The sequence below is a fragment of the Chlorocebus sabaeus genome, chromosome 20 (assembly GCF_047675955.1).
Source record: "Chlorocebus sabaeus isolate Y175 chromosome 20, mChlSab1.0.hap1, whole genome shotgun sequence".
Classification (NCBI taxonomy): domain Eukaryota; kingdom Metazoa; phylum Chordata; class Mammalia; order Primates; family Cercopithecidae; genus Chlorocebus; species Chlorocebus sabaeus.
In genome coordinates this window covers 51,958,080-52,102,258 of record NC_132923.1, presented here as the reverse complement: position 1 = coordinate 52,102,258, position 144,179 = coordinate 51,958,080, and the positions used below count along the sequence as shown (strand labels likewise).

The window sequence follows — 144,179 nt, the reverse complement described above, 5'->3', positions numbered from 1 at the left end:
CCCTTGGCCCCTTGAATTAGTTTCCTATGCTGCTGTAACAAACTTCCATACACTGAGTGGCTTAAAACAAAGCACAATTATTCTCTCAGAGTTCTGGAGGTCAGAAGTCCAAAATGGGTCTCATTTGGCTAAAATCAAGGTTGTTGGCAGGGTTTCGTCCATTCGGGAGGCTCTAAGAGACAACTCATTACCTTGACTTTTCCAGCTCCTAGACACCGCCGACATTCCTTGGCTCATGGCTCCTTCCTCCATCTTCAAAGTCAGTCATGTAGCATCTTCAAACCTCTCTCTGACCTTCCTGCCTCCCTTTTGCTTTTATAAAGACCCCTGTGATTACACTGAGCCCACCGGGACAATTTCTGTATCTTAAAATCCTCAATCGCATCAGTAAAGCCCCTTCTGTCACATAAGGTAACATATTCACCGGATCCAGGGTTTAGGACATGGACGTCTTTGGGGGCCATGATTCTGCCCACCACATCTTCCTACAGTCTCAGCAGCCAGGGTGTCAGAAGCATTAGGCTGTCCCAGGGCTGGAGCTCCACAGCCACAGTGAAGGTGAGTCAGATGGGACCAGGGATGGCATGGCTGGCATTTCTTTACCAGATGGATGGTGTGGCTGGCATTTACTTGAGCTTGCCACTTCATCCACTGATCCCGTCTGCCTCAAATACTGCAACTCCTGAGACAGCCTCACGCTTCTGCCACCTTCTAGATGGACAGTTCACCAGGAGTGTAGACCCCTCTGCACATACCCATGAGTTAGGGCCCCCAAGGCATAACACTTCCCGGCTGTGCCTCAAGTTGGCCTTCTCCCTAGGGCTTGGCAGATGTAGAGAGTTAATAAACTATTTCCCCTGTCCTCTCTTCCTCATCCACTTGCTAGAAGCAGTCCTTGAATCACTGTGACACAAGGCGTGCTTGAGTCCTGGCATACCCTGTCAGAAATTAAAATACACTTTCCAGCAAAAACAGCATTAATAATCACAAAGAGAAATCACTAAAATTGTACTGTGCTCAAGGTCCATTATATGCTAGGTTTGTTGGGTGGTTGAGACATGCCCTTCACCTTCACCTTCATTTCTGCGGCAAAAGTGGTGCTGAACGGCAGACATGCATCAGCTGGCCTTGTCTGAATGGTGGTTTTCCAGTGACTGTGATGAACTTACTATTTCACTGCATCGCCTGGCCCACATTCATCCCTCTATTATTGCTCTGCTAAATCATTCCCTTCCTAGGGATTTTATTATTTCAATGGTCGCTTCAGTTACCTCACTATGCTATAGAGACATGGAACGTGCCTCTTTGCCTTATAGAAAGAATTTACAACATTGGGACCTCAATCTAAGGTTAATGGAAAGAGCAGGGAAGTACAATTAATGGGCAAGCTGTTAAACTTGATGTAGCCTTGTACAGCAGATGAGAAAAGTATATGGTGGTGATTGAATCTGGGCTCAGGTCAGACTTCCATGAAGGGTAATCCTAATTCTGCCATTTTCAAGTATGTGACTTGGGGAAATAGAAATAGAACCTCTCCATGTCTCAGCCTCCTTGTCTGTAAAAGGGAGATAACAATATAAACGCAGCAGAAGGCGAGTGGTTGCCTACCCAGCAGCTGTGCCCAAAGCCTCTTCCTTGCCTTGAATGCAGCAGACACACACTCTTTGGCGTGTCTTCTCCCTTGCAGCTAGGGGTAGCCATGCCACCCAGTTCTACCAATGGGCTGAAAGTGGACATCTGCTGGGGACCCTGGGGAAACATTTTCCTCCATAATCAGAGGCATAGGAGGAGATTCCTCTTTCTCTTACTTTTCTCTCTCCCACTTTGGAGGGTGTCAAGAGAGAATGTCATATTTGGGGCTTCCATAACCATGTCACCATGAAGACAAAGCCAAGAGAATGTAGAGATGCCCAACTCGTGTCCTGGCTGCTAAACTACCCTGGAACTGCTCACCTCTTTGTTAGGGGAGAAGATTAAATGACTCTACTATTTAGGTCACTATTGCCTGAGTGTTCAGATTCTTGAGTCTTAATGCATTCTAACCAATACAAATTCTGATCTCAGGAGAAAGAAGAACTCAGATCGTGCATATCAAGTGCCTGGTACAAAGCTATTATTTCAATAAACAATAACCTATAATTCTTATTATTAATACCTGGGGAAAATTAAGATATACTGTTCTTTGCTTTTTTTCTTTTGAGACAGGTCTTGTTCTGTCACCCAAGTTGGAGTGCAGTGGCACAATATAGTTCACTGAAGCCTTGACCTCCCAGGCTCATAATTGTCTATTTTATTTTATTTTACCTTTTTTGTTGTTTTTTGTTTTTAAACAGAGTCTCACTCTGTCACCTAGGCTGGAGTGCAGTGGTGTGATCTCCTCTCACTGTAACCTCTGCCTCCCAAGTTCAAGCAATTCTCTGCCTCAGCCTCCCTAGCAGCTGGGATTACAGGTGCCAGCCACCATGTCCAGCTATTTTTTTGTATTTTTAGTAAAGACGGGATTTCAGCATCTTGGCAAGGTTGGTCTTGAACTCCTGACCTCGTGATCCACCCACCTCAGCCTCCCAAAGTGTTGGGATTACAGGCTTGAGCCACTGCGCCTGGCCTATTTTATTTTTTAGAGACAGGGTTTTTGCTCTGTCACCCAGGCTGGAGTATAGTAGTGAGATCAAAGCTCACTACGGCCTTGAACTCTTGGGCTCAAGTGATCCTCCCTCCTCAGTCTCCTGAGTAGCTGGGACCACAGGCATGCTTCACCACACCCAGCTATTGTATTTTTTTGTAGAGGTGGAGTCTCACTATGTTGCTCAGGCTGGTCTGGAACTCCTGGGCTCAAGTGATTCTCCTGTCTCAGCCTCCCAAAGTGCTGGGATTATAGTATTATTTGCTGGTTAACGTCCTACTTTTCAACCTCACTAGCTCATCAATTTATGCTTGTGCTGAAAAATGAGGTGAAGTCTCATAGGTTCAACTGCACTTGCTGAATAGTCATATCCTTGTTTGGGTTTACGGAACAGGAATTTCTCAAGACCAGACGCTGAGTCTTATGCATCAATGAACTCTGTGCCTAGCTCATAGAGTGCCCTCCATTGGTGTTCTGGGGGTGATTGGGTGAATGGATGAATGGGTGGGACAGACAGACAAGTGAACTAACCCCAGAGCCACTGCAGAATCCCTTCTTACCTAGTGTCAGGCCTGGTAGCCTCTTGCCCTATATAACACACACACATGATGAAAAGCAAAGTCAGACTTTTATGGGAATCTGGTACTTCTGACCTTGAAACCCTAACCAATGATGTTTTATAGGCTATCCAGGGAGATTCCTATCTGGGCAAAGAATACAATCCAGTGTTCTCCCAGCCCAGCATGAGCCAGTTGTCTATTATTTTGATGAAATGTCTAAATATGCTGTAAGTCTTTTATATAATGTGACTTTCTTTTTCCAAGAGGAAGCAGATGACTTGCACGGAGGAGCTTTAAGAAAATTGCTTACTGCAAAGAAAAAGTGATGATGTTTTCATTATACTATCAGGGCCACACACACACAAAATTGTTGCCAATAACCAACTTCTGTTGAGGTTTCTGCTGGATGAGATAATCCAATTTCCGAGTGACTATAGTTATTCTCTCATTTGCAAAAGAAATTGCTAAATTCGGAGATAGATGTTGAATCAAGGATTGAGGATCAACGCAAATACTCATAACATGCTTTCAAGCTATTGATCAATTAGCTCAGGCAATAGCACTTGTTTTTTTCCTGTGTAGCCTGATATCCCTCATCTTTGCAAATGAGCCATGGTGTGTGTGTGTGTGCATATGTGTGTATATGTGTGTGTCTGTGTGTGTATGCGTGTATGTGTGTGCATGTGTGTGTATATTTGTGTGTGTGTATATGTGTATGTGTGTATGTGTGTGTGTGTGTGTGTATGTATGTGTATGTGTGGGTGTGTGAATGTGTATGTGTGGGTGTGTGTGTGTGTATGTGTATGTGTGGGTGTGGGTGTGTGTATGTGTATGTGTATGTGTATGTGTGTATGTGTGTGTGTTTTCAGTCCATTCTTACCTCCAAGGTTTCTTTCTTCCTTATGCATAGAAATTTTGCAGTTCAAGATAAAGAGATTTACACTGTGATGATCAGGGTCAGTCATCAATTCACTCTGTCATATCTTTCCATACTCCTGTATCAGTTAGGAATTTCTATTGGCTGCTAATAACAGATTGAAAAAATGTGTAGTAAGTGTATAGCGTGGAGGTAGATAGCGTAGGTTTGGCAGTTCTGCAGTGTCATCAGGAACTCAAGTGCTTCGATCTCTCTCTTTTAGCATATGATTTCCATTCTCAAGCCAGCCTCATGTCTCAAATATGGCTACAATAACTCCAGTCATTAAACCTACCTTACACATACGGAGCAAAAAAACAGGGGGAGGGGAAGGAAGAGAAAAAGATCATATTTTAACTATTTTTCCCTCTTTAAAGAGCCTTCCTGGAAGTCCCACTCAACAACATCCATTTATATTTCATTGGCCCAAATTTAGTCTATGAGAACTATATGCAAGGGAAGGTAGGAGACATAGTATCTCTGCTGGGTGTGGCGTCACCATGCATAACTGTAGCTCATTACTAAGGAAGCCGGGGAGAATAAATATTACATAGAAACAACAGGCATATGCTTACCCCATCTTTACTCTGCTTGCCCTGTTTCACCACCAAGACCCATCTAAGTTGTGACTTTTGATCTGTTTGGGTTTGAGTTCTTCCTTAAATCAGTGTTTTGCTTTTAATGTTTATTATTTATTCTCTGCATGGATTGGCCATTTGTGGCATTGTTAGTGATGCTCTTCAACCAGACAGACTGAACAACTCCACCCAATGAGGCTGTACTCTTAACTTAAACAGAAGTCTAACGCCTCCAGGGTCACCTGCTGTTAATTTGCCAACACCATCAAAGATGCTAACAAGAAAGAGGCAAACAACCTGTTAACTGAGCCTTTATTGTGCCTTGTTTAATCCTTCCAACCAACATCTCTATGAGGTGCCGTTATTAATCCCCTTTTTATAGGTGAGGAAACCAAAGATCAGAGAGGTTAAGTAAGTTGCCCAAGATCATAGCTGAGAGTGAAACTTAAACTTTGGTATGTTTTATTCTAGGGTTTTCTCTATTATCCTGTATTTAAACCATCTCTGAAAAATTGGAGCCCACAAGATGGGAGCTATGCCCAGAACATACCAGCTCTGGCCTGGTTGGAGTCACTAATTTCAGAGGCTACTCTTGGCCCTTTGCCAATCTGCAAGATGGAAGCAGGAGGGAGAGTGGATAGTTTTCTGTCATCTGGTTCTCAGCTTTGGTGCTGTTCAACTTCTTTCCCATTGTGGCATATGTTAAAAGTGATAATATTCATGCAGCATGGGGGTAGCGGAGGCTGGCTGACCTGGGCTCCCTCCTGCCAGAGGCTGAAGGGTCCATATCCTGACTCCATGGTCTTTTTCTCTTGCTATCCCCTCCCCCAGAAAAATGAATGTCTTTTTCTCCCCCAAGGTCTAAACCAGGATCCCACACCGCATTTTCTTGTCATATGTCCTGTCTTCTTCAATCTGTGACATCCTCAATCTTTCCTAGTCTTTTATGACATTGACACTTTTGAAGAGTACTGTTCAGGCATTTTTGTAGAATGTCTCTCAAATTGGGTTTGTCTGATGTTTTCTCATGATTAGATTGAGATCATGCATTCTTGGCAGGAATGCCATGAAAGTGATGCACTCTTGTCAGCTCATCGTGGCAGGGGTACATGAGGGCAATATGTCTTATTACGGTGATGCTGACCCTGAGCAGTGGGTCAACAGCAGACCCAGTCTGCTGGTTTTCCCACTATAAAGTCATTACTTTTTCCTTTTGTAATTAGTAAGTGTCTTGGGGAGATACTTTGAGGCTATTCAAATATTCTATTTCCCTTCAAACTTCTGCCCACTAATATTAGCATCCATCTGTGGATCTTGCTTATGGTATTCTAAAGTTGATTTTATGTTTCTCATTCCTTGTTTTTTAATTGTAATTCTTCAGAAAGGAAGATTTGTCTTTCCTCTGCTGTTTATTTTATTCTATTATTTATTTATATAATTATTGATTCATAGATATTAATTTTACTCTATAAATTATAATCCAATGCTATAGTTATTTATTTTGCTGCATGAATTGTTCCTGTTCTGGCCACTTGAAGCTCTTTCAGGTAAGTTCCCATGCTCATCTGAGATGTCATCATCCTTTTTGGGGTACTTCCTTACTTTCTGGTATCACCACAGTCTCCAGGCTCATCTTGGATATTTTCTGTCTCAGTCTTTATCCAAAGGAGCCCTGGTTTCTTCTATTGAAGAATATATTAGAAAATAAGATCTGGGTACTATGTGGCATTATTTATCATTACAAGATAATTTGGAATCAAAATATATTTCAGTTTTAGGATGAAAATTGTGGAGATTAGTGAGGGTACCCGACTGCCCAACATTACACAACTCAGAACTGACAGACAAAAAGCTCAAACCAGGGCAGATTCAAACCAGGGCAGATTCCGTACTCTTAACCTCTCCACTAGTGTAAATGCCTCATTTATTATAAATATGAATTACTATTTGGCAGAAAACGTGCAAATGTGCCGGATAAAAGTGATTTCTGGTTGATGGAGTGTCCGATAAAGTAGACTTGTCTATGAAAACAAACTTGGCATCCAATAAATATTTTTAGATAGATTTTGTTGAAAAAATCATCATTATCCTTAGACATTTCTTGGTCTTTATGAAATTTCTGTAGAGTCCAGTTGTACTTAATTCCTTTATGGAACATGGTAGAACATATATAAAATAATAACAAATATAGAAAAACGAAATAGAATGAAAATAACTGCAGGTTCACTTTTTGGATCCCCATGGCCTTTGGCTGGAACTTGATGGTGGAGTTCACCCTCTCTTTGCCTGTTGCTTTAGTAAACCAAAGAACCAAGGCTTAGGGACATGAGCAACTTGCATTTGGCCAGTGGTGGGCAGAGTGGAGCTGGAATCAAGATTTCCTGGCCGGATTCCCAACCTTTTTTGACCCTCATGATCTGACCAAGTAAATCTCAGGGTAGGACAACAGCATCCCCAGAGACTAAGCCCAGATGGACAGGGCCATAGGAGGATTCTCTGTACCTTGTGGCCCATGCCTGTGTGTCATCTGAGAGGCCCTGTCCACACTGCTGGGAAGTAGTCCTGGCAACTTTGCTCCCTTTCTGCGTTTAATTCTCAACACCAAACCCAACTCCTGCTTCAGTTGCAGTTAAGAATCCAAGACAAATATGCCTCAAGAGGGGAAAATCTGGTGGCTTGATGGAATGAGATTGGAAGGAGGAGACTGGTTTCTAGTCTTGGCTAAAGTACTAGAGTTTTGCACTTAACCAGTTGTTTACACCAGGCAAGATCTTTCATCTCTCTGAGCTCTACTTTCCTGACTTTAAAATGATAGGGTTGGACTAGATGACCTCTAAGGCCCTATGCTGCTTTGAAATCCTTGGAAGCTTCAAATTCCTTTGCAGAGGGCCTTGGACCAGCCAGTCTCACCGGTAGAGCTCTTGCGCCACCTAGTGGTGAACTCAGAGGCCTTTTTCTCCCTTTTGAGTTCAGGCCCCACCTCAGCTGGAGCAAGAGAACAAAGCCATTTCAGCCCTTTGCAGGACTGTGGCAAACTGCCAGAGCTGGGAGGAACACATGTTTAATTCATGTCCTAGAAAGATATGCTATGTGAACACACTGCCATTCCTTATGGCAAAGGCCTTAGTGCGGTGGGCATGTGGTTACAAAGCCAGGTTCCTGATGTCAAGAACACCCAGCAAGGTGCCCTGATAAATGCCACCCAGAAGAGATGTGTTTGGGTTACTCTCTGTACGCTGATCTGTTGCACACTGATCCTTAATGCTTTCAGCTGCTCCCTGGTTAACAGTCATTAGGCATGCACGCAGCACTTTCATCCTGGGCCTCAGCCCTGCTGTCAGAACCCTCCTCCAGCTATCTGAAGCGAAAAGAGGCAGGGGACCCCTTGGGTGTCCTGCTGATCTGAAGAAATCCTTCATCTGATGGAAGGTCTTTCTAGGTTCCTCCCCTGACACTCCTATCTAAATAAAAACCACTTCTGAAGCCTGCATGACCCTCAGAGTTGGAATCATCTGAGCTGTGGAGTACTTACCCCACATGCTGGAATTTATCAAAAGTTGCCAGTGATCCCAGAATTGCAGCTGACTACCTAATAGTGGATATCACGTCACTCCGCTCATGGGAAGACTACTGTTAATCTGGATCTGGAAGTTCCACGTCATTTGCTTTTGGTTTCTGTGTCCTGGTGAGGCAAACACAGGCAGGATGGTTGATGCCCATTGTCCAGGCAAGAAAACCAAGGTTCGAAAACAGGTTCAGTGACTCTCCAGATAACCAAAGGGAGTGGTGGAGTTACAATAACATGAGGGAACTCTGACTCTCTTGTTCAATCACGCAGTGTTTGGGCATTTGTTTTTATGGTCTCAATGAGGGACCTTTGGTTCATAGTTCATTAATTTTCATCACAAACACTATTGAAAACCATTAATTGCCTGTACTTTAAATAGCAGTATGGAGTTTTTTCCTTGCCTAGCAAGACAATGGGTGTCAGTGGGTGGAAGGAGCACTGGGCTGGGGACCAAAAACCCTGAGCTCTTGTTTGACGAGGTCACCACCAAACTGAGGGGCCTGGGAAGTCACAACCACTGAGGCCTCCCCCCTCCTCATCTAGGAAGTGAAGGGGGCAGGAGTAAGGTACGTTTCCTCCCAGAACTCCGTATGTGAAAGAAAGGGCATTTCTGATTTAGGGTGTGTTTCACTTTGTCTAACCTTGGATCTGTCCAAGTAAAATGATTAAGCGAGGATATCTGTCTTTGCCAAAGTATGACTTACCTGTTCAGTCCAGGTTGTTCAGGTGGGCTTATTGCTTTCTTGATTTGTAACCTTTTGTTTTCCAGTGACCTGGACTGTTTTTGGTATAGAATTTCATTCCCAGGTGATGAATTCCTTTAGGGAAGTGATAGCAAATAGGTTTAATCTTGAAGATCTTGAAGGCCTTTCAAATCAGTGAGCAGTGGCTGTCGGGAGCTCTGTGTTAATGTCTCTGAGGCCATGCTTTAAGGCATCATGGGAACATGATTGATTAGCCATGTCTGCCATGGGCAGAGGCTGGGGAATGCAGAGGGCAAGGGCTGTATCTGGGATAGCACTGTGGAATTGGAGCAAGGGAAGCCATGCCAAATGAAAAGGCACAGATCTGCTTAGCGGCAGAGCAGGGATAGGAATCCACACCTCCTCCTTTCAAGTTCAGCGGCCTCCCACTCAAGTCTTCCTCTTTATTTGGTGTGATGGGCAATCAGGTGCTTTGAAGATGCTTTCTGATGATGAGGATGAAACTGATGGGCTGGCAGCAGCTTTCTGCCTGCTCTCGCGGCAACATGTATACCCACACATATGTTTCTCCCTTTCTGAGACACAGAAAGGCTCAACCTTTGACAAGAGATTGAGCAGGAAACATCAGTAAACACACCAGACGCCTACATACCCATTAAAACATGCCTATCTTCTGGGCAGTTCCAAGAGAGATTTCTAAGAGGTCTGCCTTGCACAACTGACAGGTAGCAGCAGGAGGAGAGGTGCATCCCAGGCTGTGGGTGGGAGGTCGCAGGGAATGGAACAATGGACCAGCCTCCTTGGCCTCACAGGGGGCGTCTGAATGAACGATGATGGCTCTTGGCCTTCCAAACAGCAAAGGCACATTCCCGGAGAGGCCGGCTGTGGAGGGCTCCTGCCCAGCTGGACTCGCTGTACTTTGAAGGAACATCCTGTGTTCCCTGACTGGCAGCGGCTGCCCAGCCCATCAGCTTCCCTTGACTGCACACCAAGGGCCCTGACGGCTTTCTCATGGGGCACCCTGGGGCTTCTGCCCCGAGCAGATGCTGGGCTTTACGTTCCCACAGAGAAGGCTTGCCCGCGGCAGTCCATCCATCTTCCTCTCCATCTGAGAGGCAGTGTGGCCTGCCCTGAGGGTCTGCAGGGAGCGTTCTCACCAGGCCTGGGAGGATGCTGCCAGGGAGGAGATGGCCCTGGAGCCTGAATGCCTCTTTTGTTTACAATGAAATAAAATCTGCCCTTTTAAAAAGCATCCACACTGCCAAAATCCCAGGTAAAGGGGGTGCGGTTGACTTGCTGCTAGGGAGGAATTCCTTAAGCTCTGCAGGCGGGCTATAAACCCTCCACAGGAAAGGGCTGGGCCTGGCTCTTGGTGATGATGGGATTTCTCCATCAACACACGCACCTCCCCTGCCTGGCAGGCAACTCAGGAGTGAGGAATGACCTAAGCCAAGTTTCACAGCAGTGGAGGAGCATGCGGTTCACCTTCTAGTCAGTGCCTCAGGGCAAGCCCTTTCCATCCTCTGCATAGCGCCACCTCTCAGCGGGAGAAATGCTTGGTTCACACAAGGGTCCACCCGGCTCCCATCTGGCTCTTTGAGTTAACGAAGTATCACCCTCTACAGGTCCTGATTCTGATGCACCAAGATGTCTGATAATAAAAAGAACCCAGTAGTTACACTCCAAGTTGCCTGGGCTTTCTTCTGGGAGGTTGCTCCTTTCTTTGCTGCCATCACCACACATTCCTTTAGTAAGGAAACCCTAAGAGGCCGGACGTCTGCAGCACATGAGCTGTGTGTATTTCCACACCATGATTATTGCCAAGAGGTTAGAAACTGAACATGATTTGGGTCCTGAGGGGCCTTAAATCACTGTCAAATGGGAACTTGCTATAAACCAGCTGAGACCAGGGACTAAGTTTCTGTTTCCAAGGGCTCCATGAAGGACCCTGCAAGAGAAGAAAGCACATTCCACTGTTTAGGCTAAGCTGAATCCCAGCTACTCAAGGCATCCTGGCCTTTGGGATTGGATAAGGTAATTTTTGTAAGGATTCCTGACCCAAGCTGTCAGGTCAAGCTTCTTTACCCATCTGGCCACATTTCATGTTCAGATCCATCATGCAGTTCTCTGCATTTTATTGACAAGGCAGAGGCTGTTTCCTGTGCATAACTCCTTACCACCCTCAAGAGGAAGGTCCTCAGACAAATACATGAATGTTCATTCATTCAACAAGCATTTATTCAGTATCTACTGTACTCCCGGCACTGTGCGAGACTCAGTGTCTCCTGTGGATCCTCAAGCGGCCTTCAGATATGAAAAGAAAAGTACAAAATGATGCAGGTGCTATGGTAGACTTAAGTATTAGGCTCCATGGGAGCACAGAGTAGGAAGAAGTCATTTTCTACACGGGCAGAGAGTTGAACTGAGGGAGAGGGGCCAGGGAAGCCGCCCAACACCTAACATCTGGAGTTGTTTTGGGGGTAAAAGTTAACACGCAGTTCTTTTGTGTACTCTTAGATCTGCGTGCCAGGCGTTGTGTTGTCTGCCTGCCCATCTGGTTGGACCAGCATCTGTGGGGTGGGTCAAGTTATCCAAGCTCCCAGGAGATGGGTAGGACAAGAGATTGTCAGTACCTTACTTGTCCACAATGGGAGCTATATTTGTGCATGGGAGGGTATAACCGCCTGGACAGAGGCCACTCCTTCTGGGGCACAACCCTGCCCAGGAAACCCCAAATAGAGGTTTGCTTCAATAAGAGCTATGTTTATCTAGGAAACACTCCAAGTTGGGGAGAAAAAAGGAGAATAAAAGAAAAGGAAGAAACCATCCATCCACAGCCAGAGACCTGAATATTGCCCAGGAAATCTTGCTAGGTTTGTCTAGTGAGACCACAGACGTGTGATTTTACGTGGGATGGCTAAGGGAAAACGCTTTTACTGCACATTGGCAGGCCTACCCCGCCACGCCATCATGGCAATTGTGGTTCTCTCTACGCCCAAATGCATGATTCAGGTTTTATAGCTCTTAATAATTGCATCCTTTCATGAGCCTTTTCCAGCAGAGTTACTGCCAGAGTTACCTTTTATATATCTCATATATTAACATGGAAATGACATGGCATTGCTGCCTAGGATTCCTACAGCATAGATACTAATTGACAGCCGAGGACCAAAGGCAGTTCAGCTTGCCTTGCTGATTTCATTGCTCATGGTAGATAAAGAGAAACAAACTTCTAACTTGAATTATGGCAATTGCTGGGCCATGCCAGAGGTCATAGAACATGCTTTCTTTCCTTTCTGCTATTTGTTATTTTATGTATTTTTATCTCTTGCTCAATTTCTCTGATCTGTGAGGGCTTTGGGAAGCCACATATGTGCCTATTGCAACCTCTGAAAGTACTTGCAATATCCAAGGCTTCCATTTTGGAGAAACTCCATGCCCTTCAGAAGGGCCTGTAAATCCATCTCCACTGGTGGCACTCAGGTGCTTATGCTGCAGCTCAAACCAAACTCTTTATTTTCTTCGCCCTTGATCTGGATCTTAATGGAGTGTGTGAGACCAGGAGCTTTGGCAGGGCAGTGCCAGGGTGTTTAGCACTCACCGACCCTCAGTTACTCTGGCCTTCACCAGGCAGCAGCAGTAGAGAGGCAGCTGTTTGTCCATGGAGCTGCCTCGTCTCCATCTACTAGGTGCCGTCCATGGGGCTGTGACATGTGAGCACAGGCTGGTGCACCTCCACAATGGCAGCCAGGTAGGGCCAGGGGCAAATCTCACTTTTGCTTTGTCTTATTGAAAATCATAAGATAAGCTATGTGGTGCATTTAAAAATAATTTCCAAAGCCAGGTGTGGTGGCTCACAACTGTAACCCCAGCACTTTGGGAGGCTGAGGCGGGTAGATCACTTGAGGTCAGGAGTTTAAGACCAGCCTAGCCAACATGGTGAAACCCCACATCTACTAAAAATATAAATTAAAAAAATTAGTTGGGCGTGGTAGTGGGTGCCTGTAATCCCAGCTACTTGGGAGGCTGAGGCAGGAGAATCACTTGAACCCAGGAGGCAGAGGTTGCAGTGAGCCAAGATTGCGCCACTGCGTCTAGCCTGGGTGACAGAGCGAGACTCCATCTCAAATAATAATAATAATAATAATAATAATAATTTCCAAGTTTAAAAGCTGTAAACTATCCGCTGTCACAGGTTAGTTTTAAGACCTGCTTTTTGTCCTTGAGAAAGGGGCATTACCTAATAAGGAATCTTGGAGGGAGGGTGAAGAGGCAAAGTCTGGGAAGCACACAGGGTGGGGAGCACCTGCGTGTATTCACTTCAGCCTATAACTTTCCTAACAAAGAAAACTGCTGAGCCATTTCAGATCCCTTCCAGCCTGATGCAGTGATTGCTTTGCCCTTTGGGGCTGTAGGGCTTATGGAGCACAGCTCAGTACCAAGTGACCAAGCCACCTTGGTCACTACGCTGGTGGCTCTGAAGCCCAAGGCCTTCCCAGATCTGCAAGAGCTTCTGTAACTGATGAACAGTTTTACACTGTGCCATTGTAGGGACTCACAATCTATATAGGAGGGATGCCAAGTATTCACATGTGTTCAATAATGATTTACTTGGCTCCTCTAGGCCAGACACTTGTCTTAGTCACCAAGGATCCAGTAGTGAACACAACATAGTTGCTATCATTATGGGGCTAATGTTCTAGGGCAGGGATCCCTGACCCCTGTGCCATGGACCATTGCTGGCCCATGGCCTGTTAGGAACCAGGCCACATACCAGGAGGTGAGTGGTGGGTGAGCAAGCAAACCTTCATGTGTGTTTATAGCTGTTCCTCATTGCTCGCGTTACCACCTGAGCTCCATCTCCTGTCAGATCAGTGATAGCATTAGATTCTCATAGAAGCGCAAACCTTACTGTGATCTGCGCCTGCGAGCAATCTAGGTTGTGCACTCCTTATGAGAATCTAATGCCTGATGATCTGTCACTCTCTCCCAACACCCCCACATGGAACCATCCAGTTGCAGGAATAAAAACTCAGGGGTCCCACTGATTCTACATTATGGTGAGTTGTATAATTATTTCATTATATATTACAATGTAATAATAATAGAAATAAAGTGCACGATAAGTGTAATTTGTTTGAATCATCCTCAAACCATTCCTCCCCAACCCCACTGGGTCCATAGAAAAATTGTCTGCCACAAAACCAGCCACTGGTGCCAAAAAGAATGGTGACTGCTGTTCTAGGGTCAGGAGATAGACAATAAATAAACACAGCAATCTACAGCACAGCTTCCCATAGTGAGAGACGCCAACATGCAGAGTGGGGTAGAAGGATGGGAGCTGCTCTGGGTCAGGCGGTCAGGGGCAGTCTCTGGAGAGCCAACCTTTGAGCAGAGAGTCCTGACTTTAGAGGGTGCAAGCTTTGGGGCTGCCTGGGGCAGAGCATCTCAGAGGGAGCCGCTGGTCCAGTGCTTAGCAGAAAGAAGAATCTGGCAGGGAGCACTATGGGGTCTAAAAAGCAGCTGCTATCTATTAAGTGCTTACTATGTGTCAAGCACTTTGCACGCCTCTTACGCTCCATACAAACATGGTCTCATTTAACTATTACAACAGTCCTGTGACATAAATCCAACAGTTCCCATTTTATAGATGATGAAACAGAGGCTGAAAGATAACCTAGTCTGCCTCAGAGCAAGTTTGTCTAACTAGCAGCCCAGGACGATTTTGAACGCAGCCCAACACAAATTCGTAAATTTTAAGACATTATGAGATTATTTTGCGATTTTGTTTTTTTAACTCATCAGCTATCGTTAGTATATGTTATGTGTGGCCCTAAACAATTCTTCTTCTTCCAAGGTGGCCCAGGGAAGCCAAAGGATTGGACACCCCTGTCACAGAGTTAGGAAATGGCAGAGCTGAGACTTGAGCCTGCATCTAGTCTGTGTCCAAAACCCCCTGTTCCCAACCTCCTCCAAGACCTACTGCTCCCCTCCGCTGTAGTGGGAGAGCGCTCACAGGCCCACAGCACTTCGTGTGGAGGAAAGGATACTTTTAAGACCTAGTTTGCCTGGAAGAAGCTTTGCTGATCATGAAAACCCACTTTCTTTTGTGACTGCTTTCCCTCTCTTGCTTGGAAACATTGTCCAGCCAAAGCTGCTCCTCTGGGTGGCTTCCTGAGTCTTTGTGGCTTCATTGTTTTATGTGGTGAATGCTGTTGCCACCAGGATGCCCACAAAGTCTACTTGGGTCCCCAGCTTTATTTCAGGGCTTCCTGGGGCTGCCAAAAAGTTGTGCAATTCTTTCAAGGCCCTGGCACTGGGAACTCACACTTGTAAGGCTGCTTCATTCTATGTCAGCTCTGAGACCAGAAAGGACTCTCCAAGGGTAGCCATCTCGGTGCCTGCTTCATCCCCAGAACCACATGGGCACAGTGTGGTGCAGAAGAAAGAACAGCAGTTTGGAATCAGTCAGTTTACACATTTGCAGAGTCCGGTAAAAAAACAAAACAAAAACAAGACAAAGTAACCAAACTGCACAATCCTGAGCAAATAAGTCAGCAGTCCGCCAAGCCTCAGGGTCCTCACTGTAACAATAGGAGCAGTCTCGCTAACCTCCGTCCACTGTTTTCAGCGGCGATGACACCCCCCATGAGAATATGCTTCTTGCAAAGGAGCATATTCTCCCTAGAAGAGAGGAGGAAACAAGATGAACTGCATCGTGCAAAGCCCAGTGCCTATCTGCTGGATGTGAAATGCCTGCATGCTGTAAAATCACTCTGGGATTTACCAATGCTCTAACAGTGGTTGTGTATGTTGACTATTCTCTGTCCTCAGCCAGCCTACCGGAGGCAAAGTACAGTGATTGGAGGGCATCTCTGCAGGCAGAAGCAGCACTGAAGGCACGTGGAATGAAGATGAGTGGGAAACATCTCAGTAAACACAGCACTATTCATGATAGCCAAGATGTGGAAACAACCTAAGTGCCCACTGATGAATGAATGGATAAATAAATTGTGATATATATTTATGTACATATGTATGTATTACAATATACCTACAATGGAATACTATTCAGCCTTTAAAAAGGACATTCTGCTATTTGCTACAACATGAATGAACCTGGAGTGCTTTACGCTAAAAAGTAAGCCAGATACAGAAAGAAAATAACTGCATGATCTCACTTGTATGTGGAATCTAACAAAAAGTCTAATACATAGAAACAGAGGAGAACAGTGGTTACCAAGGATGGGGAGGGGAAAGAAATGGGGAGTTTGTCAAAAGGTACAAAGCTATGTGGGAAGGATAAATCTAAAAATCCAACATACAGCAGGAGGACTATAATTAATAACACCATGTTGTATATTGAAAAGTTGTGAAGAGACTAGAATTTAGGTGCTCTTACTAAAAACGGGGGGAAGGTGATGAATATGTTAATTTGCTTACCTGTAATAATCGTTTCACTATGTATATCAAAATACCATGTTGTATACCTTAAATATATACAATAGAAAATAAATAATAAAATAAACACAGATTAAAAAATAAAAACAACTCAAGATACAAATGTACATATGTGTAGCTGTAGATGTAAATCACTGGCTAAGGCATGGATTCTGAGCCAATCCCTTTGAGTTCAGATCGTGGCTCTGCCACTTTCTCACTGTATGATCTTTAGTGACAGCATCTTTTTTCATGGCTTAGGAATTTTTTAAAGTCCCAAATTAGGTAGTTTTAGCTGGTAGATCCTCGGATATGTCTTGTTCCTCTTCTTCACTCTTTGTAAACTGGGGATAATAATACCACCTACCCCAGGGTTATTGTGAGATTTAATAATATAGACACACAGAGAGAGGGAAAGAGAGACAGAGCAGTTGGAACAGTCCCTGACAAGCAACATTAAAGTGTTGACTATTATTGTTATTAGGGAAGGGCCAGGTAAATGCTAGTGCTTGACACTTGCTTCCTTTAAAAAGAGAAAAGAAAAGAAGACATACCCAACATCTCCCAGCTTAAACCACCTAATTTAGGGTAAAAAAAAATTCCAGACGATGAAAAAGAGGCTGCCACTTAATTATTCAGGGAATGGCTTTTCTCTAGGCAAGGCAATCTGAAATGTGTCCTGGCAAATCGACTCCTTGGCTAAAGACACATAGTGGCTCTTGGTTGGGCGTGAATTAAACCGCAGCTCCTCCCGCTCTCCAAACTCAGAAAGGAGGAGGAATGTTAAGTGTGGCTGCATTGTCATTAATTAATTTCTCAAGGGTTGCAGTAATCAGGAAGCTCATTAATGTGTTTTAGCTTGCCTTTCATTTAGAGAATGAGTAGGAAATGTAAATGGAGTGCACTTAGAAACCTCAAAAATCGTTCAGTGCTGTAGTGGGAGGGGAGAAACCATGGTATGTCTCTAAGGAAAAGAAAAAACCCACAAGGGCTTCTTTAATCACATGAAAGAGAAGCAATTCTAACTGAACAGCAGCAGAGGCTCCCTGTGGCGTTTCAAAATATTATCATTTGGACTTGGTTGTTCCTGTACTCTTGTGCCATGTTTAAAGATGCCATGCTCCATCCATATTTATACTTCTCCCAGCAGGGAGCATAATCCTGAATGGCAAATTCCAGGGGCGACGGCTCGGCGGGGCCATTCCACAGGGGCCTGCCGGGAGCTCCCTGGAGTATACAGGAGCAAAGGCCGCATAGAGGCAATCAGATCTCCACGGCTCCCCCTAGCGGAGGCTCTGCTGTTGGGCCAGGTTGGGGGCGGGGCACTAGCGACTTCTCTAATTCTTTAAGGCCAACCTAGGGCCATACCTGTTCTCCTTCACTCTGCTCTTGACCGCCCCCGAGGAGGTGCCTGAAATTGAGCTCATTCCTTCTCCTCTGTGAAGTCAGCATGTTTCAGAGGCCTCCTTTCATAGACGTGGACCAATTCTTCCCTTGCAATTCCTGTTAAATGTATACATAAAGCACTTAGAACAGGAGGCAGTGTTCTATCATTCTCCATTGTGATTGTTAGTGCTAGCTACTGGCAGATAGTGGGCCACCCGGTTTTGGGGGGTGTTTACCTCTCCAGTTTTCACACGGGGCTTCCTGACAATGATCACTAACCAATTCGTCACACGACCAGCCATAGCATCTTGGGTTGTGACTCAAACTTCCCTTTGTCCTATGTCCACATCCTTATCTTTGGTAGACGCAGGTCTCACTTTTACTCTCCCCTCGATGTGGGAGGGAGGGGCTGGGCCTGAGTCCACATACACCCTCTCCAGTAGGACATGTCTCTGGTGGGCATGGACATGAGCCCACAGGAAGCCAAGTTTCTTCTGACCAGAAAAGGGAAGCCAGGTAATCTGTGTCTCTCCCTCCTCCCCAGGGAACAAACACTTAAGTCACTTAACACTTATCCTGCCCCATCTTACCCCACCCCCACCTCTCCCAGGGGACCTTGCATACATGACCCTCTCCTATGACCCCAACCAAACTTTCCTCTTCAGCTCAGTTCAACAAACGTCTATTGAACACCTACTATGTGCCAAGCCCTATGCCAGGTGCTGGGGATCCAAAAGGAAAAAGACATGTTTCCACTCTTAAGGAGCAGACTAGGGAGTAAGTCACACCCAGAGGCATTATTCCAACAAATGGAAGTACAGAGGGGGCTGGAACTCAGCCTAAGCTTCCTGGAAAGGAAGGAAGCCTGAGGTTGGCCTTGGCAGACATGTGGCAGGTTCCCCAGGACTGGAGAGTGGTGGGCATGGGACACCGTGGCACGAGCCTCCAAGGTGAGCATAATGCTTGGCACACAGTGGGTGGTCAGCACACACACTGAGCTGATGGATGGAGCAGGTAGCCAGCAGTCAGTGCTACTAGTGCGCGAATGCTGGCCTGTGGGGGTTGATGGCACTGAAGAGGGTCTGAAGCCCGAAGCTGAGGAGGGCCTTGAGTGCCAGGCTCTTAATTTATAAGACCTTACCCTACAAGAGTTTGAAGCAAAAGAGTGACATAGTCAGCTTCACATCTTCTTTGCTCATTATTCCACTACCCTAAGGAAGCCTCCTGAGAACTCTGAAGAGTTGCCCTCTAAGATCACAGTCTCATACCAGCCATATTATAACCATGGTGCTCCTTCAGCCAACAAATGGGCTAACTAGACAGCTAATCTTGAGATACTTGGTCGACAGTTTACAGGGTGAAATGTTCAGTCTCTACCTTAGTTCCTAATCTATAAACAGACCTTTTGAATTCTATTGAAAAGCTTTCTCCACAAACCTTGCCTACAAACAAGAGTTTATTCCCACCTCCTGCCCTTAACTGCTACAGTGCACTCTTACCATCATGAACACACCTCTGCATATCCCAGTACCCAGTCCTATTTGTACACTTATGGACCAGTATCATAATATGACATCCTAGATCAACTTCTGAAATGCAGTAAGCAACATGTTACGGCACAAGAAAGAATCAACTTCAGGCTTGGGCACAAAGTAGGCCAAGGCTGACATTCAAAAGAGGGGTGTCTATTGTAATGTCTAGTTTTAAACCCGGATCATGCCTCACTCTTTGAGATTTCTGCTACGTTTTTCTGAAGATTGAATAAAATAATGAGTGAAGTGCTTAAAAGTGCCCTAGCTATATAGTAAGTTCTCAATAATATTGTCTATGTTCATTATGATTAACAGGATAGTTCTGCCAAAGATTCAGGTCATTTATGCCTCTGAGGATAGAGAGAAATTTATCTACTGTGAGAAATGAATTTGGCAGTTTTTAATGTTAATTCTTTCATGTTTTGCATTTGTATCTTGGCCCCCTAATTAGACTGTTAGGACTTTGAAGGCAGGGATCTTGTTAGATTTGTATTTTTATATCCTTCAAAGAATCCAGCACTATTTCTAGTATGTCATAGATATTCAATAAACAGATCTAGATTGACTCAATGTTAGAAGGGCTCTATAAGTATTAAAGTGTTAATCACCACAATACTCGGCAAGTGATAATCTGCCCCACAGTCCTTTTCTTTGCCACCACATCAGGAAAATGGGCAGGACATAGGTTCATGAGGTGGGTAATGAGCCCAAAGGACTGTAGACTACGCTGTCTGACTGGTTCACACGCCCCAGCTAATCACTGGATCTCTGCTTCCCACTATACACTGGCCCAGGAAACCTCATGAACTTCTCTGACCTACAGGCTCCAGGGTTCCAGATGCAGCACCGGTTCCCCGGGCATTTATTGTGCTAAGGTGCATATGACTCTTCCAAAGGTCAGGAGAGGCCCTGGAGAGCCGGCCCCCTTCTTGGGTATCACTTGCAACAAGTTGGGGCAGACTACATTGGCTTCTTCCTCACGGTCAAATAATAGGCCATTCAGTCTTGGGGAGAGAAATGAATCAGCAACCCCAGGGCCATTCCAGTGGCCCTGAAAGCTGCCAGCTGGACAGCCCATTTCAAACAACCAATTAGTATGAGCACCACAAGTTGATTCGAGCAAATCCAGGCACCTCTCTGCAAGTACGAGACGGGCCTGCATGTCTGCATGGAAAATGAAGTTGTTTCACCTTCCATGGCATTGTTCCACTCCAAGGAACAAGCTTTATTTATCTCAAAACTTGGCTTCTGTTGACTTGCCAGATGAAAAATGATGTGAAGTTACTGAGATCATCTGCTAAGGGAAATGAATCCAAGCACGGCGAAAGATGTTTGCTGCTTTTTCAAAGCACATCAGTCAGCTTGTCTTACAAGCAAAATAGAATTTTGCTACCAGGTAAAGACAATAATTATTTCAATTAGCAACTGAATTAGATGTAGAAAGTAATGAGGAATAAAGATGCTGAACTAAGTTCAATAACTCACCACATATGCTTCTCTTTCTTGTTCTAGCTAAAGTAGCAGTAAACAGAGTGAATTCAGCTATGGGATGATAAGAGCCTTTCCCCGCCGGTGGACTGAGTCTCAATTCATCATTCACTGCCTGATGAAGAGGCAGCATAGCAAACATGAGATGCCAACCGTATTCAGCCTATGCTCAGTTCAGCACCACCCTTGGTGCACAGTGACCCTTGTGGAAAATGGGAAATTATGAAGTTCTATGGTAATTAGTGAAACAATAATTTAAAGATATTTTCAGCTCCACTGCTGAAATAAAATAAGGAAATTCCAAGGATCTAGAGTATTTTTATTCAGCATCTTCTGAGACCATTCTTTTGATTTCACTCATATGCATTTCTGGAACGGGAAGAAGGAAAAGAGAAGGGGAGAGAGTGCAAGAACTGGGGCTTCCTTATTCTGGGAAGACTTTGACCAAACTAGCCTAATATGGCAGAAAGAAACTGACACAGCTGATGGTCTTTTTGCACGTTTAGCACACCTGAAGTTTCTGCTTTGATTAGCGCCTCTCCATGTTATCTGAAAAGTCTATCACTAAGCAAAAACTGACAGTACTTCAAGTAGTAATTGATAAATTTGTGATCAGAGCGGGAGCTTTAACTTGTCTTTCTTAGTAATTGATAGATTGAGCAGCCAAAAAATTCAGTAAAGTTATAAAGATTTAAACAAGATGATTAACAAGTTTGATATAAAAGACTTATGTAGAGCACTGCACTCAACCACTGAGGAATAAACATTCTTTTGAAAAATCACATGTTACCTTTACAAAAACTAATTGTGAATTAGGGCATAAAGCAAATATCAAATCTCAACAAATTCACAGAAAAAGTATCATAAGACCACAACACAATTAAGTTAGAAACAAGTTAAAATTATAATAAAAAATCTTCGTACATTTAGAAATTTAAAACACATCACTTAAAAATCCAGAGAGACAGAAAGCAGACTGGTGGTTACAAGGGGCTGGGAGGAGAGGGGAATTACTGCTTAATGAGTAGAGGGTTTTCTTTTGGCGTGATGAAAATGTGTTAGAACTGGATAGAAGTGGTAGTTACATAACACTGTGAATGTACTAAATGCCACTAAAGTGTGAATTGTATATTTTAATACGGTTAGCTTTATGCTATGTACTATGATACTGGATTTCTCCCTTATACCACTTATAAAATAAAGTCCAGGTAAAATGAAGACTTAAATGTAAATTTCACCTCAACAAAAACAAAAGTGCTCATATCTCTGTGTTTAAACTCTTTTTTTTTTTTAAGATGGAGTCTCTCTCTGTCACCCAGGCTGGAGTGCAGTAGCATGATCTCAGCTCACTGCAACCTCCGCCTCCTGGGTTCAAGCGATTCTCCTGCCTCAGCCTCCTGAGTAGCTGGGATTACAAGTGTGCACCACCATGTCCGGCTAACTTTTGTATTTTTAGTAGGGACGTGGTTCACCATGTTAGCCAGGCTGGTCTCCAACTTCTGACTTCGTGATCCACCCACTTCGGTCTCCCAAAGTGCTGGGATTACAGGCATGAGCCACCGTGCCCGACCTCTGTGTTTAAATTCTAATGTGTGGATACACAGGTGTGTATAGTTTATAAAAGTTTTTCAAACTATTCACTTATAACATGTACACTTTTCTTTATTAAATGTGTATATTTACATTTTCTATATTATGCTTCAAATAGAGAGTTTTAAAATTAAAAGAAAACATATTACTTAACTCACGGATCAAAAAGAAGTTGTACAGCAAAATATAAAAAACTAAGAACTGTATGACAACTACACTAAAAATGTGCAGTTTACAGTGCATTTATTCAGACCAAGGATGCAGGTGAGAAATCAGCTGTGGTAGAGGACAGCAATGGGTTCTCTTAAGTGTGTATAAATACAAATGTATAGGTTTGAGTGTTTATTTGGGAAAAAATGCTACTTTAAACTTAAAATTAATAAGCTAAGCATCAAGCATAAGAAAGTAGAAAGAAAACAGAAAATTCCCAAATAAAATAAAAAGAAGGAATACCTTAAATTAGATAACAGATTCAAAAAGGACAATCAACAAAGCCAAAAATTAACACTTTGAAGAGACTAACTTCTGGAAAGACTGTATAAGGAAACTAAAAACATATGTAAAGAGATAAGGCACAAATAATATTAGCAGGGAAAGTAGAATACAAATGATCAAAAAGATAATAGAAATATAAAATGAAAAACCTTATCCAATAAGTTTGAAAATGTTCATTAAATGGACAAATTCCTAGAAAAATATAATTTGCCGAAACTGACCAAAAAAGAAATAGAAAGCCTGCATAATCAGTGGTAAAAATCTTCCTACAAAATAAATCCTAAGCTTAGAGAGTTTTATTTGTGAGTTTTACAAGGCATTTCAATTACTGAAGATTATACCAATATGTTAAAGAAGCAGGATTCATGGGATATAATCCAGAAAGTTATTAGTTTTATCTCCTACGGCCCCTTGAAATCTTCTCATTGAAGGCAATCCTTCCCCTGCCATTGGATGAAAACTCAGACAAGCCCTATATAAAATAACTATAAAATATTCACTTTTATAGTTGTTATTGAGTAATGGAAATGCCTTTATTCACTTTCAAACACAAACCCAGACTTAAATTAGTAACGACATAAAAAGACAGGCTTTCTTTCTCTCTCTCTTTTTTTAAAAATTATACTTTAAGTTCTGGGATATATGTGCAGAACATGCAGCTGGTTTGCTGCACCCATCAACCTGTCATCTGCATTAGGTATTTCTCCTAAGGCAATCCCTCCCCTAGCCCCCCACCCCCCAACAGGCCCCAGTGTGTGATGTTCCCCTTCCTGTGTCCATGTGTTCTCATTGTTCAACTCCCAAAAAGCCAGGCTTTCAATTTAAAAGTTAAGACTTCTCTTCACGCTACCTTCTTTTCCCCCAGCTAAGGGCTGTGGCAGGGAGGCCACCTGTTTGGGGGAAAGACATAAAATACACATCTTCCATTTTTCTCTCTCACCTTGTCAATCACCCTCCCCTATACTAGTCAGGGGACAGAAAACACACCAGTTATTTGAGAAAAAATTTAATATAAAGAATTATTAACTAGATGTAAAGCTACTAAACAGGTAATACAAGAGAGAAGAAGAGAATGCTAAGGTGTCATAAGCAATCATTTGAGGAAATGACTATCATTCCCAGGGTTGAAGAAATAAAAGGAAGAGATTGGAATTCTTGAAATCTAAAAGCTGAGACCAAGGATCCTGGTGAGCTGAAACCCTGACCCTGAGGAAGGGGTGATGACTGACTGTCTCAACTCAGAAGAGCAGCCTGGGGAGGCTGGGGCCTGGACTCTGAAGAGGAGGCACTGTCCAGCACATAGTCATGTCTCAGGTTAAAGGGGTGAATGTGACAAGTCTGGTCCTGCAAGTTTGATAGAAACGGCAAACTGGATCAGCTGCTGCTATGGAAGGAACTACCACCAATGCAGTGAAGGTGCAGTGCTGGAGTGACACTCACAAGAACTATGAGCAGAAAGGAAGTCCACAGGAAGCAACCAGGAGGAGCACATTCCTTCTGCTCCTCCAGCCTTTGAGTTTCCCTCTAGCACCCCAATTGGCAGAGACCAACAGAGAATAGCTGGCAAAGCAGAAAAATGATTTCCAGGGTTCCTGCCTGAGCACCAAAAAGCAGGGAATAAAAGGGTGGAGTGAGCTGAAAGACAATTAATAACTCATACATCCCCATCCATTTACTGCTGTTTCTGATCCTCTTCAGGTTTGGGAGATGGGGAAGGAAGAGAGGCAGAAAGTCCTCACTTAACTGATACTGGTATAAGAGTGCCTTGCTCTCTCTGGATCAGCAAGGTATTTGAAGCTGATTCTTTCTCTCATGGAATGCTTTCATGTGTACTTTGGGTAACCTATTTTCTTACCCTATCACTGCTGATTTTCTTTGATCTGAATGAATGCACTGTGTTCTGGAAGTTGCTTACTTACTACCCCTTACTGCCAAGGAAAGCAGTATCCAGCTCTAGCTCATGCTGTAATGAAACCCGTTCACCTCTCCAACTGACCTGACTCTGAGTTCATCTATGATGACCCAATTCCCGGCTTTTTGTGCACATCTAGCCACATATGAGCCAAGGAAACCATCGTACTGCTTTGTCCAGGCAAATTTGGGGATTACAAGCTGATTCAAGCCCAGCAACATCTTTCTTTCAATCCATCACCAAACCAACTAGCCCATCCTTTTCTTGCCTTCTGTGTTCTAGATGGGAGCCGGACACAAGTCCGCTGACCTGCCTAGGTGGAGAGGACACATGTGGAGCTTTCCATGGGGAAAAATTGAATCCCTTCTTAGTTGGCTCAGTTAATACTAGCAATGCTTTCCAAAGAAATCCTCTTCAAATCTCCATTAAACTCAACTTTATAGACATTAATTTGCTTGAGAGGGCAAGAAGTTGTTAGTGTGAAGGAATGATTCCTGGATATTTCCTTTGGAAGGCAATCTTGGTCTAACATTTCACTTTGGAAGTTTATATTTTTTGAATCTTGGTGCTTCGATTGAAACTTAATTTAACATCCTTTTACATCATTCTTAAATTCTTCCTTTTCATCCTGAGATCAGTATAACATTATCTTAAAATCAAATTAAATAGTACTAGGAAGGAAAATTATTGGCCAATCTTATTCATAGGCAAAGTTGCCAAAATTCTAAGCAAACTATTATCAACCAAATACAGCAGGGTATGAAAAAAAAAAAAATCCATCACACTAAGTTGGGTTTATCCCAGGAATGCAAAGCTGGGTTAACATTATAAAATTAATTAATGCAATTCCTTATATTAACAGATTAGAGAAGGAAGACAATTTTATCATTTCTTTTTTTTTTTTTTTTTAGTCAGTCTGTCTCTGTTACCCAGGCTGGAGTGCAGTCACATGATCTCTGCTCACTGCAACCTCTGCGTCCTGGCCTCAAGTGATTCTCCTGCGTCAGCCTCCTGAGTAGCTGGGATTACAGAGGTGCACCATCACATCAAGCTAATTTTTGTATTTTTAGTAGAGACAGTATTTCACCATGTTGACCAGGCTTGTCTCAGATTCCTGACCTCAGGTGATCTGCCAGCCTCAGCCTCCCAAAATGCTGGGATTACAGGTGTGAACCACCACACCCAGCTGACAATTTTATCATTTTAATATATGGCAAAAAGCATTTGAGAAAAAGCAACCTAATTTGTGATACAAACACTGAAAATTATAATTAAGAAGGTAACTCCTTTAACAGGATAAAGGTCAAAACCAAAAATTTATGGCAGACAGTCATTCTTAATAATAACACCTACAATGATTTCCTTTAAAATCAGAAACAAGTTTAGGATGCTCAATACTATCATTCTATTTAACATTATTCTACTGATTCTTATCAGTAAAATTTTGAAAAGGAAAATAAAAAGGTATACAAATTGGAAAGAAAAAATAAAATAATCATTATTAGCAGATAATACGATTGCCCATGGAGTATATTTTTTAAAATCTATAGTTAAATTATTAGAGTTAAAAAGATAATTTAAGTGTTGCAAGGTTGCTGGGTATACAAAAACCAATTGCACTTCCACAAAGCAGCCATAAAAATTGTAGTAATATAATTTTTTAAAATACCATTACAATAGAAACAACACTATAATAAAATAAAAGCAAGACCTTTATGGAGAAAAATGTTATTGAAAAACATTAAAGAAGACCTAAACTAATGGAGAGATATACTGTTCCTAGGTAGACAGATCCAATTTCATAAATATGCCAATTCTCCCTAAATACAATGCAATTCCATTCAATATCTCAGTTGTTTATCATGAACCTTATTATCTGATTCTGAAATTTACATGGAAGAGTAAAAGCCTATAAATAGTCAAGATGCTTTTGAGGAATAACAACAAGGTATGTGTGTGTGCGTGTGTATGTGTATGTGTGTGTGTGTGAGAGAGAGAGAGAGAGAGAGATGGGGTAGAGGTAGGGGTTAACCTGCAATTTGTGGGAAATCTATGTAATTCATGTGAGTCATGATAAATATATGTAAATAAGATAATGTGGTATTGGAAGAGGGATAAACAAATAGACCAGAGGAAAGAATAGTGACCCCCAAAATGAATCCATGAATATATGAAGACTTATCTAGAGGCATTGCATAGTGGCTGAGGTGTGGGACTGGGGTAGAAAGTGTGATAGAGAATGAACTGTTCAATACATAGTAGGGGAAAAAGAGTTTATCCATATTGGAAAAAATGATACTGGATTTCTCCCTTATACCATTTATAAAATGAAGTCCAGGTAAAATGAAGACTTAAATGTAAAAGGAAAAACTTTAACATGTTTAAATGTCAATATAGAAGAATATTTTTGTGACTTTGGCTAAGAGAGTATTTTCTAAACAACACTCAGAAAATACAAACCATAAAAGAAAATATTGATAAATTAAAGAAATTCAAATAAAAGATTTCTAATTTTTATCTAAAGACACCATAAAGAAAGTAAAAGACCAGCCAAAAATCTAGAGGGCATATTTTCCATGCATATAATTAATGAAAGATTAGTATTGAGAATCCATAAAGAATTCCTAAAAATTAGTAAGAAAAAAATACAAACAACCCAATAGAAAATGGCCAATAGGAATGAAAAGATTTTTCACAGCAAAGAAAACATAAATGACAAATCAATATACAAAATGTATCTTAATTTAATAAGTAACCAAGAAAAAGAAAAATGAAACCACAGTGAGAGATAGTTTTATGCCCACCAGATTGGTACAAATTAAAAACCTGACAGTTTTAAGTGTTGGCAAGTTTGTGGTACAACAAGGGCTCCTAAACAGTGATAATGGGTGATGCAATCACTTTGCAAAACAATTTGACATGAGCTAGTATAGCTGAGACTGCGTGTCTCCTATGACTCCTAGGCATATGCCCTAGGAAAACTCTTGCACATGAGTACCAGGTAACAAGTTGGAGGCAGCACCATATTAACAATAAACTGAACACAACCCAAGTGTTCACCAACTAGAGAATGGACAAATCAGTGTGATTCTTCATAAAACAGCTATAGCAGTGAAAATAAATGAGTCAGCAGTGAAATGGAATGTGGAATGTCAGATATAAAATGTTGAGAGGAAAATTCATGAAATATTATATTTTAATAAGCTTGGAAAACAAGCAAGGAATACAATAGTGTGTTTATTGACACATATAAATGTGTAAGACTATCAACAACAGCAAAGGAATGGTAAAGCCAACTTTAGGGTAATGGTTGTCTGTCAGGAAGGAACCACTGGGCTGTGACTTGTGAGGGTCTCACAGGTAATGTTGCCTGATAATATACAGGAGGCCCAGGTAAACTTTGAATTTAAACAATGAATACATTTTTTAGTATAAGTATGTCCAGATATTGCATGGAGCATACTTATACTAAACAATTATGCATTGTTTATCTGAAATTCAAAGTTAGTTGGGCTTCTTTTCTCACTGTTGTTGTTTGTTTTTGGCTAAATCTGGCAACCCGACTCAGAGAGAGCTTCAGTAATATTTATAATATTCTATTTCTTATGTTGGGTGGTAGGTTCATGGCTGCTCATTGTATTATTTTATTTAAAAAAAAAAAATTAAAGCAAATCTCATAGTTTATAATTCCACTTGGTGGATCCAAAGCTTTTGCTGAAAAAGTAAGCAGTAGCTGTAGATTAGACTGGAGTGTCAGTAGTTGATCATCCCTGGCCATGTGGGGATATGTCAAATGGTTTGTAGCTGGGCTTTCTTCTCTCTCTCTGTGCTGTGTTGGCGATCAGCTCACCCCACTCTAATACTCAGGAGCTGCTGATGGAATACGCCCGGTCAGATACCCACCATCTACCTTTCACAGTGTCTGCAAGTGTGGGGTGTTATTCATTGTGGGATCCAGTTTAAGCTTGCATTCCAAGCCATAAAAGACATTTTAACCACAAAAGTCCCTCCTACCTGCCCAGCTCACATCCCTCAGAGAAAACATCAGAAAAGAAAACATGAACACCCAGGTGAAAGAGGCAATTAGTTGCAAAATCACTTGCCAGCCCCATGGGAAGGAGCTCCCTGGAGGGAGAAAAGCCTTTCTCAAAATTTACTTGATGTCAAGGCTCAAGACCTAAAGAATCTTCTTGAAGCAAGTACACAAGCAAAGGATAAAGACTTTGCCAAGGATATAAGGACCCAGCAACAACAGCAAGACATTCTAGCAGAGCACAAACAGCTAGCAGGGAGGGTATGGTCTGCTCAGTACATGCAGAAGAAGTTCAGACCAGGTCTGTCTTTAAGCAAGCCCGAGGAGAGTGAACAGGCCTGTTGAGCTCACTGCGGTATTCCAGGTCTTAACCCAGTGACTGGCATAGGATTGTCCTCAATAAATCTTTGTGGGTAGAATGTATGAAGCCATAGTGAATGAGAGAAAGAGCAAATGCAGCATTGAATGTTATTATCATTATCTGATCCTTCAAACGATGGAACCAAAAAGTCATATCAGGATCTGCCGATTATTGAATATTTTCCATTATCTATAGGTATGTACATTGTTTATTGTTCTTAACACAAGGTATGGGTTTATAAAGCCCCAGATTTAAGGAACCCTGGGTGAAATCCACATAACTTTTTCTTTTCTTTTCTTTTCTTTCTCTTTTGAGATGGAGTCTTCCTCTGTTGTCCAGGTTGGAGTGCAATGGGGCGATCTCACCTCACTGCAACCTCTTCCCTCCAGGTTCAAGTGAGCCTCCTGAGTAGCTGGGATTACAGGCATGCACCATCACGCCCAGCTAATTTTTGTATTTTGAGTAGAGACAGGGTTTCACCATGTCGGCCAGGCTGGTTGCGAACTCCTGACCTCAAGTGATCTGCCTGTCTCGGCCTCCCAAAGTGCTGGGCTTACAGGTGTGAGCCACTGCACTTGGCCGAAATCCGCATATTTATTATCTATTCCAGTCAAGTATCTGGTGCCCAGAGTGGGTAGAACCAAGAAGCAGCCTCTAGCAGACACACCCTTAAAGAGGCCAGCTTCTGCCTGGGTTTGCTCTGTCATCCTGGAAGGTCTGTTTTCTACATGTTTGGTAGACCTTGAGGGATGATAACTTTGGACACTTTTTCTTTTGACATGAGGTGTTGATGTACTGGCCTTCTGCATCAATCCTTGCATTTAATCATTTATCCAATTAATATTTATAAAGTATGTGCCAGGTACTGTGTGAAGTCCTGGAGATTTAAAGGTAGCATTTAATGAGCACTTACTTACTAAATGTCAGGCACAGTGTTAAGCTCATGACTTAAAGTGTCTAATTTGTAGCCCTAAGCATTAGGCACTATTATTATCCTATTTTGCAGATGAGAAAACTCAGAGATGAATAAGACATGGTCAGTGGCTTCAAAGCCTCTCCTAATGAAGAGAGCTTCATTTGCAGTGCTATAGCTGTTTTATGAAGAATCACAATTGATTTGTCCATTCTCCAGTTGGTGAACACTTGGGTTGTGTTCAGTTTGTTGTTAATAAAATGCTGCCTCCAATTTGTTACCTGGTACCATGTGCAAGAGTGTTCCTAGGGCATATTTCTAGGAGTCACAGGAGACGAGCAGTCTCACCTGTACTAGCTCTTGTCAAATTGTTTTGCAAAGTGATAGCATCACCCATTATGAGTGTTTAGGAGATTCCATTGTACCACAGCATTGCCATTTGCAACACACAATTCTGAGGGTTTTCCAAGGTACCTTAGGAACATAGTGTATGTTGCCAAAATATTAATACGTATTAATTAGATAATTAAGTATTAATTATCTATTGCTACATAACAACTTAATCAGCAGCTTAAAAGAACATGCATTTATTTCCTCACAGTTTCAGTGGGTTAGGAGTCCAGGTATGTTTAGCTGGGTCCTGTGTGTCGGGATCTCACCAGCAAGCTGCAATCAAGTGCCAGTCATGGCTGGGTTCTCATTCCTCAGCTTGCCTGGGGAAGAATATGCTTCCAAGCTCACGTGGTTGTTGACAGCATTCAGCACCTTGTGGCCTCAGATTCTTCCTGGCTGTCAGCTGTTGGCTGCTCTCAATTCCTTGCCACCTTTCCTCTCTGTGCTCACAATATGGCACGGGGTCTCCCAGCAAGGTGAACATTTAAGTTCTGTAACCTTCTGTCTTGGGTAATACAACCCAGAACGGACATCCTATCACGTTTGGCGTATTGTATTAGTTGAAATTAAAGTCACAGACTGGCCACATACAAGGGAGAAAGGGCCTGACGAATCGACCAACATGGGAGCAAATGGAGATTTTAGGACCAGCAACCACACAGAAGGAAACCAAGGATACAGACAGCAATAAATGGGAACTAAAGTACTAAAGCCAGAAATGGCTACCATTTCAAAATAATCATTCTGTGGTTATCTCTGTAGGAACAGAGTTGGTTCCTCAACTGAACAGAAGAAACAGAAAATCAGATGTTTGCCTGGATGCCACACTCACCGTACTATCTTCGGGAGGAGAGGTAGGGATGAGCAGAAGTCAAGCTTTGATGGAATTCACGTTATCTGTTCAGTCACTACAAGCCTTTGGACCTGATGTTCCTTCATGTGCCAAGGAACACTTTGACTCAAAAAAAAGGCACTCACCACAAAGTTCATGGCCGTCTGCTGTTCTAACCACAGCATAGATCACCTTCACACCATCTGGACAGTGCCTCATCTCTCCTGACCACCTCCCTTGGCCCTGTTCCTGAACGATGGAATAATTAGAAAGTTTCTTTTATGATGCTTCTATTCAATATGAGCTTTTTTGGTGCCCTCGAGTGGTTTTGAGGGCAGAAAATACCATTCAGAGGTTAATGTTGCTTTTTAAAAGTTAATATTAAATTTATTAAAGTTACAGATTAAGAAGCCCTATTTTTCCTAAAGCTTTTATGTTCTGCATAAAATCTTATTGTTTCTTGTATATTGTATATGGTCTGTCACATTTTCAAGAACTGTGTTAAGGGCCTTTGAATAATATGTGATCCTATTTATAAGCTTAGCGAATTTAATATCCTCAAGCATTTTAAACTGAATTTATAAATCAATATATTCCATTTCTTTTAAAATTACTTCAATTTTCAGATTAAACTAACATAATCTTTCTGAGTACTTAACAGAATACCTATCCATCAAACTCATGAATAGGGTTAACTTTAAGTTCCTTTAAATATTTCAATGATCTATATAAACTTAGTAAAATTATAACTTTAAATCTAAATCAGTTATTCACACATTATAAATTGGAATCTAAAATCTGTTCATTTTAATATTAGGCCAAATGTCTTAAACATCACATGCATGTGAGATACCAAATATGTGCTTCTACCTCACATAAAGTATTAATATACAACAGGTTAATTTTAAGGAAATTACACATCCATACTTGAACTGAAATCAGCCTAGGGTTGAGTGATACTTACCCACTGTACTGTATTAGTTTCTCTGGGCTGCTGTAACAAATCATCATAAACCAGGTGGCTTCAAACAACAGAAATTTATTCGCTCACCGTTTTGGAGGCTGGGAGTCCGAAATCAAGGTGTCAGCAGGGCCATGACCCTCAGGAGTCTCTAGAGGGGAATCCCTCCCTGCCTCTTCCAGCTTTTGGTGGCTGTTGGCATTCCCGGGCTTCCTTGGCTTGTGGCCACATCACTGCTATCTCTAGCTTCATGTTCACAGCACCTTTGCCTCCACGAGTCTCCACTTTTCTTATAAGGACAGTTGTCATTGGATTTAGGGCCCAGTCAGGTATTCCAGGATAATCTTATATTAAGATTCTTAACTTCATTACATCTGCAAAGATCAATTTTCCAAATAAAGTAACATGCACAAGTTCCAGGGATTTGGAGGTAAATTTTTTAGAGGCCACCGTTCAACCCACTGCACCCACAAAAGAGCTAACTGTCATTCCCATGAGTCATGGTAACGCCCAGAGGTGGTTTCTGGGAAGCTGACTGCCTTCCTGCGAGCAATGCTGCTGGAACATGCTTAGTTCTATTTATAGCGGCGCTATCAATGCCCTTCAGATGGTGTGTCTCACAGTCCATGTCCCCAAGTTCACATTCTACTTTACCGAGTTTCTTCATCTCTTCACAGAAGCCTGCAGCACCCCCACCTCACTCCCCGGACTACATATTTCACCCAATTAGGTTTTGCAGATAGATAGATAGATAGATAGATAGATAGATAGATAGATAGATAGATGTATATTTGTGTATATAGGTATACATATATATATATGCGTGTGTATATATATATGTATATTTTTTTCTGGTTCTCTCCAAAGACATTTGAACTTGATAGATAGAATCCTGCGTTCTTTGAATCTGTTAGGATAACTAATTCTTAGGGTTATTAAAATGACATCCAGTTGAATTCTGGCAGTTCTCTTATGGCTTTGCCTGACTCGTTGGTCACACTTCTGAGGTCTTTCCACTGTTTCAAACAGCTGGGTAAGAATTCTTTTAGGGCTTTGGGCAACTGTTGGAAAAGGAATACCAAAGAACCAATCCTGACAATAGGTCTTTACTTAAAGGAGGCAGAATTATAGAGTGATAAAGAAACTCAATCACGGCACTTCGAGAGGCCAAGACAAGAGGTTCGCTTAAGATTAGAAGTTTGAGACCAGCCTGAATAACACAGCAAGACCCCCATTTCTTAAAAAAAAAAAAAAGATTAGCCATGGTGGCCCATGCCTGTAGTCCTACCTCCTCAGGAGGCTAAGGCAGGAGGATGGCTTAAGCCCAAGAGTTCAAGGCTGCAGTGAGCTATGATCACACCACTGCACTCCAGCCTGGGTGATACAGTGAGACAGAAAGAAAGGGAGGTAGGGAGGGAGGGAGGAAAGAAGGAAGGAAGGAAATAGCAAGACTCCCATTTCTGAAAAAAAAAAAATAAAAGGTTAGTCAGGCATGGTGGCCCGCATCTGTAGTCCTACCTTCTCAGGAGGCTAAGGCAGGAAGATGACTGGAGCCCAAGAGTTCGAATGAGCTATGATCATGCCACTGCACTGCAACCTGGGTGATACAGTGAGACCCTGGAAAGAAAGGAAAGGACAGGACAGGACAGGACAGGAAAGGAAAGGAAGAGGGAGGGAACAGGAGGGAGGGAGGCAGGGAGAGAGAGAGAGAGAGAAAGAAAGAAAGAGAGAAAGAAATTTATATATACATATATATGCTGTGTGGTTTGGGGAAATCACTTAAACTTTCTGATCTGGTGTAGTGGTGTACTCCTGTCTATACAAAGGAAGTAACATCACTCCAAGTTACTTCATTGGGTTGTGAGAATTTAAAGAAATGGTGCATGCAGACTGCTTCCCACAGTGCTCAACGTATAAGCACACAATAAGTGTTAGTGATTAGAATACTTGAATTTGGCCAGCTGTGGTGGCTCATGCTGGGAGGCTGAGGCAGGTGGATCATCCGAGTTCAAGAGTTCAAGACCAGCCTGGCCAACAAGTGAAACCCCATCTCAACTAAAAATACAAAAAACAAACAAACAAACAAACAAAACAAAACTAGCCGGGCAAGGTGGCAGGTGCCTGTAATCCAGCTACTCAGAAGGGCGAGGCAGGAGAATCGCTTGAACCTGGGAGGCAGAGGTTGCAGTGAGCCGACATGGCACCAGTACACTCCAGCCTAGGTGACACAGCGAGACTCCATCTCAAAAAACAAAAAACAAAACAAACCAAAAACCAAAGAATACTTGGACTTGAACTTGTGTGCCTAGAGTAGTTCAGAAGAGTGTTCCCATGCTCTCTTAGGGACTATATGAACACAAATTCAATGGAAAGAAACAATACAGTATTGCACACTTTAAAATATGTTAAGAGGATAGATCTCATGTTAAGTGTTCTTACCACACACATACATGCACACACAGAGACAGACAAAGAACACCAGGAAATCTTTGGAGGTTATGGATATGTTTAGTAATTTGATTGTGATGATGGTATTACAGGTGTATGCATATGTCCAAACTCATCAAATATATGCATTAAACATGTGCAATTTTTTGTGCCAATTATACCTTAGCAAAGCTTAAAAAACAAACTCAGCAGATGGAAATTTCCTTAAAGGAGGCTCCCTCCTGTATATTATACATTCGTTCATTATTATTTATATCCAAATATTTACAGAATACCTAGTATCTGCCAGGCTGTCCTAAGTGCTTGGGATAGATCACTGAACATAAGAGGCAATAATTCCTGCCTCATGGAGCTTAGGTTCTAGTGGGGGGAGCATTTTAGAAGATGATAAGTACTATGAAAAAAATGGAGCAGAGGAAGGGGGAAGGTCACAACCAGGAGTGGGGTGGGTTACAATTTAGATACGATGGTTGGGGAAAGTCTCATGTAGAAGGAGACATTTGGATACAGACTTGAAGGAGCTGAGGAAGTAAGCCATGTGCAGATATGTGGGAGAGGAACCAACAGCACAAGGGCCCTGAGGCAGTAGCATTATGTTATTTAGAGCCATATGATTGGATCAGATCATGAAAAGAGTGAGGGTAGATAGAAAAAAGAACTGGACAAATGGCAGTGCCCTCCAGCGTTTACAAGCAGGCAGAAGAGTAAAAACCAGTAAAAGAGACTTGGAAGGGGCAACCAAGAGAATATGGTGTCCTGGAAGCCAATGAGCTGTGTCCTCTGTGGTGCAAGAGTCTGCATTTAACTCTGTGGGAATTTCCTCCATGGGATGACAATGGAGTCAACCCCTTAGCAGTTCAGGTGACACCAGTCCTAGCACTCCCAGTTACCCTTCACCCTTCCTCTCTAGCTAAACGTATTTTGCCTTTCTGAATTCTTCTGTAAGGGAACCAAATGGATTTTAATAATTAAAAAATAATAATGGAAACAAAAATCATGGAATATACTTCAGGGTAGCAATAATAATTTTTAAAGTATGTCTGTAATTCATTTATATAATCTACAGAACATGTGTATCTCATACACAAATGTCCTTGAAGTCATCGGTTCTTTGGAAAATTCTAGTTGGTTCCATAGCAATAATGAGTTTTATACCATATGCTGCAACATGTATAAAGGCAATCCAAATGGCACTTTTTGATAGTCATAAATCTAGTGAGAGACAGCATAGGCAATCGGTGAGTATGTCGCTCTTTTCTTGCTTCACAGTATTTTTTTTTTTTTTTTTTTTTGAGACAGAGTCTCACTCCGTCGCCCAGGCTGGAGTGCAGTGGCACAATCTTGGCTCACTGCAACCTCTGCCCGCTGGGTTCAAGCTATTCTCCTGCCTCGGCCTCCCTAGTAGCTGGGACTACAGGTGCATGCCGCTAAGCCTGGCTAATTTTTTGTATTTTAGTAGAGACGGGGTTTCACCGCGTTGCCCAGGCTGGTTGCAAACTCCTGAGCTCAGGCAATCTGCCCATCTTGGCCTCCCAAAGTGCTGGGATTACAGGTGTGAGCCACCACGCCCAGCCTGTTGCTTCACAGTATTTATTGGAAGAGTCTTAGTCATTAATGTAAGTGCTTTTTGAGCTCAGGGTTCATTTTATTTCCCTCACTATCTTTCTTGGTTCCCAGCACACTGTTTAGCCCATGATAGATACTTCATACAAGTTTGCTCTGTGAATGGCTGAATAGTGCAAGCTGCATCAATGAGTGACTTAAACTAAAAAGACTTTCTTGGGACAGAAACTGAAACTCAGACAAGCATAACAATTATTCTTAGAAGTTGCCTTTTATGTTAAATTTATTGCATACTTTCTGGTTAGGTCATTCGTAGTCCTTCTTTCTATAACAACAACAACGAAAACAAGAAATCTCAAAAGTGAATGCTTTCTGGCCAAGGATACGCAAGATATTTGAACCACATATATTTCCCAAAGGAATACCTAGGCAAAGAAAGGAGAAATGCAGCTTTCTAATCAGCAGCGCTGATGAGGACAGATGCTAGTTTATTTTTCATACACCATTTTTTTTGCCATGATTTTATATCAACTGTGACCGCACAGATTTTATTTCTCATGCTCTAATTCAGGAATTATGATTTTCCATATTATCAAAGCAAAAAAATATCTCTGTGAGAAGGCAAGCAAACCAATGTTGTCACTGAGCACATCACACAGGTGCAGATGAGAAGCTGTATCCACAGGCCACAGGGGCATAAAATAGAGTTACTCTGCAAACCAATCAAAAGGACCATTTTCATAAGCATCCAGCTCATTAGATGTATCATCAACAGTCTACCTAGGGCCTCTTTCTGTGGGAGAAGTGGAGAAGATAAAGGTTCATTTTGTCAGTATATTGTAGTTTTTCTTATGATTCTTAGCTGTCTCTAGAATTTTTTTTCAGCATTCAGACAGACAGCTATAAAACTGATTGGCCTGAAAGCCAAATAAAATAAAGCACAGTAGCCTACTTTATCATTTAATACTAGCTATTTATTATGAGCAGTGCTGTGTTGGGATATCGACCCTGAGATTAAAGCTGGGGAAATAGGATTCTGAGATTCTGTGGACACATAAAGCTCCCAAGCCATGGTGACAGATGATAATGAGCTCATACTCAGGGGCCATCTTTGATCTCAATGGAGTCCAACAGCTATCATTTTTTAAAAAATAATGAATTGTATAAACAATGCAGGGAACATTCACTTAGCTATTCTGCAATGCAACTTCTTTGGGCCCTGAGTACACTGTCAGCCGCCCAGCCAACTGGCCATTGAGGACAGACACTCTCCTAATTCATTTATTCCTTGGTTGGTTGGTTAGATCATTCATTCTTTCATTTATTTCAACCCATTTGGCCCTGGGAGGCATCCTTCTCCCTGAATATTCCCTGAATTCCTCATGTTCTTTTTTGCCTCCAGAATTTTTTTTTTTTTTTTAACCTCTAGCTAGGAAACCCTCTTACATCTCCAAAATAAAAATTCTACTGCTCCTTTAACACACAACTGAAGTCACACATCTTCCACAAAATCTTAAGCAATAATCTTAAATTGCTTCTGGATTCAAATCCTGGCTTTACTCCTTATCAGTTGTGGACCTGTGGGCAACTCACATCCTCATTCTCAGTCTCAGCATATTTACTCTAAAGTAGAGGTTAAAATTCTTATCTCCAACAGTTGTTTCAAGACTAAGCATATACAGTGTTTAACACAATTCCTAACCCATTGTAGGTACTCAGTCAATGTTGGTTCCTCCTCCTTGACTCCGGTTCTCTGAATTACAATAGCAGTTAAATTTATAGCTCACACTTATGTAATTAAACATACACTGCATTTTTCACAGCTGTATTTCCTGGAGCTCAGGCTCTTCACTGTACCTCCCCTTCACCCTCTTGCTTTAATCCATGGTTCTCAACCCTGGCTGCACATGACAATCACTTTGGGTGTATCTATGGCTGGGTCCAAGCCCCAGAGATTTTGATTCAATTTGTGGAGCCCAGACATTGCCTGACAAAATAATTCAACTCTGTCTACAGCATAACTGTAGCCAGGCAGCTAGATGGGCTGCAAAGGACACATGGCCATTCTGAATGGTAGCACCTTAAATCTGTGCCCCCCAGCCTCACTGAGGGGGCCTTGGTCTAGCTGCCCTACTAAGTCTCCTGGTCCACTCACTGCCCTATTCCTCAGGAGCGTGATTTCTTACCTTCTCCTCTCCTCAAACCTCCTCCTTTACCATTACCCTCTGCTAATGATCTGGGGCACTCACTGATAAGACAGGAGAAAAAAAAAGTGAATGCTCTCACCCTGTCTTCTAACTCTCTGCATTCATACCCTGTCTTCCTCTTCTTACTATGGATGGAATGTCCCTGTTCAGGTCAAATACCAGACTCCTCCATCTATACCCTAAAGCCCACTCCTTCCATCAATTGTCACCGCTCACCTGAGTTATCACTTATTCCACCTGTATACGTCCTACACTGGGTCATTCCCACCAAGAGCTAATAAGCTATAATAATTCCCACCTTAAACCCCTCCCTCAACCTCATATGCCCCTTTAGCTATTGCCCCATATCTCTGGTCCCTTGTCAGGAAAAAAAAACAAAAACCTCAAAAGTAGCCTGTCCTCACTGTCTCCAGTCCTCTCCTTTCATTCTCCCTTGAACTCCTTCCAGTTAGGCTTTCACTCCTTTTACTTCACTGTAACAGTTTTGTCAGGGTCACCAATAACCTCCAAGGCCAAATGGACAGTCATTTCTCAAGCCTTGACTTGCAGCATCTGACATGGTTGTTCTCTCCTGGGTCTCCACTGACTTCTAGCTCTCTTCCTATACCACTGGCTTCTCCTTCTCAGTCTCCTTACCGACTCCTCATTTCTCTGACTTCAAACACTGGAAACCCTCAGACCTGTTGTAATCTCTATCAACACTCACTGTTCAAGCGATTTTGTCTAACCTCATAACGTTAAACAGCATCCATATACTGGTGATTGATATCTCCTGTGTGGACCTCTTCCCTGAGCTTCATATTTATCTGGTGGCCTTCTTGACATGTCCACTTGGTTGTGTCTCGGTGACATTCAATGTCACACATCTCAAATGGAATTCCTGATTCCCACCCACTCCCAAATCTGCTGCTCCTAGCATTTTCTCTATCTTAGGAAAAAGCAATTCCACTTTTGTGGTTGTTTGGACCAAAATGTTTGAAGTCATCCTTAAAACACATCTCTTGATATCATAGCCAATCCATCAACAAATTCTACATTATATGTGTTTTTCAATATTATTAGATTATTCACACTTATAACTTTAAATTGCTATGTAGAATCCATCAATAACAATAACTGCAAATACACAGTGCCCAGCACTATTCTAAGTGCTTTACATAAAACATAATCTCCACAAAGACTCTATGAGATAGGTAAGATTGCTATTCCCATTTTACAATACAAACTGAGGCACAGAGGAACTTGCCCAAAGACACAAAGCTAGTCAGTAAAAGAGCTAGATGAAAATCTAAGCAATTTGGTTCCAGAGTCCATGTACTTGACTACAGTGCTTTATATTTATCCTGTACTTAAATATTTAGATTGTTTAGAAGTTTCCAGTTGCTATAAATCACGTCATTTTAGCCACCTTTGTGTACAAAGCCTTTTCCTAATTTAGAACAATTTCTTCAACATACATTCTCGGGAGCTGAATTACTCAAAAAGCACAAACATTCTTAATCCCTAAAATAGGCTAATTCTTAGTAAACATTGGCTCTTTGAAATCTGAATTTATATCCCGTTATTCAGAAACTAGGTTGTTTTTTTTTCTGAATAGAGAAGACCTAAAGTAGAGCTTAGAGAGCAAAGTTTGGTCCTTGATTTGATCACTATGTATCCTACTCATTCAATTTTCCAGTCTTTTATTTTCTTCATCTGCAAAATCAAGATAATCCCTAAGTCACAACTTCCCCCAAGATGCATTAATCAGACTCTTATTTCTATGTTAAAAAGTTTGTCTTATTTCCCACAAACCCTGAAACTTCAATCTATTATTGTTCCACCCTAAGAAGGTTTTGATCCATTGCATCTTTTAAGATCATAGGAACACTGAGTCTGACTTTTAAAGTGACTTTGCATATCCATATTTTACACCTCCCTTTGCTCATTCATTATTGTTTCAAGACCCTATTCTACTCACCATCTGGAAAGCTGAAGGAAAGATTACGTATTAAAGTATTTGCCATGGTTTTATATCAACTATGACCACACGTATTTTATTTCTCATGCTCTAAACTCAACTTTGATATCACAGATTTGGATATTGAATAGCTAATGATAAGTGAACTATGATTTTTTTTTTTGAGGTGGAGTCTCACTCTGTTGTCAGGTTGGAGTACACTGGCGACATCTCAGCTCACTGCAACCTCTGCCTCCCTGGTTCAAGCGATTCTCCTGCCTCCGCCTCCTGAGTAGCTGGGATTACAGGCATGCACCACCATGCCCTGACAATTTTTGTATTTTCAGTAGAGATGAGGTTTCACCATGTTGGCCAGGACAGTGTCCACCTCCTGGCCTCGTAATCTGCCTGCCTCAGCCTCCCAAAGTGCTGGGATTACAGGTGTGAGTCACTGCACCTGTCCTGATGTTATATTCTTTTTAGGCTTTTTTCCATTCAGCCTTTGGATGACCCCTATACTACAATGTGGAACTCTTATGTTATATGCACCAATATATTATCATTTTTTAAATTTATTTTTATTTTTTTGAGATGGAGTCTCACTCTGTCGCCCAGGCTGGAGTGCAATGGCACGATCTCGACTCACTGCAACCTCCGCCTCCCCGGTTCAAACGATTCTCCTGCCTCAGCCTCCTGAATAGCTGAGATTACAGGCATCCGCTACTACGCTCAGCTAACTTTTGTATTTTTAGTAGAGATGGGGTTTCACCATGTTGGCCAGGCTGGTCTTGAACTCCTGACATTGTGATCCGCCCGCCTTGGCCTCTCAAAGTGCTGGGATTACAGGTGTGAGCCACCATGCCTGGCCCCAGCATTTTATTTTTAAGAAAATTTTCACCTTACTCTAAAACTGTTATATTATCTTCTTCCCTCAGTCATAAAAAATGAATACAATTGTTCTTAGAAAGGAGAAAGTTGCAGAAGCCAAGAAGACCCCTCTCCCCTTCATTTGTTTCCTTCTCTGTATGCTGGCTTGTCTGCTGACAGTCAATTTTATTGCTGTTCCTTTCTATGCTGTCCCCTGTATCAGAAAGGCTGGAAGCCTGGGAACTATATTTCCCAGAATACACACCCAGTAAATATCTCAGTTTAGATTCCACCAGCACCAGACAATTACAAGAGATGAAGAAGGCAGAGGGAAGCAGAAGCCATATTCTTCTACTAGTGGCAGATCTGAGAGTTTGGAGTGGCCTGTGGTGTCCTTCCACAAGTCACAGCCTCAGGGGCCACTTTCCAGAAGTTTCTGACCTGTGTGGCAATAATTCCCTAAAAGTTAGCTGCAAACCTGAGAGCTAACTATGGGCTTCCTTTGCCTTTGTTCCCTCTAGCCTTTCCAACTGTTTTATAAGCATCTGTCTGTTTTCAATACCTTCCTGCTTCAAATACCCAGAATGGTTTCTGTTTTTCTGACTGAATACTGACTGATATGTCCCATCTTTAAGACTTATATAAACCTGTGGTCAGACATCCACCTAAGCAAGATAAAACAGAACAAACAAATAAGTCTAGTTTACATGATCAGTATCAGATCTCCAAACCATAAACTGTAAAATGTCTTTAACTCAAAAAGAAGCCTATTTAGTGGGGTGCGGTGGCTCACACCTGTAATCCCAGCACTTTGGGAGGCCGAGGTGGGTGGGTGCATTGCTTGAGCTCAGGAGCTCACGACCAGCTTGGGCAAGATGGCAAAACTCCATCTCCACAAAACCCACAAAAATTAGCCAGGCGTGATGGCATACACCTGTAGTCCCAGCTACTCAGGGGGCTGAGATAGGAGGATTGCTAAGCTTGGGAGGCAGAGGTTGAAGTGAGCTGAGATTGTGTCACTGCACTCCAGCCTGGGTGACAGAGTGAGACTCTGCCTCAAAAAACAAAAAAAAAAAAAAGAAAAAAGAAAAAAAGAAGCCTGCTTATATGATTTTATTCCTCTAGGTGTCAGATAATTCTATATCACATTACAGAGGCCCAATCTAAAAACCTCAATGCCAACAGCCAATATCACCAGTGTTCCAGTGTTCCAGCGTAATGCCTTGAGGATAGCTAAAGCAATAGAAACATGTCCATCCTTCATATTTTTACCTCCCTTTCACTTTAGTTCTCTTATTTCTGTATTTGTGCATATGCTTGATTTATGATTTTTGTTTATTCTTTTAAGAGCAGGTTTTTTTGGGAATGGGTCTCCATCACCTAGGAAATGTTCTAAAAATGTTGGTTAAATTAAATGTAAAATAAATATGTGATTTTCTATTTGGCTTGATGGAGTAAACAGCAGCTCACACATATCAAATTAAGTTCGCTCAGGAAACGTAAGGAAATCATCAAGCTCTTTGGTTTTCCATATGGGATAGCAGTTCCATTGTATTTTGAAAATCCTTTTTCCCCTGATGATGAATTTATGATGACACATCTCGCACCTGCCTAAAACGCATAGATTTTAGGTTGTCTCCCTAGGTAATTCTGTTGCACACTAAAGCTTGAGAACCACTGCAGTAAATGAAAACAGAGCTCCTTTTCTTTGAAATCTCTATGCCAAGAGTGAAATGCACAGAATCCAAAGACTTGGGTCTCTTTTCTAGGATTCACATTTGGGAGATGATGCACAGAAAGTGAATTTTGGAGCTGAAAAGGTCCTTATAAATCATTTAATTTAAGCGTCTCATTTAGAAGATCAGCAGTCATATCTAGAATTTCTTTGGCAGTTTAGGGCAGAACAGAAATCAGAACACAGGTATTCTGAATTTCAGTCCAGTGTGTTATCTCCATGTGTCAGCAGTACTGTGGACAGGCACAAGTATTAGCAGAGTTTTCTGGCTGGTAGCAGTAAAGTCTTTCCAACAGATGCAAGCGTCTTGAAGAAGAGCTATCATTTTTCTAATATGCAAAAAGATGTAACATGGGCTTGTGACAGGCAGCCCTCCCCCTTTTTCTTTCCTATATCTTATTAACATACAGTGTGGAGGCTCTAATCTCAATAACAAAATACAATATAGATGCATTTTAAGAAAATTTGAATTATACAAAGTTAAAATTGCTGATACAGAAAAACATTACAAAGCTTTGCTGCATAAAATTGCAACTTCCTAAACAGCTGCCAAGAACTGCAAATTCTAAAATGGGCTAGTGCAGTGAATTGCAAACCATGTTCATGGAGTGTCATGCAGAGGCACTGCATTACATTAGTAGGATGTGACCCACACTTTTATTGATGTACCCTGGAACCTGCCTGCATGTGATTCCAGTGACCGTTTGCTATTATTTGCACAATAAACTTGTATTTAATTTAATTAATTTATTTTTGAGACAAGAGTCTCACTCTGTCACCCAGGCTGGAGTGTGGCAGCACAATCTCAGCTCACTGCAACCTTCACCTCCTGGGTTCAAGTGATTCTTCTGCCTCAGCCTGCCGAGTAGCTGCGATTACAGGCGTGCACCATCACGCCCGGCTAATCTTTGTATTTTTAGTAGAGACAGGGTGGGTTTCTCCATGTTGGCCAGGCTGGTCTTGAACTCCTGAGCTCAAGCAATCTGCCTGCCTCAGGCTCCCAAAGTGCTGGGATTACAGGCATGAGCCACCATGCTCAGCCTGCACTATCAACCTTTAACTCAGAAGTTATAGATAACATAACATTCTGAACCTCTAACAACTGCCATTAGTAGCTTACCATCTGTTAATTTAGGAGCGAGCACACCAGAAGGCACTGAAGAGAAGGGTGTAAAGGTAAAATATGGCATTAGGCCCCCAAAAAGAAAATAACCCACATGAACAGCATCGCCCATGGAATGTTTATGTATCTGTGAAAACTAGCCTTAAATTATGAATATTTTAAACCATGTGATGTGTTCAGGAAGGCATCCCTCACAAAAAAATGCAGCTTCCCTGACTTTAAACACTCTTCCTGTCTTTACACCCATGCCTGAAAGACAATGTGTAAAATTGGAAGGAGCCCTAGGGGTTTCCAATTTACCACCACATTTCGTGGTCCAGAAAGGGATATAATTCTCTGGTAAGTCTCCTAGAAGTCAGATCTGCTTTTGCCTGTTTTTAATTTCTTTTAGCATACGGTGAGATGCATCATCACGTGTTTTCACTCCAGGCGCTAACAGGGCCGGAGTTTGTCACTAAGTCACCTTCACGGGCATCTTCACAGGCCTCACCTTCATTATGTCTGCTCAACCAACTAAAAAAGAGAGCCAAGTAATCTTATTGCCCCCTTCCCAGAATGATTAGAGGATTAATGAGCTAAACAAAACACTCTCAAGCTCAGGAGAAACACTAGTCTACAAACACGGAGCATGGCAGGCTCTGTGGTCTGCGAGGGGTGACATCTGCAGATGAAGAGAACCGCACCCCCTGCAGCGCCTGGTGCCGCCGCGGCCAACTCCATCGGGGCCTTGGTCTTGGTCCATCCAACCAGGGCCGAGCGTGTGCTCCGCGTGCCGATGAAGCTGGGGCACCAGAATTTCTAAATTTTAATTAGTATTTATAAAAAGCATCAAGATGCTGAGTGTGAGGAAAATTAGGACTTTATTGGAGGCTTACATTTATTTCAAGGTTTGGTATTGTTTTTATTTGGAATTACATGAATGGGGGCAGGGTAGTGCGATCATCATTTCCGTGCTTAGGGCTTCTCAAGGTCACAAACTGGTTCCAGGTTTACTATTCACTTCAAAAAAATTCACCACAAAATTCAACAATTTATTTCCAAAGGATTACTTCTTTCCAAGCAAGATGTCTTCATGAAGTACTAAATTCTTTCACCAGTACAGATTTATCAGAACACCTTGGACAGTGCTACAAATCTAAGAAGAAAATTAAGTATCGTTTAGCTAGGGAGTAGCCTCTGCCTTGAGTCAAGGGCTGGTCTGACTAGGTCTAGATGAAATTTTCAGGACCACCATCTTGATGGCTTGTAGATAAGCTTGGATCCTAGAATCTGAGGACACACAAACACACAGAAAGGGTCAGGGTCTGTCAAGGGTCCTTGGTGAGCTCTGTGACCTGTGCCGCTCCTCATTTCTAAATATTCCCGACTTCCCTACTCTTGTGCCCTTGCTGAGGCGTGTGTGTGCATACAAACAAAACTATATATCTCTACCCTGAGTTTCCACACTTTGGACCCCCTCCAGACACCATTCTGAATATGACACTCTGCTGCAGGGTACTAAAAATGGTTCTTTCCTCAAAATAAAACCTTTAAAGATCCCTTAGTAGCTATTTGGGGACTGGAATTCAATTTCAATTCTCCACCCTTTGGCCAGCTATAGATTCAAAATGCTTACATAAAACATTGAGAGTATGTAGTTCATGGCAAATTTGATTTTTCTTCTGCAATAGAAATTTGTGCTGTAGTTACCACAAACTATATTTTTACTTAGAAAATACACAAAGCAATAATGCACCTCAACAAGAGAGAACAGATCTTTCAAAATTTTATTTTATAGGTAGCTTTGATAAAAGCTTCAGATAGACCCACATACTATACAGAGTTTGTGAAATCTATACTTTCAAATCATAATATTCTCTATTTTAGGCTATTATATTTAGAAGCATGACTTCTCAAATCCTTTTATTACAAGTAGTTCTTGCACATAAATGTTATATCACAATAGCAAAAAAAAATGTAAACTTCTTTTGCAAACTACATAAATACTATAATATCTGTCTTGAAGTTATTCTCATTTTAAATCAGAATACACTCAATATTTTACATAGAAAACTCTGGTTGGTAGCCTATGTGTATGAAACATTATTTTTTCTCTCTTACTGACTTGTCTTTCATGTTGCCTACTTACGTCTCTAAAGGAGAAAAATTCAAAATAGAACCCAGATCAAAATTTAGTTGACATGTAAGCCAGATACCAGAAAGATGCCATTAACCTTGGGAAAAATAAGAGATATAAAATTATTCTACATGCTAAATCCAACATGCCACCAGTTTGTATGGAGGTAACTGAAGATAAGGACTGGAGTCAAGCTCATATTTCATTCTATGTGGAAGGGATTCAGCCTGCTTATCAATACAGCTTTTACTCTGATGTATAGAAACATCTGTTTTCAAACGAACACCTCTTTCTCTTTTCTTGTACAGCACAACAGATCATTGCTACAGCTCTAGTCCTAGAGTGGAAAGTCTAGGTGGCCTGTGAATTGATTTCACCTTCGCTGTCCTTCAAGTCTTTAAATGCAAAGTGAAGTTGTTTAAATACACACATGCACTCCCTGACATTCTCTTTTTTTTTTTTTTGAGACAGAGTCTCGCTCTGTCACCCAGACTAGAGTGCAGAGATGCGATCTTGGCTCACTCTGCAACCTCCACCTCCCGAGTTCAAGTGATTCTTGTGCCTCAGCTTCCCAAGTAGTTGGTACTACAGGCATGTGCCACCATGCCTGGCTAGTTTTTTGTATTTTTAGTAAAGATGTGGTTTCACCACGTTGCCCAGGCTGGCCTCAAGTGATCCACCTGCCTCAGCCTCCCAAAGTGCTGGGATTACAGGCATGAGCCAGCGTGCCTGACCTCTCTCCTTGATTCTTCACACTGTTCTTTGGTCCTCTTATTCCTCTGCCTCTTTGCTGGGTTTTCTCTACCTGCTCCTTAAACATTGGTGTTCTCTTGGCTTCTTTTTCTCTTACGGCAGGAGTATCAGCTGGATGTTTCATAGGCACTTCAAACTTCACATTCTCTTCTCCTTGTTTTCTGCATTAAACCCTTTACTAGCTCTCCACTGTTTTTCACCATCATGAGGGAAAACGAGAAATAATGCGGGCTGGTGGGAGGCAGTCTGGGGCGGTAATCCTGTATCTGAAATACTCCAGGGATCCATGTTTCTTTCAATAGTCAGACTAAGCATTCCCCAATCCCATCCCCAGATATCTTTGAATAAAATCAATAAAAATCAGCAAAAACAGGAAAAAAAAAATATATATATATATACACACACACACACATGCATATATACACACATGCATGGAGGACCATACCAAGGTCTTTTTCAGATCAAAAAGGGTTTTCATATTGACCTTTTTTGTTACTTTTAAGTAAGTATTTTTCCTCAGAATATTCCTTTAGTTAAAAATCGGGTTTAATCTGGAGCTCTTACGTAGATTTTTCTTTGATTCCTACTGAACACCTACCTACTGGCCATGGTTTCTTTGAGGAAAAAAATACCATTGCTGAAGCATTTCTAAACATTGTTAATGCATGCAGAAAGGACTACATGGACTTTCCAAGCAGCTATATAAGGCGGCTCAAGTAACATTATTATTTATTTTGGTCTAAGCCCTTTCATAGCATCCTTTTAAAATACAAAGAGAATGGCTACGAAATGGTGCCAGAACCCAGAAGGCCCAGCCGGACTGACAGGAGCTCTGAGCAGTTCACAGGACAAGTAGGGACCCGCCGTACCTCTCCCGTTTCTGTGCTTTCTCTAAATGCACCAGGTCCTCTCTTTACTGCCCATGCTTTTAAACTATGAAAAACAAATTTTAAAAGAAATCTAGCAGTGATTAATGGAGACCTCAGATAACATTGTAAATGGGCTTTGTTAAGAGACAGGTAACCATTCTTAACAGCTCTTTTCCCAGAGGAGGCCTGGGTGGGCAGAGAGGCGTCCAGAGTTTAGGAACTGCTTTTATTGCAGACTGTGCCTTGGCTAATACTATCCTCTATGTACTGGCTGCCTGTGTCACTCCTGCTGAGGACCGTGGAGGGGACGCGAGAGGGACGCCTCTCTGGGTTCTCCTGAGAGAAGCAGCAGATCATCTTCTTCATGGTGCCGTACATGTCCTCGTCCTTGTAGGAGTAGATGATGGGGTTCATGACGGAGTTAAGCAGCGCCAGCAGCAGGAACCACCTTTTCACGTGCTGCACACCACACTGCCTGCAATTCAGGCCATCGAGGAGCAGAACCACCAGGCCTGGGGTCCAGCACACCACGAATGCCCCTGCAAGGAGAGAAGAGGAAGCAACAGACGCTCAGACCTTAGGGTGCTTATTCAGGTTTTCTTCTCTCCCAGCCTTCAGTCAGTGGCATCAAAGGGCCCTCATGATGTGTTCTGACAACTGCAAGGCAAACTTCCACCTACCATCTGAGCATTTGAGACCTGCCCTTGGTACAGGCAAATAGCTGGCAACCTCCTTTACTATCAGTCACATTTATTTCACTTTCTTTTCTGCTTACCCAGGTCTTGTGATTATGAGAGGCTCACATTTACATTCTGCTTAGGAGACACTGCACGTGCATGATCTCCATTAGTTCTCTGAACCACACTGGGAGGCTGTTGCACTCATTACCCACATTGGACAGACAAGAAAACCAAGGCCCAATTCTAGGGGGAGATGAGGGGAGAACTCTCTGACTCCAGGGCTCCCACACTTCACCCTACATTCTGCTGTTCTAGAAATCAGATTTTCTAAATGTGCACTTGAAAATAAGACACAATGAGTCTATGACATCCTCCTAGTGGTTTAACTAAGTCATCTACTCATAAATTTCATTCTTCATAAATTCATGTGGATGCTTAGTAAGCACTACATTCTTTTTGATATATTCATGGGCCATCTGCATAATCGTCTGCTCTACATTTAGATTTTTTGGTCAGAAATAAATCTTTCATGATGAGATAGTTAAAAATCTACTTTTTAGACTCTGTAATTGAACATGAACAGTAGTCTGTTCTGAGTCTCTAGCCACAGGATCATACTTACCTTATGTCTAAATTTCATGATATTTTTCTCCTATAAGACATGGATCTACTGTTTCCCTACTATTATCATAACCTCAGATAGCAATAATGACTAATCTTTATACAGCACTTATATAAGCGAGGCACTGGGGCAAATGCGTTCATTGATTAACTCACAGGACCACACTATGACATTGGCATTATTATTATCCCCAGGAAACTGAGGCACAAGAGAAGTTAAGTAACTTGTCTATGATCAAATAACTCTTAAGAGACACGATTTTGAACAGAGGCCATCTTTCTCCATAGGCTGTGCTCTGGGCCACTATATGACCCGCCTCTATAGTATGATGTGGTTGCTTTTGTCGAACGTCCTTGTCATCTAAATGCACTTGCTTGTCCATTCATAAATATTCATCTGAAGCTTACAATGTGCCAGAAGCTGTACTAGACAGTGAGTGAGGTGAAGGCCATGCACTCAGGGAGCTAAAATACTAACAGAGGAGACGACAAACAAGCAAGTCTATAGATGATATCACCAACTACTCTCCTGGTTAGAATTAGTTCTGCACAGCATTTCTCTTGTTGCTTTATCTTCCTTCTAAGAGATATAATACTAAGCAGGGTAAGTCAAGGATTATAGAGAGGCAGTGTAAGGGAGGGAACAGGCACGAGCTTTGGGGTCAGACACATATGCACAGCTCAACCTATGAGCGACCCGAATTATGGGAATTACTTCACTTTTCTCAGCCTCCATTCCCTCCTTTATATAATAAAGCTAATAAACCCAACCATGTGAGGCGGTGGTTGTGAGGATCAGAGGTCACAGAAAGTGGTACCCAACACTGTGGTGGGTTCACTAAGCAGCAGTTATCATGAGGTGCTTTGTTTCCACAAAAAATATCTATAGGTTTAGTAGCTAGCAGGGGGGTTGAATTCCTTATTTCATAATTACAGTTCAGCAGTGGTTCCCTTTTCTTTCCACCCTGTATTATTATTTTTGGTCTGGCTGATATATGTGAATAAAGAACTGGACTTGGAGATAAGAGATCAGAGATTTGGGTCCTAATTCTTCACTCACTGTACAACTCTGGGAGACCCATGTCATCGCCCTGGGCTCGGCTTCCTCAGCTGTAAACTAAGGACTGACTTTAGGCTAGGTGTGAGTTTTTCTAGTGGTGGGGCAGAACTCGTTAGTGGGTGTGCAATCAATGTGACAGGTTCAGACTGGTGTTTTGTTTTATTCAGACTGGCTTGAAACAAATGAAAGAATTGGATGGGAAGCCAAGTTTGGAACTACCAGCTTGAGAATTCATTTTAGTAAGTTTTTAGCCATACCACCTGATAATTGTGTCTGAGAAACAAGTCAAATTTGTTTGAGTTTTATGGAGAGTTAAAAGTCATAGTTTCACAGAATTCAGCAGTTTCCTACTTGGATAAGAGTTCGGAAGCAGCTTAGCCCTATCTTCATTTATAGGAAAAAGGCCTTCCCTTCGTACATCTCAGGACAATCCAGGCAAAGGAAATGCCCTGGTCAAGGGAGGCTCTTCACCTGCTGAACAATGGTTGCTTCTCTCAAATGCCTTCATTTAGGCCGGGCGCAGTGGCTCACACTTATAATTCCAGCACTTTGGGAGGCTGAGGTGGGTGGATCACCCAGGTCAGGAGTTTGAGAACAGCCTGGCCAACATGGTGAAATTGTGTCTCTACTAAAATGTAAAAATTAGCCAGGTGTGGTGGCAGGTGCCTGTAGTCCCAGCTGCCTGGAAGGCTGAGGCAGGAGGATCGTTTGAACCCAGGAGGCAGAAGTTGCAGTGAGCCAAGATCATGCCACTGCACTCCAGTCTGGGCAATAGAGCAAGACTCCATCTCCAAAAAACTATAAACTAAAAAAATATATAAATACCTTCATTTACTTGAAAAGAAGGATTGCATCCAAACTCTGCCTGTTATACTCTTCCATTTGTTTTGTGTGATCTTCTGCAATAGCCCAGGAAAAGTCTGTGCTTTCTCTATGTGATGCCCTTCAGGTTTTTGAAGACAGTTAATGCTTCGTGTCTTTCTTTAGCCTTTTCTCCAGGAGACACATACATAATTTTATCTACTGGTTCCCAGATGGATACCTCTGGACTCATTCATATTTGTTAATGCCGAGATTTTTTTTTTTTTAAAAGTAATCTGGGCTTCACACAAACTCTTCTTTGAACCCTGCTGGTTCCCAGCAGTCATAGTCTGAGCACTGAGGCTAAATACTCAAAAGACATTCCTTTTAGTTTTTTCTTACGGAATTTGCGCAGACTGGTAGGCAACTGACTGATAAATATTTTCCAGGATTTATCACGCGCACACACACACACACACACACACGCACGCCCTCCCCTCACTTTTAAGCATTAGTCCAGTTACCTGTTTGAACGTTCCTGACATCTCCACATTCTCTATGAATTCTCCAAGACTACAGAGCTCAGGGTGTGGGGGTGTGTGGGGAGGTCTTATATTTAACTGCTGACATAGAGCAAAACCCCCCAAAGAATGAACTGTTGGATAAACTGTGCATCTCTTTCGAGATGTGTTTGGAGAGAGATCTTGGCCTCCAGATGGAGGAGACTTAGAACAACTGTGTTTCCCAGGGTCACTGCCGGGGAGCATCAGCTCAAGGCAACATCTCTGAAGCACCTGTTCTCTAGTTTAGCTATCTAGTATGTTTGGGCTGTTCTGTCAAAGAAGATTTGCCTTTGTTCTTCACTGGAAACAGTATAAACATAAGATCGGCAAGTTTTTATTTCTCTTCTGATACCACGGCCAGCTGATCAGCCAATATTTTTGCTGGATTCCTTCCCTCCTTCCTCCTCCATCCCTCCCTCCCTTTCTTCCTTTCCTTGCCACAAAAAAAAAAAAAAAAAAAAAAAAAAAAAAAAAAAAAAAAATTCTTTCCTTTAACAAACCAAAGAATGATGTAATTGTGATATATGCAGCTTCATGGTCAGACACGACATACTACGGAGGAGCCCTTAAGTCCAGAGGTACCCTCCTACCTCTCCTTCACTCTCTTTAGTAATAAGATGCTTTATGGCCCACAGTCGAGCAGCCTAGCATAAAGACAGGAACATGGCTCTGGTGCCAGGCTGCCTGGGTTCAAATCCTGGCTCTTCCACTGATCAGTTGTGTGCCTTTGACCACATCACCTAACTTATCTGTGCTGCAGTTACCTCAGGTTTAAAATGAGGGCAGTATTAGTACCATTCCCAAGGGATTTATAAAAATCAAATGGATTGATTCATATACAATGATTAAAACAGCACCTGACACAAAATCATTGCTCAATAAAAAGTTTATAAGGTTTTAACTGAATGAATTATTTTAGGTAATTCAATGAAAAGGGAAAATATGTAGAATTACCATATGACAAACAGCATCAATGTGAAGACTTATTTGGAGTGTTGGGTCACGTAATTAATTCAAAACAGAGTTTTGTGCTGGGGAGAAAACTTTCATGATAAAAAAATCACATCATTAAAAAATTTAAAAATCACATTAAAAAAAATCACAACTAATAATATGAGAGTGGGGTTTTAGGAAAACATTGGCAATTTATTTTTATCCTTTTTTGAGTGTGCGTGTGTGCGATGCACACTTGCAAGGGGGTTGTACTCTATTATTCAAATAAAACTACAAAAAAAAATTGTGAACTTTAAAAAACAACGCTTAAAAGAATAAAAAATAAGAATACTTGTTTATTTACCACCCAAGTTAAAGAACTTAAAGAAACTTAAAAGAACACTGTTGTATCTTTAGAGCGTCCTGGGTGCCCACCCCAGTGGCCCTCTCTCCTGCTGAGATAAACGTATCATACATTTTGGGCTAATCATCTTCTTGCTTTTTCTCATGGTTTTCCAATATACGGATGTAATGTTAGACATCCTATTGTTTAGATTGATCTGTTTTTCAACTGTACCATGATTTACATTGATTTTGGTTATCAATGCATTGGAATTCACTTCTAACATCTTATTTTGTTATTTGTTTCATTTTTTCTATGTTTCGTTTTTTTCCCCCTCTTTTTTTGTATTGAGATATTTTCTTTTTCATTTCCTTTGGTTTCATTTTCCCCCTTCCATTGGTTTGGAAGTTATAGACTCTATTACATTTTGACTTACATGTTTAACAAAGTATAAAGTTGGCCAGTGTTTGTCCTTCCTTCCCGTCAACATAAGGACCTTGGAACACTGCCACCTGGAGTTTTTGGAATTATACAATTTCATATAGAAAGGACTCTTCACATCGAAGTTGGTAGTCATAGCTTTTAATGTCTGGCTTGCTTAGTTTTTCTCTCTTGACAACACAGTAACCCTCTCTCGGGAATAGCAGAGAGAATAAAAGTGTTACTCTGTTATGGGAAATACAGATCACTGCAGCTGGATGGGGCCTTAAAGATTACTAGTGTTTTTCAAACTTTTGACCAAGCCAAATGGAAAAGGAAGGAACTTTTAAAATAATGCATATTCCCTGGTCCCACATCAGACCCAATAGTCAGAATCTCTGGGGTGGGACACAGAAATCTGCAGGACTAAAAAGTTCCCTGGGGGTGATCATGATGCACAGCCAGTTTTGTAACCTATTTCCCCATGCTGACCCACAATGGTTTAATCAAGCTGACTCCATAAGCAAAACCGTAGATGCCATATAGACTTAGCAAAAAGCTATGGAAAAGAGAGAGGGAGCAGAGTTTTTTCAAATGAGAAAATAAGCATCTCTACAGATGAATAGCTTCAACTTGTACTTGGGAAAATATTTGAGCACACACGCAAAAACAAATATACAAAGAGTGGCAGCAAAAGTAGTCTATAGGCAAGGCATCCACAGTCCTACTCTGCTGCTCTTTGGCTCGCCGTGCCAGGAATGCCTTCTCACTTCCTAATCTGAGGCCTGCTTTTCTTTCTAAGCTTAGTGCATACTCTGCCTTCTCCGCTGGAGCTCTCCCATCTCTCCCACCACAGTGTCCATTTCCTCCTCTCAACTCCTGTAGCACTTTCTACCTATAGCATTCACGTGGCACTGGGCACATTACCTGCTTAATTCCTCTCTAGCATTTCCTGAGAGCTCTGGGTCAGGCAGTGTGCTCAGGGCTTTACATGCACTTCCCCTGTAAATCTCACAGTCCTACAAAGTTGCTACTTTTATTATTATCCTAGACTAACATACAATAAATCTGAAGTTTAGAGTAGCTCAACAGTTTGTCCTAGGTGCACAAGCCAAAAAATAGAAGTTATCATTTGAACTCAGGCCTGACTTCCCCATGCAAACTCTTGAGCACTGAACTATACTAGAGGTAGTTTTTAATACATATGTGTTGTGTCTCAGGTGTGTTCTAAGCTCCCTAAGCATGTACACTGTGCCTCATGTGCTTGTATTCTTAGAACTAAGTATCGAGCCCCACACTCAGTAGCACAGGAGATGAGCCAGATGAATGTGACTGAAATTTATTAATCCCTTCAGGGATTAACAGGGACAGAACCTGGACCTGACGACTCTAACTCCTGTTAATGAGGGTCTCAGTCGAAGTGACACTCAGTTGAGCTGGTGCTAAAGGGCAAGAATGACTGTGCTCTGGTGAGAAACAGCGTGATGCATCTGGGCAATTCCAAGTGGTTCAGGATGGTTTTAACCCAGGAAGATGATTGAGGAAGTAAGATAAAGTCTGAGAGGTGAACACAGGGCTAGATTCAGAAGGGCCCTGTGTGTAATAATCAAGAGTTTGGATTTATTAGAGATCAGACAGTAATAAGCCTTTTTCAACCAGGATTTCATGCAGAAAATAAAGTCTGAATGCCCTTAGGCACCCATTGTATGTAATAAACTAACTTCTAAACATCTAGAATGATGTGAGTTATGTACCACCCTTGAAAAGATTAAGAAAATATTTCTGTGTTCCACGGTTCATAAAGGAACCCCATTGAGAAAGTCTAGATCAAAGTTTTTCCAGACAAAGTAGCAATTCAGTGGGTTGTGAAGTCAATTTAGTGAGTTGCAACCAGCAATTTTTTTAAAAAATGAAATAGAATCAGAAAACATCAGAGTGCATCAAGTATAGTAAGGGCATGTTTCATAAAACTTGTTTCAATTACACAGAAAAATAAGTGTGTGAACTGGGCTGTGATACAAAATGTACACTATTTCTTACTGTGGGTCCTGAATTTTTTTTTTTTTAAAGTTTGAAATCCACTTCAATACATCAGTGGTTTTCAAACCACTTTTATTTTTTTAAAGTAGAGGAATACTTTTCCTAAAGGAAATATCTTGTTAAACTTCAAAATCAGAGCTGCTCTGACTAAAGAAAGAGATGGAGGAGGAGGTGTTGACTAAAGCCCTGCGTAGCAGAATGGGCTCTCATCTTCATACTCCAAACACCCTCTCCCCATACACGTCCGCACACCGAGGCTCCTCTGAGGGACTCTTGGCAACTCTACTGACCACTACTTTAAAAACACTGTTATAGAATGGTAGTTCTTTGAAGATTTTGAATCAGGGATGTGAACAAATATTGTATTTTAGAGTAAACCTTTATCTGAGTGCTCGGGACAGACTAGAGGTATTTGTGGAACTAGAAGTCAGTTCCAATCTGCATCAGAATCATCTGAGCTGCCTGCTTAAAATTCTGATTTCTTAAAACCTAGTCCTGCCAAATGAGAAAGTGAGGAAGGTGTGATCTAAGCACCTCCATGTTAGCCATCTCCCTGGGGAATGCTTTTGCATAGTAAAGTTTGAATACTGCTGGCCTACGAAGGGAGAGTCATATGAAGACTAGCTAAAATCCAGGTTAAACTATCAGGATAACCCAAATGTCCATCAGTGACAGACTGGATTAAGAAAATGTGGCACATATACACCATGGAATACTATGCAGCCATGAAAAAGGATGAGTTTGTGTCCTTTGTAGGGACATGGATGCAGCTGGAAACCATCATTCTCAGCAAACTATCGCAAGAACAGAAAACCAAACACTGCATGTTCTCACTCATAGGTGGGAACTGAACAATGAGATCACTTGGACTTGGGAAGGGGAACATCACACACTGGGGCCTTTTATGGGGAGAGGGGCGGGGGAAGGGATTGCATTGGGAGTTATACCTGATGTAAAGGACGAGTTGATGGGTGCTGACGAGTTGATGGGTGCAGCACACCAACATGGCACAAGTATACATATGTAACAAGCCTGCACATTTATGCACATGCACCCTAGAACTTAAAGTATAATAATAAAAAAAAAGAAAGAAAAAAAAAATCCACCAAGAAAAAAAAAAAAAAAAGAAAAAGCAATGCTTGTAGAGATGGTCAGAGAAGTTGTAAGGGGGAAGGAAATGTGAGACCTGATGAATATTTGGGCCTAGGAAGTGAGGGGAGGAAAGACTCCAGGGTGAGTGGGTAGCATGTGGCTATGATAACTAAGCAGGGAGACAGGAGGGACAGGTTTAAGAGGAGGAGACAGTGTTCAGTTTTAGGCGTCGGGCACTTAGAACGTCTGTGGCTTCTCCGGTTGGAGATGTGTAGAAGGCAGCCAGGAGCGTGGGCCAGAACTCTGAGAGCTCCAAACTGAAATGCTGATTTGGGAGTCATCAGCAGTAGGTGGCAACTGAGGCAAATGTCCTTCTATTAACAAATATTTACGAAGCAATTACCTGCCATGTGCCAGTGAATGCCTTTATGATGACTAAGTTTGTATAACAAACCTATTTCCTTCTGTAGCCAAGTGACAGGTCAGTTATATTGATAAGAAGCAATTTTTTTTTTATTTTAATGATGCTCTACATTCCTTCAGTACCCGTTTAAGAGACTCACTAATAGTTCAATTAGACTATAAATAAGCTTTCCTCTAGTAATTAAATAAACCAGTTTGAGAGCTGTACTCAAAAATCAATAACATGAGTTCAATGTTAAAGTTTAGTGAATAGTATGCTAGAATATTCAATTACAGCACTGAGATGATGATTGCAATTTAAGGTAATCAGAAACATCAAATTAAGGAATGTCTAACACTTTGGAAGGTACAATTATATTGGTGACAAGCGAAGTAAAAGATCTTGCAAAGTCCCTAGTCAACATTATTGTTTAGATACTCGATAACAACCCCCACACTCAAATTTGGAAGTTCACAAAACACCTCAAACAGTACCTTGGTTAATACCTCATCGCCACATTATAGGAAATAAGAAGGGAGAGCACCCTCCCGTCAGAAAAGCACCCTCCACTGGAACGTATTTCAGATGGTTCAGCATTCCTGGGGTTTTGCTGATGGACAAGGTCTCAGTTTACACAAGGCCTGTTCAACACTCAAACTTTTCCATTCCTTCTATTTAGACTTGTAGCCATATTTCCATCTGTTTAAAAATTCACACAGGCAGTTAATCAAAGAATGTTGACGTATGAGTGGCACACAAATAAAACATCCATAACGATAAAAACAATCACGCAGAATACTCTCACTTTGCCACATGGACTACTAATTTCATCAAAAGGGAGGATATACTTTAAATCTGTTCACTCTCTTATTCTTTGTTTTTAGTCTAGGAAAAAGCAGCAGGGCACAAGCAATAATACTAACCTAGTAAGCCGCAGGGCCATCTGATTTACTAAAATAGAAAATTATAACTCTACATAAAAGTCAGGTTTGCGGACCTCATCCTAGGGAGGCATTCTTCTTATTTGAAAAGGAATTGTTAAAGTAGAATTTCAAAGTAAGCATCTACTTTTGGTTAGAAGCATTATAATGTATAAGTCACATATTAACAGAATATTCAAGTGAAAATGCTCTTACGACATTAAAGAATTTGATTAACAATTTAAAAATAACACTTTCAGATGTGGTATGCAGTCCAATTCACATTCATTTACCCACAGCATTTCAGAAGTCCAAAACTCAGAAAATAGATTGCCACATATGTGAAAGGAATGAAAATATATACTTTTAGTAAATCTGACTTACATTTTTATTGTAGAAAAAAGGACACTAAGATGCCTCAAATTGATGATGAGCAGTTAAACATTCCATAAATGATTCATTTAACACTATTGTTTCTACTGTTGGATATTTTGACTCTAACAACTGGTTTCAGATACTTGTTTTAAACTTGTGGCCAGTTTTCCAGCTTTGAAAACTGAAAATCTTGATACCAAGGGCAATAAAAGATAAAATTTAAAGCAGAGGCATACCAGCTAGAACCACTGCCTAGACCTAATTCTAGTGTTTAACTACAGGCAACAGCTGGAAGTCATAAACCGTGTAAGAAAACACCATCTCCACCTCCAGATTCCACTTTAAGTGTTATGTGTTCTAAACAGCAATGCCTCAGTACTTCACTAGCTATTATATCAAGGGCTCTGTGGCAGCTAAAAAAGGTGAGGTCAGCTGTGTGTACTGACAGAGTAGCAGCTATTGGCCTGCTATAATCTTAAAGAATGACAAATCCCAACTAACCTTCCCAAGGATTGGACATTCTTCCTGCTGAAGTCACTCCTTTGGATTCAGAAGTCCTCTGTTGCAACTCACCTAGAAATGCTAACATATTAGGCTATGGGCATGTAATATTTAATCACATAAACTGTCATTAGTACAGAACAGGGCCCTGGGGGAATGTATAAGAGACATCTCTGATGGGGTTGAAACATTGTGAAAGGACTACAGCATTGGACATTGCACAAGAACCTTGACCTACCTAGGACACAAGATTCTGGACATAACAGATGGCACAAAAATCATTCGGAGTTCAGAGGAAAGGAGTATGAATGAAGTGGCAGGCACTGGGGGAGTGACTGAAACCATGCTGCCTTACAGAGAGATGGGCCTGGAAGAACTATAGCATGGTACAGCTCAGGAATGACATGGTCCTGACACAGGCTACCACTTTCCATCCTCCACTCATGGTTAATAAACCATGACACTATTTGTTTCTGGGCTCAGATACGGCCTAGAATCTCTTGCAGCACAATGCTCCAAGCAGTCTCTGGCAATCAAATAGAATCAGCCTTGAAATGAAACCTACTTATCCCCATTAGAGTAAAATGAGCATAGGGTTGAACTCAAGCAGATCCTGAGTTGAAATCCTGGTTATGACTAAGGGCAAATCAGATCACCTTCCTGGGCCTCCATTTCTTAGCTATGGAATGAGCATGATGATACGACCCAATAGGATTTTTGTGAAAATTTAATGAGATAATACGTGGAAAGTGTCCAACACAGAAAGCACTCAGAAAATATTAGTTCTGACTACCCAGACAGTGTTGGTTACTTCCTCTGCTGTCCTTCTTAGGCAACCTATAAGCAGATCTGGGAGAGTGTTTCAGTTGCTGCTGTGTGCCCACACGTGTGTGCACACACAATTTCTCACACTCTGCCCTGTGTCTGTATCCATCTGGCTGTCCTGCTGGACTGAGACCCTCGGGGGAGATCTCTTTTGTGTCTTATTCAACTTAGATTACCCAGTGCTTAGCCAAATGCCACACACCTAGTGGTGCTTAATAAATGTTTGCTGAATGAAGGAGTAAGGAGTCTTGATTCAAGTCCAGATCCTGGACTACAGTGTGAGTTTTAAAAGGCCATTCTATTTCTCTGCTCCCAGTATCTCCATCTATATGTTACCGGGATTGGACGAGAATGCCCTGTAAGGGTCCTGTCTGCTGTTACATTTGATGGTTGTGGGATTCTCTCATAGCTTCCTTTAGTCACAGCCAACATGCAGTGCTAGGAACTAAGGAGAAAGGCAAACATGGATGCTCTGCATTGTGCAATGTGAGAGAATCTTGTGGTGAAACTTAAGACACCTGTCACCTGACTCCAGCAAAAACTGGGATCTTGATGGAGTACAGGAATGCTCTCAGATATTCAACATCTAACACGCAATGGGCATTTGTTAAGTGTCAGGCACTGTGCTCATCGCTGGGAATAGCAAGATAAGAGACAGAGGACTAAATGATTCCAGGCAAGATTTACCCAAGATGATGTAAGGGCACACTGCCTACCTGTCTTCACAAGGGCTGAATTTAATGTTCTCTGCAAGACCACCATGTTCTGTGTTTTTAAATGGACAGGAATGTTAAGAATCCCTCTGGTTGGGCATTATGGATAAAGGTGATGCAAAGGGGCTCACTGAACATCCGCTCTTTCTCCAGGTCTCCAGGAATGTACTTTATCTCTCTGCTCTTCTATTCTAGTCACAAATCTATGAGAGCTACACCATGTTTCTAAGCTCCCTCTGTTTAAAAATGCACCATTAAACAAAATGTTGCCAGGTTTGATGATGACGGTAAGAGGTTCCTAACTCAAACAGAGAAAGGCCCAGGAGGCAGGGCCTACTAGCCTGTCTTGGTCACCAATATGGTGGGCAAACCCTGAGGATCTCATTCCCCGCTTACTGTGGGTACTCAGAAAATCTGACAATGAACAAAAGAACAAATGTATAAACAATATTCCAAAGTTACAGAGCAATCACACTAAGTACTAATGAACCCTTCAGGCTATTTAAATGATGTGAAAACCAGTATAAAAATACCATATGGACATGACTTTCCTGAGTGTAAGGTCTTGCTGGGTGTGCACTAGAAAATATAATGATAACGGTGCCTTGTGGAGTTGTGCAGTGTGAAGAAACGTCACTATTCTAGAGTTCAAGAGTTATTTTACATATATTTTTGAATTATGTAAAATAGCAACATATAATATGTATTATAGGTCAGTAGCGCTCAACAGCTATATCTTAAATAAAGGATAGATGTGATTTGTATAGATAGTCTGAAGAATTTCAGTCATTTCATCATGCTAGTATTTGTCATTTTTGATGAAATCATATCAGAAAAATTCAAAAAGAACTTTAAGTTTTGAGGTCACAGATACTCTGGAAATACTATAGGTTTTCAAGATTATGTTTCCTTTCTAGCTGACATTTTCTTTGAATGGTTGCCAGGGTTTTTTTTTTTTTTTTTAATCTTAAATTTAGTAAACTGTAAAATATTTAGGTCTTTACATTTAGTAAACTCAGCTACATTTAGGAATTTTATAATGCAGCTAACACCCCTGAAAATCATGATTCATCCAAACAGTGGCATACTATGCAGCTATTGAAAATAATAATATCGACATGAAAGATGTTTATTATATATCATTTTTAACCAAAAAAAGTTCCAAAACACTATGCATAGTATGATTCCATTCTGACTACATTAATTAATTCATTAAATAAACTGACTGATAAATTAACCAGGCATTTGTGCATGTGTGTGCTTAAAAAAGATCCTGAAACAGATACCCCAAAATCCTAGCACATATAATCTTTAGGCAACATGATCCAAATTATTTTTACCTCTTCCTTACATCTTTCATTATTGTCTTAATTTTTTGCCATGAGCATGTCTTTCTTTTAAGTAATACATCCTCACTAAAAGTACTCCTGTTTCCATTTTGGGAACAAATACATTTGCATGCACTAGATTTCTACGGCAAGAAACACTATAAGATTGATACAAGTTAAGAAACTCAAAAGTCATGACTGACTTTCCCAATTAGTCTTTTAATGGCAGTTTCACTTAATTTTATCTACAATTTACTAAACAGAAAAATACACCACAATGCATTTTATATGAGGGAGTCATTCAATGGTAAAACCACAACATAATCCTTGAAGTGGAACCAATAAAAATCAATTGTATACAATGTGTGCTTTGTTATTGCAGTATTAATTTAAAATTTGTTCTATTAGTTGTACATTAAGTTACAAAAAGCACAGGGAAACATACTGTACTGTACACTGAGCCAAAAGTCACAAATGATCATTTTCCCCTTCTCTCCAAGAGCACAACTCTGGCTGGTCCCCATCAGAAAACAGGGGCTGGGGAGATGGAAGTCACTACAGATCATGTATTATGGGGGTAGGGGTTGTTAAATTCTTTCATTTATTATCAGAGGATGAAGGTCGACAACTCCATCTTCCAGATAACAAAAGCTTAAAAACCTTTAAAATAGAAGCATACCCTCCCCTCCTTGAGAAGTGGAGCCTACTGATCACACCTCTGTCTTTTCTTGACAAACTGTCATCACCATGAGCATGTTACCCTCAGAGTGGGCGATATGACTGTAGAGTTGCCCTTCACTTGTGCCCTCATGATGGAGCCATACCCGTGTTCCCTGTGCCCCTAACAGGCACTGCTGACCATTCAGTTTGCTAATTTACGGTCGACTTAGAATGCAGATAACCACATCTGCTAAGAACTGCAACTAAATAAAGTCAACAGAGCTCTGAAGAATGGCATCATGCATAAAGCACTTTGCAAGGCTTTGAGACAACTATTTGTGTTCAGAAGACATTTCCTACCATGGGTGCAGGTACCAGAAGATTGTTTTATAGATTAAATAAGTCCAGGGACACCAAAAACACACAATTCATATCCACATGGGCTAATTTTAAGAATTCATTCTTTCTCATGAAAGATGGACAACACTCCACCATTGTGATTACTGAAAATCCAAACAAACAAAAAACAGCTAAACCAAAAGAAGAAGAGGAGGGGGTGGAGGGGTAAAAAGACGAAGAAATAATTATTTAGCAAGTATTTATAGCTTAGTTACCAAGTTTCATCTGAGACCTGGACACTGGCACTAGGACCCAGGAAAACACATTCATCTCTCTCTGTCTCTCTCTTTTTTTTTTTTTTTCTCTATTCCAGGCCCTCACTAAAAGCAGGATAAGTGAGCCTTGGACACACACACAGATGTAGAGATATGCTGCTGTGAGTGTACACCGATAATTCTTAAATACTCAGCTTCTCCAATAATGTATTTTGCTTTTTTATGCTTTTTGCTGCCAAGAGGGGAAAAAATTCAAATGGCAATCATTTATAGCTTTAAATTGGCAGGGGTCTGATTCAGAGCAACATTCAAATTCTATCGAAATACCTTCCACTTGTGACTTCTGATCATATCTAACTTTTCCTTAAGCTTGTTAGAATTGGTATTTACTCTAATTTTCTTCAAAGGGATGTAATATAACACCATCTTTGTTTTCTAAAGGCTTTTTAAAAGTTTACTTTGTAATATACAAAGCAACGTTAGTAAGAATCCCAAGAATATGGCACTAATTACTGATTACCCTTTGAACTGGCAGGTCATAAGGCCACAGGTGGAGCATGGACTTGTTTTCTTCTTCTCCTTGTTTCTTAGCTCCTTGGCTGTCCCATGGTCCTCCAGGCCTCTTGTCTCACATGTTCTCCTTTATACACTTTTCTTCATTTTCTCTTTTTCCTCGGGAATTCTGCTTCTTGCAGAATTTCCTCAGATATTCTGTAAATATTCTATTTGTGATAGCAACCTCTCTTAATTTAGTAACCCCTTCGAACTTCAAGAGCACTCCATTGATTCCATTGTTCAGATTATGGGTACGACATTGCTGTCCAAGGACTTTATGCATCATCCAACAAGTATTTATTAAGCCCCCACCAGGAGCCAATGTTAGTGCTAATACTCAGGACATAGGTAAACAAGATGGACATGAGCTCTTCCCCAGCTCCTGACTTCCTCGGCTCCTTCTCATAGTTTAGGTCTCAGCTCCAAGGGGATATCTTTGGAGAGGTTTTGCTTTGTGCCATATAAATTAATACCTAGCCCAGCCATTCCCTAAAATATTATTCTGCTTGACTTCCTTGTATCCCTCTCTGCGTTTTTGTTTTTGTTTTTTTTTTTTTTTGCTTATTGGTTGATTGGTGGATAGATTGATTTGCTTGTTGTCATTACCCTAGTTGGAAAGTAAACTTGACAGTGGGAACTTTGCCCATTTAATTCATCTGCAGGTACCTTCCATGTATAAGGTGCTGTCTAGTTCCCCTCTAGAGATTCCAATTCCATGAATCTGGAATGGGGCCCAAGAATTTGAATGTCTACCAAATTCCCCGAGGGATTCCCATGCTCAGGTGTAAGTGGGAGGTGCTGGAGTTTATACAAACCCAGATCTCTAACTCATCTGCCAATCCGAAAGTTTGATGACCACATCTGCTTCCATCCCATTGGGGGATCCTTCTCCTGGAAAGATACATTCCGGAGGCTCCTGGGAAATGTCACTTGGTAATAATGAACAGCATGGGCCTATAGGAACTTATAAAAGATCAGGTCAGTCAGGCTCGTGCTCAAGAAAAAAATTAATGGTAAGGCACAATTTGGTTAATAATGTACTATAATGACGAAAATATGCATCCCAAAAAAAGAAAAAGAAACATTCTTTGGAAATGCTTTCTTAGTTTGCACTAAGCAAACTTTCAAAGTTTAATAGAAGGAATATGAGGAAATGGGAGTAGAGTAAGGAGCAAAGCAGAAAGCGGCCAAGTAAGGCAGAGGACATAAATAGAATATGTGTAAGAGACAGCAAGGGAAGGAAAGCAAGCGACATACAGGGCAAGTGGTACAGGGCAATGCCATTAAGGTATCCCATAAAAACCTGAAGAGAGAAGAAAGGCTGCTCTTTGAGTCAAGCCCTAAACCAAAGTCACCATGCAGAGATATTGTAGTACCACACCTGTAAAACCTTTACTGAAATCTGACTGAAGGCAATGACATCTCAGAAGAAAGAATGTCACCAGAGCCAGGGTTGTCCAGAAGGACCCTATGCAATTCCCAGAGAGAAAACTTCTTGGTCAAAATCAGCCTGTTCTCATAGCTAGTTCTGCTAGTTCTCTCTTGTTCTGATTCTCTTCAAAAGGCAACCTGTTTGTAACTGGACTTGCCAAGTATTGAGTATATGAACTCCTTGGTAATTATATTTCCTCTGTCCAAATAAACATGTCCCCATTCTAGTTAATTAGATACATAAACAGACTATCCAGAGACAGGGCAAGCCAAAGGGAGGAAACAGGCAAATTAGCTGGGACCTCCATCCCTCATTCATGTTCTTCCCCCTGCCACTGTTAGTGCCTGGTGACCTCCTCCTCATTCTTTGAAAGCCAGTTCACTTTGTCACCTGTGTGGGAATCTTTCTCTAGTCACTCTCCTCTAGGTTGAGTCCAACGTTCCCCATTCCACAGCACACTCTACACACTTATTGTCAAATCAGACACCATCAGTGGATTATCCATCTGGTCAGCTAGACTGAGAGCACCTTCAAGGGCAGAAACACTGCCATTTTCAGCATGGATTTTCCACACCTGATCAGACCAGATGCTTAGTAGGTGTTCAACTTTCAGAGAGGCAGCAAAGGAAAGCTGAAATGTCAGAGAGGAAACACAGAGGGAATGCGATGGAAAATTAAATGTGCTCCCTGCCAGGATTTCATGTAGAATGACTCATTCCATTCTACTGTTTTCAGACGGAATGTTTCTCAAGCAATCGACCCTCATCACTTTTACCTTATCCCTGGGTAAGTGCGAGGCTACAGCACCACAGGAGACCCACCTTACGGATTTACTCAAAGGCCAATTCTGTTCCCAAGCTTTGCAAGTTGGTTGTTTGGAATTTAAAAGACACTGTCATGAGCACACTGACACACGTGGCTCATAGGTCACTCAAGAAAGCCTATTTCCCCTCCAGACTTACAGCAATTTAGTTTGTAGTTGTTTTTTTTTAAATTCTTGGCCAGTTAATCCTTTTTTTTACCCTTGCTAATATTCAGAAGCAGTTTCAACAGTCTCCTCTGAAACAGTGAACCTCACCTTGTGTGAGACCCTGCCAGTTCCTGCAAGGAGTAGAATTGGCCTGTCTCTGTTTTTTGGTTATTTCTCCAAGACCCCTCAGTCCTTCCCACCATTCCTGGTATCTCTCACATCTCTGTATTTGAAAATAAGCTGGCCTGGTGCAGTGGCAGGGTAGTAGTTCTAGCTACTCCAGAGGCTGAGGTGAGAGGATGGTTTGAGCCCAGGAGTATGAAGCTGTAGGGAGCTATGATTGTGCCACTGCATTCCCATATGGGTGACAGAGCAGGACTCCATCTCTAAAAAAAATAAAATAAGCTAAATTACAACTTAAAACATATAACTGATTACCCTCTTTACACTGTATGATATATATATATACACACACACACACACACACGCACATACATACACATACTTCAAAGATACAGGCTTGCTTTATGTTATATATAGGTAATTCAGAGTCAATAAAATAGAGTATTGGTAAAAACTCCCATTAGAGAAATACTGAACATTCCAGGCTCTTGGGTGGAAACCCAGTTCCCTATTAAGATATTGCCCCTACTGAAAATTTGATTGAAGTGAGTTTCTATCATTTTGTTCTGGAAAGCATGCAGCAAGCTCAAATACAAGGACCACCTGCATGAACAGTGCTATACTGCCGATCCACCACGATCCCCCCGAAAGGACAGTCACAGTTACAATCTGTATTGTGAGCCATAAACAGGCCCCCTCCCCATCTAGGAGCACTGATACAAAATTCTAATGTGCCTTTTCTTGTTTCTTCCTACAATCATCAACTCACTTATAAATCTCTGTAATAAGTGTTGGGAAGTCAAGATGGTTTGAAAGACAATACCTTTCCTCCAACTGTTTGCCCCCAGTAAGTCAAAATGTGCACACATACAGAAATAACTGTCACAGGCAGTAAATGACACATATTATATAAATGGAATAGGTGAATGAGTTAGGAACTTAGAGAAGATATCACAGGTTGAGGTAACTGAAGACGACGTGATGCAGAAGATAGGGTTTAGGGGCAGGGTCACAAAGGAGTTGCAGGAATTGAATTACTAGGGAAAAGGAGTACTCTCAATTTGTCCCTCTACCCCTCTGGCCAAATATGTAACATATAAATACACCAAACGCCTTCGTGATCAGGTACCATCCCTTGGTGCTGTAATAACAACAAGCTGGGTCACCTTCCAGTGCATGTTTCGCCCAAAGAAACTGTTATCACTGGTGGCTGGGCAGCTAGGGGTTCTCCTTTAATTTTGAATGGTTTATTATAACCTAGAACAGAAGAGTGTGAGGCTCTTCTTACAGGCCATGAGCTTCCACATTTGGGTAAATCAAATATACTGAAACCACATTATGTCATAGTTTGAAAGAATCCTCTATTTAAAAAGTTACTTTTACTATCCTAGTAATCAAATGAGATAAGTCAAAATGTGTAAACAACAATAAATATTTTGTAAATTGTTAATCATTGAAGAAACTTCTAAACCACATAAATATAGAGGCTGGGAACGATTAAAGTTTAAATGGTTCTTTCTTTGAATTAGAGATTGTCTGCTTTGGTTTAGGATACGGGAGAAATCAAACACCCTAAGTTCAGTAACAGGAATGTGGTATACCATCTCAGAAACTGTGGAACTAAAGACACCATGACCCTCAAATAACAAAAAGCTCATATTCATGCCCTTTAGGCTTTTCCACTGCCCCCTAGGAAAAACATTAGAACTTCCTGTTTCAACATATTCCTTTTTATTTTCCTGAAACAAATGTGTTTATTATTGTAAACAATGACTCATTTGGCATTTTTACCTAATGATATAGATACACTGAAACATTTACTAGTTAGGTAAACTTGGGTAATACTCCCTAAGCCTTGTTTCCTCATCTGTAAAACAGAGACAATAAATCCCCCTCCTGGGATTGGTAAGGACTGAGTGAGAGAATGGATATAAGCCATCTAACATTGGGTCGTCATCATGATCACTAGCTTGCTTTATTACTCCAGGAAAGGCCTCGTGGGGTCTGATATTTGAAAACTTAGAACAGCATTGGTCAGAGGGGCAACATGGCACAGTGTTTTAGCAGTATGGTTTCTAGAGCCAGACTGCTGGATTCAAATCCCAAATCTATCACTTCCTTATGGGTAACCTTAGGCAAGGTGTATTTAACCTGTTAGCCCATCTGTACCTCATTACCTTATCTGTCACACGGGGATAAGAACACCCAGCTGCAGGGGTGGCTGTAAGGGCTGAATGACTTACGATACCTAAAGTGTCCAGAACAGTGCTTGGCACAGAGTAAGGCTCTATGTGTCAGCCATTCTCGCTGTTGACACTGTTCTCCAGCTTTAAAGATGGTCAGACTCAAACTCAAGAATCTGGGAAGAGCTGGAATAATGCTTAGAAACCAGAGCTAAGTGAGATGCAGAAACTAACTATTCTTTTCTAAGTAATTCTAGAGGGGTGTTGACTTTTCAAAAATAAATTTAGTCATTTAGAACAAAGCTGCCCAGATGGAGCTAAGTGAAAAAGACCCGAGTGGTAGAAGTAGTGTGCCGAGACTGAGCCATTAAGCATGCCTCTATTAAAGCCTAGCCATGCTGCAAATATTTTTTTAAAAAAGTTCATGTCCACTTTCTCAACTAGATCATAGATATCAGGGACTGGGACTATATATTGGTACCATTTACTTTCATATTTCCAGTGTGTAGTACAGTGCCTGTCATAAGGCAGGCATTTAATCAATATTTACTAATGAGTAAATGATCAAATGAGTGCATAAATGAATAATCTGAAGATACAGGTAGCTATTTGCCGAAGTGCAAGAAGATCTTTGCATACTAATAAGAGTAGAATTTGACCCTTATATAACCAGGTTGGAGCCTACAGCAAATGAGAAGATAGATGAACAGAAGTGATGTTACCATACCCTGGAAAATCAATTTTACAGTTCCTATGGGTCCATTTTACTGAACAGAGGTTTAATTATGAATCATCTTGTTTGCTTGGCAATTCCAGTTAGTCCAGCCAGAGCAAATGTGTTTCATGAGGCCTTTGGCAAGACTGCTTGTTTCCTTTTCTTTGTATGTGTGTGTACGATGATTCATAACACATACCCATGCAATTGAAGTATTTAACATTTGTGCCTAGTTAAAATGAGATCAGGTCATCAGCCCATTCTTATATAAAGTCTCAGCAATAAACCTTTTTTTTTTTTTGGTAGAATCACAGACTCTGAGACTTGCAAGATTTCTTACAGAGTGTCTATTTATCCTCCCACTCTATGAAGGAATCTCCTAAACAGCACTACACACAAGGGTCATCAACATCCACCTAACACTTCCCACAGGCCTTCACCTCACTGCACCAAGCTGCCAGCTCCACTGGAGAGGAGCTCTGATTTTTAGAAAAGTCTTCTGACAATGAGTTAAAATACTCTTCCTGTAACTTCTACTTGGACCTAGTTTTAACTTCCAGACCTCTGAACTAAAATTCCTTTTTCAGGTAACGATTCTTAAAATGTTTTAAGAGAATTGCTATGTCATTTCTTCTCCTCTTTGGTGACATTCCCCCAACTCCTTCATCTGTTCTGGATCCTTCAAAACTCCAGTTATCTTCCTACAGGTGCTTACTACACTGACTAAATTCCTCTTAAAATGTGATGGCCAGAATTGGCCTTAAGATGCACCATGGACTGACTTGTGTCCAAAGAAAGCAAAACAATTTGTTCTCCAACTCTGGATTCTACACCTTTGATTAATGTGCCTGCAATGGCATGTCCCTTTTTGGAGAACCAGGTGGGCATGACGTCATCTACCCCACAGCATATCTGGTTCATAGAAACCCTTAAGTCTTTCGCTTTCCTTGAACATGCATTGTTATCAAGACAGTCTTACTCATCTTTGCGTATTTGCGATTTGCAAATGTGTGTTTGTGTGTGTACATGTGTGTGTTTTATCTAAACAATGAGCATATCTAGTCTCTTAAAATGCTGTTCTTACTTGTTTTGGCATAACATTCCACTCTGTTGATGGCTATTTAGATCTGGAACCTCCTACTTAACATATTAGCTATTCTTCCAACACATTTTGCCACTTACATGCAATTTTAAAAATATCTTCCACAAGTCCAATATTACTATTTTGCTCAAGAAATACAGACCAAGTGCAGATTTCTCTAGCACTTCTTGAGATTCTTGCTAGATTGACATCAGTCTTGTCTTAATCACCAAACTTCAGGTGTAACTATTCAGTTATTGATGAATCTCCTAACTGTTCTAGCAACCTGCCCACACTTCTTGGTCAACAGAATATTGTGTCCAATTATCAAAGGCCTTCTGGACATCCATATACTACATACTTTCTAGAGCATTTTCTTTATTTAACTAGCAACCTTATCACAAAATGTAAATTGAGTTGTTTAATTTACCTGATGTGGTATGAATGCCACTTTTTTTTTTTTTTTTTTTTTTTAAGTTAGAAACCCATTCTACATGGCTGGGTGTGGTGGCTCACACCTGTAATCCCAGCACTTTGGGAGGCCAAGGCAGGCAGATTGCTTGAACCCCGGAGTTCAAGACCAGCCTGGGCAACATGGCAAAACTCTGTCCCTACAAAAAAAATACAAAAATTGGCTGGGCATGGTGGCACATGCCTGTAGTTCCAGCCACTCAGGAGGCTAAGCTGGGAGGATTGCTTGAGCCCAGGATGTCAAGGCCTCAGTGAGTCATCATTGCAACACTGCACTCCAACCTGGGTGATACAATGAGACCCTGTCTTTAAAAAAACAAAAACAAAAACAAAAAAACCCATTCCGCAATTTTGCTGAGCATATACAATTTGTCATCAACCATTAAAATAGTTAACCAATATAAATTCATGTCTAATATAAAACCACTCATTTATAAAATATTTCCAATCTTCTGAACGTGGTTAGAAAATGAAATTTAAAGTTCTACTCTTTAAAACTGGCATGTTCCTTTTTTCTCAAATATACACTGTGTCCTGGGGAAGAATAACTTATTTCATTTTCAATCAATTATAATAACTTATTTGGAATTTAATTTAGAAAATTAGAACAAAATCTTAAAATCATAGTTCTCTCTGAAGCTGAAATGGCCTTTTAGGAAAATCAAAACAAAACGAAACCACAGTTCTCAAATTTAACAGTTATTTCTGTCCTTTCTAATTGCCTCATTTTATAGATGAGAAGACTGAGGCTAAGTAAATATTAGCAAATAATATAATGAAAGCCAATCTTATCCTGCAAATTAAAAGCTCTATATTATTTATGTTTGTTTTAAATTGATACATTGTAATTGTACATATTTAAGGTTTACAGTTGGATGTTTTGATACATATATACATTGTATAATGATCCAATCAGTGTAATTAATATATCCAAAAGCCTTATATTCTTAAGAAAAAAATAATTCTATCACTAAAGGAAAAAAACCTTACTTTATCACTTTAATTTTTTTTTGTTTTTGTTTTTGTTTTTTATTGAGACGGAGTCTCGCCCTGTCACCCAGGCTGGAGTGCAATGGCGCAATGGCTCACTGCAACCTCTGCCTCCCACATTCAAGTGATTTTCCTGCCTCAGCCTCCTGAGTAGCTGGGACTACAGGCATGTGCCACCACACCCCGCTAATGTTTTGTATTTTTAGTAGAGACGGGGTTTCACCATGTTAGCCAGGATGGTCTTGATCTCCTGACCTCGTGAGCCACACGCCTTGGCCTCCCAAAGTGCTGGGATTACAGGCATGAGCCACCGCTCCAGGCCACTTTAATTTTTAAAAACCACACTTGATATAAATATCACACTTCAATTATTTAAAGAAAGAAAATTCCCCTACGCTGATCCCACATAGTCAGCAGGTATGCTTCCCTGCAGGTTCTAAGCCAGTCTGGGGTCAGCAAGAATTTGGAGTCTTTTCCCACTATAGAAACAAAACAAGACAACATCACCTCTGATGCAGTCAACAGAGGAGTGTATACACTGCCAAACTTAGGCAGAAGTTTCTCATTATAAAACATGGAAATACAGTGCATTAGCAAAGTCTTTATTACATATGTTATTACACACCCACACATAAATAATATTCATAAGTTTCTCATTATAAAACATGGAAATACAGTGCATTAGCAAAGTCTTTATTAGATGTTATTACACACCCACACATAAATAATATTCATTAAGTTTGTTGACACTGAAAAGAGAGTCTGAAATGCTAACGATGGTAATAAAGAAACAGAAGGGTAGTAAGGCTAGAAGAGTTTGTGCAGGTCGTAATCAAACTTCACTTTCTTTTATATACCACTTCTTTTCTGGACCACTGCAAAATCAAAGGGTATATGGTTTCCATCTCTGAAAAAAAATGTATGTTCCTATTTGTACAAAACCAGGGTATCTGCTATTTGGAGCTAGAAGAAAAATGATACAATTCAGAAATGGTATCCTTAGATTATACATAATTCATTTCTAGGACACCTACTTGTGAAATATCCTGGGGATGTTTAACTAGATGACTCCTATGGTTCCTACTGGTATAATGTGATGTGATTAAAACATCTCCTTAGAACACCAGAGCTCTGCAAAAACACAGTTCTAGCATATATTGGGGCATAAAGAGCACAGGCCAGCTCCTGGAGATACAAGCTGTACTCACCTCCCACAAACGCAGTCCTTGGGAGCTGGGGACAATCAGGGGATCCTTGGGGCAAAAGGTATCTGAGGGTGAGGATCGCTGTTGCTAACAGCCCTGTGCCAATACTCTAGCCATTAGTCTCTTGGCATGAATGCTAAGAAATCTGTGCCAGCCAGCATTGACACGGGGATCCATGGTGGATTCTTTCACAGATCACCCTCTTGCATGGCATATTCCACCATCTTTTCATATGGGCTACATGCCTTGAGTTACAGTGAACAGTATCACTGTGCACCCAGTTGTCCAGGATAGAAACTTGTGTGTCATCCTTGACTTCCCTCTCCCCACCCCAACATGTGAACAATGAGTAAGTACGATTGACTCTGCCTCCTCAGTTATCTCCCTAATCCATCCATTTCTTTCTAACTATCCTATCCTTCTGATGGTGGTTACATCAGACCACTATCATCTCAAGTCTGAATTACTTTAATAGCCAAATGGCTTTCTTGCCTCTAGTCACAGCCTCTATAATTCATTTTCCATACTGTGGTCAATGGTCTTCATATTAAATATAAGGTAAGTTATCTCCTTGCTTCAAAGTCTTCCAGATAAGAGCCAAAGGACACAGCCAGACAGGCAAGGGTTTATGACTTCTCCCCAACTGACCCATCCACCGCCCTGCTCCTCTGATTAACCTCTCTTCTAATCCCTTGTTCCTGTCTTGGAATTTGCAGTGCCCCGGACTGGCCATGCCATCTTTCATTTCTGGGCTTTGTCCCTGCAGCTACCTTTGCCTCCAACATGCCTTACAGGTCCACAATCCAGGTCCTCACACACCACCACAGGTTTCAGTGCTCTGTTTCATGAAAATGGTAGCTTACACTTATTGTGCAGGGTTCCATTCAAACCATTTTTATACATTCTGCCATTTAATCCTCATATCAACCCTTTGAGATAGGTATTATCAGGGTCTCTTTTCATAGATTAAGAAACTGGCACAATTTAGATAGCATTTGGTGTGGAAACCAAGTGAATGATGTTCAAGCCTGGATCACATGCATCTTCTATGTGTTCCCGAGCTCCCACGGTTTATTATAAAAATGAGAATTATGTGTTTTCATAATGATATGTTTTTCCAATTTCTTGCACCACAGACTGTAGGTTCTTAAGGGAAAAGACATGCCTGATTTTTTATGGTCTCCTAGATTAAGCTCAATAAGTGTTTGCTGAGTTAATAAATGTGGACTAGGTACGACAGCTCATGCCTGTAATCCCAGCACTTTGGGAGGCCAAAGGTGGAGGATCTCTTGAGGCCAGGGGTTCAAGACCAGCCTGGGCAACATAATGAGAACTGTCTCTGCAAAAAGTAGAAACAATTAGCTGGGCATGGTGCACATCTGTAGTCCCAGCTACTTGAGAAGTTGAGGTGGGAGGATCACTTGAGCCCAGGAATTCAAGGTTACAGTGAGCTATGATCACTGTACTCCAGCCTGGATGACAGAGCAAGACTCCGTCTCTAAATAAATAAATACATAAAACAAAATAAAATAAAATATAATAATAAAATAAAATAAATGATGACAACACGATGCAATATGATGTAAGGGTTAGGTACACATCCTAGGACCAAAGTGCACTCAAATCTTAGCTCTTCCAATTACTGTGTGACCTTGGGCAAGTTATTTAATTTCTCTGCTTAGAACAGGAATGGTGACAATACATACTTCATATAAGAATTAAATAAGTAAATATCCATAGAGTGCTTAAGTTCCTGGCAAATACAACTATGTAAGTGTTTGCTTTCATTTTTCAAACAGGGTGCCACTTTGTCGCCCAGGCTGAAACACAGCGGCAAAATCACAGCTCACTGCAGCGTTGAACTCCTGGTTCAAGCACTCCTCCCACCTCAGTCTCCCAAGTAGCGGGGACCACAGGTGTGTGCCACCATGCCTGGCTTACTTATTTATTTGTAGAGATGGGGGGTCTCACTGTGTTGCCCAGCTAGTTTCAAACTCCTGGGCTCAGGCAGTTGTCCGGCCTTGGCCTCCCAAAGTGCTGGAATTACATGTATGAGTCGCCATGCCTGACCAGTGCTTGCCTTTATTAGCATTAGTGAAAATGAAGAAACCAAAAGCACTTGTAAAACTAAATGAATATCATTAGCGCAATTTCACAGGCAAGAGGAACTGACAAAGATAAACTGACAATTGTCAGATATGTGCTGGTCCTAGAATTCAGTATCATCATCCCATTACAAAGCGTCAAATATCTAGATTAAGAATTCCTTGGGCCGGGCACGGTGGCTCAAGCCTGTAATCCCAGCACTTTGGAAGGCCGAGACGGGCGGATCACGAGGTCAGGAGATCGAGACCATCCTGGCTAACACGGTGAAACCCCGTCTCTACTAAAAAAATACAAAAAAAATTAGCCGGGCGCGGTGGCGGGCGCCTGTAGTCCCAGCTACTCAGGAGGCTGAGGCAGGAGAATGGCGTGAACCCGGGAGGCAGAGCTTGCAGTGAGCCGAGATCCGGCCACTGCACTCCAGCCTGGGGGACAGAGCGAAACTCCGTCTCAAAAAAAAAAAAAAAAAAAAAAAAAAAAAAAGAATTCCTTGAAAAAAATCTTACAGAAGACTTTTAATAATAACAAAAACCAACAACAGCAGACGAATGAGTAGGCTCCTTGCAAACCCTAAAGAGGAAACAATCCAGAAGTATCATTCAGAGCCCACTTACTCATACAAACAATAAACTTTTATGCATAAGGACCAAATTTATAATAAAGTTACAAGGAAATGTTTCCTCAGATTTTGAGAATGTTTAGGACCAAAGAAATGCCATTTTATGAGGAAACTTTTCTCAACAATTTAGTCACCGACACTGAAAAAAAATTGCATCCTCAGACTTTGATGGGATTAAGTTGTATATTCTTCAAAGTGAAGCAGATGTCTCTTTAAAACAATAATTGTGTTTAAGAAAAGATACAATCAAAGGAGTCAACATTGTGCCAGGATTTTATAGTGTAATTAAGTATTGCATCCCTTGTCAGGGACACAGTCTTTTGCTCAAAGATTACTGGAATGGAAACCCCATTTCCTGAAAACAGTGGCCGGCTTTTACCAAAGAAAATACAGAAATACAGAAAAATTTTATTCATTGTAGACTTTCTTCTGAGCAAGCCAAAGTCTTGATCCTCACGTCTACAACATACTGAAATGCTCACTGGAATTTCCTTGTGTTTCAGTTACCAGAACTTTTACCTCAAATGGTAACCAGTCCTTCAGTTTTCAAGTTATCCAGGCTCTGGCAATGAAAATAATAAATACTCATTGAGGGATCCTCTCTAGATCACAGATCAAAAATGAATTCCTGAAACTCCATTTCCCATTTTTGTGATACATATTAAATCCTACTTTAAAAACACAGCATAATCATGAACATTTTTACTTACTTAAGAGGTCCTTACAAGGACAACCAATGGCCCCTTATGACAACTAAGGTTTGCTTTACTCATTATTAAAAACATTTTGAAACAAAAACCCCATTACAACGAAAAATCTGGAGAGTCTCTGGATTTCGCTGTGGAGTTTGTCCTTTGGAGGAAAAGAAAAATGAATGAAACCCCCATGAGAGCCTAGGAAATTCAGTGGTTCCTGTCAGTCTCCAAGTTTTTATGTCTATACTTTCAGGGCATTTAATGTTACAACTTCATGTTTTGAGATTAAAATTGACACCTTCTATTCAACGTTATACCAGAAAAACTAACTAAATAAATAAATAAAATAGGCACCTACAAGTCAAAGAGTCCCTCTTCCATGGTAACTGCTTCTACCTGCACACTCCTCTCAATCAAACTCTCTGGTGTGTGGCTACACAACCACATATCCTCCTTCACATGGTTACACACGTGAGGCTCCTGACAAACCTGATTTCACTCCTGACCAGAACTGTTAGCTTCAAAGCACCTGAGGCAGACTGGACTGATCATAAGTCCCTCCCTGGACCCCAGTTCTGGCCAGACTTGAATGATCTAAGGGTTGGCATCTGATTCCAGGCTGGAGCAGTGGAGTCCGTTCCCAGAAAATTTGCAAATGAGAGAAAGAAAGAGACCTTGATTTATATACTTAGGAGCTACTGGCTGCCATGTTTGGTACAACATAAGCAGAAGAAGCAGGACAGAAAAAAGAAAAGTTTGTAGAGGAAGAATAAAATTAGCTCAAGGAAAGAAACTCAGATGAGAAGTGAATAGAAAGAATTTCCTGAATAACACAGGGCTTTCCAACACCTGGTTCCAGGCTGTTCCTTAGGCATGGTAATCTCCACACCCTTGGGTTATAGAGACACTAGTGTTCCTCTCCATTTTCACTTAAGCTGACATGAGTTGGCTCCTGTTTTTGCAATCAAAAGTATAGTTAATACATTGAATGGAATTCTACGTTTAAGTACAGGGCAAGAAATTGAAACACACAGTTCCTTCCAGATAAGTCATAACCACCATTATTGGATCAATCATTTGCTATAATTCTAGAGTCCCAAACAAAAGAAATTCAGTCACTGCTCAAAAGCCAAAAAGTTCCCAGGGTTTGAAACAAACCTATAATGTATGGTTATGCAAGGTGAATTTTAATCACACAAATGAATGAGCAGAAATCATTTTCCTTACATTTCCTTTAACTCCGTAAGTTATAGGTTTGAAAAGATGTTTTAAAAGAAATGCACCTGAGTAGATTAGTTTTCATTTTGATAAAATAAAAAGTATTAGTGCAAATTATAAACTTCACCAGTCTGCTTATTCATAGCACTCTTAAAAATGGTCTTCTGAAAAAATTTATCTGCTAAAGTACTTACGAGTAAGCACATTTTTTCTTATGTAGGTAAATGAGGGTAGACTCGGGAGTTCTTTTCAGAAGTAGAAGATAACCATAACAGTCCTATGTTTGAACTTCAAGTTCAAGATCACATTTGGCATGGATTTCAAAGTCTTCCAGGGGTGCTGTTTTGTTCACAAGGAGGTTTTTCTTGTTTGAGCTCTCTTGCATAAGACTGTTGCAGGAGAGCAAAGAAGAAAAAAAAAAAGATTCCCTACATGTTGAGACATGGAAGAATTAGAGTGCAAGAAATGAAAGCCACCCAATAAGCAGTGCTTCAGTCTCTGGAAGCATTCTGTCAAGGCAATTTCAATCCTCCCCTTAAAAGATGAGGCTGAAAGGAGGAGGACCAAGTACTGAAGAGAAAGTGAGCTCCCGCCTTGGTCTTCATGCTGCTTAAAAGTCCAGGGACAGGGCTGAGCCACAAGTGCAATGCCTGTGGAGGCTCTGGCCTGCAGAAACTCTAACTCCTGTCTTCACCTTCACATTTAAAACTCCCCTTCTTCTTTTATCCTGTCCTCTTGTGACTTCCACAGAGCTACGCCTCATCACCTGCTCTCAGCCAATACTGGAATTCCAAGTAGGGGGTGGTGTACTATTTTTAGACACCCAAGAAATTTCCCAGGCTTGGTAAGTGGAAGTTTCTCTTTGTGACCACCTTCCAATAAACCTCTTTTTTCAACTGTGATTTCTTCTCTCCCAGTGGTATTAAAACACATTTAATGAACTGGGTTCTTACGAGGCAAGGCAGCGGAAGAAGGGTCTGTCAGTCATGAAAGTGTGTTGGTCTAGACTTTTCCAAGCTGGAGGTGCAGTGGGTCTATTCTGCACTGGTATAGGTTTCAACAAGGACAGTCTTGAGCTAGGGAGAGGGGCTGCGTGAAACGCCACACCTGCTGGGTGTTGGCAGAGACTCACTGATGGATTTTAGTGGTTAAAATCCTACCCTATGCTAATAACATCACTTTTCTAAAGAGATCTAAGTGCTTCACAAGTTCATTTGCCCAAAGATGGCATTCTATAAAGAAAGTAAGTAGCCCAATTATCCTCTCCGGTAAATCAAAAGTCAGTGCAGCTTTGGGGCTATGCCTGGAACCCACCAAGCAGGCTCCTTTCTCAGGCATTTTGCATCTGCTGTTGCCAGCTCTGCCTGGATGGGCTCTCCCAGGTCGCCAGTGGGCTCAGTCTACCCTGCATTTGGGTTTCTATTTAAGAAGTCCATGACCACCCAGTCTAAAGCAGCCTCCCTACCTGCGTCCTACCACCCTTATCCCTCTCCCCACTTTGTTATTAGAGGTCTTAACAATTCTTGACATTCTGTTCTAATTTATTTGCTGATGGTTCACCTGCACTACAATGCAAGCTCATGAAGCCAGGGACTTTGTCTTGCTCATCACTCTGCTCCCAGAACCTAAAGAGGGCTTGGCCCACTGCAGACCTCAGCAAATGTTATATGAATGAATGAATAAGAATGGTGGCCAAATATCTCAATTTCTAGCTTAACATGTGCTCACTGCCCTGTCAGCTTTAATTTACTCTTCTATACTTCCTGCCCTTGGTTTGCTGACAGGCACTGACAGACAGATAGATAGTTCTGGTCTTTTCAAATGTCTTGTGCTGCAGCAAAAATGTTTCATTTAAAGGTGTGTGAATTATAGAAACCTGATGTTGATGGGAAGCATAAGGAGAAAGATTTACTGCACTGTTTGTGGGAGTGGAGATGGATGCAATCTGTTGGAGGACAATTTAGAGATAGCTTAACAAAATTTTAAACATGCATTTTCTTGACCTACTTGAATAAATACAATTCACAAAAATAGACCCAGGAATGCTTGGAGATGTATATAAAAGGACCCTCATTGCAGGGACATTTTAATGGCAAAAAATTGGAAATAGCTCATAAAATATCATCAATCAGTATGTAATACAATGTAGCCTTATACAGCCACTGAAGAGAATTAGACATATGTTTATAGAGACATGAAAAAATATCCGTATGTTGTCAAGTGAAAAAAGATGGAGAACTATTATGACTATTAAGAACACATTTCTGTACAAAAAATCATTACTCTGAGAGTACTGTACACACACATGCCCCCGACCCCTGCCACAGTCTTTTATTATTTGCAGGGAAAGTGTCTGCAAGCCAGCATATTAACCTGTTAACAGTGGTTCTAAAATCTCTAAAGAGAGAACTAAGGGGGACTTCCACTTTCTAAATCATATATTCTACAATGTGTACATTTTAGAAACAAGCAAATTACATCCACAATAACAAAAACAATTAAGATTTTTAAACTTCATTTAAATTCTGGTGCCAAAGTACGTCAATATTTATAAAACTATTTAAATTCTGAGCTCTGGGCCCAATGTTCACATTAACAAATCTGGTAACTTCTCCAGGCTTTATTTATTCCTGATTCATAAAATGAAGCTAAAAATGCTTTTCCTTCTACTGCTTAGGGTTATTGGATGGCTAAATCAAATCAATGGGAAGAACACTGAAAAGTATTTTTAAATTACTAAATTAATTCCAAGTGGCCATTATATACATTGTTTAAGCTTTTTGTTAGCATTCTACCTGTATTTCATTGACTCACAATACACTCTAGGAGGGATTTGTGTTATGACTTTTACAGATGAGGAAAATGAGGTGTAGAGAAATTGAATTTCTTACTTGGAAAGCAGAACTAGAATCAAACACTCAAACTTTATCCCATACTTCATTTCGCTTCCATCTCCCACACTACTCAGAGAGCAGGTAGGTATAAAGGCCCTGTAAACTATAAATCTGTCAAACATGAAAGGGACTAGGATTATAGTCAGGAGCAGTAATAAGCACCTTTTGAACTAGAAAAGAAAATAAAAGTATAGTGAAAAAATTGTATGTTTCTTATCCTGCACTGTGTTGGTCCATCATTACCAAAACCAATTAATCTTTTTAATTATGCTCAAATCTTTTTATGCACTCCAAACTAGAAATCAGAACAGTTTAGGAAAACCTCTCCAGAATATGGTTTTATAAAAAGAAAAGAAAATTTAGGCTTTGATAAACTCAACATGTGTTTCCTTGAGGAAAAATGAGATTTTTAGAAAAAAGTAGGGGCAAGTGAATTCAGCAAGCTGTGAAAAGGATACTTTATCCACTGGGAGGTTTCTGTGAGTTTGCTTGTTACAGGAATACTAGCAATATATACAAACAAGGTATACAAACACAGCAACAGGACACGTTCTACCAATTCCACACGGCCACAGTCCGAAGTCATTACTCTTACCAAAGCGTCATATAAGAGGGCTCATTTCTAAATAAGGTGGGTAGGCTCCAATTCCCTCAGCTTCAAGTAAGCAAATTTTGGTCTGATATTACAAAATACAATCAATTTCCCAGTACCACAGGTCCAATAAGAAAACAAACAAATTCAAGATTGTAAGTTTATTGATCATAAAATATGTCAAAAAGATTTTCCAGACAAATTCTCATGTTAAAAAAGCCATTTTAAAGATGTTTCAGCTACATAAAGGGATAGTAGAGAACTACAAATCACACTGCTCCAATTAAAGTTGGAAATGCTCTAATTTGTGTTTCCTTGAAAGTTCCAACACAATAATACAATTTTTTATTTTCATGATGCTATAGTGATAGGCTCCTGTGCCCAATTCAGATTGGTGACATTCTGCTTGAAACTAGTAAACCTTGTCATCAGGCTAATTTTACAAGTCCCTTCTCCCCTCTCATTTATAGCTGCTTATATTTCTCTGCTTTTCTTTATGACTTTCCACATGAAGCATTCTCTGAAATATTTTTGGGCAAAACTTCATTCCATGCTTCCTCAAGAGTGCAGTAATACTGGAAGCAGAGTTTGCAGGTCACTGTAAGAGGTCAGTGGGAAGTCTCCTGGTGTTAATAGCTTGAGTAATATTGTTTTCTCCTTCAGACCACACCATTAAATTGTTTTCATTACCCACAAAGGGGTTATTTGTGTCAGAGCAAATGAGATCTCATCCAAATTCAAACTGGCTAATTTCAACCTAATAAAATAGTTTATTTCTAATAACTAGAAGAACAAGACAATGACAAAAAATTGTAAAGTCTTTTTATGACATACAAGCAGAAGAGAAGAAATGTATTTTTTAAATAGGTCCTACAAGAGTTTTAATGTGCTATCTGTAAATTTTGGAGGGGGCTACCCTGTAGTTTATTCTCCTAGAAATGGGAGGGTATGAGGTATTTTCCAAAGGTTTTACAAAAAATTATATCTTATGTTCCCTGGCAATATCAGAGATTCCACTTTGGACTTCTCTATTTCACTGAGTTTCCTCGTTTCTAACCCATCTTCTTTGTTCTTTTAGTCATTCAAATTTAAAGCTCTGAAGCTGGATTCATCCTTTTGCTACTCCCCTCAGCCTCAATGTGTCACCACCTCCTGAAGCTTCTATCATTTTAATGTATTTTAAATCCATTCTTCCTTTTGTTTTCTCGCTGCTTTCACAGTAACTTGCTTCTGAAAGGTTTGTGCCTGGGGTAAGGGCCTTCAGAATACCTCAGTAGTTTCTTCAAAACAGGGATGTCAGGGCTGTACTAGTGGATCACTGGATTAGAAACCAGCGTGTGTGTGGGAGTGGAGGGAGAGCTCATGCATACGCTGGGCATGTTGCCCTGGTGATGTTGATACGAAGCACCACACCACCTCCTGAAACCCACATTTCTATGAAGAATTGTCTGGGCCAGCCCCGTTTTGGCAAACTTCCATACCCAAGTGCCTGGAGCCAGTTGGAGTCCATCAACAGGCCCAGGAAGCAAGTCCATTTCCTATCAGGGAATCTGAAGACCCCCAGTCCTCAGCTGTGCCTGCTAATTGGGACCTGGGCATCTGCTTTATATCCTAGCTCCACTACTTGGGGTCTCCAGGGTAGCCTGACTGCTACTCTAGCTCTGCCGATGCCAGGGTCTTCCTCAACTCCTGTCAGTCTTTCAGAGACGTATCATCACTCCAGCGGATGTATCTACCCTTCCTGATTCCCAACCTGGCCCACATCCATGGCCAGGCCTCATTAACTGCTGCCAGGTTTCTCTGACCCTGACTTCCAACTACAGAGCCCAAAGTGGATTTAAGCACCTGATTGTTAAAGGAAGTAGCATCTGTGGTCCCCGAATCTCCCGCCTAGGTCCCACCCCTTCCTTGGTGGCCTGGGCACTATTGTAGGGCCCATGTTTCTGTGGGAACTACAGTTTTGGCCTGTCATCTAGGAGCTGCCACTTAACACTGGTCTGTCTGCAGCACTCCCTTAGACCGCGTTGAACAACAGGCATGGGCCTTTGCGAGTCTACTCAGATCTAGCCAGTTTCTTCCCTCTACTGAATTGTCCAACAAGCCTGGCCACAGCCTGCCAGTCACCTGAGCCTTCCACCCACTGCAGAACTCAGACAGCGGCTACTGGAAGGGACTAGTGTTGTCCATCTGGATGTGGCCAGCCACCATCTTATATGGCTTTCTTTACCTTAAATGCAAGTCCCGCCAAGAAAGCCTTCAACTTAAGAACCCCAGAATGCCCCTGCTGGGTCCTGAGGCTGCCCACTTTCCCTCCCAAATGACGGAAGTACAGAATTCAGTGGCTAGTTCTTGGCACTGTCCCTGTGGACCACATTTAGAGAGCGTCCCTGAGCCAGGAAGCCCTGTGTGATCCCTGTCATGCAGAGGCCACGAGTCGAGAAGCCAAAATATTCTCCAGGCTCACCCAAAAGCTACCCTCCCTAAGCTGTAAGTTGCCTTACACCAGAGACACAATATTTCCTTTCCAAGTTGGAACAAATGAAGAAGGGTCCAGTTATCACCCCATAAATGAGGATTAACCTCTTGTAAGACAATCTCTATGTCCTTCTGAGAGTTCACTCTATGCAACTGAGAACATATGGTTTTAGTTTCTAAGCTGCATGCAGACTCAGGTAGAGCCTCCAGAACAACCTGGGTCTGCTGTGTCACCTTAGCATCTTCACTAGTTCTCCCAGTCCCAGCAGAAAGCACAGAGCTCTGACACAGCATTCGTAAGTTTGCCACATGTCAGGAGTCACAGAGGGATGTCTAAGCAGTCATGCAGATCCTAGGAACTCTGCTACATGTTTTGCAACATATGGACCCTCAGAAGTAAACTCAGTATGATGTCTCTGGAGCATCCTTCAACAGAACAGTACAATGTCTAGAGAACCCTCAATGGAACATCAGGCCTAATTGTAAGACGCCCTAGAATCCAAGAAGCTTGGAACACATCCTGGGGAGGAAAACACTGACCTTCCAAGGGAAGAGTTATTTAATTGGTATGAAAAGTTCTGGCTGGGCACGGTGGCTCACACGTGTAATCCCAGCATTTTGGGAGGCCGAGGCAGGCGGATCACAAGGTCAAGAAATCAAGACCAACCTGGCCAAAATGGTGAAACCCCGCCTCTACTAAAAATCCAAAAATTAGCTGGGCGTGGTGGTGGGTGCCTGTAGTCCCAGCCACTTGGGAGGCTGAGGCAGGAGAATCGCTTGAACCTGGGAGACAGAGGTTGCAGTGAGCCGAGATTGTGCCACTGCACTCTAGCCTGGCGACAGAGGGAGACTTATCTCACAAAAAAAAAAAAAAAAAAAAAAAAAAAAAGGAGAGAAAGAAAAGTCCTTTGGTCTGGGGCCCATTTATAGGATTCTGAGGCTGTAAACTGAGTCACAAGGAAGACTGTTCTGGACACAACACTTATATCATAAGCCTTGTCAAGGGCCCAGATAGGCAGACTCAGCACAGATAGACAGCAGGAACACTGTCTCCCTGACTCATTGGTGAGTCCAGTTCTGAAAGCGCAGTAATGTAAAAACTCTAAGGGAAGTCCCTGAGACTCACCAGTTGCTAAGATAACTGGAAGAAGGTCTCTGCCACATAGCACCAGTGTCCCTTCTGCCAGTGCTTGAGGCTGGTGATAAGGAGTCTCACCCTGGGGAAAGATACCAGCCCTAGAAAAGACAAAGAGGCCTCAAGGCAAATACTTCTCAAAACCAAGGAGGCTGATCAGAGGCAAGGTACACAGCTAATCCTCTAACCCTCATGATCCCAGGAGAGCTAATTTAATGACACCTAAGTCTCCTGAAGCTCCCTGGATCACAGTAGGGTTGGTCCTAGGCTAGTTAAGGCCAAGCATTCCAGGGCCGGCGTCTCAGATGGGCGGCCCTGTGTGATCACGCAGGTCTGTGCTCAGAAGGGCCTGCACTTGGTTGACAGCTCTGCTGTCACACTCCTGAAATCTTCAACAATTTTCTCTCTGAACTTGTATTTTGTAAGGGAGCCAGAGGAGCATGAGGGTGAGCAGAGGAGACAGGCGGAAGAAGAGAAAGAGCTTTATATTTTAGTACCTTCAGTGGCACATCTCCTCTGTCTTTTGAACAAAAGACCCACAAATTATGTAGCAGGCTGTCAGCAGTCCTGATGGAACCCCCTCCCATGTAACCGGCCACCATGCAAAGGAGAGAGTTAAAGACTAACAAACAAGCCGGACGCGGTGGCTCATGCCTGTATCCCAGCACTTTGGGAGGCTGACGCAGGAGAATCACTTGAGACCAGGAGACTGAGACCAGCCTGGACAACATGGTGAAACCCTGTCTCTCCAAAAAAAAAAAAAAAAAAAAAAGACAAAAAAAAAAACACATAGTTGGACATAGTGGTGTGCGCCTGTACTCCCATCTGCTCAGGAGGCTGAGGTGGGAGGATCATTTGAACCTGGTGAGGGCAAAGGTTGCAGTGATCCAAGATCCTGCTACTGCACTCCAGCCTGGGTGACAGAGCCAGATGTTGCCTTGAAAGGGAAAAAAGAAACAAAACTAACAATCACCAGGGACTCTGGAGATCCCCCAACCTCTAGTCCCAACCCTAACCAAAGAAATCTTTCATGCCTTTGGATCACTCACAAAAGTCAATTCCAGACCCAGGCTAACTCAGTATCACAGATTCCCCCAGCTCAGGTCAAGATAACCACTAGAGAGAACCAGGACACAGGAGGCCTCCATTCCAGGAAACAATTCATGACTGATACACAGTTAGTAAGAGGGGTCCCAGGTGATGCAGAACCAGTCCCTGTAGTTATGATCAGCACAAGGACCCAGGCTGAGTCAGTCTGGGTGGACCGGCCCAGAAGCACTGTCACCGAGGCTGCCTCTCCCACCCGCTGTGGGCTGCAGAGATGGTGGCTCCCAGCACTGTGAGGAGGGTATGCCCTGGGGCAGGGGGAGCCTTCACCACACCTTGATATATGACCTGGGGCAGGTTTCCATCTCTCTGAGCCTCCATTTCCTCATATTTAAAATAATGGCAGCAACACCTTCCAAGAGGGTTAAACAGAGTATATATAAATGCCCGGCACAAAGTGGTGATCAATTTTTTTAAATCCCTTTTTTCTTCATAGGGCTGTTATTACAAACGAGCTGTTATTAGAAATTAGACAATTATACATAAAAATGCCTGACAATTCAAAGTGCTTCATAAATGTCGATTCTCTTCCACATTCTCCTTCCCAGTCCCTCTTAACCTTTGTTCTTGTGACCAGATCCCTCCACTAACTGCCAGTTCCCACGCCAGCTCCCACCCAGTAAGCATGTTTGTTGGCTCATTATATAAACATTTACTGAGTGCCTACTGTGTGCCAGGCACTGCACAAGTGAAAACACACATGCACACAGTCCTGTCCCTGAGAAGCTCACAGTCTGGTAAGAGAGGCAGTTAGCAAATACATTTTAATAGAGTGGGTTACTTTTATGAGTTAATTCTTTTAATATATAAATAGTATACTACAGAAGCACTGGATAATTAACTCTGCCTTGGGGGGTCAGAGAAAATATCATAGAGAAGGCAGACTCTTGAGTTGGATCTTGAAAGATGGACAAGAGTTTGCCATGCTACAGAAAACTTCGAGGAGACTGAGGCAGTCACTGCACATGTGCAGGACAGTGAGAAGCTTGGCATGACAGAAGCAGGGGCCGTGTGGGGGGAGTGTATGGAAAAGGAGGCTGGGAACAGGACTGGGAAAGCAGCCTTGTAATCCCAACTAATTTGGGCTTTATCCAGTTTGCAAGAATAGACAAGAAAAGATCAGAGCTAACTGTGCTTTTTAGGAAAATGCCTCAGCTGGTGGTAGGGGAAGGCCTGGAGCAAGAAAATGCTGGAGGAGGGAATCCAGACGGAGACGATCTTGCAACACACAGCAAGTCTTGGTCTAAAGGCATGTAGTAGGATCTGAGACACCACTGAGATAAATTTGGTGACTAATTTTTTTTTTTTTGAGATGGAGTCTTGCTCTGTCACCAGGCTGGAGTGCAGTGGCGCGATCCCAGCTCACTGCAACCTCTGCCTTCCAGGCCCAAGAGATTCTCCTTGCCTCAGCCTCCCGAGTAGTTGGGACTACAAGCGTGCACCACCACACCCAGGTAATTTTTGTATTTTTAGTAGAGACGGGGTTTCACCATATTGGTCAGGATGGACTCGATCTGTTGATCTCATGATCTGCCCGCCTCAGCCTCCCAAAGTGCTAGGATTACAGGCATGAGCCACCATGCCCGACCGATTTGGTGACTAATTTTAGATTTGGTGATTAATTGGTTACAGGTGGTGAGAGAGATGGTCCTACCAAGCTTTCCAGCTTGGAAGGCAAGGCAGATGGAACCCATTGCAGAGATCCTATATAACAACTAGAGCAGGTCTGCAGGGCAGCTGAAGCTTGTGGTGCCTCCAGGACATCCAGGTGTGCACCTGAAAGCAGCTGGAAACAGAGATTGGGATCTCCCAAGAGGCTGAGGATGGAGAGGCTGCTTTGAGAGACGTTCACATGGAGGGGTTGGTTCAAGCTGCAGGAGTAAAATCACCTGGAAAGAACTTGGGGACCCAAAGGAGAAGGAACAAAGGGCATTTCAGAGATGGTCAGAAATGGGAGAGACTACACAAGCAGCAGAGAAAGAACAGGAGGAGGAAGATACCATCAAAGCGAGCATGAAGCAAGCAGGCGCATAACAGGAAGGTCAAGGTAGATCATTAAACTTGGCAACTAGGAAGACGATGGTGGATTAATCAAACACAGTCATATTAGAATATTATAGGAAGAAGCTAGCTTACTATGGTTTGAAGTATTAAGAAAAGAGAATAAATAAGAGTAAAAAAATCGGCTGGGCACATTGGCTTGTGCCTATCATCCCAGTACTTTGGGAGACTGAGGCGGAAGAATCGCTTGAGCCCAGGAATTTGAGACCAGCCTGGGCAACATAGGGAGACCCCATCTCTAAATAAGAAAAGAAAAAAAAAAAAAGACAAGAACAAAAGTCTGGTAATGAAGGGAAGGAGAGACAGGGCAGTAGTTAGAAGGCGAGTTAAGGTCAGGGCTTACGTTTTTGAATGATCAAGCTCATAGGAAAGCAAGAAGAAGGACAAGAGTAGGCTCGTGGCTCCCCCAGCTCCTGGCTGGAAGGAACAGGCCCTAGTGAAAAGCCAGGACGGTAAGGATGTGACCTGTGCAGGAGGACTGAGATATGAAGGGAGGGAAATTAAGGGAGTTCATGTCAGATGAAGAAAACAAAGATTGGGAGGTCAACTGGGGAATGAGAGAGGGCAAAGCTCAAAGACCTTGGGGAAAGTGACAAGGCTTGATTAGGTCTTGCTCTTGCCTGACCCTGCCTCTGAATTTTAGTTCCCATGATGGATCCCTCTTCCTGCTTCTTTTATCTCTGCCTCCTGCCAGATTTCCATAAGCTCACACCCCACTGGCCTGCTTCTCTTCTCCTCCCCTGCAGCCCCTGATGGGCCTTCTAGCTGCTGCTGACAAACATGCCTTCCTACAGCATCTACTATGATGGACCAGCACCGCCTCTCTCCAGCATCTGAGCTACCTCCCATCCCCGGATCCTAGGGACTCTCCTATTGTCTCCTAAGTGATCTCTCCCTCTCCAACCCACCTCTCTCATCTTTCTAAAACCCTGCTTTGCATTTTGCAACTCCCACCTTCTCAACCCTCAAGATCCTACATAGGCTCTTTCTCGCCAGATGAGGTAGTTCAGCTGTGGGCTGAAGACTGGCCACAGGCCTATTTAATTTGTCCTGCATGGTCTTTTAACAAAAAATGAAACTGATTGTCTTTACACAGGGCATGATCTGTCTAGTTAGCCACAGGCACCACCCCTCCCTATTTCCTTATATCCACTCCAGACCCAATTCACATACCCACGTTATCTGCCTGGTCTCTGTTAGATATTTGACAATGAAGTCCACAGAACCCTAGGATCCAAGGCCTTCCATTCTCTGGCTCCAGTATGTCTCTCAAACTAGAATGGCATTACTATACAAACTCCTTATTCCAAAAATCAGTCTGCCCAGTCTCTCCTTTCTACCCATGGCCCTGGCATGGCCTCCCTAGACATATGTACACCTGTCTCCCACCCTGCCTTTCCTCCTATCTGCAATGCCTTGCCCTTTCCTCTCCACCTGTTACACTGAAATCAGGCTTACATTGTACCTCCTCAAAGAGGCCTCCATGGACCATCCAAGCCCACAGCATTTTCCAGCCTGGGCCCCCTCATTTGGCCCTTGTGTATATTTCTTTGTGCCTTCAGTTATCTTTTTTGAGTAAGTTTCTCATTTCCTCAGATAAGCCTGGAACTAGGTTCTCTATTAGTCATACACAGGAAAAGCCATACAGAACAGGTCTACCTCCATGTCATCTATCTCTCATGTGACACAACCATTGACTCATAAATATTGGTCATTTCCTGACAACCATAAAACACTAGAGTAAGCACAGATTCACAGTGCCTTCAGGGTAGAGGCCATGTCTCATAGTTAGTACACTGCCTAAAACCTAGGAAGGTAGTCAATAAACGTTTACGATGAGAAAATATAAAATGCAGAAAAAACATAAAGAATAAAATAGGTTCACCACGGAGCAGTAAATTCTCTGACTTGATGAAAACAACCCCTGTTGTGTGGTTCACTGTCACTCAGGCATCCGAGGACAGATATATTTTGCCAAGGCAAGAAGTTGGGACCCACTAGGAGAAGCAGGAACTAGAAGGTCCAGAGCTGCAGCCACAATGCTGCAGGAACTTACAAGGTGAACTTGGTCAAATCTCTCAGCAGATATTGATTCTTTGCGGTAATGGGATCTTTCCACCACATACTCTGCAGAGTTAACAACAAGCTGGTGGTGAGGGAGAGCAGGTGGCTGGGCTGGAGGGACAACTGTCAGTGCAGGAGGGAAGATGACCCCTGCCAATAACTCTTGGTTCCCTTACCCCTTATCCCAGCTTCTGTTGATCCCTAGGTCCATGACAGGGCATAATTCCAGCAAACACCCTTTACCCCCAATTCCCACCCAACATGTTTGCCATAGCTACACACTGAACATAGTAGTCCCCAGCTGAAATTTTCCAAGTACAAACAATGTTAACATGGAATTTGATAAAATTCGACCATTGGCCAGCACACACCATACTATTCCAGATGTTAAATTAGCCTGGTGATGTGATGCCTGAGTCACAGACGATGACCACATTTCTCCTTTGGCAGAAATCAAAGCCCTAAGAGAGGGCGTTCCTGAGTTCTGGAACGTGAAACCTTCCAGGAGGCTGGGTGTTGGCAGGAGGGTTGGATGTAGTTGGGTACTGAAACTTCTCCCCAAACCTTCTTTTCAAAGAGGTCACATTTGAGAAATGTTTCTGCAGCTTGCACTCAGAAAATATTCAATAATTGTTTGTTTCAGCTTAAGAGGAAGGTTTCAGGTTTTTAAAAAGAAGAAAAGCCAGACAGAAGTTCTGAAGAAGGGGGCATGAGAGGAGAATAAAAGAAGCCGAGTGCATCTGGTGTAACAGAACTGAAGGGGTCTGGACCGGAGGAAGTGGAAGAAGTAAGAGGGCAGGGCAGCGGTTACATTGGAAACAAGAACACTGATTTGAGAAAAGCACTTCTGAACTGACTGCAAAGGGAGGTGTCTGAAACAGTGGCATGGGCGGAAAAGAAAGAACTAAGCCAGACTTGAGGAAACAAATGGCTACATATGGCAGAGACAGAAGGAAGAAGACAGACTCCTGGAAATGTGGTGTTGGAAGAGGTGTCAAGATGGCATTTGAACAAGTGGGATGGAGCGCCATATGAGGGATTTTCTTTTTTCATTTGAAGCTGTCTTCCTTCTAGCATCAGACATTGAGGTCATCTCAGTCCCCACATTCCCCCTCAGAACAAGAGGGGATGTGCCAAACAGCAGCGTAGGGGCAGCAACTGAGTGGCAACTGCATTTTTGCACCCACCGACTGACAGCCTGCCCTGAAAGCAAATGCTTCCCTCCAATAGGCCTCTGTAGCAATGCCATGAAGCACACAGGAAAATCATCTGTGACAAAGGTGCTCCTGGGACTCGCCATTTCAAGACAAAAGTATGAACACCCCTGGACTCAATGTACTGAGTACTGGTGCCTGGATACTCTGAAAAGAACCATTCTCCGTCTGATATGACTCTCTGCACAGCAACAAGAGAGCTCCTGTGTGCCAACAATCTGTTCATTTCACTCAGCATTTCTTAAGGCAAAGCTTTAACTGTTTTTTTTTTTTTTTTAACAGATATTTGATTACTAAGGCATGCAGGCAGTAAACATTGAAAGCAGGCTTCTGTGTTGCAGAAGCAACTACAAGGCCACAGAAGCTGAAAACAAATGTTTCAGAATTCCTCACGAAATTAGGCAAATGTACTGTTTTCTTTCTCTCTCTCTCTCTTTTAATGGAGTAAGGACAGTTCATTGATGCAGCTTATGAACAGTATCAAAAGGCCTGTGTTTTGGTCCCAAGTCTTTTCAGTCACAGGGCAAACTTTCCAGTCCTAGCAAAGGTGACAATAGCAGCTGACGAACTAGCTACTCTAGAAGGATTTGTCAGCAAGAGGGGGACAGTTTCTTATGAGGACCATCCTATAATAGAGCTCTATACACAAGATGTTGGTGCTGTATCACAGGACTCTTGTCAAGCTAATGCTTGGTGGCCAGGGGTCTCATTTATAATGTTTTATTCATAAATGTTGCAAAAGTGAAATGAATTATTAATGGAAAGATCATCTGTCAGAGGCAGGAATCATTAACAGAATTTCATGGGGGAGAGGGTGGTTTATAGGGACTAGCAATGCAAGCACAGAGCTTTTCAGTTTTGTGGTGACCATGTGTTCAGACTGTCCTGGGTCTCCAGTAACAGAGCTGGTACCATTTGCCATCTGTCAAGGCAGCCTCTGCAAAGCACACCCAGTCAGCTTCCTCCTGGCTACTTGTCCATTTTATAAAATCTTCCATCATGATGGCACCAACAGTAGGCTTCTAGTCCCTGTGTCCAGGTTACTTGGTGATAGAACTGGACATAAAAGGGCATTCTGCTTGAATACAGGGTATGGCTCTTTAGAGTCAAACTGAGGTCAAAGAATAGCTAATACTTACTTAGTACTTACTATGTACCAAACAATATGCTAGGTGCTTTATGTGCATTATCTCATTGAATCCCCAAAACCTCACCATGCCAAAGATACTATTATCCCTTTCTTACAGATGAAAAAACTAAGGCACAGACAGGTTAGATGAATTGCTCAAGGTCACACAACTTGGAATTGACAAAGCTAGGATTTAAATCCAGTTCCCTCCAACTCCAAAGCCCCTACTCTTACCAACGATTTTAATAAGCATAAAGTTTGAAGAGTATAGAGCTGTCATTTTCCAGGAGATGTTTTCATAGCTGTCAATAGCATGCTGCAAAACATTTGGATCAAGGGCGAGCTAAATGTTGACAGAGCATGTGACTTTATAGAAATAAACTTTATAGAAACCAAGGGAGATACAAGTTATAAACCTCATGACTTGGGTCCACATTGTTCCAGTCCCTCACTTCCAAGAGGCTATTAACTGACTCTGAAGAGTAGAGTATGGAGCCAATCTCCTGGGGTTGGAATCTCAGCTGTGCTACTAACCTCGAGCAAGACATTGAACCTTTTCGGGCCTCGGTTTCCTCATCTGGTAATAACAGAACTTCCCTCAGGGTTGTCATGAATACTAAATGAAATAAAACATATAAATATGAGTATACCCCACAACGAATATTAACTATTAATAATTTTATCAATATGCGTCTGTGGGCAAGAGGCTAAGTCCACTTGAATTTCCTTGTCTTAAAAACAGATCTGCATAGAGTTGTTATGAGGGTTAAATGAAATAAAATCCTAAAAGCATGGAACACGCTGACCTCATCATAAGCATTCAAAAAATGCTCATTTCTTTTCTCCTTCTCAAGATAATACTATCACTTAACCTTCAGAGACCTTGGCTTCTCATATTACAAAATTATAAAATAAAACAAGGGCCGGCCATGGTGGTTCACGCCTGCAATCCCAGCACTTTGGGAGGCCGAGGTCGGCAGATCACTTGAGGCCAAGAGTTTGAGACCAGCCTGGGCAACATGGTGAAACCCTATCTCTACTAAAAACATAAGAAAAGTAGCTGGGCATGGTGCCACATGCCTATAATCCCAACTATTCAGGAGGCTGAAGCACAAGAATCACTTGAATGCAGGAGGTGGAGGTTGCAGTGAGCTGAGATCACACCCCTGAAACTCCAGCCTGGGCGACAGGGTGAGACCGTCTCAGAAAAAAAAACAAAGAACATGATTCTCACCTATTCCCCTGCCCTTGTCTACCTCACAGGCATGTCTCAGCCAGAGCCTATCTAAGGCCAAGATGGAAGTGAGGAAACCTGGGTTCTGCTTTTAGCTCCAGCATTTGAAAAGCCACTTACTTTCCCCTCAGCCTCAATTTCCTCATTTATTCATTGTAGTACATCTCAACAAGTGTGTGCCAGATAGGGTGCTAGCTGAGAGTACTAGCTGTTAGATATGTAAAGATAGATAAATAAGGTACAGTCCCTGACTTCGAAGGGTGTATACTCTAGTGCAAAATAAAGGCATGTAAACAATTAAGTACATTGATTGTTGTATGGACAAGACTGACAGGCGGCCCAAGGGAGGCAGTCATCAAATTTACTCCAACAGGGCAAAGGGAGATTCAAAGAAGATAGACCTTTGAGTTAGGTCTTTCAAGATGAATGGGAGTTTCCCAGGCAGAACTAGGGGAAAGGCATCTCAATATCTGCAAAGGTTTAGAGTCAAAATGGGGGAAGCACAAATAATTCATTATAGCTTGAGTATAGGATACATCCAGGGGAGTTGCAGGAAAATTGGATAATAATACCTTAACCACTTGCTTGGCAGGATTTCCACGAGACCAAAGAGAACAATGTATTAAAACTGCAAAAGACACAGTACTGCAGAAACATCATGTGTGATTATTATTAGTACTCTACCAAGGCTCTTTATGGTACTTAATTTTCACCCATTTTCTCCTAGCATGAGAACTTGAGCTATTGTTTCTTTGCTTACTGCTACTTTGCCTTCTTCCTCTCTCCCCTAAGAGAAGAAGATGAAGATTTAGCATCATTCTAAGTGGAGAGGAGGGAGGAAGAAGTGAGAAGAAAATCAACCGGCTCCCTGTTTTAATTACCCCAAGCCCTAAGTCCCTTTTCTAAGTCCCTTAACAATGATAATGTTTCATATTTTAAAAGAGTTCAGTGATTTCTGGCAGAAAAAGAAACCTTCACCCTCACGGTTTTCCAAACGTTCTTGACAATAACTCATGATAGGAAATACATTTTATATCACAACCCAGCACACACACAGGCACACAAAGAAAGGTTATAAAACAATACTGACACCCGTTAAAAGCAACACACTCTGACATTTTCTCTTCTTTTCATGTCATTTTAAAAAATGTTGCTTACGATCTCATCAGTGTATCAAAACTTACAGTATGAAAAACATCACTAAAAGACAGGAAGGTTCATGGAAGACTTCAAAAGAATGGTTTGCAAATCCCTTCACTCTTTCTTTTCTCTTGTATTTTAAGATACTGCAAAATAGAGGAAAGTCCAGCCCATTTTCTGGAAACAACAACACATTTCTGTGTGCACAGTTCACACGGTGTGTTGTTTGACAATAAATGAGACGTTTCCATATGGGGTTTCTTGTGTGTTTAGTTGCCGTAGCTGATTAGGCTTGTTGACAAGTAAGATTTCAAAACCCTTTCTTAGGCAGGGCCTTGGCGCTCTTTGGAAAGCAGGATCATATGTCTCCAATGCCTTTTCAATGATAAGCAACTTTTTTCACATAAAGGGCCTCATCACACACTCTAACCCAGAAGTGAGCAAGCATTTTGCCTCAGGGCTGCTGAAACGAGAACATGATGCCTAGATGCCTTTCCAATCATGCACACACAGATTGAAAACTCACATCACCATCATTACAATACCACCACTACCCTCAAGGAAAGAGTCTGAATCCCCATGCTGTTAGCTTTTGCGTTCAACCAAAATCCTAAAGCTGGAAAGGAACACGAAGGTCATCTGATCTATTCTCCTTCCAAAGAAGATAACCAACTAAACTTCGCTGGTTCACAGGTGAGCTATTTTCCACTGCACCACCGCGAAGTATTTGTGCTCTGTGGGAACTTCCTCATGTTAATGCACAAGCTTTAAACGTTTCTACCATCACACTTCCGAGTATACCATTTCTCCTTCTTAGAATGTCTCTTCCTCCAGCCCATGCAAATCCCATCTATCCTTCCAGATTACATCTGAGCCCACTAAGAAGCCATCTCCACATTCAACAGCCCCTGTCCATCCTTTCCTCTTCTGAAATAAGATTCAGCTCACTGAATTCATGCAACCATGTGCCTCTTACATACTGTTTAACAGACAGTTAAAATGTACTTAGATACTGACTTTCTAATACGTAAAAGAAGAGTGTTTGGAAGAAATTTTGGGACTTAATTTTTTATTTATTTTATTTTATTTTTTTTATTCAGCGTCTCACTCTGCCACCCAGGCTGGTGGGGCAGGGCGCCATCTCGGCTCACTGCAACCTCCGCCTCCTGGGTTCAACCAATTCTCCTGCCTCAGCTTCCTGCGTAGCTAACCAATACACCCAGCTAATTTTTGTACTTTTAGTAGAGATGGGGCTTCATGATTTTGGCCAGGATGGTCTCCAACTCCTGACCTCAAGTGACCTCAAGTGATCCACCCGCCTTGGCCTCCCAAACTGCTGGGATTACAGGTGTGAGCCAGCACACCCAGATGGATTTAATCTTAAATGAACCTTTCCTACAAAATATATATCAAGGAGTAAATGGAAAGGTTTGACATTTTATCATAAAGACATTTAATCCTGCAATTATTAAAGGCATGAGTATTAAGCTATTCATCTCCACATAATCAGAACCAGTGATTATATGATGGTTAATGCCAGCACTGTTGATTTTTCTAATATACTATCATTTGGGAGATGCTTGTTTTAGGCAATTGAATTCTTACATGTAGTAGATAGGGAACTGGGGGCTTTCTCCCTAGAAAGATACTGTGGTAGGTGCTGCTGTCAAGGAAAAAGGCTCTGTGCTTGGATCCACAGAACTGGGTTTGCTGTTGCCTCACAAGATTCATATTCTCTCTCTCAATCTCTCCCTCTCTCTCCCTCCGCTCTTCCTTTTCATTCCCACCTTTGGTTACTAACTGTTATAAAGGATGAACTTCGTAACTTGTAAAGAACTTCAAGATGGTCTATGCCACCTGATGAGGGAATGTAACCAAGAAAAGATGAGCCGATGTGCTGCAGATCATCTTTGTAGAAAATTAAAGAATTGGGGCTAAAACCCAAATCTTTCTGTTATCCAGAGAAATCAGGAGCTAGAAGGCTTAAGCCTTACACCACCTAGCTCTTGAGTTTCATTTCCCTTGTCCCTGAACTTCCTGTCTTCCACCAGGTTCCTCCGTCTTACCATTAAGGAACTTCTGAGGTCCTTGACACCAAACTGTCTTCCTTCCATTAACCAATTCTCCAATGTTGTCTTATCTCAATCGCACGACTTCTCTTATCCTACCTGGAAATTTCATTGTTGATTCTGGTTTTTCTCTTAGCCAATACCACACCTGCCAAAACCTCCCAGCTCCTTTCTTTTAACCCCTTCCATATCTGTTGCAGACAAAATTACATACAAAACTGAAGCCAGTAACCATGACTATCTCACAAAGGGTCCTGTTCTCTTCACCTAGGGTTTTGGAATCCTTGTCTCTGTCATGTTGTGTACTATATTATAATATGATGAGAAAAGAAAGTTTTCTCTTTAAGCAGGCAGGTAATTTCTCAAGACACATAGCCAAGCAAATGATTATGCCTACAAGTTAAGCAGGGACAGCAGCACAGTTCATTGACACTATCTGTAAATACCGAAGTCCATTCTTTATCAAAAACATCAGTATCTTCTCCAGCTTGAGTGGAAATGCTGAATAATGTGAACCCTCTCTTTCTTGTTCTTGTCCACTTTCTTACCAAAGTGTCAACGGTGTTAAAGCAGAAAACAGGACAAAAAGATGAGCAGTAAGAAGTCCAAATAAATCAAAAGTAGCCACAGAGTATGGTGGTAAACATGTGAACTCTGGAAGCCAGCTGCACGGTGAGTTGGTTAACAGCTGAGAGACCGGACACTCTGCATAAACTCTCAGTTTTTCCATCTGGTAAACGGGTATAATAGCAGCACCTATCTCACAGGGTTTCCATGAGGATTAAATAAGTTAATGTTTGTAAAACCACTTAGATCAATGCGTGGCACATATTAAGCACTATATAAATATTTGTTAAATAAATCCTCAGTTTGAAATTATTTTAACAATCACACTCCGTGTCTGCTGACCTCCAAATCTTACCAGCAGTTTCAGGACCTAGAGGCACTGTGAAGGTTTATATACTACACCACACACACTCTGTATCCTCCACTGCGAAGGATTCGTTTTATAATTCCTTCTCATAAGGAGTAGAGACAGAAATGTACTCCCGAACCTCTCTCAGCAACAGTCCCCATGGCCGCAGCCACACACACAGTGAGAAATGCCCTCTATGCCTTACAAGACAAGGTCTGTGAAACCACAGAAGTTCTTGCTTGCCCACGCATTACAAATTCTACCTGTAACCCAGAATCAGAACTGGGGAGGTGGGGCAATAGGCCCCCTACTTCAGAAAAAATAAAACAAAGGGAAAATTCTACGAAACCACATGTCTTCTTGGTACAGGGCTCACAGCCTTTCTCTCCTCTTTTTTTTTTTTCTTTTCTTTTTTTGGTTTTGTTTTTGTTTCTTAAGACAGGCTGTTGCTCTGTTGTTCAGGTTGGAGTGCAATGGTGCGATTACAGCTCATTCAACCTCAGCCTCCCGGGTTCAAGCGATTCTCCCACCTCAGCCACCCGAGTAGCTGGGACTACAGGCATGCACCACCGTGGCCAGCTAATTTTAGTATTTTTTGTAGAGATGGGGTTTCACCATGTTGCCCAGGCTCTTTCTTTCTTTTTTAATTTTACTCCAATCAGGCTCATGGCTATACCAAATTTGATGATCTCAAGATCAGCACAAGTCCACCACTTTAGTAAGGCCAGCAACACCTGGTCTTACGCCACCTCTCAGGGGTACACTCAGTGTCAGTACACTGCTAATGCTTCCTCTCCTCGACTGCCTTCTTCTCTTGCTTCTAGTTCCCCAGAGTCTCCTGGGGTTTCCACCTCTTCTAGGGCTCCTTTGCTGGCTGCCCCTTACCTCCTGACCTCCTTACACTGGAGGGCCTGCCCTATGGCTCCATCCTTGGTCCTCCTCTCCCTCATATCCACATTCACGTTCACGGTGAGCTCATGCAATCCCGTGATTTAAAATACCACTTTCCCCCCAGGACTCTCAAATGTACATCTCCAGCCCAGACCTAAATCTTGAATTCCTGAGTCATACATCCAACTGTCCACTCAATAAAATCGCCACACCCCTTGGATATCTAATAGGTTCCTAAATTTAGCTTGTCCAAAACCAAACTCCTGATCTTCCCCCAAAACCTCCTCCTCCTCAGTCTTCCTCATCTTGGTTAATGCCATTCCTCATCTTCTCCTCCACCTCTCATCTTCCCTTCTACCTTACCCATCAGTAAATCCTTTAAAAAATATTCGGAACCTGGCCAGGTGCGGTGGCTCACACCTGTAATCCCAGCACGGTGGGAGGCTGAGGCAGGCAGATGGCTTGAGCTCAGGAGTTCGACACTAGCCTGGGCAACATGGTGAAACCCTGTCTCTACAAAAATTACAAAAATTAGCCGGGCCTGGTGGCACGGGCCTGTAATCCCAGCTACTTGGGAGGCTAAGGTAGAAGGATCACTTGAGGCCAGAAGAAGCAGAGGTTGCAGTGAGTTGAGGTCGTGCCACCACACTATAGCCTGGATGACAGAGCCAGGCCCTGTCTCAAACAAAAACAAAAAACAAAAAAACAGAATCTGACCATCACCTTCAACTACCATCTGGCAATGGTGATCTCTTCCAAGTACTGAAATACTCTATTAACCCATTTATGCCAGAGGTTGCAAATTTTTTTTGTGAAAAATCAGAACTTGGCAATGACTTTGAGCAGTAGGATATAAATAACTCCCACAAGCTTAGCATTCCAATAATGGAACACCAGGCATAAGTAGGTTAAACAATTTTCCTGTTTTTGCTATTGCCTCACTATAGCAGTTTCTTAAAACAGTAGCCAGAGAGATACCATTAAAATACAAGTTAGATCATGTCACTCCCTTGTTTAAAACCTTCCCATAGCTTCTCATCTCACTTGAGACCAGCCCGGCCAACATGGAGAAATCCCATCTCTACTAAAAATACAAAAATTAGCCGGGCATGATGGTGCACTGCCTGTAATCCCAGCTACTTGGGAGGCTGAGGCACGAGAATCGCTTGAACCCGGGGGGTAGAGGTTGCAGTGAGCTGAGATGGCGCCACCGCACTCCAGCCTCGGTGACAGAGTGAGTAAGGCTCTGGCAAAAAAAGAAAAAAGAAAAAAATGAAAAGCTTAAGTCCTTATAACCACGTGACCCTACATTATCTGAGTCGTCCACCCCCTACCTCATCGGCTCCCTGATCTCATCTTCTCCTGCTCCCCCTGCTTGATCCATGCAGCCACAGTGGCTTCCTTGCTGGTCAGGGCTCCTGTGCCTACTGCTTCTCCCACCTGGAACACCCTTCCCCAGACACCAGTATGGTTCACCCCCTGACTGCCTTCACACCTCTGCTCAAAAGCCATCTTCCAGGCATCGCTCACCACACTTTTTTAAAGTGCAAATGATACCTGCTTAGCTTAGCACTCCTCAGCTCCCTTCCCTGCTTTAGTTTTCCTTCCTTCCCTGATTCATTTTTCCACAGGAGACTCATCTTATTTTACTTATTTTGTTTACCCCCATTAGAATACTTATTTTGTCTTTCCTTATTAGAGTGTAAGCTCCAGGTGGGTGGCGATTTATGTCCGCTCTTGTTCACTGCTGCATTCTTACTGCCTAGTAAGTGCCTGGTACACCGTAGATGCTCAGTAAAGATTTGCTGAATGAATGGGAATGATGGCTTTTTCTTACCCACCTAAGACAGTCATCACCGTCTTCATGAGCTTCACCGGTGTCCTCCGGCGGCTGATGGACCCACTTGTATGTGGAGACAAGACATTGGTTTTCCTCTTGACATACATGTAGATCCGCAGGTACACCACAACCATGATGAAGAAGGCCATGAGGTTGGACACTGTCCAGAAAACAAGGTAACTCCTGCTGTAAATGGGGGCCAGGGAAGAGCAGGCAGAGATGTTGCAGAGGCAATTCCAGCCCAGTGTGGGGACCGACCCCATAAAAATGGCGATGGCCCAGACAAGCAAAATGAGCAGCGTCACCCTCTTTTTGGTCAGGTTGCTATGGACTCGCATCCTCATGATTGACACGTGCCTCTCCACGGCAATAACCAGCAAGTTGGTCAGGGAAGCAGTCAAGCTAGTGTCCAGAAGCCCCTGGCGGAGAAACCAGCGGTTGACAGTCAAAGTTTTTGAAACTGGGCCTGTGTTAAACATCAGGAATACATAGGCAATTCCAGCGAAGAAATCTGCAGCAGCTAAATTAGCCAACAGGTAGTAGAAGGGGAAATGAAACTTTCTGTTTTTGATCACTGCCGCAATGACCAGAGAATTAGAAAAAAAAATAAACAGGCAGAAAAACGACCCCACACACAAAACAATCACAAGCTTTGTTCCTGTCCAGTCATCGACAGTATCAGTGTTGCTCCTATTATAAAAAAAGTCCATGTGCTTATCATAGTGACACTCATTCATTGTGGAGAAGAAGTGAACATCCTAGAAAGAAATTTAAAGAAGAAACAAATATCATTTGTAAAATCAGTCACTAAACCATCAATTGCTATTTCTAAGCCCCTTCTGGCTAACTCCCATCAAGGGAGTTGAAGACCTGAAGTGTCAGGTCTCAGTGCAAATGTCCTTTGCTCCAGGACATAGCCCCTGACCTCCTACCACAGCATTTAGCTCACATTTTAATTGTCTGTTTTCCAGACTAGGCAGTTCAGGTTAGGACGGCATATCTCTATTTTGTTCACCATTATAACCCTAGGATTCAGTTGCTTTGTCTGCCTCATGGCGGGTAATTATTGATGGGTTGGCTGGCTGGCTGAATGAATGAATGAACGAATGATCATGGAGGCATCAACAGGGCAAATATGCTGAGCCCTGTAGTATCCACTCTGCACTGGTAACAATGACAACACATTACGTTAATGCCTTCTCCTGGCTCCCAGTTCATTAGTTATTTATGGATATGTTCATTAATCAGTGGCAGGTTGGTAATTCCAGGTACATTCTTCCCAAGATAATAGGAGTTGAATTACCATTCACATAACCAAATAGATTCCCCAAAAGACCAATTTTCTACAACTTCTGATTCCACTCCTGATCCTCCTTTTGCCATCTTTCGGTTTCAAGAAACAACTCTGATATTCACGTATTAGCTATATGATGCAGGGATGGAGACTTTGGTCCCAGTACCCCCCTTCCTTACCTTTTGTTCACTTATTCCTTATAGTCTCCTAACCCAAACTGTACCAATGTGAACTTGCTCACTGGATTTTCCAGTATTCCTCAACACGGCAGGTGGTGGAGGATCAGGCTTCCATAGGCAAGACTGAGATTTGGAATTGGGGCAGATCTCCAACTCAATGTGGATGTGAGAACATAATCCATTAAGTGAGGACATGTCCTTGGGACACTTATCTGAATGAAGACCCCAATCTGGGACATCAGGCAGATAGGGAAGACACTAATCCTCTCAGTAAAAGATCTCTTGAATCCCAAAAGTGAGGGATCCTGGCCAAGGAAGGACTGGGTGGAGGCCCCACGGATGCCCATCTGTCTACACGTGGTGGGGAAAACCACATGTTCTGCCTCACAGTGGTCTGGTCACAGCCATGAACGGTCCTACGGAAGAAGATTGGGCTTCGTCAGGGTTCTAGCTTCTGGGAAGAATGACCATCTGCTCCCTCACTGAGAATGAGGCTGTAGCTTATTCCCTGGAGAACCAGAGATTTAGTCGGCAGAGGGACTGAGCAGCCCTCTGGGAGCTGTGACAGTAAAAGCTTAGTAGAAGTCCCCAGATTTTAAAGTTCCTGAAAATTCTGAAACCTGATACCACAACCAGAATCAAGAAGACCAGATAACAATATTAAGTAGTATAAAATAGAAATGTATCTCAGTCTTCTTTTAAATTTATATTTTAATGGTATAATGATACTTTTACATAAATTAGACATTGCTTTTCGGCCATAGCAAATGGGAGGCAAATATCATTTTATATGCTTAAAAAAAAAAAAACTGGGAGTAGGCTCAAGAGACAAATGGTTCCAGTATCTTTCAATTACAAGAAAGGAAGACTCAATTTTCATAACGATGAAATAAAAATTACCCTCTTTGGCAGACAGTCACCAATATTTAACTGTAAATATCAAATAAATTCATATATCATATATTTATACTATATCATAATTTTCCCAAATTAAAAATACAGACAGTAAAATTTTAATAGCTTCAAAATATTCTATTATGTGAATAGGCCACACCTTAATTAACTAATCCTAAATACTGGACATTAGGGTTGCTTCCTGTATTTCACTTTTATAAGCAAGGCTGCATTCTTGTGCATTAATCTTTATATACCTAGACAATTGTTTCTTTAGGAATAACCCATAGATTTCAAATTGAAGTAAAGGATATAAATCTATTTAAGGGCTTCTGATATATCTTGTCAAACTGCACTTCAGAGAGAAAGTATTTTTTTTTTTCCCCAAGATGGAGTCTCGCTCTGTCACCCAGGCTGGAGTGCAGTGGTGTAATCTCAGCTCACTGCAACCTCTGCCTCCCGGGTTCAAGCAATTCTCCTGTCTCAGCCTCCTGAGGAGCTGGGACTACAAGTGTGTGCCAACATGCCCAGCTAATTTTTGTGTTTTTAGTAGAGATGGGGTTTCACCATGTCAGCCAGGCTACTCTCGAACTCCTGATCTCAGGTGATCCACCCGCCTCGCCCTCCCAAAGTGCTGAGATTACAAGCATAAGCCACCACACCCAGCCTGAGAGATCGTATTTTTAATTTTACCAGCAGCATATGAGCGTTAAATACAAGGTGTTAATCTAGTGAAATACAACTTAAGTATTTAAAGAGAAATACAGCTTTCAACCATGTTGAAAGTATACAGAAATTCAAGACAAACAATCCGAGAACCACTTGCTATGGTCTGAATGTTTGTGTGTCTCCAAAATTCATTTTGATACCTAACCCTAACTGCAGTGATATTACTAGTTATTAGTTATTAATAGATATATAACAAATATATATAATAATTATATAATATATAGTAATTAATTATAATATATAATTATATATTATATTATATATAATCATATATAACAATTATAATATACAATTACATATTATATTGTATATTATATAATCATATAATTAATAATTATGATATATAATTATATATTATAGTGTATATTATATATAATCATATATAATAATTAATAATTACAATATGTAATTATATGTTATATATTATATAATCTATAATAATTAATAATTATGATATATAATATAATAATTAGTTATTAATAGATAGTAATTGGGAAGTGAATGGGATTAGTGCCCTTATTAGAGGCCTGAGGGAACTCGTGAGACCTTTTTTGCCACACCACCATTCAAGGACACAGCAGGCCGGGCGCGGTGGCTCAAGCCTGGAATCCCAGCACTTTGGGAGGCCGAGACGGGCAGATCACGAGGTCAGGAGATCGAGACCATCCTGGCTAACACAGTGAAACCCCGTCTCTACTAAAAAATACAAAGAACTAGCCGGGCGAGGTGGCGGGCGCCTGTAGTCCCAGCTACTCGGGAGGCTGAGGCAGGAGAATGGCGGGAACCCGGGAGGCAGAGCTTGCAGTGAGCTGAGATCCGGCCACTGCACTCCAGCCTGGGGGACAGAGTGAGACTCCATCTCAAAAAAAAAAAAAAAAAAAAAAAAAAGGACACAGCATTTGCCCCCTTCTGGAATGAGAGACCAGGCCCTCACCAGACACCAAATCTGCTGATGCTTTGATCTTGGACCTCCTAACTTCCAGAATAGTGAGCAATAAATTTCTGTTATTTATTAATTACCTAAAGTATTTTTATTTCAACAGGAATACACTATGACACCACATGGGAAATTTTAATAATACAATTATTATGTGTCTTTTCTAATTAAAAGCATTGTATGTTTTTACTTTGCTACATGTTTCTATGTTACATACATATTTCTAATTTAAAAGTTATATTATCTTTGACTAATTTATTAGAAATATAAAGATGAATATGTCACAAAGACAGTGGAATTAAGACTCTACAAAAATACTGCTCAAAATCTCCTAATTTTATTTTGAAGGATCTTACAATTTTAGTTTTATTTCTTACATGTGGTCAAATTTTTAATTATATCAAGCACTAAAACCTCAATGATTTTCACTTCAAAAATCTTCAAATTCAACCATCCCTTGTCAAAACCAAAACAGTTTAAGACATGTTTTTAGCAAAAATTGCCCTGAGACTGCAAAGCAATTTTGTCTTAAAAAGTTGAGATATCACAGAAAAACTATGATTAGCCAGAACTCCCACTAAGCAGCACTATACCCTGGCTCCAGATCCTACTTTTGAGAGAAACAGGCAATGAGACAAAAAAACTTCATATAGGAAATTGGTGAAAAAGATTCCACAGGATGGAATACTATACAGTCCATGAAAAACATACCCATTATGAAGTTGTGGTAATACAAGAAAAAGCCCATGCCATTACTTTACTACACAATACACGTAACAAAAATGTATGTGTGTTGACTATATAGAAAAAGATAATGAAAAAATCTCAAAATGTAAATAGTTAAGAATGGTGGAACTGCAAGTCATTTTAAAAAAATTCTTACCACATTTTCTGTAATAAGTAAATCAAGACTTAATTAGGAGCATATATTCTACTTAATGTATTCTATCTGCTTTCTACAATTATAGCTTTGAAAAATGAAAATTAATGTTCAAAGGAAAAGCCTCAAAGATTTGCATATGTTCAGTTTATTCTTATGAGCACAGAACACTTTAGGGTTTTTCAGTGACAACAAAAATAAAATAGTTTTCTACTTAATCTTCACATAACCAAAACTTGACTTGCTAAACCCTGACCACACCAGGATGTAGCTTTCACCAATTCTCCTATAAAATATTTCCTAATGCCATCACCACAGATCTCCCCAGCACATATCATCTACAGATTACCATCTTGTCTTAGCTAGAAATTACCAGAAACTTTTAGCAAGCTTATAACAAATGACTGATTTATTATTATCTCTTGGCCTCCCTTAACCTTTAAAACACGATTCTGTGATTTTCAACAAATTAATCAGTTACTTCAGTCCTAGCCTAAATGTCCCCTCCGCAAAGATACTTTTCTGACCAATTCAAGATAGCTCCATAGCTCTCATTCCCAGAGAGCCCTTGTTTACCTCCATCAGAGCTACCCAGTTGCTTGTGACCCAGTATTTTCTTTTGTGTTTAAGAATTTATTGTCCATCTCCCACCCCTAGACCGTTCCACTCCAGCAGAGCAGGGAACCTGCCTATTATGCTCATATCTACAAGATCAGTATTTACTGAATAAATGAAAGAATCTCTGTCCTACACTATCTTTTTCCATGTCTAAAATGAAAAGGTTTTGTGAAATGCCTTTGCTGACCTATACATCAATCACTAAATATGACAATTAGCGAGCCCTATTGCCTATTAACTAAGTGTTTTCAGGTATATAATAGCTCTACTTTATTATTACTATTTTTCATTATTAATATTTGAGGGCTTATCGGTGGCAGGTGCTGAACTAAGCATTTTACATGGATTATCTCATGGTATCCTTCTAACAAAGATGTAGATACTATTATTACACCGATTATGCGTTTGAGAAAACTGAAGCACCCTTGCTTAAGGTCACACAACTAGGAGTGGGAGACCCTGGATTCCATTCAGGCAGTCTCATTCTTATCTGCAACACTATACTTTCTTTCCACAGGCATGTGAAACGCTAGACAGAACCAAGGACTATATTTATACTTACAAGAGTTATAGAATTACCAAAGTAGAATGATCTGATCAAATCACATTAAAAGACTGCCCCATACTATAAAAAACAGAGGGCATTCTAAATAGCCTTTGGCCTTTTCTTTTTTTTTCTTAAATAAACCTAAGAAGGGTAGAAAAGACACTTTTCTGAAAATATGTTTTCAACTTTTATGGTAAGTAGGATACAATATGGTCAATTTCAGGATGAGGTTAGCATTGCTCAACTTGACTTCTGTCAAATCCCAAACTGTTTTTTGTTTGTTTGTTTTTACACTAAAGGTTTAGAAGGTTTGATAGTTCTAACCTAGAAACAAAAGATGCTAAACTTTGGAGCAATTACCACAACTTCTAACTTCAGTAATTTAAGACTTCATAAAATGATGGTTTAGAAAGTCTATATGTGGAATCCAAATGAAAACTTCATGAGCAAAGCTTTCATTTAGACTCCTCCAAACTTGCTTCCCTGAAAAAATGTCCAGCCAGCCCAGAATGTGGAAACAATTATGAAAATTAAGACATTTGAAAACCACTCAAGCAGCTTTTATTTCTAGCTACATCTTACGAGACAAGAAGAGATAACAATCTCTTCTTCCTCCTAGGAAGAAGTATGCTACATCAAAGACATGGTCAGTCAATACTGTGCGTATCTTCTTTCTCTATGGTTCACAAATGCAGACCAGTCCTCTCCTCTTGGGAAACCCTATCCAGATGGGAGTTGGATGTTAGGTTAGTTGGTACTCTAGCAACCAATCCTGGGTAAGCAATCACATCTGTTCACTGAATTCCTTTTAATAATTCATGTTAACGGCAAAATCAGGATAGCATGGAAGATTTAAATCCACATGAAATACTGGAGGTTCATTTTAGCCATTAGTTTCAAGGCCTTTGCACTTGCCATTCCCTCCGCCCAGAAGCCATTTCCCCAAGCTACCCAGGGGGCTCATTTCTCTACCTCATTCCTGCTCAGATTCATTTCCTCAGAGATCCCTTCCCTGCCACTCTCTAAAGACCACCCCACGCCTCCACCTGCTGCTGCCCTTAAGCCATTTACCCTGCTTTATTTTTCTCCACAGCATTTCTCCCTACCTCAACTATCTACTTGGGTTACAGTCTATCTTCCCCAACTTCTATTTAGTCATTATGTCTCCTTAGGCTCCTCTTGGGTGTGACAGTTTTTCAGATTTTCCTTGTTTCTGATGAAGGTATGCTTAGGAAGGCAGAGAATGTATGTTGTTATGGTGCCTGCAACAATGCCCAGCACACATTAGGCACTCAGTAAATACTTCTTAAATGTAGAATTAAATGAAGTATGCTTGTGCACTCATACCTATATGCCCCCTAACCTTTACCCAAATTGAGTATTATTACTTTATGCTTCTGTATATTCTCCAATTTGGGTCTCACAACCCATTCATTCCTCTGGGTATACTTGGCTCCAAGTCCTGCAAGCTGAGAGGTATAAGGAGTGGGTTCGCTACCTCCAGAAAAGCAGCTCACCTAAGCAGATCAGTCAGGGTCATTCTGAAGGACAGTCTCACAACAGAGACCTCTCCCTATTAGTATGAACACCAAAAACAAAGACTCCTCTTTGAATAATACTTCAAAAAAGGGATCCAATGGCCAAAGCTAGAACAATCCAAGCAACAAAATAAAGTAGTATCAGATTATAACCCCAAGTATAAATAAACATCCATGAGTCCACACTGACATAAATAAATGATTGAATAAAATAATAAATGGAAAGATGAGACAAATCTCCCAGGCAGAAGAATACCAAATAAATAATATAGATATTCCACTGTAAAGGAGGGGGAGCATAGCTCCTTTATATGTAGGCTGTACATAGGGACCTCCTTCCAAAGAGCACAATATGGAAACGGGGCAGGGGATAGCGGGGTTAGTGACGTCTCAGCAGAGAAACTTGACAAACACTACTTCAGCCAGATGATCAAGGTCAACATCAACAGTGCTAAGTCATGTTGCTAGTCTGTAATCTTGATAAGATGTGTTACTTCATGATGAAGATGAGAGAGTAAATCACAGTTTACTGTGATCTTCCTCTCAAAAACCCATAACCCCAGGCTAATCATGAGAAAAACATCAGATAAATCGCAGTTGGGAAACATTCTACAACATTTCTGACCAGTACGCCTCAAAACTGCCAAGATCATCAAAAACAAGGAAAATCTGAAAAATCGTCACAGCCAAGAGGAGCCTAAGGAGACATAATGATTAAATAGAATATGTATCCTGGGTGGGATCCTGGAACACCGAAAGGACAGGGGTAAGAACTAAGGAAATCTAAAGTACAGATTTTAGTTAACAGTAACATATCCCTATCAGTTCATTAATTGTAACAAATATACCACAGTAATGTAAGATTTAATAATAAGGGATACTGTGTGTGGGAGGGGGTATAATAAAGGAACTCTCTGTACCATCTGTTCAATTTTTCCGTATACAGAAGACTGCTCTGTAAATAAACAAATATTAAAAATAATTTTTAAAGAGGAGGCATGTGGTTGACTCTACAACACTACAGTAATTTTAAAATAAATAAAGCTCCTATGTTTCATGAGCAGTTACTTTACTCTTTGATATGGTAAAATAAACAGAGGAGTGGCAATTTGTTCAAGATTAAATTTAAACAGATATTGTCTGTAACTGAGAATGAGATACCTCTGATATTCTTGGATAAAGCGAATATGTTTATTTTAGGGGTGCTTGTTGAGGGTAGGGTTACAACTCAGTTTATGTATCTTTATTCTCTAGATCATTTCTCTTGAGAAAGCTAACCCCTCAGCGTTGCTAAAGTTTGGTTACTGTTTCTTTTGAACATTTTTTTTTTTTTGAGACGAGGCTCTGCTCTGTCACCCAGCTGGAGTGCAGCGGCACGATCTCTGCTCACTGCAGCCTCCACCTCCCGGGTTCAAGTGATTCTCCTGCTTCAGCCTCTGGAGTAGCTGGGATTACAGGCACCTGCCACCACGCTCAGCTAATTCTTATATTTTTAGTAGAGACGGGATTTCACCATGTTGGCCAGATTGGTCTAGAACTCCTGACCTCAAGTGATCTGCCCGCCTCAGCCTCCCAAAGTGCTGGCATTACAGGCAAGAGCCATGGCGCCAGGCCTCTTTAGAACAAATCTTAAACTCGGACACCTAAAATTGCTCTGATCTAGATCCTGTTTCATGTAGCAACAAAGTCTCCATAGTCAGCAGAGGTTCCAAGAGGAGAAGCCACAAAGAGGCAAGCATACAATGGGTGTGCTTGGAAAAATACTTAATACAAATGCAAAGCCTAAGCATCTCAGGTCATCTTCAGTTTAGAGACAGCGACACGCAGGGAAAACTGCAGCCTGAGCTTAGCAGAATAAGCAGGTTCTTGTGTCAGTGCAAGTTTCGGAGCACTTTAGGCAGGGAGGACAGTTCGTGGCACGTCAGGGGGCTCACCTCCTGTTCTCTCCCAATCAAGTGGGGTTTACAGAAGGCCTTGGTATATATACACAGCTTCTACTCTAGGACTTGTTTAATAAACAACTAGAATCAAACATATTGTTCCCCTGATGTTCCTGATGGCTGAAGACTGTCTTAAGCATCTTCATTAAACAGGAAACATGAAAACATATAGAATTGAACTAAATAAAAGAGGTGACAGATGAATTTTATGTGATCAGCAAATTCCTTGACTTAGTTTATCCAAACATAACACAAATATTTACTTGTGTTTGCTTTATATATCATAAAATTTTAATATTTGTCTAACTCATTAGGCTAGAAAGGTGACCAATACATTTTGTCCCTTGACTCATAAAAGGACAGGAAAAGTAAAATATGCTAATCAAAATGCTTAAAATTAATATTATTTATACATAATATAACTGGACATGGTCTGTTATACAGCAAATAATTCTTAGACCATTGTATAATCACATTTCAGTAGCTTTACTGTTTGAAGGGGTTGAGAATATCAATTTTTGTTGTTTTTGTTGTTGTTGTTGTTGTTAAGATGGAGTCTTACTCTGTCACCCAGGCTGGAGTGCAGTGGCGCAATATCGGCTCACTGCAACCTCTGCCTCCCGGGTTCAAGCTATTCTCCTGCCTCAGCCTCCTGAGTGGCTGGGACTATAGGCACCCGCCACCACGCCTGGCTAGGTTTTGCATTTTTAGCAGAGATGGGGTTTCATATGTTGGCCAGATTGGTCTCAAACTCCTGATCTCAGATGATCCACCTGTCTTGGCCTCCCAAAGTGCTGGGATTACAGACGTGAGCCATCGTGCTTGGCCGAGAATGTCAGATTTTAAAGTGTGAACATTCATAGCTGAAAGAGATACTCTTATACAAAGGACCTTGTCATACGCAAAAACATATTTTGAGACATTTCAAAGTGCTTGTTTATACCAATGACTTCCACTATGGTATAAACATGTCCCCCAGAGTTCATGTGCTGGAAACTTAATCCCCAGTGCAGCAGTGTTGAGAGGTAGGACTTTTAAGAGGTGGATTAATGGATTAACACTGTCACTGTGAGAGTGGATTTGTTATCACAGGAGTGGGCTCCTGATTAAAAAGAATGAGTTTGGCCAGATTTCCTCTCTGTCTCGCATGCTCACTTCTCCCTTCCACCCTTCCACCATGGGATGGCCCTTGCCAGATGCCAGTGCCAGGCTCTTGGACTTCCCTGTCTCCAGACTCTGAGAAATACATTACTTTTCTTTATAAATTACCCAGTCTTTGGTATTCTGTTTTATAGCATCAGAAAATGAACTAAGGCAAATTCCCATGTAAAAGAAATTCTATTTCTTTACATTGTAAAATTCACAACAGACAAAATTTTGGTTTAAATTGTCTGTCCTAATCCAACTGTGGTACCGTATTCCCTTTCTCACTCCATTTCATGACCTGTCTCCCATCTCCTGTCCTGAGAAGGATACTCAGGAGTCTCTTGCTCCACATGGTTTGTTCCAAATAATCCTGTTGCCAGCAACAGGTTAACAGTGACCTACAGCAACTCCTTCTTGTTTCTGGAGATCATACACACCCAGGTTAGTGCCTGTCTGAATCCTCAAACTCTACATAGGAAGGAAAATAATATTTTTAAAGCTTGCAGCTGTGGGAAACAGTTCTTCTAATCAAAGCTTCAAAGATACTACAGAAGAGCACTGTTACTGCTAAACAAACAAGCCAGAGGGGCTCCTTGAGAATGCTATGCCTTGGTCAGGAAGCAGCATCCATCACTGGAGAGGAAGGTTCATACCTCATACCCCTCGTCTCCTGCCTGCCTCCCTCTCCTACCCCATGTCTGTCTGGTAGTAGAGGTAGCCAGGTCATGTAAATGAATATAATGCACATTTGAATGCGGTGCCTAATCTCAACACATGCATCCTCCAGCTCCCTTCCCTACCTTGTATCCTGCAGGGCTGGCCCTTAGAGACTGCTTCCTTGCTTTCCAGCTTCTGCCAATGACAGGCACAGCAAGAGATTGGAAGGTGGGAGGAGAGTGAGGTTGAGATACTGATTTTTCCTGCCTCCTCCCCTCCAGGTTGCTGTAGGTTGGCTGGGTTAACCACTGTCAAGCATCCCTCTATATACGGGTAGACTCCCCTTCCCCCTCCTCTAGCTTTCAGGTTGAGAGGTGTTAACCACTCCTTGCTGTTTCCAGCTTGGGGACACTGTACCATCTCTTGTTGGTGTCTACGATCTCTGCCCTCACTCTGTAAATAGTATCCCCTCCCCGTCACTCCAGTTACCAGGTTGACTGTATCACTTCTTTTCTGTGGAACTCTACAGTTGTCTTTTAAAGTACATTGTAATAACAACAAAAACTGCCATTTGAAAAGTTATACATGTTATGGATTTTCTTAAATATTTTAGAATGATCTAGTACATATTTTCTAATTACAAATAAAACAACTCTCAGAGAAAGAAAGGGGAATACATCCCATTCCCAAGGGCATGGACCAGTAGCACAATTCTTTTGATGTCCTCAGTGTCCCCCCACAAATACCAAAACCCTAGTACATGTCTCTGCAGATAGTAAGCGATTCAATAAATGAGTGATCTACCCATGGTTTACTGCATACTGGAGTCTCCCTCACAAATGTCCTTCAGTGTCAATCAGAATCAGTTCCAACTTTTAACTGTATTCCGGCCTTGTGCACCATGGAAATTTCATACATGCTTTTACATTTTAATTTTTTACATTTTAATTCTAAGGATTAGCCATATTTGAATTTAGACACTACAGAGAAGGAAGCAATAGACTTTTCTTATGATGTCTGGCAAGGGGTAAGGTAATGACAACCTGAGCCCAAGAGGACGCTGCAGCCAGATGCAAGGCAAAAGCAATGCGAATGTAGCTACAGAGCTGCACTTGGGTGTGCACGATGGTTCATCCTACACAGTGGTGTTTCCAGTGACTGGCCAGCCATGGGGGATGCTGGGTAAGTGTTGCTCTCAGAAAAGCTCTGTTGCCTGCAGCCTTAGAGGAACTACTATCACAGCAGATGATCTTTAGACCCTGGGGACATAAGTCAGACATAGTCCCTAAGTAGACAAAGCAGCTTGGGGTCTCAGAGCACAGAGAAGGGGGCTCAGGAATAAGCTCTTCCATATTCCACAGCCTCATCTCATTGTAGCATTCTCAACCTCTGTTCCTTCACCTGCTCCTCCCAATCTGAATACAGACATGCTTGGGGAAGATCAGAGGCAATCCTCAACTTTGGAACCTCTCTAATCTTCACAACTGGAATTTTTACACATTACATTGATGCTCCTAAAGCAGATTTTTATTTATTAGATTCAGACTCTCAGCCATGGGGTGGGGTGGGGAGTCCCCTGACGTTGCACTGTATACGCATTCTCTGCCTGCGTGTCAGCCTTTATCACCAGACCATGAGCTTCTTAAGGAAAAGAACAGTTTCTTACTCACGATTGTGCCCCTCATGTCCAGTACAGTGGCATGCAGTAAGTAGATGCACAACAAATCTCTAGTCCATGTGTTAGTTAGTTGGTTACTTTCAGTTAGTTGGTTATAACGGGATTTGGAAACCTGATGACAATTGTGTTGAACAATGTTAGGATGATATAGAAAAAGTAAGCCAAGTATAGGGTATTCTTGAAAAAAAAAAAAAAGGCTGAGAAATACTTATGACCTCACATGACATTCAACATATTTTATTAAATATTTGACTTAACTCACTTCTAAACTTGTTAGGAGCAGGGCTGATATCCTTCTGTCTCTCTGATTTTTGAACCACAAACAGAATGACATAAAATTTTTTAAAAGTATTCAATTTGATTGAATAATTCCTAAATCTTCTGTTTACAGCCTTTTTATCTTTGGTTTCACTGTGGAAGTTGACAACAGTTATTTCCTTCTTCAAACTCCCCTCCTGCTGCCTCAATGACTTGCCTCTCCTGGTTTTTCCCAATGTCCTCAGTATTCCTCTCTCCTGTTTTTCCACCAGACTTGAATTGTAGACACTTCTAGACTTGGTTCTCAGCCCTCTCTTCTTTTCCCTTTAAATTCTCTTCTACCAAAAATATTAATGCTTAAATTATTTCCTCTATATGGATGACCCCAGATAACCACCACAAGCCCCGACACCTCTCACGCCCTCTCTTTCATGCTAAGCTACCACTTCCATGTCAGGAACCCAATGTGCCTTGGAGCTAAAACAAGAAGAAAGGCACCATGAGGGCAGCATGTATGCACTCTCAAATGAATTTTCAGCCTACCTCAGCTCAGCTGTTGGAAGATAGTGGGGCCACCATAAGGAAAAACGTTTCAACTTTAAACACCAGGATTTTAACATAGAGGATAAAATCATGGTGACTTCAGGACCCCGGGGTTGTTTGTAATAAAGCATTGGCAAGCTGGCAGGATGGTTTGGAACTGGAAAGCCTCCGTCCAAACTACACTGGCTAGGACCCTTCGCTCTCCCTCTCTCTGGTGTTTTTCTTGGGCTCAGGGTAGACTGCTGAAGCCACTTTCCCTAAGGCCCCATTTAAGTCCTGCCTACTATAGTGTTCCCAGCCTTTGAATCTGCTCCTGACCAATCACTCTGGACATAGCTTTGTGAATTCAAACTCGTCTCTAAACCTAGGTATTTGGTTTCTGAACTTTCCCACTGAGAATGGTTCTTAGCCTCTTCTCACTTGAACTTTGCATGGTTAACCTCTGGCCTCAACCCTCAGGCTACATTAAAGAAGCTGCAGAACCCCAGGCTCCATTTCTAAGAAGTTCCTGCAATGGATGGTATGACACTAAACTCACAGCTGTTCTAACTCATTTGCCCATAATTGCATATTGCCCTGTGACTTCTTTTGTAATTACTTCTATGTATTGTTATTTCACTTTATATTCTGCAGGATAGACTGCTAAATCACATTTTCCTTTTCTTCTTTTTCTTTTTTTTTGTGAGATGGAGTCTCGCTCTGTCACCCAGGCTGCAATGCAGTGGCGTGATCATGGCTCACTGCAAGCTCCGCCTCCTGGGTTCATGCCATTCTCCTGCCTCAGTCTCCCGAGTAGCTGGGACTACAGGCACCCGCCACCACACCCGGCTAATTTTTTGTATTTTTCATAGAGACTAGGTTTCACCGTGTTAGCCAGGATGGTCTCAAACTCCTGGCCTTGTGATCCACCCGCGTCAGCCTCCCAAAATGCTGGGATTACAGGCGTGAGCCACTGCGCCCAGCCCACGTTTTCCTTTTTTTACAGAGTAATGGGTTTTATAAGCTGTGCACCAGGATGCCCAACTGGACACTCAGTTTTCCAGCCTCCTTGCAGGTAGGGTGGCTGTGTGACTAGGTTCTTGCCACTGGAACGTGAGCATAAATGAAGTGTGCTGCCAGGTTGGCCCCAAAACGATGAAGGTGCCCTCCTCCGTGCTCCTTTCCCTACCTGCAAGTTGGAACATAAACAGGCCTGTGATCCACTTTGAACACTCAGCAGGGAAAAGCCTTTGGGCAGCCTAAATCCATGTAGTCCATGGACTAGTTTCCATCAACAAGAAAATAAGTATAGAAATTCAGAATAAACACTCAGAAATGTTTATAGCAATTTAATTACTCTGATCTGATCAATCTGATCACTATATAGTACATGTATCAAAACATCACCATGGGCTGGGCGCAGTGGCTCATGCCTGTAATCCCAGCACTTTGGGAGGCCAAGGCGGGAGGATTGTCTGAGGTCCGGAGTTTGAGACCAGCCTGACCAACATGGAGAAACCCCATCTTCCAAAATTAGCTGGGCGTGGTGGCACATGCTTGTAATGTCAGCTACTTGGTACGCTGAGGCAGGAGAATCGCTTGAACAGAAACAGAACATGAGCTTGTTTTGGCTGCTCCTTGCAGCTTTTAGCAAGCTAGACGAGAAAGAGATGAGCTCAGGCAAGACTTGTTTGCAAGTATGTAAGCAAAGGTGGAAAGGAATGGACAGTGTCCAGAAACGGAGGGCCTTGGAGAATCAGAAAAGTCAATTGCACGTGTAGCTCCAAAGAGCAGAAAATAATATTACCACTCTCAGCCTATCTCAAAGGCCTCTCAGTAAACTGTTACAAGGGACAATGCCAGGCAGGTCTGTAGTAATGATCAGAGTATTGGTGCATCTTCCCACCCAAGTCCATCCTTCAGAGGACCTCAGAGTACACACTACTGAAGAGAGGCAGAGAGATGAGCCAAGCACAGAAGCTGGAAAATAAGTCATGCTTAAGAGCTTGACCCAGAGTGGGATTTGGATGCGGTAACTGACCTGTGGAACTGACTAGAAGTCTATCAAGTTTATAAGGAATTGTAGTGCCAGGGAAGCCACAGTTTGGCCCGGAAAGGCACACGTTCATTCTCCCCCAAGGAGTATGCACTTTCCACACCCTTCAGATGTGGCTAGAGAGGGTACAGAACAAGGAAGGCCTTCCCAGGGGACAAAGACAAAGTCAGGGCTTCTGGGAGGCCCCGCCCAGAGAGCGGAAGCATGGACCAGCCACGAAACTGACTCCACTGCCAGGACAGGGAGGTCTTAATAATTCCTGCCCAGCAGGGTTTCATCATTTTTAGGCCCCTGTTACATGTCTTCAGTTCTTCTGAATGGGAGGTTTTATTGTGGTTTTCTTGTTTCTACTCGTCCGCTGTATAGTGGATGTTTGTCAGAACAAAGAACAGAAAGGACATTTTAGAGCGGGTATTTAAAACAGAGTTAGAGAAGGGACAGCCAGACCTGTGGAGTTCTGGGGTCACCTGAACGCTGAAGGAAAGCATGGCAGGCTGTGAGGCACACTACAGGCAGGACAGTGAGGGGAGGGAAGGGAAAGCTTCAGCATCAGCTGGACCTGGGTCAGATGCAGGCACATCACTTTTAGCAGTGGTTCTCACCTGGCACACTGCCGATCTGGCCAGAACCTTTTCCTTTGCTAAAACTGGCATAATCATGATGACAACTGTATAGGATTGTTGGATAAACTAAATTAAAGCAATTATTTCTATAGCGCTTAAGGAAATGCTTAGTACATAGGACGCACTCAATAAACGGCAGATAGCACTTCCCAAGGTTAGATAACTCAAAATTTCTAAAAAGTGCAGTGAAACATACAACTGGCATTCTGGGAGATTAACTGTTCATGCCTAACACCTCAATTTAACAAGAAATGGTGACCAAGTCATCCTGTAACTACACTAAAATAACTATAGTCCAAGAAAGAACATCCCCCTGCCTGAGTATGGGCTCAGTGCTGCAGCGACTAAGCTTAAGACAACGCCATGTTCACTCTGCTGTTGCTTGAAACAAATCAGGGAGGCAGGAGTGGAAAGGGGGAAGGGGAGGGCGAGGAGAGGAGAGCAATGCAGTGCAGCAGAACACAGGATTTAGGTACAAACACTAGTAGATAAGCAGGTGAGCGGAGTATTTAAAGAGTATGGACCCCACAGCTAACACTATACTCAACAGTGAAAACCAGAAAGCTTTTGCTCCAAGATGAGGAACAAGGCAAGGATGCCCACTCTTACCACTTCTATTTGACACAGTATTGGAAGTCCCAGCCAGAGCAATTCGGCAAGAAAAATAAATAGAAGTCATACAGATTGGAAAGGAAGAAGTAAAATTATCTCTGTTCATCGACAACATGATCTTATATGAAGAAATCACCAAAGACTCTACCAAAACACCCACTAGATCTAATAAACTAATTCAGTAAAGTTGCAGGACATCAAATGCACATACAAAAATCAGTTGCATTTATTTCTATGCACTAACAACAAACAATCCAAAAAAGGAAATTATGAAAACAATTCAATTCACAATAGCATTAAAAAGAATAAAACTCTGAGAAATAAACTTAATCAGAAGGGCAAAAGACTTATACACTGAAAACTATAAAACACTGATATGGAAATTTTTAAAGACACAAATAAAGGTAAATACATTTCATGTTCATGAATTAGAAGACTCAATAATGTGAAAATGTCCATTTACCCAAAGCATTCTATAGATTCAATGCAATCCCTATAAAAATCTGAATGACATTTTTTACAGAAATATAAAAAAAAATCCTAAAATTCATCTGGAACCACAAAGGACCCTGACTAGCTAAAACAATCATAAGAATGAAGAACAAAGCTGGAGGCCTCACACTTCCTGATTTTAAAGCATACTACAAAGCTATGTATGGTAGTATGGTTCTGGCATAAAGTCTGACATATAGACCAATGGAAAAAACTACAGAGCCCAAAAATAAACCCACACATACATAATCAACCGATCTTTGACAACAGCACCAAGAATTCACAATGGAGAAAAGATAATCTCTTCGACAAATGGTACTATGCATATATAACAAACCTGCACGTTGTGCACATGTCCCCTAGAACTTAAAGTATAATAAAAAAAAAAAATGGTGCTAGAAAAAAGTGGATATTCACATGCAAAAGGGCATGGCCCTGGAGCTAGCCAGCCTGATTTTAAACCCTTGCTTACCAATAAGTTAGTTATCTTCTCTATCTTAATTTCCTCATCTACAAAACGGGTATAATAAGGGTAACTTCCTCCTAAGGCTGTTAGGAGATTTAAAGAAGGTGCTTGGAATAGCCCCTAACAAACAGTTCTAATTTAATTATTGTTATTATCAGTGGGACCTGAAAAATGGAGCCTCAATTTCCTTTTTTGTAAAAGGGAGACAAAATCTAACTTGTCAGATTATTGGGACAAAGTGAATGACATAGCAAATGTAAAGCCCCAGTCCACTCCAAGGTCTAGAGGAGTCAGAGAAAGTCCACTGAGCTCCAGGGTGAGCTCGTTCCCAAAAGGTTGGGGAAAAGGGACCCCAACAGAGAATACTGGGAAGGGGAGATCACAGGAAGAATCCTTTCCATCACAATGGGTGGGTCACCACAATAACACCCCAAAGCCAAAGTCTTCTCTCCTCTACCACAGAGTCACTAGCTGGTGTTTTTCACTACCTTTTAGTCCCAGAGTCCCAGATGAATGTGTACAATCAGGAAAGAGGGGTTTAGCTACTGGGTTGAAAACCTAATGTTTAACATTCTGACTATATTACCACACTTTCTCTCAACCACTCCATCAGGATCTTGGAGTAATCCATCAAAACACATTCACTGATATACCAGTGAATGCATTCTCCATTTAACAGAGAAGAAATCTAGAAATCGGCGACTGATTCACCCTGACCAGCTCTCATCCTTCTGGCCCAGGGTTTTTTTTATTTTTTTTTTTAAACAATACTGACCATTGGAGCCTCTTTTTGGAAGCAAAGCCTCTATCACCTGACCCCCAAAGAAACGAAAGATGTAGATTTGTTCTCCATAACAACATTAATGCCTTTTGCAAACATTTACTGAAACTAGAAGAAATACAATTGCGGAAAGTAAAAAGTTTCCTTTCAAAGTTTCCCTTCTTGTTAAAGAATAAATCATAAATGTTAGAAATAATAGTTTCTTTTAAAAACTTTCTTCAAGCCTCCTTGCTTTGTGTTAATAACTCTTTGTTAAGCCCTGTCCTATGTAGCTGTTGGACATGCTCACAGATATGTTCCAGCTCACAGCCTATGCCCCTTTCTTATTTGGAAATGTTATTACTTCTTTAAATCTTTCGTAAGCAACTTCCTCTTTTCCTTTGCTCTCCCTTGCCTTTACCTATTTTAAAAAGTTTTAGGTTGTTAGCAAATCGGGTATCAGCTTAGACTGTGAGGTTCGGCTCTAGCCAATGGATGCAGGCAGGACACAGCAGTGAGGACAACCCAAATGCGTAAGGGATACATATGTCTGCTTTTCCTTTGTTTGGTGTACTCTTGTGGCAAGACTGCTGGTGAGTGTACCCTTTCTGCAGAAAGTAAAAATTGCCTTGCTAAGAGAATTAAATTTATGCTCAAGTGCTATTTCTTTGTGGCACTGGGGAACAAGCATTTTGCATTTCTAACATAATGATTGTGGTAAATGTCAATAAAAATCTTGAAGCACATCTCTCCTTAGAATTTTTGATAAGCGTTTATGGAGGAAATTCCATATAATCAAATGAAAATATCAGAGTAAAACTCTAAATACATCATAGAAATTAGCAACCATTAGTCAGTTTGCCTGCTTCAGAGAAAGCTCTAAAGAAACTCAGTTTACCTCTACAACGTTAAATGACGTTAACACCTTCTCCTAAAGCAGTCTACTTTCTCCCTCAGCAAAATAGAGTATATCAGCTGAAATAAGCCACAGACCTTATTGTCTGTCTATACGAAACAGGGGCAAAAATGAACTCAGAAAGACAAGTAATCACCTGATAGCAATCCATGGAAAGTTAACCTTGCTGACATTCCTCTTCACTTCCCTCTGTTGGATGTTCCTGGAATTTGTATTTGTGGAGAGTTGCATACTTGCAATGAACAAGTTCCACTGGTCCTGTTGTAGTGGATTCTACCTAACCTTTTATTCCCCTCATCCCTGTCCAGCTAACGTTCCCTCACTGCTCACCATATGTAAGTCAAAGACAGAGGTGCATGAAAACATGTATAAAGATGCAAAATTCCCCCAGGAAACTCATTATCTAGAGCAGCCAGGGCCAATCCTCTCATCTTCCCAGGGATTCCTGGCAATATCTGGAGACATCTGCATTAGTTATGACTTTGGGGGGTGGGTACTATTGGCATCTACTAGGCAGAGGCCAGGAATGCTGCTGCACATGCTACAATGCACAGGCCAGGTCTCCATAACAGAGAAGTATCCAGTCCAAAATGTCAGTATTGCTAAGGTTGAGAAATCCTGACCTAGAGGGTGAGATGAGACATTTAATACAGGGTTAAGTGTGGCAGAGCTGTAACAGAGCTAAAAGTGGAGTGCTATCAGATTGACAACATTTAAACAAGTGGCTATTATTAAGTATTGGCAAGAATGTGGGGAAAACAGTACCCTTGTAACATGTTGGTGAGAATGTAAACCAATAGAACTTTGGGGGAAGCCAATTTGGCAATGTATAATAAAAGAGTTTAAAAGACATACACTATTCCTATCTTTGGTTTTCTTCCATTCCTATCTTCTCTCTTCCTTTCCCTTCTCTTTTCTTCCTTCCCCAGAACTGAGCAATCAGCATGTAGCTGGGAATGCAACGTGAGGGCGGGGACTTTGGTGAGGTACATAGAGACATGAGCTATGGCTGGGAAGCCACACAGAGCTGTGAGCTAGAGGGACTGGAGACTGATGATTAAGCTACATAGAGACACAGGCTAGCAGGCCTGGCAGCCAAGGACAAGAGGCAGTGGCAAAGGTGGTGGGCACAGAGGAGGCAGGATGACCTTCACATTTGGAAGACTGGTTACTTTAAGCAAATAAGCAAAAATATTGAAGATAATGAGAGTCAGGTTTTCTAACTGCCAGAGAAGATATGTACAAACATATAAAGGGTGAAGAACAGAAAGTTCTTTGGGTGTTAGAATGAAATTGTAGGTATAAGTATGAATCATGATTTTATAATACACAGCCTAATATAGAAAAATTTATAAATGTGTGTACACATATACACATATATTTCCTAGCTCTGTCCTCTGAAAGATCTAGAAGCAATAATACCCCAGTAACAATGGGCACATCAACCTTCCATGTATTGGAATTCCATACAATTCTCATTCCATACAATTCCATACAATTCCATACAATTCCATGTATTCCATACAATTCTCATATTGTATATTAGATCTCAAGACTTATTCATCCTACATAACTGCAACTTTGTACCTTTTAATCTACATCTTCCCTTTTTCCCTGCTTCCACTAATGTAAAACACAAGGACTACAGTTACTAATACTGTATTGAGGCCGAGTGTGGTAGCTCACACCTGTAATCCCAGCACTTGGGATGCCAAGGCAGGAGGATGATTCGAGGCTGGAGTTGGAGGCCAGCCTGGGCAACACAGCAATATCCCTTCTCTAAAAAACATTTTTAAATTAGCCGGGAATGGTGGTGAGCACCTGGAGTCCTAGCTACTTGGGAGGCTGAGGCAGGAGGACTGCTCGAGTCGAAGCAACAGAGAGCTATGATCACGCCACTGCACTCCAGCCTGTAGGACAGAGCAAGGCTCTATCTATTAAAAAATTAAAATTACAAATATTGTATTCAGCTAATTTGCCAAGAGAGTAGATTTTAGGTACTCTTATCACAAACACAAGAAAGGTAACTATATGAGATGATGGGCATGTCAATTTGCTTAACTGTAGTAATCACTTCATTATATCTATGTTTATCAAGATAAATACATGAAAATATCATGTTGTATGCCTTAAATATATAAAATATAAATAAGACAAAAGTACCATTCTCTACCAAAAGGGAGGCCTAACTAGGTCAAGGAAAGTACAGGATCAGCCCAGATCATCTGGTGGAGCCAGAAAATAATGAAATGCTCAATGAATGATAGGGATATGTTAAAAGGACACAGGAGCCAGCTCCAAGGGGTCCCCACTGGCCAAACTGAGCACAACTTGAGCATTAAAATAAAAAACAATCATGAGACTTCAGCTTATTGAATACATAAGGAATCCACGAACACTTCTTAACAAAAACATGACAGAAAAAGAAAGTTCTTCCTTATAGTAGAACACCAACTCACAAACGTAGAAAGAGTGATGGCAATAAAGAATCACCATTTGAGGCTGAGTGTGGGGCTCATGTCTGTAATCCCAGCACTTTGGGAGGCCACGGCAGGCAGACCACTTGAGCTCAGGAGTTCGAGACCGGCTTAGGAACCATGGTGAACCCCATCTCTACAAAAAATACAAAAAAAAAAAAAGCCAGGTGTGGTGGTGTGCACCTGTAGTTCCATCAACTTGGGGGGCTGAGGCAGGAGGATCACTAGACCCCAGGAGGTTGAGGCTGCAGTGAGCCAAGATCATGCCACTGCACCCCAGCCTGGGCAACAGAGTGAGACCTTGTCTTAAAAAAAAAAAAAAAGAATCACCATTTGGCAACATTCATAGAAGTGGCTGATTCAGACCGACGTCATCAATATATGGTAAGTCTGTGGGTAGAGGTTTAACGAGGAACAGACTATTTGCATAACCTTAGAATACTTCCCCACAAATATCAATACATTTCAAAGGAAAAATTTAAGGTGGAGAAATCTGGCAGACACCAACATAACCAGGTGATTGAGGTCAATATCCCAGTGGTGGGATGGGTTGGCACCGTGTGTCTTCTGTTGTGAGAAGCTAAGGAGAGCCGAGTTTCATTTCTGAAGGATTCCTGCCAAGAACACATGACCTCAGTCAGTTTGTGAAGAAATACCCAGTATACCCAGGTTGGGAGTCATCCTATAGCATGTAGGATCTATACAACTACAAGCACTTTAGGAACACGGAAAGTCTGAGGAAACATTCCAGAAGAGACATGGTAACTAAATGTAACATGAATTCTAGATCAGACAGGTAAAAGAAACATTTGGGGAATAACTGATGAGATAGGAATGGGCTCTGTGGATTGGATGCTAGTGTTTTTTTTTTTTTTTTTTTTTTTTTTTTTGAGGCGGAGTTTTGCTCTGTCGCCCAGGCTGGAGTGCAGTGGCCGGATCTCAGCTCACTGCAAGCTCCGCCTCCCGGGTTCACGCCATTCTCCTGCCTCAGCCTCCCGAGTAGCTGGGACTACAGGCGCCCGCCACCTCGCCCGGCTAGATTTTTGTATTTTTTAGTAGAGACGGGGTTTCACCGGGTTAGCCAGGATGGTCTTGATCTCCTGACCTCGTGATCCGCCCGTCTATGCTAGTGTTTTGTACCAATGTCCACTTTCTGATTTGATGGGTGTATGCTGGTTATATAGGAGGGCAGAGTGCTTGCTTTTTTTTCTTTTTTTTTTTAATGCTGGAGTGTGGTTTTTTTTTTTTTTTTTTTTTTTGAGACGGAGTCTTGCTCTGTCGCCCAGGCTGGAGTGCAGTGGCATGATCTCTGCTCACTGCAAGCTCCACCTCCCGGGTTCATGCCATTCTCCTGCCTCAGCCTCCCAAGTAGCTGGGACTACAGGTGCCCACCACCATGCCTGGCTAATTTTTTTATATTTTTAGTAGAGACGGGGTTTCACCGTGTTAGCCAGGATGGTCTCGATCTCCTGACCTCGTGATCCACACGCCTCGGCCTCCCAAAGTGCTGGGATTACAGGCGTGAGCCACCACGCCCAGCCTATGCTGGAGTGTTTTTAAGAGTGATGGAGAATAACATCTATGACTTCCTCTCAGAATAAAGACTGATGTATATTACATATATAATATAATGTATATATAGTATACACATATATACATATGTATACACATATATACGTCTATATATGTATATATATATAGAGAGAGAGAGGCAGAGACAGAGAGAAGGAGGGAGGGAGAGAGAGGGAGAGATTGAGACTTCAATCCTAATGCCATGGAGATATAGAAGATTATACTACTTATTTTCTCTTCACCAGACCCATGTGATAGTTTTGGTCCAGAGAAAGGCCTTCCTTACCCCCATTCAAAGAAATGACTTATTAAAAATCAAGCAGGGCAGGAGGTAAATGATTCACTGATGTGTTCCCAATAAACTCTATACCTGATCCCTTGCTTTGGTGTTCTATAACTAGTCACTGCCAATGGCTCTGAGCCTTAACTCTGGCTTTCTACCTCCTTGGGGAGTGAATGCTGCTGACAGACTCCACTGCCCATCTTTGAATTACATGGTCTGAGTCTGTCTGGGGACAGCTCCAGAATTTCTACAGAGGATGTGCTTCGGGACAGCTTGGCTTAAAAGAGGAGACCAGGGGCTTGCCTTAAAGCTGCATTTATAAAGCAAGTACACTGCTTTTATTTAGACTGCATGTTTGCTTGGAAGGCCTTTGGACAAACTAGTACGCTTATGGAGGGGCTAATGTGCCCTCCAACCCAGCCCTGCCACCTGCCAAGCCATCCCTTGATAACATCCTGGTCAATCTGCATATAGGTTAGTCAAGGCCAGGGCTAGTAGAAGCTCCAGTTTAATGTCCCAGGGAACAATGCAGACACAGGACGAGCTGATGAGTAATTAGGGGGGCTGATGAACATCCTCAGGAAGGGGTGGGGCAGGCTGCGCTGGGCAAGTTGCTTTCCAGAGTGACACCCAGTCTGGCCCAGTCTGAGGTATACAAATGATTCACATCTGAAGAGGGGTGACAGGATCATGAGAGTAGGGCAGTATCAGGGGTCATGGGCAAGGGAGGAGTTCAACGCTGTAGACAGACAGGACAAGAGGCAAGCCAAGGAAGAGGAATAAAGAGGAGGACAAGACTGGGGGTGATGAAGACGGGCTTGGGTACAACGCAGGATGTCCGAACCTTCCTCTCAATGGGTACTAACCCCCTCCGTCCCCCCACCGGCTTGCCTGGACAGGTAGAGAGCAAGAAACATATTTCAGACTGAATTAAATCATTAGCTTAATTTGGGGGTGGGGGGCACTGCCTTGGGTCAGTTTAGAACTTTGCAGAGTAAACAAGAGACCCAAGTCAGCATGAAGGCACAGGGGAGTGAGGATGGTATAGGTGGACCCAATACATTGTCCAACATTGCCATCAGCACTCTCCTCCCGACCTGTGGGGTAGGTGGCCAGCTGTTTGTGTTTGTCCACTAAAAACTGAGATGCGCAGATAGTACAGGTAATTCCAACATGAAATTAAAGTTTCTTTGGAACTTTTCCTATGCCTTCGATCATGTAGTATTGGGTAACCTCAGTCCTGAAATTTATCTTCCTGTCATATTCCCCACAGAGCAGTTTCTCAACCTTTGATGCTATTTCCTCCTCAAAGTCCAGTATGATGTCAAAGGACAGAAGAGAAGAATGTGGAGGAACTGCAGCAGTGCCTCCTTAGCACTCAAAACACGCTCATGGAGATACTGCCAACCCCAATAACCAGAGCTGAGTGGGCCTGCCTGAGGCGGCCCACATCTGGACGCCCTGCCTCTTTATTTCCAACATTTATATGCTCTTCACAGGGTACAAAGCTCTTTCACATACATAAGTTAATGGAACCCAACAACAACCCATGCAGACAGGTAGAAACGTAATTATTATCCCCATTATATAAATGAAAAAAACTTATTCAAAGATGACAATCTATTCAGGGTCACAAGAACTCACAAAAGTGAGACCAGGATTCAAACACAGACCACTGGACTCCAAGTACCTCTAGTCCACCGTTTGTAAAGGCACAAAGTCTCTGCACTTATGCAGACAGCTCCCCAGTCCCACCACCACCTCTGCCATCCATAGCAGGACTGAGTTCCGGGTGACTCCTCCACAAATACAGAATCCAGGATGAGGAACAAAGGATCATCAAGGCCGGAAAGGGGGAGGCTCTCAGTACCTGCAGGAGGAATGACAAAGGGAGGAGCAAGAGGCCCATGGCCAGGAAAAGAGAAAGCAAGTAAGAAAAGTGTGTATAACATCTCTAAGTCACCTAAGGCTTAGAAATCTATCTTTGCGCACATTTGCGCACATGTTTACACAAGCGTCAATACTTAAATTTTTATCTAGGATGAAAAGAGGGCAACCAGCATTTAAGGAGTACTTCCTGTATATGAGAGACCATGCTCAGTGCTTTCTCTTTTAATCTTGGGAGATGGATATAATCTTCATTTTTACAGATGAGGAAATTAAGGCTTAGAGAGGTGAAACTATGTGCCCAAGGTCACAAAGCCTGGACTGGAACAAAAGCTGGTCTGACTGCAAAGCCTTGGTCTTCCCTTTACACCACATTAATAATGCCTTGGGCTTGGTCTCTGCCATTTAGAAGCTTGCAATCAGACTTAACCACTCTGTTGGGTATAATCACAGGCCAGAAAGCATTTGAACTAATGTATACTCCAAGGAGAATGGCTAATGCATAATCTGAGTTATAGTAATTCCCATTTGAGTTACAGTGATTCCCCTTGCCCCAGCCGAAAGAAATAAGAGGCTGGTCTTAAGTTACTGTGCACTGCTGCTCCTCAGCAGCAGGCTGAGAAACTTGGAGGAGAAGCAGCCAGCCTTAGGCATGTGTGTACAAGTGATGTTGACCGTGTGTGTCTGGGTGCTGCCTGGCTACAATGCTGTGTGTGCATTTCTTCCACTGTGCACGTGTGTTTTTGAAAAATAAGATGGAGAGCTAACATGCTGTAGTTTCTCAAATAGATTCCAGCGAACACACATGAAAAACAATCTCATACTTAAATGTTTTCAATTCAGTCTCCATTCATAGAAAACATATGCAGGCCTGTTCTAACAAATATCTTGCAGAACAGCAAGATATCTAAAATAGACCTGATCTGATTAAAAAAAGAGTGGTAGTTGATAAATGCATTTGAAATGTTTAGACAAGAGGAATGTCATATATAATTAAATCAAAACCTCAATGTTTCGAACTCTAAAGACAAAGAAAAAATTTTTGCCAAAGTGACCTATTTTCCTAGTTATATGGTAGTGACAATCAATATAAATGTTGTCCAAATGGCTAGACGTCCAGATCTCCACAGGATAACTAGGTCCTTGCTGTCTCAAGGCACAAAAGACAACTCTGGAAGCTTATCTCAAGTACACAACTCTCACTGGCAGGGTTTGCTTGCTAGTCTTTTTAAAACAGTCCAGTTTGTTTAGACAAGCCTGGGGTTAACAGAGCCAAGGTGTGTGTTTCTAACTGTATCGCTTCTGTCCCCAAAAGAGGAAAACTCTGTTTACTGGACTCAGACCACTAAACAATATCGGATCCACAGTCCATGGGAAGCAGGATTAGCAACTGTTGATGGATCACTGGAAACCCCAACAACTCTTCTTAGCAATACAAAAGTCCATGCATTAATGAAACGTTGTGCGGTACGTGAAATTTGTAAAGAGGAGACTGTCTGTAACTGACATTTACTTTATTCTCTGATACAGACTAAGTCGGAACTGTGAGAAGGCCCTTTATTTCTAAATGACATCTCAAGACCAGGTAATGCTACTTTCGGAGGAAAAGCAGGAGGAAGAAAAGCGTTGTAATGACAGTAACAAATTACAGGGGAAACATTTTATGGAAATAACTCAGTTTAAAAAAACTGGCGTGGCCGGGCGCGGTGGCTCACGCCTGTAATCCCAACACTTTGGGAGGCCGAGGCGGGTGGATCACGAGGTCAAGCATTCGAGATCAGCCCGGTCAACATAGTGAAACCCCGTCTCTACTAAAAATACAAAAAGTTAGCCTGGTGTGGTGGTGGGCGCCTGCAATTCCAGCTACTTGGGAGGCTAAAGCAGAAGAATCGCTCGAACCTGAGAGGCGGAGGTTGCAGTGAGCCGAGATCACGCCACTGCACTCAGCCCAGAAGACAGTGCGAGCCTGTCTCAAAAACAAATAAACAAATGAATACTGACCTACAAATGCTTTTCAGCGCTATTTTAATGATTACCTTAATAAGACTAAATTGTTTCCAATATTCACAGTCACTCCTCAAATTACACGCGTTAGGAATTTCTAAGTAATTTTGTGTAGCTGCAACTTGTTGAGGGAAAGCAATAAAGTAACTCTGCTACAGAACAAAAGCACTTTTGTCTCGCGGTGGTGAGGGGGCATACCCTGAACAAACAACCCCGACAGTGTTGCTACTTACTAGTTCCCGAATCTTTAGAAGCCTGCACATGGTTCAAGCTGTTCCCCAAATGACACACCACAGTACCAGATGTAACTGGAGGCTGAGAAATGTTATATCCCTAGGCTTCACGAGAGAACCTCAGCTTCCTAATTACCATCGACGGCAGTGAGAATGAGTTTAGAAAGAACCACACGTGCAAAGGCAGAGGCAACCTGTGCCGCGCTCTCCCCGCCGCTGCGTCCAGCTCGCCAGCCCTCAGCAGCAGACGCAATGCCGGTTTTGCATCTAGATTGCTTTTTGCTCCTAGCGGGGAAAAAGGTGGGAAAAAAGCGAGTTGTGCCATACACCCGCCGGGACAGTCCTGTCCCAGAGGTTTGTAGTGGGTCTGGAGGTCAGGCTTGCAAGCCAGGCAACCCCGAAAAGCCGCCGACTGGGGCCCCCCGCAGGCGGCCCTGCGCCCCGGCCTCCCCACGACGCGCGCCCGTATGACAGCGGCTCAGGGTACCCTTCCCGCTCCCTGACCCTCACTCACCGCTCACGTTCACCCGCGCCGCCGAGCCAGGGAGCGGGGGCTCCTGCAGCTGCCGCATGCCCTCGGGGCCGAGCGCGACGGAGCCACCCGGCGCCGGGCTCCAGCTAGGTGCGGACAAGCAGCGGAGGACGCGCCGGGCAGGGGGGCGACGGAACCCCTCCTCTCCAGCTACCGCAGCGGCGAGCCCAGAGCCGTAGGAAAGTTTGGCAGTGCGAGGGAGGGACCGAGGGGTAGCGGCCCCGCCCTGCCCCGCCCTGCCCCGCCCTGTCCTGGCCCGCCCAGTGAGTCCGACGTTCCCACGGGAGAGCGCCCCCAACCGGCAAGGCCGCGAGCTGCGCGCAAAGGACAGCGCTCTTGCAGATGCGTACCTGCCTGGGATAGTCCCCTGGTGGGTGGTCGGCCCCAAGGGGGAAAGGCGCCCACTAAAGGACCGCTAGTACTCACAAGTCTCACGGAGCCATACCTCGGAGCTCTGTATTAGAACGCAGTCCCTCTGTCCCTCTGGCCTTAGAGATTTGTTTGAAGTGGTTGCGGGAAGTGCAGCCCACACCCACCACCCGTGGGAGGCAGGCTCTACTCCAAACCCGACCTAACGCTGGAAAACTCAACCCCAAAGCTACCCGAGGGTGCGGACAGCCCCCAGAAGCAACCAAAAATATTTAAGGTTCTTGTAAGAGGCTTCTTGGCCTCCTGGGGCAAATAGTTCTGGATACTTTATTTTTCAAAGCTGAAATGTAAAACCACTGACCCACCTTTAGTAAAGAAAGATGCAAAGTAAAACAAATGTCTTGAAGGCGTTGTTCTCTCTGAATTCTGCAAAGCAATAACGAAGTCACAGAAATGTTCAAAGTTGTGCTTTCCTGGTGACCTTACAAAAAGGAAATACTGTGTGAGGTGAAGTCCTTCCCACTCAGGCTTCGAGCCCTTGGGAAGCAATGAGAGTTGTATGCCCACATGTCTTCCTGTGACCCTTTGCCCTCCATCCATCCGCTCATTCATTCATCTTGCATTCAACATTAATACTAGGCCGTCCTGTGTACCAGCTAGGAACCTCATCCTTGCAAACAACCTGTTAGATTATCTGCCCCCTACCATCAAAGAGATTCTGTTCTCTCTGCAGAGGATGTTTTAATAAGGTGACATCCCTTACTCAGTGGGTCTCATCCTATAGACCATAATAGCCTAGTGTGCCTCAAACCTCCCCAGGGCTACGGCTAAATTTTCATCAGTATGTGAAAAGTATTATTTCATCTGAGTGTTCAGAAAATTATTGCGGTGTCTTGCAGTTGAACTATGTAGAGAGAAGTACAACTTGTGAAGCTAGGGCTAAGGAAAGATCATGTGTTTACCAGAACAAGCAGAAGCCTTGCATACGATAAAAAGAGCTCAGTAGCAAACATGGTGAAAACTCGTCTCTGCTAAAAATACAGAAAGTTAGCCGGGCGTGGTGGCACACGCCTGTAATCCCAGCTACTGTGGAGGCTAAGGCAGGAGAATCTCTTGAACCTGGGAGGCGGAGGTTGCAGTGAGCCAAGACCGGGCCACTGCACTCCAGCCTGGGCGACAGAGCAAGTCTCCGTCTTAAAAAAAAAAAAAAAAAAAAAAAAAAAAAAAAAAAAGAGCTCGGTCAAGGGAGTAAACAGCTCAGCTCAAACATCAAGGTGCTGAAGGGCAACCTGGAAAACACCGAAATACTCAACAACCAGCATTTAGTGAATTCTTGATGCAACAAATGTGTAGTATGTTGAGTAAGATGTTGTAGGCTAGACTGTAAACACCACTAAGAGCCTTCTTGTGCTGGGAAAATGTTCTGAATCCAAACAACTTACTAACAAAGGCACTTTGGAAACACATTATGTTGCATTATGTTGTACCTTGGGAACTTCCTGAACTTGAGGTAATTGCAAAGCAGAACAGCAATCCCACAGAGTTCAATCTGAATCCTTAAAAAAGGAGGAAAGTGAAGAGGGCATGGGGAGCTGTGTTGCAAAAGGAAACAGACTTTCCAGCTAGATGGTTTTAAACAAATGTGGGTCAGATGTGAGGGGAAGGCCAGAACGTGATACAGAGAAACAGATTCAGAGAGGAAAAGCAGTGATTAAAATTTAAAAAAAATAAAAAATAAAAATAAAAAGATACCTATGGGCAGAAGCAGGAAAGAAAAGACAAGAAGCAAAGGACAACTAAAAAGAAAGATGTGGTCCCCAAATCCTACTTTTTAGAAGGTAGCCCAGGGATTATCCAGCAGAACCTCCTACAAATCCTTGTTTGGCCTGTGGTGTCTCACTTCTCTACCAAAATGTTTTTATTAGCAAAGCCAAATTAAAATTAACATCAAAATGGCAAGCATGAAGGCTGAGGGTATATTTTGTCTTAGAGATCACTGACTGGAAAGTAATTCAAAACTTTCAACAAACATTTGCTGGTCAGCTTCATGTATATAAGTGTTGTGCTTTGTGTTCCTGGAAACACAAAAAGTTATAACATTGTTTCTATAAGGAGGTAAAAGGGGGCATTCCACAGTGCTTGATAGAATGAAATTGTGATGGCTGAAAGAACAATTGGAGGTGGATGTGGTGGCTCACGCCTGTAATCCCAGGTCTTTGGGAGGCCAAGTTTGGTGGACCACTTTAAGGCCAGGAGTTCAAGAGTAGCCTGGCCAACATGGTGAAACCCCATCTCTACTAAAAATACAAAAAATTAGCTGGGCGTGCGCCTGTAATCCCAGCCACTCAGGAGGCTGAGGCAGGAGAATTGCTCGAACCCGGAAGGCAGAGGTTGCAGTGAGCTGAGATTGTACCACTGATCTCCAGCCTGGGTGACAAAGTGAGACTCTGTCCCAAAAAACAAAATAAATTTTAAAAAAACACACAAAACTGCCTGCCTCCTGCCACAGTGAGAAGCAATGTGGGACTCAGGCAAGGCTTCTTCCTCTCTGGATTTATGGAAAGAGGCCATGTTCCTCTGTCCCCAACTCACCTTGGGGCTTCAATCATATGGGCAGGAATTCACAGATGTGTTGTTCTTAACTTTGGGAAGTATCTGAACAGAATCTCTGCTGAATTTTGCTCATCTTTACTAATTAGCCTACAGCAGGTGAATGGTGTGGGAAAGTGGAATGGGAGCTATAAAGTGAGAGATGACAGTGGTACCTGAAATAACAGTTCTGAGAAAAGATTGAGCAAACAGTTACCTCCATAGAAACCACTGGCAAAGAGAGTACAAGAACAGTAGGTGGCCCTGTGGAATATCTCTCAGTAGCCTATCAGTAACTTCAATTGAAAATCATGGAAATAGTCCACAAATAAAAAAAATCAAAACTAAAAATCAACATATGTTGAAAAAACAGAATCTAAGGTAAGCTCCCTGTTTTACTCAGTTTCTGTTCATTGTAATTTCATGTACATTCACTTGAGTATTACTTTAGCATACCTGTGAGCTTGGCTAATGCGATACTGTAGGCAAATACTGTAATTCTCAAAGGGAAGTTTCAAGCAGAAAATAGGAAGCTAGCATTGTAAATCTTTTACGGATCCTTTATAAAAAGCATTGGAGATTATGGGATGGAAAATGATTATCCACCACTACTCCAGTAAGCATGCTTTAGAACGGTCACTCAGGACAACAACGCCCTAAAGCTCCCATCCAAGCAGCCTTTATTTTCACAACTACTTTACCTACCTTTCAGTTTTGAGGAAATTCTATTTGGAGATAATAATTGAGGTTTTCTTTTACTACTATTCCTTGTTGCCCTCATGACTCCTCAGCACTGAGTCAAGGGAATCTGTTTTTCTGAGAGCACTTATCAAGGGTGGACACAAAAACAACAAAACACCCATTAAAAAAAAAAAAACCCAACAAATTTTTAAAAGAAAAAACAGAAAGCACACCTGACATGTCTGTAACCTCAGCATTTTGGGAGGCCAAGGTGGGTAGATCACTTGAGCCCAGGAGTTCAAGACCAACCTGGGCAACATGGCAAAACCCCGTCTCTGCAAAAACTACAAAAATTAGCCATGCATGGTGATGTGCACCTGTGGTCCCAGCTACTCAGGAGGCTGAGGTGGGAGGATTGCTTGAGCTCAGGAGGTAGAGGCTTCAAGGAGCCATGATTATACTACTGTACTCCAGCCTGGGTGACAGAGCAAGACCCTGTCTCAAAAAAAAAAAAAAAAAAAGTGAGAAAAGAAAAATAATAAAAGAAATCAATTCTCAGCTTGTAAATAGGTCTTCTTAAAATCATAGCAGAAAAATCTTAAACACCAGCGTTTATGATTTTGCAAAAAGATGGGTTCTCTGGAGTTTCAAAGGGCTAAGTGCAGAAAGAAGTGAAACATGAATGTTTTGTCCATAAACAGTCAATTAGAATAGAGCAGATTAAGAAACAGACCACCCTCCCTGGAGGTTAGATAGGGTTTCCTGACCTGGGAGGAGAATTTCAACTGAAGAAGAGATAGCGCTGAAAGCCATGAGCATGGTGTTTGTGACCCCTCACCACTCCTCAGGCTAAGTTATTAGGGACACTAAGGTCTCCCCTAAGTTTAGGGACCCAGGAATAAAGTGGTAGATTGCATTATTATTTAAAAATATAAGCTGCCCCTGGCCAGGCACGGTGGCTTGCGCCTGTAATCCCAGCACTTTGGGAGGCCAAGGCAAGTGGATCATGAGGTCAGGAGATTGAGACCATCCTGGCTAACATGGTGAAACCCCGTCTCTACTAAAAATACAAAAAAAAAAAAAAAATAGCTGGGTGTGGTGGCGGGCGCCTGTACTTCCAGCTATTTGGGAGACTGAGGCAGGAGAATGGTGTGAACCCGGGAGGCAGAGCTTGCACTGAGCCGAGATAGCGCCACTGCACTCCAGCCTGGATGACAGAACGAGACTCTGTCTCTAAATAAATAAATAAATAAAAGCTGCCCCTTTGTAGAGGAGAATTCAACTTCTCTGCCTTATTGATGTCAGGCTTATCCATTTGACTTGCTTCGGCTGATAAAGTGTGAGCTTTTCTAGCCAGCACAAGGTTCATTTGATTCTCTTTTTCCTCTACCCTAGTATCAGCAATATCAGCTCCACCAGCCTAGATCTAGGAGAGAACAAGGCAGGGAGAAATACCATGGCTGACCCAGGAAGGCCAGGTGAGTGAAAAATAAACCTTAGTCTTTCTAAGCCACTGAGATTTGGGGAGCATTTGTTACCACAGCATAACGCAGACTACCCTGACTGATACAAATAGAGAAGAGGTCCCCAACCTTTTTGGCACCAGGGACCGGTTTTGTGGAAGACAATTTCTCCATAGACAGGGGAGAGGGGATGGTATGGGGATGATTCAAGCACATTGCATTCATTGTGCACTTTATTTCTATTATTATTACCATATAATATATAATGAAATAATTATACATCTTACCATAATGTAGAATCAGTGGGAACCCTGAGCTTCTTTTCCTGCAACTAGACGGTCTCCTATGGGGGTGATGAGAGACAGTGACAGATCATCAGGCGTTAGATCCTCATAAGGAGCCTGCAACCTAGATCCCTCACATGTGCAGTTCACAATAGAGTTTGTGCTCCTATGAGAATCTATAATAATGTCACTGCTAATCTCACAGGAGGCGGAGCTCAGGCAGTAATTCGAGTGATGGGGAGTGGCTGTTAATACAGATGGCACTTTACTCACTGGCCCACTGCTCACCTCCTGCTGTGTGGTCCTGTACCTAACAAGCCAAGGACTGGTACTGGTCTGTGGTCCCGGGGTTAGGGACCCCTGAAATATTGTACTGTGCCCTGCTTTCCATCTGAGACTTGGATAGAAAATATTAATGGAAGTGCTTCATACCAACCTGATATGGGGAGCAGCAGTACTGAAGTGGTGACATGGCAGAAATAGACACGGGAGGGACTGAATCCACAGTTTCCTGTGAGCCCCAGAGTGATGGAGAATAGCACTCAAGTCAGTTCTTTGCTGCTAAATACCTAAAAGGAAACCTGGGTGGTGAATGCAGCAGGGACAGAGGCCAGCATACAAATATTAGGAGGGAGAATCACCCTCAAAAGGAATGTAGTGAGCCAGGTGTTTACCACCCAGCCACTCTACCCCAACACCAAAACACCTTAAAGCTTCTTCAGAACCTAGATGCCACATAGGTAGAAAATGAAAGGGGCAGAATATAAACTTAAAATGACTGAGATAGCTGCATTTGCCTGAGTTTACCTAGAAAGTCATAAGACTAAATTCTTCAGTCAGTGATAGAAATAGGGGGTTCAGCCAGGCATGGTGGCTCACACCTGTAATCCCAGCACTTTGGGAGCCCGAGGCAGGCAGATCACAAGGTCAAGAGGTCAAGAGAACGAGACCATCCTGGCCAACATGGTGAAACCCTGTCTCTACTAAAAATACAAAAATTAGCTGGACGTGGTGGCAGGCACCTGTAGACCCAGCTACTCAGGAGGCTGAGGCAGGAGAATTCCTTGAAGCTGGGAGGCAGAGGTTGCAGTGAGCCAAGGTCGCACCACTGGACTCCAGCCTGGTGACAGAATGAGACTCAGTCTTGGACAAAAAAAAGGAAAAAGAAAGAAATAGGGAGTTCAAAATAGAATTCAGATCCACTTTTATAAAAATAGTTGTACGTTTGTCTGCCTAAGTTTGCAGCCTGAGATACGTATACACACTTCACCAAGATACTTTAAGAGAACATTACGGAGACTCCATCGTTCAACAACTGTGGAATGCTGAGGGTCCACCCAGGCAAAGATGAAGTCATGTGTGGACAATGATAGCAGCTTGTATAATAGGCTACCTTCTCCCAAGCCTGATGTCCATGCTTGCCTAGATACTGGCTTTGCCTAAGGCAGCCATTAAGGACCTGCTTCTAGCAACACATTCAGCTGCACAAATATTTATTCTAGTAAACTTGAAAAAGAAAAAGGAAATAGTTGTAAATAAATCCTGCCAGAATTTTCTGCATTCTATGCACTAAACTTTTTTCCTTGTTTTGCAAAAGAAAGCTGTAACATGACACTAACATTCTCATCTCCGGGATTGATTTTTTTTCAATTGGATTTGAGGGGCACTGGCCAGATTAATATTTAATGTTTTTGTGTAATTTGAATACTAACACAGTAGACTAAGATAATATGAATGCACTATAAAAAAAATCAGAGCTTTAACCTTTAGTTCCTCTAAAACAGAGGGTTGATGCCTTTAAAATGGAAGGTCAAGGGCTAAGAAGTTTTCAGCCTTTAATGCCATACAGTTTGAAATAAAAAATAATAAGATTGAATAGCATTCTATAATATTACGAAAGAAACATATTAAAACACGTAAATCACATAATTTTATACTTCGCTTTGAAAGAATTTAGTTATTACTTACCAGCAAGAAAATATGTCATGATAAATGATCTTGCTATAATAGAAGACTTTCTAGGAGGTTCAATATTAGGTTTTTTAATTACTTGGACATGGCTTACTTTCATTATGCCATATTGTGATAGAACTAGTATAGTAAAGGCAAATAACAATGACGGGTACAAAGTATAAATATGAATGAGGAAAATAATGATCACTGTGTGTAGAAATAAGCATATAAGTAAAAAGTTGTGAAAAACAAAAGAATAAAACTAAAACATGTTATAGGACTTAATTAAAATGCCCATGACTTTTAACACGCGCTGTCAAGTTCGAAAACTTTTTTTTTTTTTTGAGACGGAGACTCGCTCTGTCACCAGGCTGGAGTCCAATGGCACAATCTTGGCGCACTGCAACCTCTGCCTCCTGGCTTCAAGCGATTCTCCTGCCTCAGTCTCCTGAGTAGCTGGGACTACAGGTATGCGTCACCACACCCAGCTAATTTTTGTATTTTTAGTAGAGACGGGGTTTGACCATGTTGGCCAGGATGATCTCAATCTCTTGATCTCGTGATCTGCCCACCTTGTCCTCCCAAAGTGCTGGGATTGCAGGCCTGAGCCACTGCACCCGGCCTTCCAGTTTGAAAATTTTTATGCGTTCTACCATATTTACTAGTTATACAACCTTGGCCAATTTCACTCAGTCTCTACAATTGTAAATGGAATAATAGTACCTACCTCCAAATGCAGTGGAAATTAAAAAGATACAATATACTGTAGTAATTTTTTAAATGAGCTTATTACCTGAAAAAAAAAAACACCAATTATTTCATGATGATAAAATGGTCAACTCATCAAATAATGAAACTTCAAAGTATATGAAATAAAAATTATCAGAGCTAAAGGGAGAAATAGACAAATCTCTAATTATAGTTGGAGATTTTAACACTTTTTAGTAGTTGATAGGACAGGTAGACAAAAAAATAAGGTTATAGAAGATTTGAACAACACCGTCAACTAACTTACCTGATTAGTGTTTATAAACATTACACCCATCAACTACAAAATACATGTTTTCAAGTACGCACGTAATATTCACCTAGGTAGACTATATTTTTTAAAATTTTTTATTTCCATAGGTTTTTGGGGAACAGGTGGTATTCGGTTACATGAGTAAGTCATTTAGTGGTGATTTTTGAGATTTTGGTGCACCTTTCTCTTGAGCAGTATACATTGAACCCAATTTGTAGTCTTTTATCCCTCACCGCCTTCCTACCCTTTCCCCCGAGTCCCCAAACTCCACTGTGAAGATAGACCATATTTGGAATCATAAAACAAGTTTCAATAAATCTAAAATAATTGAAATTATTCTCTGGCCAAAATGATAGTAAATTAGATGCCAACAACAAAAAGATATCTTTAAAATCCCCAAATATTTGGAAATTAGGTGACACACATATAAATAACCCATGGATCAAAGAAGGAATCACAAGAGAATTTAGAAATTTTAAACAGAATAATAATGAAAACACTACATATCAAAATTTATGTGCTGCAGCCAAAGCAGTATTTAAAAGAATGTTTATAGTTTTAATTGGTTATACAGATGCTTCTCTACTTATGATGAAGTTATGCCCAGATAGACCAATTTTAAAGTAAAAAAACTAAGTCAAGCCATAGGTGCCACCTGTATTAGAAAAAAATAAAGTGAAAAATTAATGATCTAAACATCTGCCTTAAAAAGCTAGAAAAAAAGAAGGGCAAAATCAACCCAAAGAAAGTAGAAAATGAAAATAAAAAAACAAGAAGGGAAAGCAATGAAAGAGAAAACAAATGGTAGGGAAAACCAAGGAAACCAAGAGTTGTTCTGTTGAAGAGATTGATAAAACTGATATTCTCATAGTAGATTGGTCAAGATAAGGAAGAAAACCCCACAAACTGTCAAACCAGTAACGAAAGGGGGACATCACTATTGTTCTTACACACATCAAAAAGTTAAAAAATAATATTAGATAAATTTGACAAGTTGATGAAAAGGACAAATTCCTTTAAAAACATTGAGAGGTGAAGCCAGTTGAGCTTCTGGGTCGGGTGGGGACTTGGAGAACTTTTGTGTCTAGCTAATATATTGTAAATGCACCAATCAGCACTCTGTAAAAACGCACCAATCAGTGCTCTGTGTCTAGCTAAAGGATTGTAAACATGCCAATCAGCACTCTGTAAAAACGCAACAATCAGCACTCTGTAAAAACGGACCAATCAGCACTCTGTAAAATGGACCAATCAGTGCTCTGTAAAATGGACCAATCAGCAGGATGTGGGCGGGGTCAAATAAGGGAATAAAAGCTGGCCACTCCCCAGCCAGCAGAGGCAACGTGCTCTGGTGCCTGTCCGTGGGTTGTTGTTTTGGTCTTCACAGTACATCTTGCTGTTGCTCACTCTTTGGGTCTGCACTACCTTTATGAGCTGTAACACTCACTGCAAGGGTCTGCGGCTTCATTCCTGAAGTCAGCGAGACCATGAACCCACCAGGAGGAGCAAACAACTCCGGTCACGCCACCTTTAAGAATTGTAACACTCACTGGGAAGGTCTGAGGCTTCACTCCTGAAGTCAGTGAGATCGCGAACCCACGGGAAGGAAGAAACTCTGGACACATCTGAAGAAACAAACTCCGGACACACCATCTATAAGAGCTGTTAACACTCACCGCGAGGGTCTGCGGCTTTATTCTTGAAGACAGCAAGACCAAGAACCCAACAGAAGGAATACCTTCCGGACACAACATGACTTAGCAAAACTGATAGAAAAAGCAGTAAGATGTCTGACTAGCATGATGCTTATCAAAGAAATTGAATATGTAATGAAAAACCTCATGAACAGAACTCTAGGTCCAGATGGCTTCACTCATGAATTCTATCAAATATTTAAGAAGAAAATAATATTTATCTTATAAAAACTCTCTGATAAAATATAGGAGGGAAAATTTCTCTACCTATTTCATGAGGCTCACATAGCTTTAACATGAAAACCTGACAAGAAGATTATAAAAGAGGAAAATTATAGAGTAATATCATTTATGAACATATAAAACAGATTCTCCAAAAAATTAGCAAATAAAATGTAGCAACATATGCAGATAATATAGCTTGACTGAGATTTAACTCGTTAATGTATGGTTGTTTCAACATTTGAAAAATCAAAGTTCAGTAATTCACCAGATTAATAAAATAAGAATAAAAATTATATTATAATTTCAATTTACGCAGAAAATACAGTTGGCAAAAGCTAGCACCTGTGGTTTTTTGTTTTGTTTTGTTTTGTTTTGTTTTTGAGACTGAGTCTCACTCTGTCACCCAGGATGAAGTGCAGTGGCAGATCTTGGCTCACTGCAACCTCCACCTCCCAGGTTCAAGTGATTCTCTTGCCTCAGCCTCCCAAGTAGCTGGGATGACAGGTGCCCACCACCATGCCTGGCTGATTTTTGTATTTTTAGTAGAGAAGGGGTTTCACCATGTTGACCAGGTTGGTCTTGGACTCCTGACCTCAGGTGATCCACCTGCCTCAGTCTCCCAAAGTGCTAGGATCACAGGCATGAGCCACCACACCTGGCCCCATTTTTGATTTAAAAAAAAAAAGGCCAGCTGAACACAGTGGTTTGCAGTTACTATAATCCCAACACTTTGGGAGGCTGAGGCGGTGAATTGCTTGAGTCCAGATGTTCAAGACCAGTCTGGGCAACGTGGCAAGACCCCATCTCTACAAAACATACAGAAAATTAGCCGGGTGTGGTGTGGTGGCACATGCCTATAGTCCCAGCTACTCAGGAGAGTAAGGTGGGAGGATCACTTGGGTTCAGGAGGTGGAGGTTGCAGTGAGCCAAGATCATGCTACTGCATTCCAGCTTGGGCAACAGAGCAAGACCTTGTCTCAAAAAAGTAAAAAATAAAACTTAGCAAATTAGAAGTAGAAGGAAATTTGTCTCAATTTGATAAAGGGCATCTGTAAAAGACTTGCCACTAACAGCATGGCTAATGGCAAAATATTGAACACTTTATATGTAAGATCAGGAACAAATCCAGGATGTTTATTTTTACTCCATTTGACATTCTACAGGAAATTTTACCTGTGTAAAAAAGCAGTTAAATGAAATAAAAAGTCATCCAGATTGGCAATACATAAAGAGCTATACCATGTTGATGGGTTAAGATTTTAATTCTCCCCAGTTCAATCTGTAGAATCAATGCTATCCAATCACAACTCCACCAGGCCTTTTTGTAGAAATTGACAAACTGATTCTAATTTTATATAAGAAAGCAAAGGACCCTTTGCAGGGACATGGATGAAGCTAGAAACCATCATCCTCAGCAAACTAACACAGGAACAGAAAACCAAACACCTCATGTTCTCACTCATAAGTGGGAGTTGAACAATGAGAACACATGGACAGAGGGAGGGGAACATCACACAGAGGGGCCTGTCGGGAGGTTGGGGGCAAGAGGAGGGAGAGCATTAAGACAAATACCTAATGCATGTGGGGCTTAAAACCTAGATGACAGGTTGGTAGGTGCAGCAAACCACCATGACACATGTATACCTATGTAACAAGCCTGTATATTCAGCACATTTATCCCAGGACTTAAAGTAAAATTTTAAAATGATAATAATAAGTTTAAATAAAATAAAATAAAAATTTTTAAAAGCTTCTTTATTCCACGGTTTTCTCTTGAAAAAGTATTTTGGTTTTTCGAGAGAAAGAGACAGAGAGAGAGAAAGAGAGAGAAAAGGAAGGAAGAAAGGAAGGAGGAAATGAAGGAAGGAAGAAAAAGAGAGAGAGAGAAAGAAACTAAGAAAGCAAACAAAGGACCTAAAATGATCAAAAAATTTTTGAAAAAGAAATCAAAGTTGGAGGATTTCTACTACTTGATTTCAAGGCCATAAAATTACAGTAATCAAGACAGTGTGATATTGAGGCAGGGTTAGTTGAGTAGATTGATGGGACAGAATAGAGTCCAGTAATAGGCTTCCACATATACAGTCAATTGATTTTCAACAAAGGAGCCAAGGTAATTCAATAGAGAAAGCATAGTCTTTCAACAAATGGTACCAAAACAACTAGGTATCTATATGGAAAAATTACATGAACCTCCACCTCAATTTCATACCAAAATTATTTAGAGACAAATCATAGACCTATGCATAAAATGTAAAATAAAGTTTCCAGAAGAAAGGTTATAGGAGACTATAATGAGATAGGCAAAAAATTATGAGACAAGAAACAACACTAAAATAAAAAAAAAATAATAAATCAGACTTCAAAATTATAAACGTCTAGTCTTCAAAAGATACCATCAAAAAATGAAAATGCAAATGCAATTCATAGACTGGGAAAAAATATTTGTTCTACATGTGTTTGATAAAGGATTTGTATCTGGAATACACAGAGATCTCCTAAAAATTAGTAATAAAAAGATAACCCAATTTAAAAGTGAGCAAAATACTTGAACTGGCACTTTGCAGAAAGAATGTAAATGAATGGCTAATAGACCCACGAAAAGATTATCAAAAGGCACCAGGGAAATACAAATTAAAACTTCCAAGAGCTATCACTTCGCATATACTGTAATGACTAAAATTGAAAAGATTAAGCATGTCAAATGTTGGCGAAAAGTAAACCAACTAGGAGTCTCATACATTATCAACGGGGGTAAAAAATGGTACAACCATTTTGAAAACCTATTTGGCAGTTTCTTACAAATGTAACCATAGTCCTACTCTATGACTTAGTAACTCTACTCATAATTGTTTACTCAAGGGAAATGAAAACACATGTTCATAAAAAGACTTGTATAGTAACAATTCGTAGCAGCTCTATTTGTAATAGGTAAAACCTGGAAACAACACAAATGTCCATCAACAGGGGAATGGATAAATAAATTGTACATCTACACAATGGAATGCTACTCTATTAAAAAAGAAGTAATGAACTATGGATACCACAATAGTTGGGACAAGTATCAAAAGCATTAGGATGAATGAAAGAAGACAGACATAAAAGAGTGCATAGAGTGTTATTCTATTACATGAAGTTCTAGAACAAACAAAACTAAAGTATAATGAGAGAAATCAGAGTGATAGGGATTCACTGAAAAGAGTCACAAGACAACTTCTGGGGGTGATGGAAATGTTCTATGTTATTATTTTTTTCAAAATCATTGATCTTCCCACTAAAAATTGGTATTTATTATGATTCTCTCTACTTTGGGGTATATTTTTCATTTCTGTAATAAAATTTTGTGAAAATTATAAAATATAAAATAATTCTAATTAGTTATTTTAATGGCTTTTTTCCATTTCAGTTGTGGATGAAGTCCCAAAGGCCTAGAATAAAATAGATAGCAGGACTCTGTATTCTTAAATGACCTGCTAGACCCCACTTGCACCAGTGTGATAAATAAATGACCTGCTAGATGACCTGTAGACCCCACTTGCACAAGTGTGATAAAACTGTTTCTTTCAGCACTGGCAATCTCTCCCCTCCCGTCTATAAAAAAATGCAAATGGAAGAGGTCAAGCAAGGGGATTTCTTTGAAAAATATAAGTGAAACAGGTGCTTTATCTCTCCCACTCCCAAGCAGAAGAGAAGGGTGCTTCCCCTAGATCTCAAGCAAATGAGAACAACATAACATTCAATAAACCTGACATCTATCCCCCAGAGTCTTGCTACTCAAAGTGTGGTGCACGGAGCAGCAGCATAGGCATCACCTAGTTGCTTGATAGAAATGCAGAATCTCAGTCCCCAACCTAGACTTGCTGAATCAGAATCTGCATTTTAACAGTATTCCCCAGGTGACGGGTATGGGCATTAAAGTTTGGGAGGCACTGCCCTACAGTTTAGGTGAGCATAAGGATCAGAATGAGGAGCTGTGCCAAGTTGCCCTGAGATGGCCGAGCAGAGAGGAGAAAAAGGCCACACTGGGAGCACGCTGCTCTTTCATTCATGGCAGCACAGGGCTGTTCGTGTTTTCATGAGCCAAAAAATCACGTAGCGTGCCATCAGCCTGAGGCTGGATTTAAGGGGACTTTGCTGCAGAGGCCTCCTTGAGAGCAACGTGATTCATAGGGGGAAAATACAAGAGACTAGGGTCAAGACTGGAGAAGTGTGGAAATAACTACAAGGAAGGCATTGCTGACTCATGGGAATTTATTCCACTTGTTGGGGGAGGGAAGGAGTGTTATCTCTGAGAAACCCAGCAAAGCATCCTGTGAGAAAAAGAGACAGCAATTGAGTCCCTGTACTGACAGACAGTATCAGCCTTATACGAATATGCCCTTTCTCCTGTTCCTCTAACCTCCTGGGTTAGACCATGGAGAGATTAGAAACTAAAGCTACTGGCTACAGGGACACGGACAAGGAGAAGAAAATGAAAGACAACCAGACTCCCCTCTTCCATTTCAGTTTCCTGACTTGAAAAACTCAAACCTTGGAAGGAGAGAAGGTTTAACTTTGAAGGAAATGCAGAAATTTAATTGTTATACCAGGTAGGTCATTATAGTTACTGAAACAACACTGTTCTTTGTCTAAAAATAATCACAAGATGCCTAGTTATCTAATAACAATTAGAATATTTATGAGACCTGTCCAAGATTTCACCCAAAAGGTAGGTAAAAGGCCAGACTATATATTAGGTTTAAATGGGTAGTTTGGGAAATATTGTATTTATATCTTCTGTTTACATGTGAGTTCATCTTGTTAAAAAAAAAAACAACTAAAAATATAGGAAGATACTTTAAAATAGGTCAGTATAAAAACAGAACTCCTATTCAGTAAATGGTGCTGGGAAAAGTGGCTAGCCATATGCAGAAAACTGAAACTGGACCCCTTCCTTATACCTTATACAAAAATTAAATCAAGATGGATTAAAGACTTAAGTGTAAAACCCAAAACTGTAAAAACCCTAGAAGAAAACCTAGGCAGTACCATCCAGGATATAGGCATGGGCAGAGACTTCATGACAAAAACACCAAAAGCAATGGCAACAAAAGCCAAAATTGACAAATGGAATCTAGTTAAGCTAAAGAGCTTCTGCACAGCAAAAGAAACTATCATCAGAGTGAACAGGCAATCTACAGAACGGGAGAAAAATTTTTCAGTCTACCCACCTGACAAAGGTCTAATATCCAGAATTTACAAGGAACTGAAAC

General features: G+C 41.7%; 1 protein-coding gene across 1 annotated transcript; it reads right to left on the bottom strand.

Moving 5' to 3' along the window:
• Positions 1–45,000: 45,000 nt before the first annotated feature.
• LPAR3 (lysophosphatidic acid receptor 3) lies at positions 45,001–128,829 on the bottom strand. Its single transcript, XM_007978118.3, has 3 exons — positions 128,631–128,829; positions 99,920–100,676; positions 45,001–48,444 (listed from the first exon to the last, which is right to left on the bottom strand). Exons 2-3 carry the CDS (start codon positions 100,653–100,655, stop codon positions 48,119–48,121), a joined length of 1,062 nt encoding a protein of 353 aa, XP_007976309.1. The 5' UTR covers positions 100,656–100,676; positions 128,631–128,829; the 3' UTR covers positions 45,001–48,118.
• Positions 128,830–144,179: the final 15,350 nt, after the last annotated feature.

What these genes read in the sequence shown, in the direction of transcription:
- LPAR3 (XM_007978118.3), bottom strand. Translation starts at nt 100,655, where the DNA reads ATGAATGAGTGTCACTATGATAAGCACATGGACTTTTTTTATAATAGG. An exon ending in GACGGTGATGACTGTCTTAG is followed by an intron (nt 48,445 to 99,919) that starts GTGGGTAAGAAA and finishes CTCTCCTTGCAG; the next exon opens with GGGCATTCGTGGTGTGCTGG.